Source organism: Pseudochaenichthys georgianus, chromosome 15 (genome assembly GCF_902827115.2).
Source record: "Pseudochaenichthys georgianus chromosome 15, fPseGeo1.2, whole genome shotgun sequence".
Taxonomy (NCBI): Eukaryota; Metazoa; Chordata; class Actinopteri; order Perciformes; family Channichthyidae; genus Pseudochaenichthys; species Pseudochaenichthys georgianus.
This window is the reverse complement of record NC_047517.1, coordinates 25200502-25336706: the sequence shown is the minus strand read 5'-3', so window position 1 is coordinate 25336706 and position 136205 is coordinate 25200502. Positions and strand designations below refer to the sequence as shown.

At 42.0% G+C, this 136205-nt stretch overlaps 4 protein-coding genes, 2 long non-coding RNA genes and 1 pseudogene across 16 annotated transcripts; 2 read left to right on the top strand and 5 right to left on the bottom strand.

Moving 5' to 3' along the window:
- Positions 1-25563: 25563 nt before the first annotated feature.
- On the bottom strand, positions 25564-27603 carry LOC139435163 (uncharacterized). Its single transcript, XR_011644432.1, has 4 exons — positions 27522-27603; positions 26629-26669; positions 25826-25930; positions 25564-25657 (listed from the first exon to the last, which is right to left on the bottom strand). It is a non-coding gene; the product is annotated as an uncharacterized lncRNA (long non-coding RNA).
- A 17978-nt stretch (positions 27604-45581) lies between these two features.
- LOC117459371 (uncharacterized) lies at positions 45582-47301 on the bottom strand. The gene is made up of 3 exons (XR_004553518.2): positions 47233-47301; positions 46341-46381; positions 45582-45648 (listed from the first exon to the last, which is right to left on the bottom strand). It is a non-coding gene; the product is annotated as an uncharacterized lncRNA (long non-coding RNA).
- A 7879-nt stretch (positions 47302-55180) lies between these two features.
- On the top strand, positions 55181-90433 carry lzts2a (leucine zipper, putative tumor suppressor 2a). 2 transcript variants are annotated; one of them, XM_034100418.2, is made up of 9 exons: positions 55181-55461; positions 71067-71310; positions 84212-84865; positions 85503-86165; positions 86276-86398; positions 86576-86722; positions 86949-87464; positions 87572-87676; positions 87808-90433. In XM_034100418.2, the coding sequence occupies exons 3-9, from the start codon at positions 84245-84247 to the stop codon at positions 87988-87990; spliced, it is 2358 nt and encodes a 785-aa protein (XP_033956309.1). In that variant the 5' UTR covers positions 55181-55461; positions 71067-71310; positions 84212-84244; the 3' UTR covers positions 87991-90433. The 2 variants fall into 2 exon arrangements, with proteins under 2 accessions (XP_033956309.1, XP_033956308.1); XM_034100417.2 differs by lacking the exons at positions 55181-55461; positions 71067-71310 and adding an exon at positions 74393-74696.
- A 402-nt stretch (positions 90434-90835) lies between these two features.
- pdzd7a (PDZ domain containing 7a) lies at positions 90836-108783 on the bottom strand. 2 transcript variants are annotated; one of them, XM_034100419.1, is made up of 15 exons: positions 108591-108783; positions 107787-107924; positions 107298-107472; positions 106707-106883; positions 105443-105590; positions 103938-103998; positions 102865-103392; positions 100776-100931; positions 98423-98595; positions 97551-97642; positions 97383-97474; positions 97167-97235; positions 95290-95946; positions 94573-94673; positions 90836-91971 (listed from the first exon to the last, which is right to left on the bottom strand). In XM_034100419.1, the coding sequence occupies exons 1-15, from the start codon at positions 108781-108783 to the stop codon at positions 91804-91806; spliced, it is 2928 nt and encodes a 975-aa protein (XP_033956310.1). In that variant the 3' UTR covers positions 90836-91803. The 2 variants fall into 2 exon arrangements, with proteins under 2 accessions (XP_033956310.1, XP_071061865.1); XM_071205764.1 differs by having other exon boundaries at positions 107298-107467; positions 108591-108632.
- Positions 108784-112267: 3484 nt separating this feature from the next.
- On the top strand, positions 112268-120940 carry sfxn3 (sideroflexin 3). Its single transcript, XM_034100659.2, has 11 exons — positions 112268-112349; positions 113720-113892; positions 114160-114330; positions 115352-115450; positions 115967-116042; positions 116152-116237; positions 116343-116470; positions 117014-117063; positions 117267-117316; positions 117427-117474; positions 117568-120940. The coding sequence occupies exons 2-11, from the start codon at positions 113729-113731 to the stop codon at positions 117662-117664; spliced, it is 969 nt and encodes a 322-aa protein (XP_033956550.1). The 5' UTR covers positions 112268-112349; positions 113720-113728; the 3' UTR covers positions 117665-120940.
- A 1104-nt stretch (positions 120941-122044) lies between these two features.
- Positions 122045-127589, bottom strand: LOC117459950 (peroxiredoxin-like 2A). Of its 9 annotated transcripts, none has more exons than XM_034101120.2 (7): positions 127483-127583; positions 125191-125424; positions 124175-124357; positions 123679-123770; positions 123432-123572; positions 122884-123048; positions 122045-122806 (listed from the first exon to the last, which is right to left on the bottom strand). In XM_034101120.2, exons 2-7 carry the CDS (start codon positions 125375-125377, stop codon positions 122711-122713), a joined length of 864 nt encoding a protein of 287 aa, XP_033957011.1. In that variant the 5' UTR covers positions 125378-125424; positions 127483-127583; the 3' UTR covers positions 122045-122710. The 9 variants fall into 9 exon arrangements, with proteins under 9 accessions (XP_033957011.1, XP_033957012.1, XP_071061798.1 ...); XM_034101121.2 differs by having other exon boundaries at positions 124175-124231; XM_071205697.1 differs by lacking the exon at positions 127483-127583 and adding an exon at positions 125898-125949.
- Positions 127590-132906: 5317 nt separating this feature from the next.
- On the bottom strand, positions 132907-135240 carry LOC117460090 (peroxiredoxin-like 2A; annotated as a pseudogene).
- Positions 135241-136205: the final 965 nt, after the last annotated feature.

The following is a 136205-nucleotide window of genomic DNA, read 5'->3' as shown; positions in this document are numbered from 1 at the left end:
CACACACAGGTAAAAGCACAAAACTGTGACATGGTATATAATGAATACATCTGTGTGGGTATTACTGCTCTGGTGATTGATTAATAGAACAACAAGTCCTCCAACTCATACGACCAAATGGGCCGATTGTTCAGGCCCTTATTACGACCAAATATGTCGTTTGTTCAAGCGCTTAATACATCCTATAATTACGTTTTTAAAGTTTTCGCTCCCGTTGAATGCAAACGTTACAGATGGTCGTTTATTCACGAATAACCCTCTCTGTAAATCCTAAATTGTAGGATAGTTTGGCCATTAAGACGCTTTTTGATTAGATTTCTAGCGAGAAGTGTATATTGTACTTTTAGAATAACGTCCAGTCGATATGTAGGATCTATAGTTTGGTAGATATTACGTAGATGATTTGAGGTATGCGGCAGCCTCCATGTAAAGTTACGGGTTGAAAACAGTATTTCCGGTCTCTACGTTTTCATAATAAAACCAATGATCAAATGATTTAACAGTGATATCTGCAGTACTCATCAACTAAAAAACATCAGTTTATCCTTGTTAATTATACGACATGTCCATCCATCCATCCATCTTCTCCCGCTTATCCGTGGTCGGGTCGCGGGGGTAGCAGTTCCAGCAGAGAGCCCCAAACTTTCTTTTCCCTGGCGACATCAACCAGCTCTGACTGGGGGATCCCAAGGCGCTCCCAGGCCAGCGAAGAGATATAATCCCTCCACCTGGTCCTAGGTCTACCCCTTGGTCTCTTCCCAGCTGGACGTGCCTGGAACACCTCCCTAGGGAGGCGCCCAGGTGGCATCCTAACTAGGTGCCCGAACCACCTCAACTGGCTTCTTTCGACGCGAAGGAGGAGCGGCTCAACTCCGAGTCCCTCCCTGATGACCGAACTTCTCACCTTATCTCTAAGGGAGACACCAGCCACCCGGCGGAGGAAACCCATCTCGGCCGCTTGTATCCGCGATCTCGTTCTTTCGGTCATGACCCATCCTTCATGACCATAGGTGAGGGTAGGAACGAAAATGGCCCGGTAGACAGAGAGCTTTGCCTTCCGGCTCAGCTCCCTTTTCGTCACAACGGTGCGGTAAAGCGACTGCAATACCGCTCCCGCTGCTCCGATTCTCCGGCCTATCTCACGCTCCATTGATCCCTCACTCGAGAACAAGACCCCGAGATACTTGAACTCCTTCACTTGGGGTAAGGACTCATTCCCTACTTGGAGTGGACAGTCCATCGGTTTCCTGCTGAGAACCATGGCCTCAGATTTGGAGGTGCTGATCCTCATCCCAGCCGCTTCACACTCGGTTGCGAACCGATCCAGTGAGTGCTGAAGGTCGCAGACCGATGAAGCCATCAGAACCACATCATCTGCAAAAAGCAGTGGTGCAATCCTTAGTCCACCGAACTGCAGACCCCCCCCCCCACGACTACGCCTCGAAATCCGATCCATGTATATTACAAACAGGATTGGTGACAAAGCGCAGCCCTGGCGGAGGCCAACCCTCACCGGAAATGGGTCCGACTTACTGCCGAGGACCCGGACACAGCTCTCGCTTTGGGAGTACAGAGATTGGATGGCCCTGAGTAGAGACCCCCTCACCCCATACTCCCGCAGCACCTCCCACAGTAACTCCCTGGGAACCCGGTCATACGCCTTCTCCAAGTCTACAAAACACATGTAGACCGGATAAGCGTACTCCCAGGCCCCCTCCAGGATCCTTGCGAGAGTAAAAAGCTGATCCGTCGTTCCACGACCAGGACGGAATCCGCATTGTTCCTCCTCAATCTGAGGTTCGACAATCGGCCTGACCCTCCTTTCGAGTACCTTGGAGTAAACTTTCCCGGGGAGGCTGAGTAGTGTGATGCCTCTGTAATTGGCACACACCCTCTGATCCCCCTTTTTGAAAAGGGGAACCACCACCCCGGTCTGCCACTCCTTCGGTACCGTTTCCGACTTCCACCCCACGTTGATGAGACGTGTCAACCATGACAGTCCCTCAACACCCAGAGCCTTCAGCATTTCCGGGCGGATCTCATCCACCCCTGGGGCTTTGCCACTGTGGAGTTGTTTGACGACCTCAGTGACCTCCCCCCGGGAGATTGGCGTTGATCCCCCGTCATACTCCAGCTCTGCCTCTAACATAGAGGGCGGAGTTGTCGGGTTCAGGAGTTCCTCAAAGTGTTCCTTCCAACGTCCCAACACTCCATCAGTTGAGGTCAACAACGTCCCATCCTTACTGTACACAGCTTGGATGGTTCCCTGCTTCCCCCTCCTGAGGTGTCGGACAGTTTTCCAGAACAACTTTGGTGCCGCCCGAAAGTCCTTCTCCATGTCTTCTCCGAACTTCTCCCACACCCGCTGCTTTGCCTCGGCCACGGATGAGGCTGCTGCCCTTCGGGCCTGTCGGTACCTTGCAACTGCTTCGGGAGTCCCCCGGGATAACAAATCCCTGAAGGCCTCCTTCTTCAGTCGGACGGCTTCCCTGACCACCGGTGTCCACCAGGAGGTTCGAGGGTTACCGCCCCTTGAGGCACCTAGGACCTTGAGACCACAGCTCCCCACCGCGGCTTCGGCAATAGAGGCTTTGAACACCGACCACTCTGGTTCAATGTCCCCAACCTCCACAGGAATGCCCGAAAAGCTCCGCCGGAGGTGTGAGTTGAAGGCCTCCTGAACTTGGGCCTCCTCCAGACGTTCCCAGTTCACCCGAACTACACGTTTGGGCTTACCAGGTCTATCCAGAGGCTTCCCCCGCCACTCGACCCAACTCACCACCAGATGGTGATCAGTTGACAACTCCGCCCCTCTCTTTACCCGAGTGTCCAAAACATACGGCCTCAGGTCCGATGATACGATAACGAAATCGATCATGGACCTTCTGCCTAGGGTGCTCTGGTACCACGTACACTTATGAGCATCCTTATGTTCGAACATGGTGTTTGTTATGGCCAATCCATGACTAGCACAGAAGTCCAGTAACAAACCACCACTCCGGTTCAGATCAGGCCCGTTCCTCCCAATCACGCCCCTCCAAGTGTCTCCATCATTGCCCACATGTGCGTTGAAGTCTCCCAGCAAGACTAAGGAGTCCCCTTCAGGAGCCCCATACAGGACTCTTTCCAGGGTCTCCAAGAAGGCCGAATACTCTGAACTGCTGTTGGGTGCATAAGCACACACAACAGTCAGAGTTTTCCCCCCCATAACCCGCAGGCGTAGGGAGGCGACCCTCTCGTCCACTGGGGTAAACTCCAACAACGAAGCACCTAACCGGGGACTTGTGAGTATCCCCACACCCGCCCGGCGCCTCACACCTTGAGCAACTCCGGAGAAGAATAGAGTCCAACCCCTATCCAGAAGTAAGGTTCCAGAGCCGACGCTGTGCGTAGAGGTGAGCCCAACCAGATCCAACTGGTACCGCTCCACCTCCCGCACAAGCTCCGGCTCCTTCCCCCCCAGAGGTGACGTTCCACGTCCCCAAAGCCAGCTTCTGCCGCCCGGGTCTGGTCCGTCGAGACCCTCCGCTTTCACTGCCACCCGTCTGGCAGCGCACCCGACCCCATCGATGTTTCCCGTAGGTGGTGGGCCCGCGGGACAGAGAAGCGGAGGTGTTGCCCACGTTGCCTTTTCGGGCTGGGCCCGGCCGGGCTCCGTGGCAAGCCCGGCCACCAGACGCTCGCCGACGAGTCCTCCTTCTGGGCCTGGCTCCAGAGGGGGGGGGGACCACTGTGTAATCATTTGACAGTGAGGGGAATATATCCGGTTTTATTATGAAAACTTAGAGACCGGAAAAACTGTTTTCACCCACGCTAACTTTACATGGAAGCTGCATACACGTTATCCTGGCGAGACCTCAAATCATCTTCGTAATATTTACCAAACTATAGATCCTACACATCGACTGGACGTGGATTCTAAGAGTATATACACTTCTCGTCAGAAATCGAATCAAAAAGAATTTTAATGGCCAAACTATTCCACAATTTAGGATTTTCGAGAGAGGGTTATTTGTGAATAAACGTCCCTCCGGAGCGTATGCAATGAACGGGCCGGGAGCATGTTGTTTCTTACACCTTGGTCGTGTAAGAAACAACATACACTTTAAAACATGTCTCTGGGTCGTAATAAGGGCATGAACAATCGGCCAGTAGGAGTTCAGGCTGTAATAGAAACAACAATACCAGGTGTCCAGTCAGCAAGGGACAATTAATGACTTTTTTGTGTGTGTGTGTGTGTGTGTGTGTGTGTGTGTGTGTGTGTGTGTGTGTGTGTGTGTGTGTGTGTGTGTGTGTGTGTGTGTGTGTGTGTGTGTGTGTGTGTGTGTGTGTGTGTGTGTGTGTGTGTGTGTGTGTGTGTGTGTGTGTGTGTGTGTGTGTGTGTGTGTGAGTGAATCTACTTGTTACCTTCACTTCAGGCTCAGTGATGCACGTTTCCTGCGTACTCTGCATTGCAGCATCTGTCTCTCCTTCCTCCCTTTCTCCTCCATCTTCATTAAAACCTGGTCAAATAATCGTTCATGCAACCAGTGAAGTGGCTAAGAACAAGCATCATACTTTGCTTGAGCTTCATTTATTTTTATGAGGAAGCAAAAAAGCTATCAACTTTAATCATCAGTAACCGTGAGGGGGTCTCACATTACCGTGGCTCATTTTAAACAGCAGAGGAGGGATCGAGGAGGAAAGAGCAGAACAGATGTCAACATCTCCTTCCAGAAGTCACATTCCTGAGATATGAAAGTGAAGGTCAGTCAGTCTCCGGGGTTGATATTAGTGCAGCGCTAGACTTTGCAGCACCGGAGAGCCCTTTTCTTCTCCTTCCTTCCTGATCTCGGCTGCTGAGCGTTTTATTGGTGTCTGTGAAGCTGACCGTTGAGCGGCCCAGACCAAGCAAGGAGGCAGAGGCAGAACGTCCAAAAATATAACCCGACGTGGGCATTTATTAAAAACATGGGTGCAAAGTTCACAGCCTCAATCCTGCTGTTCTCCTTGTCCACATCCTGCAGCCACAAGGATCTCACACCCACACCTCTCAACAGACAGGGCAACAGAGCCTAAATACCCACACTCCAATCATCACAACAAGACACAGGTGAGGGGGGGAGGAGACAACACAGGACACCAGGTGCACACAATCATCAGCCACAGACAACATATACTGTGCAATCATGCTAATAAAGTGCCATAATACCCGGCCTGAAGCCGTCAGTAAGAAGTTACCTTCGTCACAGTTACCTTCGTCACAGTGTCACAGTTTTAGTTTGTTTTGAGCTGAGGGTCGACCCAGGGGCCTCGGAAACGACATGTTCTTCTTACAGTACACACCCAGTCCTACTCACTACCCACTTCAAATCCTGGACACAACAGAGGGAAATTGTTTCGGGGTTCACTGGAGGACATGGGAGGAGCACAACCAGCATGCTTTCAGCAGATTCTCCTCCATTATATTGGAGAAATGAAAGGAAACATGGCAGGGAAAGGGAGTCTTTCTTTTTTTTCCTTTTCACAAAGAGAATAGTCCAAGTGGCTGAATTCCAACCACCATTAAATAATCTCTAAATTATTGAATGACTGTTATGTGATTGAGGTTGCTTGATCTCAAATCATCTCCAGATTTCCTCCATTTTGAATAGAGATGAGACATAAACGAGGGCAGAAGACCAAAACCTCCCTTTAATTTCTTACCAAGAAGACCAGCACATGATACTATCTTATAATAATGTTCCACACACACAAAGACACAGAGACAGACTCATGCTTTGAATTATTTCTCAAGCCCCCACTGAAATAACACTTCAATATTTCTATAGCCTTCTGATATTAAATAGAGCAGTTCTGACTGACCCTGGCCTTTTGAAAAATAACTTTCAGCCTTGCTGTCTCCGCTCGTCGTTATCCATTACATTACATTACATTACATTGCATTTAGCTGACGCTTTTATCCAAAGCGACTTACAATAAGTGCGTTCGACCAACAAAATACAAACTTGAAGAAAACAGAATCATATAAGTACATCAGGTTTCATAGAGCAAAAACATTTCAAGTGCTACTCAACTGGCTTTAGGTAAGACTTTATTAGTATATAAGTGCTTTGTTAATAGTTCTATCGCTCGAAGTGGAGTCGAAAGAGATGAGTTTTCAGTCTGCGCCGGAAGGTGTGTAAGCTATCTGCTGTCCTGATGTCAATGGGGAGCTCATTCCACCATTTTGGAGCCAGGATAGCAAACCACGTGTTTTTGCTGATGGGAACTTGGGTCCCCTTCGCAGCGAGGGTGCAGCGAGCCGTTTTGTTGATGCAGAGCGGAGTGCACGTGCTGGGGTGTACGGTTTAACCATGTCCTGGATGTAGGAAGGGCCAGATCCATTCGCAGCATGGTACGCAAATACCATTGTCTTGAAGTGGATTCTAGCAGTTACCGGAAGCCAGTGGAGGGAGTGGAGGGAGCGGAGCGGAGTGGTGTGGGAAAATGTAGGAAGGTTGAAGACCAGACGAGCCGCTGCATTCTGGATGAGCTGCAGAGGTCGGATGGCACATGCAGGTAGACCAGCCAGGAGGGAGTTGCAGTAGTCTAGGCGTGAGATGACGAGAGCCTGGACCAGAACCTGCGTCGCTTTCTGGGTCAGCTGGGGACGCATCCTCCTGATGTTGTAAAGCGTGTATCTGCAGCAGCGGGATGTAGCAGCGATGTTTTGTCGTGAAGTTGTTATCTAGGATCACGCCCAGATTCCTTGCAGTCTGACTCGTGGAAACAACAGAGGTGCTGATGTTGATTGTTAGGTCAAGAGTGGGACAATCTTTTCCCGGAAGGAAAAGCAGTTCAGTCTTGTCAAGGTTGAGCTTGAGGTGATGAGCAGACATCCACTGAGAGATGTCAGCTAGACAAGCAGAGATACGTGCGACGACCTGGGTCTCTGAGCGGGGAAAGGACAGAATTAATTGGGTGTCGTCAGCGTAGCAGTGGTATGAAAAACCATGTGGGCTAATGACAGATCCGAGCGAGTTTATGTACAAGGAGAAGAGGAGGGGACCAAGAACAGAGCCCTGAGGGACCCCTGTAGTTAATTGACAAGGGTCGGACTCCGAACCTCTCCAAGTAACCTTGTAGGTGCGGTCTTTGAGGTATGAGGTGAGGAGGGAAAGTGCAGAGCCTGAAACTCCAAGTTCTTGAAGAGTGTGAAGGAGGATCTGATGGTTCACTGTGTTGAATGCAGCAGACAGGTCCAACAGGATGATGACAGAGGAGAGGGAGGCTGCTTTAGCCGTGTGCAGTTCCTCAGTGACAGCAAGGAGGGCAGTTTCTGTGGAGTGACCTGCCTTGAAACCAGACTGTTGCGGATCCAGAAGGTTGTTCTGATGGAGATAGCAGGAGAGTTGTTTAAAGACAGCGCGTTCAAGTGTTTTAGACAGGAACGGGAGGAGAGAGACAGGCCTGTAGTTTATAACATCAGACGGGTTGAGAGTGGGTTTCTTCAGGAGAGGGTTTACTCTTGCCTCCTTGAGACTGTTTGGAAAGTGACCAGAAGTTAGAGAAGTGTTGATGAAATGGGTGAGAAACGGTAGAATATCAGGAGCGATAGTCTGAAGGAGGTTTGAAGGGATAGGGTCCAGAGGACAGGTGGTAGGGCGGGCAGAGGTAATGAGGGTAAGAACCTCACTTGGAGAGAGAGGGGAAAAGGAGGTCAGTGTGTGGGTGAAAGGAGGGTCTGGTGACCCAGCGGTGAGTAAAGGTGAGTCAGAAAAAGAAGAGCGAATATCATCAACCTTTTTTTCAAAGTGGTTAACAAAGTCGCTTGACAGAAGGGAGGAGGGGGAAGGGGCTTTGGGGGGGGGTCCAGGAGGGAGGAGAAGATGGAAAATAGTTTTTTAGGATTGGAATAGGAAGATTGGATCTTATCTTGAAAGAAAGTGCTTTTTGCCTGAGAGATCGAAGCACAGAAAGAGGAGAGGATAGCCTGATAGGTTAGGAGGTCGTCATGGTGTTTGGATTTCCACCGTTTCCGCTCTGCTGCCCTAAGGACGGTTCTATTAGCACGCAGTGCGTCATTTAGCCAGGGAGCAGGAGGGGACTGACGAGCCTGCCGAGATGTGAGAGGACAGAGAGAGTCCAGAGAGGATGAGAGAGTAGAGAGGAGAGTTTCTGCAGCAGAGTTTGGAGGCAGGAGTTGGAACGAGTCAGAGGAAGGGAGGGCTGAGAGCACCGATGAGGCAAAGGTAGAGGGGGAGAGGGAACAAAGGTTACGGCAGGTGCAGGATGAGAAGAGGTTAGTTTGTTATGTTTGGAAAGGGGTAGAGAGAATGAAATGAAGAAGTGATCGGAGGTGTGGAGCGGGTTTACAGAGATGTTAGAAGTAGTGCAGTTCCTTGAGAATATGAGATCAAGGACATTGTCAGCTTTATGAGTTGGTGGGGATGGAGACAGTGAGAAAGCAAAGGCGGTTAACAGAGATGTTAGTTTGTCTATCTTCCCTGTCTGGAGGTTGAAGTCTCCGAGAAGTACAGCGGGAGGGCCAGTTTCAGGGATGTGTGAGAGGAGATTATCTAATTCCTCCAAGTAGTCCCCCAAGGCGCCTGGTGGACGGTAGAGAACAACAATGGTTAATTGTATAGGATGGGTTACTGTGACGGCATGGAATTCAAAGGTGGAAGGGCGAAGTTAAGTAGCTTGAAGAGGGAAAAGCTCAATTTGGGAGAGAGCAAGAGACCAGTGCCACCTCCTCTGCCAGTGGGTCTGGGTGTATGGGAGAAGGAATATGCTGTGGAGAGAGCTGCTGGGGTCGATGTGTTGGATGGAGTAATCCACGTCTCAGTGAGAGCAAGGAAATCCAGAGACTGCAGGGAAGCGTAGCCAGAGATGAAGTCAGCCTTAGGAACAGCTGACTGGCAGTTCCACAGGCCGTCTGAAACTAGATGTTGGATGTCAGTGGAGCATGTGGGATAGACGAGAGCAGGCCGGTTATATCGATTACGAAATACAGTGATATCCAACTCCCGTGGGACAGCATCCTGGTCTTTGCTTTCTGACAGGGAAACACGGCTAGTCAGAAAACAGTGTGGGCACAAAATCAAAGAGGGACTCAGAGAGTGTTGCAGAGAGAGATGCAGACGGGGGTTATGAGGAGAGGATGCAGAGCAGAGTTTAGAGACTCTAAAAACAGATGCTCCCTATACTCTCCCTGTCTCCCCACATTAGTGCATTGTCCCTCCTTCCTCTCACATGTGTGTCTTACCTCCTGACGTATCTCTCAGTCCCTGCCCCACACTTTTCTGAGCTCTCCAATGCATGTCACAGTCTTCAAGTTCAGTTCTGGCCTTTATAATTTGGAATTGAAAAACACACGACAATCGTTCTTCTCTGACATCATTACCAAAAACAAAAACAACGCACGTGCCTTGTTTGCTACCGTCGACAGACTAACTAACCCCCCAGTGTCAGTAGCCTCTGAATTTCTATCCACCAGGGCGTGCAATGATTTTGCCTCCTTTTTCACTGACAAAATTCAGAAAATCAGACAAGCAGTCAGTGCCTCTGCATCAGGAACAGCAAATGTGCTGTCTCTGTGTCCACTTAACATCAATTCAGACATCATGACACAATTCCATCAGATTAATGATAAAAACCTAGAGGACATTATACAACTTCTGAAATCCTCCTCCTGCTGCCTTGATATTATTCCAACAGGATTTTTCAAAGATGTTTTGCCTTGCATGGCCTCAGAACTACTTCATATAGTAAACAAATCTCTTCACTCAGGTATTTTTCCACAGGCCCTGAAAACTGCAGTCATTAAACCGCTCTTAAAAAAGAATAATCTAGATGTTTCAGTAATGAACAATTACAGGCCCATATCAAACCTCCCATTTCTAGGTAAAATCATTGAAAAAGTTGTTTTTCAACAGTTGAGTAATTTCTTGCATTTAAATAACTGTTTCGATGTGTTCCAGTCAGGCTTTCGTCCAAACCACAGCACTGAGACTGCTCTTGTAAAGGTCTTTAATGACATCCACTTAAACACAGACAGTGGCAGAACTTCAGTGTTAGTATTATTAGATCTCAGTGCTGCGTTTGACACTGTTGATCACAGCATATTACTAGACCGACTGGTAAACTGGGTGGGACTTTCGGAAACAGTTCTAAATTGGTTTGAATCCTACTTAAAGGACAGAAACAACTTTGTTTCTATAGGTAAATACACATCTGAGGCTCCATCTTGGGGCCTCTTCTCTTTAACATCTACATGCTACCACTGGCTCAGATAATGAAGAACAACAAAATAAGTTACCATAGCTATGCAGATGACACACAAATGTACGTAACAATTTCACCAGGAGACTATGCTCCAATTCAAACACTGAGTAAGTGCATTGAACAAATCAATGACTGGATGTGTCAGAACTTTCTCCAATTAAACAAAGATAAAACTGAGGTAATGGTTTTTGGAGCCAAGTCAGAACGTATAAAAGTGAGCGCTGAGCTTCAGTGTGCAATGTTCAAAACAACAGATAAAGCCATAAATCTAGGTGTAGTCATGGACTCTGACCTGAGTTTCAACAGTCACATTAAAACAGTTACTAAATCAGCCTACTATCACCTAAAGAATATATCTAGGTCTTTTAGACTAATGTCACAGCAGGATTTGGAAAAACTTGTCCATGCCTTTATCTTCAGTAGACTGCACTACTGCAATGGTGTCTTCACAGGTCTCACTAAAAAATCTATTAGAAAGCTGCAGCTGATTCAGAACGCCGCAGCTCGAGTCCTCACTAACACTAAGAAAGTGGATCACATCACTCCAGTTCTGAAGTCTTTACACTGGCTTCCTGTGTGTCAAAGAATAGATTTCAAAATATTGCTGCTGGTTTATAAAGCACTGAATGGTTTAGGCCCAAAATACATTACTGACCTCCTGCTAAATTATTAACCATCCAGATCTCTCAGGTCTTCAGGGACTGGTCAGCTTTCTGTCCCCAGAGTCAGAACTAAACATGGAAAAGCAGCGTTCAGTTATTATGCTCCAAATATCTGGAACAAACTCCCAGAAACCTGCAGGTCCGCTGCAACTCTTACTACTTTTAAATCCAGGCTGAAGACTTTTCTTTTTGTCGCTGCTTTTAATTGAACTATTCATATCTTAAACTGCACTGTAACTTTTATCCATGTATTTTTCCTTTCAATGTTTATTTTATTAGCTTTTATTTTGTAATGCTTAATGTCTTTCATTTTTTGTAAAGCACTTTGAATTGCCTTGTGTTGAAAAGTGCTATATAAATAAACTTGCCTTGCCTTGCCTTGCCTTCAAGGATGCTCTTTGGATGTGAATGTCCTTGCCTCCTGGAAATGTCTTCTTTATTGTCTCATGAATAACCCATGTAACTAATAAAGCCTCTTTATTACAACTTTCACATTGCTCCTTCCCCGATACGTCCCAGGGCCTGACATTAGTTTTCATTGTTTAGCCCTGCTGGTGGAGTGCGTTTATGATCACAATCCAAAACTATAATCCTGACTGAAATAACTGAACAACCATCTGATAGATTTGGTCAATTGTGTACACACATTAAGGTAACCCACAGAATGAACCCTACATACTTGTGATATCTCCTTCTTAATAACCAGTAGTTAAAAGTGTTCACTAGTCACATTTAAAGGTCCCCTATTATAGTGTTTTTCATCAATATATTATAGGTGTCACAAGTTAGTTTGGTTCATCTAAACTCTCCTGTCATTTCAGATCCCGCCTTCCTCCAGGCCCTTGTAATCAGCTCACTTCCCTCACCTGGTCTCCTCAGCCCTTCCCCTCACCTGTTACTCATTCCCTCATCACCCACAGTATTTATACCACCTCACTATCACTTGTCCTTTGCCAGATTGTCTTTTCCGCCAAGCTCTCCAGTGTGTGTTATTCTCTAGCCTAGATTTTTGTCCTGCCCAGTTTTTTACCCCTGGCTGCCTGTATTCGGATCTCGAGTTCCTGCCTGCTCCCTGTCTGGTTTTGGTTGCCTCTCTGACGGATTTCCTGGTTTTGACCGTGCCTGTCCCAGACCTGAATAAACTGAACATTGCAAAAACACTAGTTGTATCTGTGTCGTGCTATTAGGTTCTGATCTGTACCTGTGATCGTGACAATAGGTCTCTGAAATAGGTGTCTTTAGATGAAAATACACAAGATATTTGGTATAAGGTGGGCGGCAGTGACCTTGGTTGGTTATTGGCTAACGGAGCGTCCACACTACAGCTTCAAAAAAAGCTTGGAGCTGGGCGTGTCTGGAGCTTGGGGATTTTATTCAAGCAACGCGACCAACAACCAATCACATGAATGTCCCGCCCCGGACATACAAAGCAAAAAAACCCGGTTCTTCTCCACTATTGCTAAAATGGATGCCGGTGTTGTATCAAGGGTAAGAAGGGTAACACGTGTGTGTGCAAGGTTGCATAAAGTGTATACATTGTCTCGCAGGAAGCCATTTAGTGTGCGTCACTGTTGGGTACATCCTATACTCCGAAAACGTTTGCAACGGGGGGGAATACCACGTTCTGGTCCAAGAGCTCCGTCTGGATGACAACCTCTTTCAGACATACTTCAGGATGAGCAAAGACGTGTTTGACGAGTTGCTGGGAAAGTGGGTCCACTGATTACAAAGGCTGACACCCATCTGCGTTTGTCAATCGGACCTGCCGAGCGACTCGCCATATGCCTACGGTACGTTTTGTGTATTTCTACTTCTTTCATCTGACTCTGTATAGAAGGAGAGAGAATGCATGAATGAAGTCTGTGATTTAGTTCAGATGGATAACATTAATTAAGATAGGCTAGGTAAACACAGTATGTGGGGAGGGGGGGTGGTATGTGTGTGTGTGCGTGAGTGTTGTATGGATAAATGTGTGATCTGTGTGTGTCTGTGATGTGTGTCTGTGATTTGTGTATGTGTGTGTGTGGTGTGTGTGTGTGTGTGTGTGTGTGTGGTGTGTGTGTGTGTGTGTGTGTGTGTGTTGTGTGTGTGTGTGTGTGTGTGTGTGTGGTGTGTGTGTGTGTGTGTGTGTGTGTGTGTGTGTGTGTGTGTGTGTGTGTGTGTGTGTGATCTGTGTGTGTGTGTGTGTGATCTGTGTGTGTGTGTGTGTATATATTTTTTCTCAGGTACCTGGCAACCGGTGACTCGTACAGGACCATAGCATTCAGCTATCGGGTCGGGCATTCAACAGTGGCTGTCATCGTGTGAAGGAGGTTGCGGGTGACCATCTGGACCGCCCTGGTTGAGGAGACCATGCCGGTACCACAGATGGAGGACTGGAGAGCCATCGCTGCTGGGTTCCAGGAGCGTTGGGACTTTCCCAATTGTGTTGGTGCCATTGATGGGAAGCACGTGGTGATCCAGGCTCCGGCAAATTCTGGGTCCCTCTACTTCAACTACAAGTCCACCCACTCCTTGGTACTGCTGGCTGTCGTGGATGCTGAGTACCTCTTCAGGGTAGTGGATGTCGGAGGATTTGGAAAGAGCAGCGACAGTGGGAGCCTGAGGAATTCCGCTTTTGGAGAGGGCCTCCGAGATGGCAGTCTGCAGCTACCACCTGACACCGTCATCCCAGGAGCAGAGCGGCTCGGCCTTCTCCCCCATGTCTTTGTTGGAGATGAGGTTTTTCCGCTGCTGGACAACCTGCTGCGTCCATTCCCTGGACGTCACCTCACCCGTGAAAGGAGGTTGTTCAACTACCGCCTCAGCCGGGCCAGGTTGGTGGTTGAATGTGCGTTTGGCATCCTTTCATCCCAGTGGAGAATGCTCAGGCTGTGTCATCAACCACCAGCCCCGAGGTAACAGAGTTGTGTGTGAAGGCCACCATGGCTGGCTGGCCGGCTGACTGGCTGGCTGACTAGCAGGCTGACTAGCAGGCTGACTGGCACCTGGTTGGCTTTCAATGCTGTCATCCAGGCTCTCTTCCAGGCTGTCTTCCTCTTCCTCTTCTATGGATGTGGATGGAGGCAGGGCTTGCCGGGGGAAATTGCTGGACGTCTCGCGATCAAGCATGAATGGCTTTAAAAAGCTCATGATTGCCGTGAGACGCCAGGGCTTAGATCCCCCGGAAGACCCTGCCCCGCTCCTTTTCCCTTCCTTCTCTAATATCCTCTCCTTCCTGTATTTGTCCCTGAGGGACTTCCACCGCTTTTTGCACACTTCCTCTAATAAAATGAAATGAAAGAATACAGTTAATTTCTTGAATTTAAGAAAATGATTCCTCCATTAATGAAAACCAAATCCCTTTATCACTGTCAATTGCATAAAAGGTTTTACATGTCACACTTTATCAGAAACAGGTTTATTGCCAGGTAGCTTTGCACATACTAGGAATTTGACTTGATGTCATGGTGCATATATAAAAAACAAGAAATCTAATATAAAACACAAAATGTTTTACACCGTAATAAAATACAGTTAAAGTGCAAAAAGATAAAATTAAATAAAGCAGTAATTTACATGGAAATAGAATGCATTTTTGCATATATAATATATATAACTAAGAAATGTGAAAGCAGAATATGAGCAGAAAGGAGTATGACATTGTGTGCATTAATGTAATGCAATATAGTCTATGATGTGGCAGAGGTAAAGTGTCAGCGGATGATGAACATTTATGTGATTAATGTCTGTCTATGGTGCTATTTTATGCTAAATATAGTGGCTAATGGCTATGCTTGCTAGCTATGTTAACACTACGTAAACTGGATATAAAATCCCCAAACAGGCGAAAACCTACCAGTTTCACCCACTGTCTCTGCCACCTCCCTCCATGACTGGTTCCTCCGGTTTGTATCCCGGTAGGTGAAGAGGGTCTGGTCATATAAAACCGGGTGATTTGCTACGGCGATAATCAGTTTCTCCTCCATCTTTTTTTTTTAAATGAAATATAGAAATGTACGGCGGGATATCTCTCCCAGCTTAGATGCGGTTTGATTGGCTAGTGCTTGAGCTGTCAGATTTTCAGAAACGGGATTTGATTGGCTGGCGCTGGCTACTCCGGCGTCTCCGGCGTCAGAAGTTGAACATTGTTCAACTTCTGACGCCGGAGACGGCGGAGACGGACCGCTATGCTACCCACAATTCAGTTCGGCGAAAAAGCGAGGCAACGTGACGTCACCCCATTCAAAGTGAATGGGCAGATTGGAGTTGTCGACGCTGTAGTGTGGACGGGCCGTAATGGTTACACAAGCCCAAAAAACATTATGACATCATAAAGTGGCCAAAATCTGATCAGCTCATTTTCAGACAGGTTTTTATATAAATGGATCAGGACAAAAGTGAGCGAATCTTTTTTCCTGTAACTTTCAGAATCTCTTTAAACAGAGGGAACACATGTTTATGTATAAAATACATGAAAATGTGGATTTTGGATAATAGGTGACCTTTAAGATCTTAGCACAGACATTCAATGCTTTCAACCTATTTTCTTCAGCGTGTATTTCTCATGTGCATGCTAATGGGGGAAGTCTTGTGAGTCACTCATCTTCTGATAATGCTGATCCTGTGTTCCTAGTATTTTCTGTTACAATAATTATACATCTTTACTAATACCACTAATACTTTATATAGTCAACCCTAACATATTGTCAAATGTTAGGGTTGTACGTATGTATTCCTGCTTAGTAGACACACACACACACACACACACACACACACACACACACACACACACACACACAGCACATCCTTTTAACTGTGACAAACAGAGAAGTTGTGCATGACTGATGCTGTGTCCCTCTGAGTTCAAGGACCTCCACTTAATTAAATGCATGGTTGCAAGATAAAAATATGAGTTAATTGATTTAGATACACATTTTAAGTTGCAAACATTAATTTATAAGTTGTGTTGACGTAATAATTTTGGTAATTACATCAACTTAATATTGTGTGTGATTTGAACTCTGATTTCTGCGTTAATTGACTTAAAACAAAATTCAAGTTGTAAGTAATGTTAGGATTTGTCTGTGTTAGTATTTTTCGTGTCCTTTTCTATCTTTGGGTTTCCTATTTTATTTTGTAAAGTGTTCACCCCCGTTTCCTGCCTGTTTGCTTTCTGTCGGTTTCCCTCTCTGATTACCCAATTGTGTTCACCTGGTACCTATGTGTTTTCTCCTCCCTCCTCACCTGTCTCGTGTTTATGTGATTAGTCCTGGGTGTATTTAAGTTCTGTGTTTTCTGTCTCTCTTTGTCGGGTTGTCTTGTGTATTGGCTTGTCCACGGTGAGTGTTCTGTTCTGTCATTGTCCTTATAGCCTTGAAATAAAGGAATTTCACGTAAATCTGCATTTGGGTCCTACCTGCTTCACACATCGTAACATTTAATGCAATTGGCTTGATAACTTAATTGTTCTACACCTTGAGTTAAGGATTTCAAGTCCACTCCCACTTAACATGCCTGGACAAGTTCTGACAGTTAAGACAAATAGAAATATACAAAGGACATTTTAAGGTGAGTGTCATCTTTTGTCATTCAAATACAGTAGATAGCCTTGTAGTTGCACTGTATAGGCAAAGACCAAAATGTGCATTCTTTGAACTGTGAATAGTTCTGTGAGAGGATATAAAGTAGTAGAGGCTAATGTGAGTGTAAAAATACTTTGGTTACTATTGTGATATAACTTTTTATTAAAAATGAATCTCGGTGAAGCAGATCAAGGACATGCTTCTTGAGGTAGGATCGTTATTTAGAGTTGTCATTGAAATGCAAGTTGTTGGCAGTCACCCATTCAGAATATATTCATTTAGGTAATTTCTCTTTTTTTCCTTTTTCAAAAATAGCACAATACAATTGAAGTACGCAGAGAACTATAGCCATCCACTGCCTTGTCGTGTACCTTGGAGAAAAGGAAGAGGACCTTTTCAAGGAGTTTAGCGACATAAAATAAAATCCATGAGCACAGTGTAAAAACACAGGACAAAAGCACTGCTCTCTGTCAGTTACATTTTGAAGCATATTGCACCTTTGGCCACACCCCAATCAATAATATCTTAGCAACGTTCAGCATGGATAGGTGGCATGGGAAAAGGATTGTGTACAATTTGAAAAGTGGCTTCTGCTCTTCACTTAACCAGTTCAAGTATTGTATGGAACCTGCAAAAAAGATGAGAAGGTACACTAAAACCGTGATTAACTAAATCTGTCCACATGCATTTAAACACTAGGCAAAGTACTCAAAAGCACTTCTGTGTGTCTTCAGGACCACATTGCCATGACGACACACACATGCAGACTCAATAGGTGAAAACAATACCAGCGTTGCTTTAGCAGCTGGTAATAATGGCTCTGAATTCGCTAAGAGTTTAAAAAGTATGCAATTACCTAATTCATTATCTCTGATGTGCTAACCTATTATTTAATGTGCTTCAAAGGGACATGAATATCGCCTTCATCAGTGACCGGTCCTCCCAGGATCTGACCATACGATGGCAACCATCGTGGTCGAGGGAAACAAACAAATGAGCAAGCATTCTGCGTTAAATGTGTTCATACTGTTTGAAATAATGACTGTCGGCAGTGTAAACATCTTTGTTACATCTTTTGTCAAATGGATGTGTGTGATCTGCAGATTGGTGGCCATTGAGAGTTTGTTTCTGTGGTTTTACAAAAACTTTACAGATTTTACATATTTGGCACTGGTTTTAAATATGCAAAGGCCTCTAACTTCGGTGTGATGGCAGCATTTATTTGCCGTGTCCCCATGTCCCATGGTAATATGGCTAATGTGTTTATTTATTATTTATGGGGCAATTTAAGTTTGTGTTATTTATCTTTTTTTTCAAGATTTAAATGAAGCTCAGCGCAAGTTCTTTCAGGAAGACTGGGTGTACAGTATATACATTCATATAATCAGCTCATCACAGGCGTTCTCTTTAACCTATTACATTTCACTTCATTCTCCAGCAGCTAATCAACGTGCTGCAGCCCAACTATAACATGGTTCTCCTCTCTCCTGCAGTCAGCTGTGATTTCAGGTGTTCATGCACCTTACCATATGGCATGTGTCAATAAATGTTCAAACTAAATGAATTCTCTCCTGATTGAAACATGTGTTGAAATAAACAACTGCAGTTAAAAAAAAAAGTGAATTGCCTAATATTTTTGTTGTGGAATCAATTAATTTCTTTCTTTAAAGGCACAAACATGAAAAAGCTAAGAAAAAAAACTATTGAATACAATATATTTGGAGCAACTTAATTTATAAATGGTTGTCAACTTAAAAACGTGTGTTCACAATGAGGGTAATTAAGTACATACAACTTAAAATTCCTTTTAAATTATGTGGTAAAACTAGTTGGAACAACTTCATTTTTGGAGTAATCAACTTCAAAACTTGTGTTTTAATACCAATTATTAAGTAAGTGGTAATTAAAACACCTCTGATTGTAGAGGAAAAGCCTTCTCCCCTAACTCAAATAACTTTGTTGCTTTAAGACAATTTCATTAGAAGCTGTCTTAACTCAAACATCGATGATTGATGCAAACTGTTGCGTTGATTTTCTTTGTTGAGCCAAGGCATTTGTTTTTAGAGTGTACTGTAGGACTAGCAGGAAAGACACCCTAAATGAGTGTGTGTGTGTGTGTGTGTGTGTGTGTGTGTTATGTGAGAGAGAGAGAGAGAGAGAGAGATCTGCTGAGAGTCTGGGGACGGTCAGGCTGTTTGTATCACCCCAGCCAACCCACACATTTCCACAGCTGCTTTTTTAAATTAAGCCACCCTCAATCTGTTTTCCACACATCTGTCTACGTGTGCTTTATTTAAGAAATATTTGCGAGACAAAGCTTTTTATTATTTGTAATGGAACATTTCTGGAGCAATGGAGTCGAAACACAATGCAACACGGCAGAGCTGGAACTTGATGGCAAAAAATAATTATTAGGAAAAATGCTGAACACTAATCCGCCATCATGAGAAATGTAGAGTCACTTTAAATCATTACTTATGGGTTGAAGTCACATTCAAGTTGACATTAGAACTAAAGTCAGTCAAAAAATGTGAGTTGCACGGATCAGAATCTAATCAATACACCATTTTTACCAGCTCTGCGGTGAAAGGGATATTAAGATTTGGTACATCAACAAGTATTCTAGTAGAGATTCGAGGACAGGACAATGTTTGGAACAAAATTATCAAGTCAAAGTTATTTATTAATTTTGAATTACAATTCTAAAGAAAAAAACAATTTCCAATGTGGATATGGTAAATACTTATTTAAAGAATATGGAGCTGGTGGAATCAGTATGGGGACAAACAAACTCCTAAGGAATCTTTATGTCTTGATCTTCAAACAAGTGTCAGTGTGAAAAGGCGTGGAGGTGATTTAAGACTCGTGTGCTGTGCAGCCACATCCTTGACCTGCTTTGATATTGGAAACATGCTGGTAGCTAAATCTCACCATCGTAACAGGAAGCAATAAGTCACAAAACATCAACATGTCACTGACCAACCTTCAGCCTTTCCGACACTTTGAACATACACAGGCACAAATACTGTGCATTTGCTGATATATAATAAACCTAAAAGGTGCACTGTCCAGACAAAAAATAACGTATTTCTTACAAAAATATATGTTATGGATTTATAATGGGAACCAAGTAAAAAGAAAAGGAGTTAAATGTCTGAAAACAAAAGCATTTAGTCCTGATTCAGACATTTTAAAGGTCAGTACACTCTGAATCCAACAAGGTCACTGATGCATAACATGTTATTACTCATGCAGAGCTGATGGCAAGGAATAGAAAGTTATTACAAGGGTTACTGAATTTTATATAAAAAAGGCTCGGCTGAGTTTTACATAAATATACTTTATTTAAAAATATAGTCTACTCATTCACCATTTTCTCAAAATGTGCAGTAATCTCACAATTGACCTGCAGGGATGGAACGTTTTCCTGCCAAAAGATTTACGCAATATGACAGTGTGCCTTTAGCCTTTGCCTGACTAAAATAACCATCTGCACGGAGTTCTCTGGGACACGTGCAGCATAATTCACTGCCACTTACTACTAACCACACAGACACACGCACAAGCGGACACACATGCTGTAAACTTGGTCAGTACACTTACTATGGAATGTGAGAGCATAAAACGGTTTCATAACACAACAAAATACAAACCATAAACTATACTACAGCTTTTAGAGTATATGAGCTGCATTTTGTTTTTTAATAATATATTTTTTGTATGTATTTGAGAGAATTTGGAGTAGATGTTTCATGTTTGTGTGTGTCAGGGTTTGAGTTTTTGTGTGTCTAGTTTTGGGGTTATTTTGCTGTTCTGTCCTCCCTGTCGTTAGTTTCCCTGTGTCTGATTGTGTTCACCTGTTGCCCTTGTGTTTCTTCTCCAAGGCTGTTTCTCGTCTCGTGATTACCCCTCCCTGTATTTAGTCTTGTCTCTTCCTGTATTCAGTGTTGGTTCATTATTTGTCGTTTATGTCTTCCTTCATGTTAGTGACAGTCCCTTTTTGTTTGGATGCTACCTCGTGCTACAGTTCCTGTTCATGGATTCTTGTTTTTTCAGCTTTTGTCAATAAAGCTCACCTTTTGTTCCATTTTGAAACCTGCTTCCCTCCTCATTCTGCATTTGGGTCCTATTTTTCCCCAACCCTGACAGTGTGTGAGTGTTGATTATAAATCCTGTTCTGAATTTGAATAGGGTGAAAGATTAATTCTACTCAACCTACCGTCTTACGTCACATAAAGAATTTAAACCCTTAAAACCTAAAAGACTTATCCTGCACTCACATTCTGCACGTTCAAATATGTCTGTGGCAGTTCCTCTAGTTACTATGACATTTTTCCCATATCAATAATGTAGGATTATAATTGCTCCCCTTTGAAGTGGCTGTTTAAATAATCCAAGGAGGATTGCTCTTGGCATCCCATTTTCGGCTCAGAGAGGGAAATGAGCCGCTGCAACAACAAAAAGAATCCTGAATCTGGAGGTTGAGGCTGAGAAACGGTTTTGGTAGTTAGCTTTAATCTGCCGGCCCGGAAATCTGCTCTGCTGTGTTTGGTGCTTTCACTGTATTCACATCACAAGGAGGGGCAGCATATGTGATGATTCTCAGTATAGTGGAATATGTTTTATTCCAACATTGATGTCAGTATAGAAGGACATTCTGTGTGTTTTCATTCTGACCCAAAGAACTGACAAGAATACATTCATGCTTTCAGACTGTCGTATTTTTACTGCAATTAGACCACATTGTACTGTCGCTGCACTTTAAATGTCAACATTAGGTCACGTCATTTATGTTTGGCCAACCAGAAAAATACACCGACAAACCCACAAAACAAGAATGAAAGGCAGACGACATCAGGGAGATTGCTCTTCTTTGGAAAAGAAAGATACCTTTGTCTAATGGTTTCAAGTTGAGTTTATAACGCCACTTTTTAAACGTTCTAAAAGACGTGCTTGAATAATAGTTTGTAACAAAAGCCAATAATTCATTTAGACAAAAAAGATTGCTTTTGTAATAAAATAGTTGTTGGTATGTAACTAAGCTAAGCTAAAATACAATACAAGAATGTGTTGTCTTTGCCCAGTACATAAACGTGTTTTGTTTGAGGGCCACAGATGGATAAAAAGTCATCCATACATTCATGTATTGATGCATTAGCAGGTTACATAATCCTTTTTCTGATAAGTGAAGGAAACTCTATTTGACCCTGATGAGGAGAAAAAGTCAAATGTCCATGCTCTCACGGCAGTGTTCACATTGTCACTCCTAAAGGATGTTACATTTTAAATGTGAAATATGACCTTTATGCAAGGGTTGTGGGTAGGTCAGAGTTCAGCTGCAGTACCAGCTTCGTAGGGTATGGAAGGTCACATGGGACAGTAATTAAAATGTATGAAAGTGCATCAGGATGTGCAATACAAGGAAGATCAAAGCGGTGGCTGGCGACTCAATAAATTATCTATGTGGTTATTTTTGTTGCACAGACATACTCCTAATGAGCCTGTGCAGGACAGCGGTATTAAATAATCATCTGCAGTGCGTGGTGTGAGTGAGTTTGCGCTGCCTCAGCCTTGACTGCAGCAGCAGAGTATTTCATAGAATTAGACAGAAACTGAGAAACCGAGCTGTCAGATATCGTTACAAGCATCAAACAGACAGCCGTATCAGAAACAGAGATGTTTCCTGCCCCAGTTCCACACTGCTTCTGCTTATAGACAAAGAATCCAACATTGGCTCAGCTCGCAGTCTCAGACCAGAGCTGGAATTTCAGAGAATAACGTGTTTCATGCTACCACTGCACTCTCCTCATTTGACCATTATATAAATATGTAAATATTTCTGCAGCTCTGGAATTGGGAAGCTCTAATTGGGAACATGACAGCAATGTCAGAGTTCTTGATGCATTTTTAAAAGACCAAAACAAAGAACATTGTATTCAGAATCGCTCAGTGTTGCTTTGTTTGGCAGATTCATCCTGAATGGTCTTTGAGCTTTATTGTTTATTGAGCGACTAAAATTCTTATACTTGACAAACAAAGGCATCAACATTTCAAGTCATTAAACACAAACTTGGAAGCGTTAAGGGGGCTTTATGTGAACAGAAGCGAACAATAATGCACTAGAGAGGAAGGTTGTCATTTCTTTTGAATCATTTAAGATGCCCAGCCAGAAGCACTTTGATATTTGTGAATCATGCTGAGGCTGAGGGTCGGGCGCTGGTCAGGTATCTGGCGGAGGATGAAGACCCTGAGGGGACAGGGCATGTGTGAGTCATATGATCTGGGCTTTGGGCCTTCACACAGACAGCCACAGACAGACCAAAGCGGATTGGAAACAAAGGCTTGCAGTGTATTATTTCTGCTGCGGCATGAGCGTGAGGAATTCTCCATTAATCTGTTTCATCTTGTTTTTTGAAGTTGTTACACCAAACACGGGGTGAGATGTGTTTCGTGGTGTTGTTTCTCAGAGTCCCCCCTCTAGGAGCCATGTGCCTGTTCTCATGGTATCTGAGCTGCAGCGGAGGATTACGCCTGAGTCTGCTTGACTAACACAGCATGTGTATCTACAGAGGAGCATAATGTACTGTACGTTACAGCAGGCGAGCAAGAGAACAAAAACAACAGGATATAAACGCTTGACTCCACCAAATGCCCTTGGCCATATCAGTCATACATTATTTTGATTAATAAAGTTATTGTAATTATCTGGGGGAAATTAATTTGTGAAGCAAATTTCATGGCAATCCTTGTTATAGTATACACTCTTAAAACTACTGGGTTAAAAAATAACCCAATCATAACCCAGCTGCTGAGTCACTATAGGACAGAACACACGCTGGGTTGTCTTAACCCATACGCTGGGCTGGATCATTTTAACCCATGTGCGGGGTTGTTTATTTGACCCAAGCTAGTGATTGAAATTAACTACATCACTGGGTTAAATAAATATAAACCATACATTGGGTTGTTCATTTGACCCAAGCTAGTGATTGAAATTAACTATATTGTTGGGCTAAATAGAATATAATATAAATGTATAATAGTGTAATGAATTATCTCCAAACACAACGTATATACATAAAAATGCATTTATTGATAATTTGAACAGCTTTGGCAAATCGCCAACATTCCATTTCCACTATAAAAGAACAATGCATTTTAGCACAATACAAATTCAATATACCTAACTCTTAAATAATTTAAAAAAACACCTTAAAAACAGTGTTAGGGCCTTGAGAAATATCTGTGTATTTTAACCATCACTTATGAGTGAACACAATTTTCAGGAACAGTTCTGCGTATTAATTTAACACATGGACCATAAAGACCCAATACATATAAAAGTATAAAACAACATCTACGAACAGTCCTTCAACTTGAAGCTGAACCGTAACAAATCTGTCAATGAACACAACAGAACACAGATGTAAAGCAGCAGGATGTAAACAGAGGAGAACAGTGTGTGTGTGTGTGTGTGTGTGTGTGTGTGTGTGTGTGTGTGTGTGGTGTGTGTGTGTGTGTGTGTGTGTGTGTGTGTGTGTGTGTGTGTGTGTGAGTGATTGTTAAAGTGCAACTTTGTTGGTAGGATTAAACTGCCAAAAGCTTTTTCAGGCTCAACACCCTGGGCTTTAAGGTCCCCTCACCCAGGCCCATCAACACTTTCTGGGTGAAGTTGAAAGTGTTGACCAAGTCTTTTGGGTAGCTCAGATGCAGGGCAAAGGTCAGTGCAAAAAGCAGGATGAATGCGTCAGCCAGTGTGGGGAGTTGGATAACGCCGTTACCCTCAATGACAACAGCGATGCTCTCTGGGCAGAAGAGTGTGGTGTCTGTTGACCTGGCTCTGATCATGAGAAGTCCGACCGCGATGTCCTGTGTCTGGATCATCAGACTGCTCCACCTGATGACAAGAACAGATAAACGTTACCCAAATTGTCTCTCTCAGAAATGTGTTTTCTGAAAAATACATCCGTGACATATCACATCAAATAACCGTATGTTTTGTGCATAATGTGGGATTAAGGAAACGCCTATTAGCATTGCACAACATAATGTTACAGCACCAGAAACGTCAGCCTCCAAAATAACCAATCAGTTGACATAAATGCTTTCAACAAAAAAACATTTATAACCTTCATAAGGGTAGGATTAATTTTATCACTGTATTAGACTGTTACTATTAGCTAGTTGTAACCAATAAACTGGCAACTGTATTTACAGTATAATCTCTCCCTACTACACATACAAAAAGATATGGGGAACACTAGAAATTATTTTGTATTGAACACTGATGCTGCAGGAAAGAAAGCTCTCATGATTGTGTATTTTATTAAATCACGTGAGCCCATCTTTTACACTGAAACCTAAAGAGCTTAATTTCAAATAAATCCTAAAGTAGAAATCGTATTCAACACTTCTGAAGTGTTGAAGTAAAGGGAGATTATATTCAACATGTCCATTGTGTACCTTACAATAATTACAATTCTTATGGCAATATTCAAATCTTGGAACTAGAACCTGAATGGGATGTGAGCAACACAAGAGATAATGTTTGATTAACACCTCAGTGACAGAATCAAGCTTTGATGACACCAGGACAGTTCATACTTTTTCAAACTCAATCTATCATTTATTATAATTTTTTCACTATAAAAATTCAAATAATTGTCTACCTGCGATAGAGCTCCTGAAACAATGTAACAAGATAAACTATATTTTTGGATGATCTGTCACATACATTGAATACAGTTATTATGCTGACTTACATGCCACAGCCTCAGAAACGTGGAGTCATCTTCATGCAGATATGCAGGCAGAGCACAGAGGACAGCAGCACGTCGGACATGGACGTCACCTTGCTCCTTGAGTGTGAGAACATATCTTTGTTTTACTTTGGATGCTAAACAGTATAACCACACAACAATTGATATCACAAGAAAGTGTTCTTCCATGACTGAAGAGATTAACATTTTGACAAAGATAATCCACTCTAGTATGAGAATAAAACACCAAGAGGCATAACCGACTCACCTGGAGGTCATAGGAGGCAAATAGCTGATCCAGAACTTCAGTTTCCTTTCCTTGTCGCCTTCTTCCTGAACAGGCTCTGAAGATGGAGGACATGTCTATCCAACTCCGCATAGAAGTGGTTCTTCAGGTTGAGGTTTGTTATCCTGTGAAACTCTGCTAAAATATAAAATGACTATTTAATTCACAGTACAATGTATATGTGGACTGAAGGCACCAGAGATAAACAGAAACATAACATGCTAAATCTGAGTAAACATGTCAAAGTTATCAGTGACAAAGGCACACAAAATATTTATATAGTTGTAATAAATAAAATATTTTCACCTGTGACTCCATTTTCAAGGCAGGTCAGCGTTCCAGGGTCTCTCCAACAGGTAGCTCATCATTGATGATCTCATTGCGCCGCAGGGCAAAGGTAGTCTGCATTAACTTTTAAATCAAGGGAATAATAATGTTATAATGTTCAAGTAACTCTGCCCTTGTATCAAAGACAGCAGCACAAAGTTTGCATTTCCAAGCCATTGGAAAACGTAACAATATTCACAGGCCAACACAAATATAATTTCAGTGTTGAGCACTAAATATTCATTCACATTTTAGTAACCATGTGGAATAAACATGGACGCGGGAAGGGGCTGCAGCACCCCCAAACGCTGCACACCTACAGTGTAACAGCCCCTACAAACGGCGGCACTTGCCGGCGGGCATGTCTGAAGATAGACCAACAGCCAATCACATGAAAGCTATGCTTTGCTCCCACAATGCAGTTCGGCTAAGCGTGACATCACCCCATTCAAAGTGAATGCGCAGAAGCGCCAACGCACGCCCCTGTGTGTAGGGGCCGTAACATCACTCCATTCACTTTGAATGGAGTGATGCATGTTACGTTATGCTATGCCAAACTGCATTGTGACAATCAAATCATATGCCAGTACAAGCTCTAGCCAATCAAACCACGTGCTTGTGTGTCCTGGGCGGGATATTCATGTGAGTGGTTGTTGGTCGAGCTTCAGACAAGCCCGCCGCCGTGTGTGTAGGGGCCGTAAGCATGGCATGCCACAGTTGCGCCGCTGCGAGGCTTCACTCGCACGCCCCCAGCGCGTCAGTTTCTCCATTGTGAGGCTTACCAGATTGAAGAAGCCATATATCTGCCAGTTGCTTCAGTTTCCTTAAGAGAAAAAACATTTAAGGTTAGCTGGGTTGCAAAGTTTTCACAAAATGATCTGAGAAACACTATTTCGAACCTAAAATGGCGGCAGGCGGAGCGCTTTTCTTCTTTGTTGTTACAGCATGCATGTCTGTGCATGTTTTATTAACTTAGAGGCATAGCGGATTTACGTTCATTTTATCCACTAACGTTATACCATAACCGTGCGTTCTGCATGTTTGTAAAAGCAAGCTAACTTGAAACACTCGACTATTAATCTGTTAAATCCGGCAGCCGTCGGTACCGAGGGGTTCTTGTTCACGAAACTTTGTCTCAGGGCTTCTTAACATTTAAAAACCAAGATAAGATATCAGATTAAAGCTGAAATTCCACATATTATAGAATTATTAAAATCATCACTGTGCGATCGTTACCTTTGCTGAGTTACATGTATTTGAAAACGCTGGGGGGTAGAAATTACCTTGTAAAATGAATAGTCTAGTGTTTCAAGTTAGCTTGCTTTTACAAACATGCAGAACGCACGGTTATGGTACATTGTAGTGGATCAAATGAACGTAAATCCTCCAAGTTAATAAAACATGCGGTAACAAAAAGAAGAAAGAAAACGCGCCGCCTTCCGCCATTTTAGGTTCGACTTTTCCATATAACTATTGCAACACAAACGTTCCACTTTGAGATATAACTTAAAACAATATAAAAACACTGTCTTACACGTAAGTTAAATCGTTTTTCAAGTGAGGCAGATATTAAATGTAGGCTAGCTAACAAGAGCTCAAATCAAACAAAGTGCATTAGATGCAGAAATGAATAACACATCATTTAAATACTGTGCAAAGGCAAGACGTAACTCACCAGAGTAGTGCGGCCTAAAAAGGATCACGATTCCGGCAGTGAGAGCACGGTGGGCAAAGTATTCTTAAAAGTTTGAGCAATTTCAACAGAGGCGAGCATATAATGGCGGGCGGACTCTGGTGAAGGATAGAACGTCTCGGCACGTCGGGGGCGGAGCACATACGTGATGACGTCTGACCAACGTCAGACAGATTCATTAAAAATGTTTGAGGACTATTACCAATATGACCCAAAGTGGTTGAACACTGTATACAGTACACAATAATAAATCAGTTCATAGTCATCAGAAAATTAGCGGTGAATTAACTTTTGAAATGTTTGAGTTAAAACAATCAATTTGCTTTCAGAAGCTTGTAATGTTCGGTCTTACAGTGTGCAAGAACACTGGTGATTCTGTGAAATCACTGGCTGATTAGTGGTTTTGAAAAATCACTGTTGTGGTTGTAGTGGTTTTTCAAAATCACTTACTAATGATTCAATAAGTTACAGAATTGTATAATTATATAAATATAGGTAAAATATAGTGATAAAATATAGGTTACATACCTTGTGTTGTGAGAAATGACAAAAAGATGGTTCCAGAATGATTCAGAAGTGGGAAAATGAATAAAGCAACCTCTGGGTTAAAAATAACCCAGGCAGGTGTTCAACTGCAATTGAAGCCCTAATAACCCCTTTGACCCAGCATGAACAACCCACCAGTGTGTTTACAGTACCCAAATAACCCATAATTATGACCCAGCCAAATCAACCCAGCAATGTGTTTATAGAAATAACCCAGCATTTTTAAGAGTGTATTTCACCCAAAGCCACAAATATGAACCAGCTAATCGTGCTGGAAGTAAAATTGGTCAGATCCCAAGTTATCAGGGTTCAACCTCTGAGGACCATGAGTATGTAAAATGGCATGTCTCGACACAGGGCTGTATCTCTGCTTTGCATATGCAGCATCCTCCTCTCAGTGATTATGTAATAAACAGTCTTGTCTTGTGCAAACCTCACACGATGCCGAGGGCGAGAACTTTTTTTAGAATACACACTTGAGCAGATCTACACACACACACACAGCTGCAATAACACACATACTTTACATATTGTGTAAGAAGACAACAAACAAACTGGGCTTTTGTGATGTTGGAAGCATAAATGATTCTCTACCCACAAACATGAAGCCCAGAAAGTGTTCAACTTTAATCTTCTGCAGCCTCGTCATGACTAATGAAGTAGACTCCAATGGGAGCCCACTGGGGAAAAGGAGAGGCTGCCGCACATTTGCACGTTTGATTTCAGCTGGAAATCATATTAGCGTTGTGTGCTGGCGAAGCCTGAAGTTGAAATGAACCATGGAGACGATTTAAAGGAGAAAGGGAGTGGGAAAAAAGAAGGGGTGGGGAATTGGGAGAGCGGAGGCTGAATGTGGCAGAAAGGGGAAGAGATGGAGGTCAAATGTAGTAAAGTGCAGGAAGGGTTGACCGAGTGAGATTAGAATAAGGAAAGGTTTAGAGGTGGCCGACAATCTGGAAGGAGCAGGAGGAGACGAGGACAGGTGGGACCGTACTTGGCATTGGTGCAAGATATAAATTGGTACGTTGTCCGAGGAGGAGGAGAGGTCAGCTGGAGTTCAGAAGAGACAGGCCTCCTGAACATCCTTCTCTTCAGGCTGGCCTCTCATAAAGGACACATGGTGATGCTGCGGAGGCTACGAGATAATACTTAAAAACTGCACTTTTGTCAATAAATGTTTCTACCTCCATGTTTGAGGGGTTTACAATATGATATTCAAGAGGACTGACTAGATCAGTCCTCTTGACTGAGGCATAACGCGAAACCCGCAGGTCCCCACCAACCCGTTCACGTATCTAACAGATATTCCCCACTCAGCGAGACACCCGCTGAGAAGCCAACTCTGGTTATTGGTAGCTCTATTATGAGACACGTGAATTTAGAGACCGAAGCCTCCACAGTCACATGCATTCCGGGGGCCAGAGCGGGCGACGTTGAGGCGCATCTTAAACTGCTGGCTAAAGATAAACGTAAATACAGTAGGATTGTTATTCACGTCGGTGGTAATGATGTTCGTTTACGCCAATCAGAATGCACAAAACTTAATGTGGAGTCGGTGTGTAGTTATGCTAAAACAATGTCGGACACCGTAATCTTCTCTGGTCCCCTCCCCAATCTGATCAATGATGACATGTATAGCCGCATGTCATCATTTCAGCGCTGGTTGTCTTGGTGGTGCCCAGCAAACAATGTGGGCTTCGTAAATAATTGGACAGCCTTCTGGGGAAAACCTGGTCTGATTAAGAGAGACGGCATTCACCCTACTTTGAAAGGTGCAGATCTCATTTCGGCAAACATTTCAGGGCTTTGTGGACGTAATCCATGACAAACTGGAGTTGAGACCAGGAGGCAGAGTCGCAGTCTTACACGCTTCTCTGCGCTCTCTCCTAGGCAGTCACCCATAGGAATCCCGAACCCAATAAATACCCAATATTAGCGGTGTGTGTGTCTGCCCAAGGACAATTTAATGTAAAACCTAATAGAGGTGTCATACATAATAACCTAATAAAAGTAAATGTAACAACTACTACAGTGCAACAAAACAGGAAGATTAAATGTGGTCTCTTAAACATAAGATCTCTAGCATCTAAAGCAATATTGGTAAATGATTTAATATCAGATTATAATATTGATATATGCTGTCTCACTGAAACTTGGTTGAGACATGAAGAATATGTCAGCATAAATGAGGCCACTCCACCCAGCCATGTCAACACTCATATTGCTCGAGGCACGGGCCGAGGAGGTGGAGTTGCAGCAATCTTTGACTCAAGTTTACTTATCAATACTAAACCAAATGTAATTATACCTCTTTTGAAAGCCTCGTTTTAGTCTTACGCATCCGACCTGGAAAACTTTGCAGCCAATCTTATTTGTTACAGTGTATCGTGCACCAGGTCCTTATTCAGAATTCTTATCAGAATTCTCTGAGTTTTTATCAACTTTGGTTCTTAAAACAGACAAAGTAATTATCGTAGGTGACTTTAATATTCATGTTGACGATGATAAAAATAGCCTTACTGTTGCATTTAACTCTATATTAGATTCTGTTGGTTTCTGTCAGAGTGTAAATAAACCAACCCACTGTTATAATCACACTCTCGACCTTGTTCTGATTTATGGTATTGAAATTGAGCAACTATTAGTCGAACCGCATAATCCTGCTTTATCCGACCATTTCTTAGTAACTTTTGAAGTACTGTTACTAGACTACAAAGCATTAGTCAAAAGCTCTTGCAGCAGAAACCTATCTGTTAGTGCTATAGCCACATTTAAGGAAGAGATTCAACCAATACTTAACTCGATAGCATGTCTGCATGTAGGGGAGGAAACTTATACAAAATGTACACCACCCCAAATTGATCATGTTGTTGATAGTGCTATAGATGCGCTGCGAATAAAATTAGATTATGTTGCTCCTTTGAAAAAGAAGAAAATAAAACAACATAGATTAGCTCCATGGCATAATGCCGAAACCCGCAAAATAAAGCAAAGTCTAGACAACTTGAAAGGATATGGCGTTCCACTAAACTTGAAGAATCTCGTTTAATTTGGCATATTACTCTCAATGAATATAAGAAAGCACTGCGTAAAGCGAGAGCAGCCTACTACTCTTCATTAATAGATGAGAATAAGAATAATGCAAGATTTCTTTTCAGCACTGTAGCCAGGCTGACAGAGAGCCACAGCTCGATTGAGCCTTCTATTCCCTTAGCACTCAGTAGTAATGATTTTATGTGCTTTTTTAACGATAAATTGTTACTCTTAGAAACAAAATTAATGACCTCTTGCCTTCGACCAGTATAGTGTTATCAACAGCTCCCGAAATCGTAAGTTCTAATATTACACTAGATAGTAAACTAGAATGCTTTTCAGCCATTAACCTTGAACAATTACATTCAATGATTCTCTCTTCTAAACCATCAACGTGTATGTTAGACCCAATTCCAACTAAGCTGTTGAAGGAAGTTTTTCCATTAATTAGCACTTCTTTATTAAATATTATGAATATGTCTTTATTATCAGGCTATGTTCCACAATCATTCAAAGTAGCAGTGATAAAACCGCTTCTTAAAAAGCACAACCTCGATCCAGAGGTTTTAGCCAACTATAGACCTATTTCTAATCTTCCGTTCCTCTCAAAATTCTTGAGAAAGCGGTCGCAAAACAGTTGTGTGATTACTTAAAAACAATGATTTATTTGAAGATTTTCAGTCTGGCTTTAGAACACATCATAGCACAGAGACAGCTCTGGTTAAAGTCACAAATGATATTCTAATAGCCTCAGACAAGGGACTTGTCTCTATTCTTGTTTTGCTCGATCTCAGTGCTGCATTTGATACTATCGACCATGATATCCTATTGCAAAGACTAGAGCACTTAGTTGGCATACAGGGAACTGCTTTAGGCTGGTTTAGGTCCTATCTATCTGAACGCTCTCAGTTTGTACGTGTTAACGATGAATCTTCCACGCAAACCAAAGTTAGCCATGGAGTGCCACAGGGCTCAGTGCTCGGACCTATTTTGTTCACATTATATATGCTTCCGTTAGGCAATATTATAAGGAATCATTCTGTAAACTTTCATTGTTATGCGGATGATACTCAACTATATTTATCAATCAAGCCTGATGAAATTAATCATCTAAATAAAATTCAAGACTGCCTTAAGGACTTTAAAAACGTGGATGACCTTAAACTTTTTGATGTTAAACACGACCAAAACTGAAGTTATTGTACTTGGCCCGAAGAATCTACGAAACAAATTATCTAAAGACATACTAACTATGGATGGCATTAATTTGGCCTCCAGTGAGACTGTAAGGAATCTTGGTGTTATATTTGATCAGGATTTATCCTTTAACGCCCACATAAAATCAATTTCAAGGACCGCCTACTTCCATCTACGTAACATTGCAAAAATCAGGCATATCTTGCCTCAAAACGATGCAGAGAAACTAGTCCATGCATTTGTTACTTCTAGGCTGGATTATTGTAACTCTTTATTATCAGGGAAGTACCAAGAAGTCAATCAAGTCGCTTCAGCTGATTCAAAATGCTGCGGCTCGTGTACTAACCAGAGTTAGGAAAGGGACCACATTACTCCTGTTCTGGCTGCCTTACACTGGCTCCCTATAGAACACAGGATAGAATTTAAAATTCTTCTTCTCGCCTACAAAGCCCTTAATGGGCAGGCGCCATCTTACCTTAAAGAACTCATTATACCCTACTGTCCTACTAGGGCATTGCGTTCCAAGAATGCAGGGTTGTTGGTTGTTCCTAGAATCTTTAAAAGTACAATGGGAGCCAGAGCCTTTTCTTATCAAGCTCCACATTTGTGGAATCAGCTTCCAGTTTGTGTTCGGGCGGCAGACACCCCTATCCGTTTTTAAGAGTGCGCTTAAGACCTTCCTTTTTGATAAAGCTTATACTAGGGCTGATTAGATTCAGCCCCTAGTTTTGCTGATATAGGCTTAGTTTGTCGGGGGACATCTTACTTCTTCCTTCTCTCTGTCTATACCCGTGTACACTCATGTTCCGATTAACCCAGCTTCCCCAAATGTCTTTCTTTTTGGTGTCTATATACGCTGGGATCCGGAGTCATGGATGATCCTGCGGTCCTGTGTCCTGGATCGCGAGCGCTGGATCTTGAGTCGTGGCTGTGGTCCTGGATCATAGGTCCTGGATGGATATCCTCGTGGATTCATCTTCCTATTATACACACATGCATTTCCAAACATTTGGACTACCTATGTTGCAAATGTATTATCTTTTCAATTTACACACGGCATCTATTGCACGTCTGTCCGTCCTGGGAGAGGGATCCCTCCTCTGTTGCTCTCCCTGAGGTTTCTCCCATTTTTCCCTTTAAACTGGGTTTTTTCTTTGGAAGTTTTTTCCTTGTACGATGTGAGGGTCTAAGGACAGAGGGTGTCGTATTGTCATACTGATATTCTGTACACACTGTGAAGACCACTGAGACAAATGTAACATTTGTGATATTGGGCTATATAAATAAACATTGATTGATGATTGATTGATCACAAATATGATAAATTCGTAATGCTGCTGCAGAACCATCCGCCTTAATGAGCTCTTCATTTTCATACGAGTCAAAGAGTTTTTTCTATAAGAAGCAAGAATATTAAACCGAATCAAATGAAAGAAAAAATGACTTATACAGTCAAACGTGATGTACATTATTATCTGTTAAGGCTGCACACTTTCTGGTATCTCTTCCTGTTATTGGCCTCACTGAATGATTAATAAACACATTGCCAGAGAGACCAAATACATGAAACAGTTTTTATCCATGAACATTTTCTAAATGTATCATGACCACCCAGTCTATCACACCGGCTGAAAGTCTGGAGGCTCAGATAACTGGATTAACATTTATGCTGCAGCTGCTGATTTTGACTGACAGGGATTCTGCACCCTTTCTTGCACCTTAAGACCTTGAGGGAAATCAAATCCATGCTCCCCTCCAACAAATTAGGTCATTCAGGCATTCACACAGCTCCTTGTTCAGGGTTGAATTCCGGCAGGTGGCCGTCTATTGTGGTTAAAAGAGAAGACCCCATATTGTGTTTCCAGTGGGTTTGAGTGGGACAGAAGGCAGTGGGGCGGGGGAATCTTTCAACCTGAGAGTTCAAGCGGAGTAGAGCCAACAAGCAGCTCACCTGTAACCATATGGCTCCCCTTTCCTGGGTGTTCAAAAGCAAATTAGCCTCATCAAAGAAAAATGGTGGATAATTTATTATTTAGTTTCAACATTATCACTTGAACTTTATAGTTTAAAGTATTCAGATCAACAGATGGTTCAGTTGTTTCAGTACTTTTCAGTATTGATTTCGATTATAGTCAGAATTGGAGTCCTACAGTCCACAAAGTTCACTGCAAAAAAATATAATATCTACTATGTAATAATAGAAGACAGTGGTCTAACCCCACTAGAGCTCCCAAGATACAACTGGGAATGGCAAAAGATAAACTTAGTATAAGAAAGAAAAATATGCTTGATTTTAAGTCAAATTGAATTGGTTCTTCTTTACGTCTCTCTTAAATGTTTCATGTGAAACCCCTTTGTAGTGAAAAGCACTCCTTATGTGCACAAGAAAGTTGCATTGAGACAAGAGTTCACAAGTAGATATTGATTGTTTTGTTTGGTCACATGGAAAACAATTATTGGAAAACCTCACTTTTTTAATATACTTTATTGATCAAGAGTCACGCTAACGTTTAAGACATTTGTTTTCAGTCAATACCATTGAATGGTGCAAATACAGTATTGATAAAATAAAAAGTTGAAATCATACAAACTGATGTTGCCAGTTTTGTATCAGATTTGTATTTATTTTCATGAAAGCCTTCTTCAAACAGTCCTCTTAAAATCTAAGCTATACACATGCCTACAACAACAACACAATCTAGATTTACTGTAAAACAATACAATGTAGGCCTACTATCAAAGTAGCACATTAAAGGCTATTGGGCGTATGCCTCAGCAGTTTACTGTATTTAAATCTAAACAAATGGTAAAACTGAAAACCAACTTTGTTTGCAAACGTTGTTCTTCTGATTGAAATATATAAACAGTGTAAAAACAGTAGGCCTACTGGCAGTGATTTACTCAAACATTTCTACAAAGCTTCAAATAGTAGCTATGCTATGTTAAATAAATACATCAATCAGAATAAAAAATCACTAAATGGGCAAAAATGGCAGAAAGTAAAACCATCATTGAAGAATAAGTAATAAACATACAAATCCGCTGGAAAAATGTCTTAATCGGTGGTCACAGCCCCCCCTTGCGGAGCCCCCTGCCTTTCCTTCCCCAGTCCTAAACCTCTCTCTGTTCCATGCTCTGTTGTGGATCAGCTGCAGTCGCTTCTGGAGCAGAGAGTCGTCCCGCCCCGCAGAGCAGCAGCCGGGCTCCGACGGTGACGGTACCAAACGCTCTCAGCCCGGACAGCAGAGGATCTACCGAGCTGCGGACCGGACGGGTTTGTGGGGAAAAGAGCACAGAAAGAACTACAGACTTAAGAGGAGTGGATTCATCTGGCTGCTGATTCAGAAAAGTTGTGCCCGCACAGAAAAGGCGACTTGATAAAACATTACTGTGGAGGAAATATTGCTGCGCTATGGAGAACATATTATTGTAAAGGTGAGTGCATCCCGCAGCGTGTAATAGTGATTTAGTGGGACAGTCTGTGTTGTTTTCTTTAACAGGGGTTAAGTTGAGGTGTTGTTTGTGTTTTTAAAGCTTAGTTCGTTTTAAACATTTAGTTATGAATGAGATTTAGTTTTTTTTCAACATGTTTTAATGGCGTTTGTTGATCAAAAAACAAGCGCTGTAAGTGGATCATTTATGTCAAAATGGAGGTTGATGTGTAGTACTAAGTTATTGGGTTGGCAGTGCTGCGTTAGAGTGAACATGGCTTAGTCTGAACATGGTTAATTGGTTATCGATAGTTGGACTTGAGTCCAAAAGTGCTTGAATATAATTTGTAATTATTAATTAATTGACATTTCCCTCCAGTTTCTTGCAGTGAATTCAGCTGTTATTCCTTATTTTGTGTGTGTGTGTGCGTGCGTGCGTGCGTGTGTGTGGTGTGTGAGAGAGAGAGAATAAGCATTGCACTGTTATCCTCATCCAGCTGTTTCAGTTTCTGCTGTTCCCTTGCAACTGACGCACGCACGCACGCACGCACGCACGCACGCACGCACACACACACACACACACACACACACACACACACACACACACACACACACACACACACCACACACACACCACACTGCTGCTCTGGCATATCACTCATCTTGGTTTGTCAGTTCTCCTAATCGGCAGCTGGTTTTGTTTGTATGTTGCATACAGAAAGAAGGAATCAAGTGGATGTAATAAAATGCAAAGGTCACACTATACCTCTATATATATATTTATAGTACAGAGAGGGAGACCTTAGCACCATTTGTTTTATGCTCTCAAGGCCCACTTTAATATGGATTAGGTAGTAGTTGAACTGGAAACGCCCAGGGTTTTATTGGATCATAAATAATCCCACAGGAGCAGATACAAATGCTGAAGCATGCGTGAGTTGCTCTCCATCTTCTTCTCATCTGTGGTGAACCTCCTGCCCGCAGCTGATTGATGGCTTGGATGTCATGTTGTCCTGACGTCAAGACTTTAAACTGAATGAGAATATTTTAAGACAATCAGCACAAATATGCAAGCATGCTGCAAACATCCATTCCTGTGGTTCTGCATGCTTTTCCTCTCATGCACGGATGCTAACTTGGTGTTCTGGCAATACACCACCTCACTGGGAGACCTTATCATCCTGCACTGTCACCACGGCACAGGCAGGACACATGCAGAGAGGGAGGGGGGGGCGAGAGGGGACACGGTAGGAGGTGATAACCAAGCTGTCTGGAGAGGCGGTCGGGGAGAAGGTGGAGGAGGAGGGATCATCATATCACATGGCTCCTTCACAGGACTCGATGCAGCCGAGCGAGTCATGACCAAAGTTATGGTCATGACAATGTGCTTTTGATAGCTTGTAGTACTGAAACAGTTTATTATTTCATGTCTTTTCTGCTTCTGTGGAATAAACCGACCTCCCATCATCTCAAGTCATGTCTACTATTGACTTGACAAATATGTGCGGAAACTAGAGCACAGCCAGAGGCTGATGTACATCTGCACAGGACTTGAAGACAGTGAAACATAACTGCTCAAAATGCAACATGCAGCTATTAGCTTCATTTGCTTATTAGATAATCTCATCTGGAAATAGCAAGTAAATGTGCACATCTGTGCACCCGGGAGCACTCTTGCATAACACGTAAAAGAAAAAGTAGTGTATGGAGAGAGCAATCCGATCCACACCTGTGAGGCTCAATTAGCAAAATGCGTCTCCAGCCATCTGGGACTGAAATGATGACTTCCATTTCATTCTGCTGCAGCAGTGAGGACCCTGTGGAGTGGTGGATGTGATTAAAAGCATGCAGCATGTCAGCATGTTTAATTCATACTCATCCATCAGAGACTCGTCATACTGCTCCCATCAAACACCACTGTAGGTGCGTTTGAGATGAACCAGGAAGTATATTTCGCTTCCTAATGTAATACTGAGCTTTTATCTGAAAAGTCTTGTCTTGTCGAAGCACCACAGGAGCCTAAGACTCCACTGAGTGAATCGATCACTCAAAAGAGCTCAACAGATGTAGTCTTTTTCTTTTCCCTCCATAAGCCATTTCATGTTAAAAGTTTCATGTCAGACAAGCACGTCTCTTTGCTACAGTTCAGTATCACCTGTTCTGTATTTTATTTATTTTTTAAAGATACATTTCTTTGGCGTAAAGTTGTTTTTGAGACCCAGTTTTGCTTGTGATTCCCCTCAGCTGTGATGTGTCTAACAGCTGGAGCATCAGTGAGATTTCCATCAGAGTTTCTCACTGTCAGCCCTTTAGAACAGGACAAGAGCGAGAGCACAGCAGGGGAGAGAATAGCTGTCAGTCAGCCAAACACACACACACACACACACACACCACAACACACACACACACACACACACACACACACACACACACACACACAACACACACCACAAACACACACACACACACACACACACACACACACACACACACAACACACACACCACACACACCACACACCACACACACACACACACACAAAGACTCCCCTTGTACTGTATGAAAGTGTAATTAGTAGCTGCCCGGGCTTGCAGTGACCTTTCTTTTCGTACTTAAGGACAGTGTTGCAACACATCACTGATAACTTTGATTTTATGTTTTTTGTTAATGCAATTTTTTTTCAAAGTCATTGACTGAGTTATACAACAGATTAATTATCTGCGTCTTCTATAATATGAACAGCTTTGTGAAGCTGTTACTTTTTACACTTTAAGACAAACCACCAGATTAAACTGTCATGCGTGATCGCACAATACGCACAACAAACTCCTAAAGTTGGCAGTTAAATTAGTGTTAATTCAAATGAAGCACACATATTTGATTTGTAGTTTGTTTGTTACATGTCCTCGACTAGCATTCCAGAGATTTTACTGTGGTCAGATATACACGAAGAAACATGGACATGTCGAGTGAAGGAGGAGAGCCTTCTTCTCATTTCTGCTATTAATTATTTTCAAGGATAAATCATCATTCAATGCTTTAAGAGTTTAGCTTTTAGAAGTTCTCCGTTGTGTCAACGCTGTTCGAGCAAGCTATTACCACAAACATATTTACAATGTATTTAGGTTTGTTTGAGCTTTCTAGAGACGTTTTCATGTGTACATCCAACTAGCTTCGAAACTGCAGGAAGTCATAAAAACACCAAGACTTTCTTTGTTCATGTGTGGCATGCTTGCCTTCACACGCTCGTTTTGCATTCTTGTTTTATCCCCATTGGAGTTTATTGAAACTGAATGGAACTTGATTACTGTTCAGTTGATGTTTTATAACATCCTAGCTACTTAAAAACATCAAGATGAACAGATATCCAGAGAGACTTTATGGAGTGCTCCAACGCAATGCATCTTTTTTGTGGACTAGTTAGATACGTGTTAGCATGCTGATGTTAACGTTTGGCTCAAAGCACTGCTGGGTCTCAGAGCAACTAGCGTGGCTTCGCTAACTATTCAAGAGGAATACGGAGCTACTCCAAACACATCTGCCCTGCCTACTCATCAGCCCCAAGGTGTGGCTGTGCAGATGCTGGTGGACCACTCCTATCCTCATCAAGCTGTCCCCAATCTCAGCCTGTCATTACACCCTTTTACAGACCTAAAAACACCCAAACGCAGCATTTAGTTGCTTCATGAGTCATGACCTTGCACATTGTCTATCTATCAACATGCTTGTGCACAGACCTTTTTACACATGGAACTCAAGGAGAGCTTTTTTGCGATCCCCCCTAGATTGCAGGTCAATTAAATTGTGTTGGAATCTGATAGCTGAGATGGCTGGCAGGCGGAAATGGGTCTGAAAGCCTTTACAGTCCGTAAGAAGAGACAGAATCAATGCAGAGCGGAGTCATTCTGTGTATAATGGACATTAGTGGGCACAGCTCTGGCACACATCACATTAGAAGCCGGAGTACTGAAGTCTGCCAACTGCCCCAAACACCCATTAGTAGGCCAATCAAGCTGTGTTTGCTCAACACTTGTGTATTTGTTCCTTTTAGCCCCAAAGACTGTTTTAGAAACTCTAGTTCACGCTAAAATAACAGTTTTTAGGTTCTCATTACGATACTTAAAGTAAAAACAGAACAATGATTATGCAGTGTGCAAAGTATGAGTACCAGCACTGCACATAGAAACAGTTTTCAATCCATTTGAGCACTGCCATGCCTTCCCCTCCTCTCGTTCTGAGGGGAAGGTAAAGTGGCCTCATATGTCACAAAGCGTCACTTCATGCTGTCAGGAGGGTGATGTATGAAGGCCGAAATGGCCAGTGCTGAAACAGCAGACCACACACACTTACACACACAGATACACACTAACACAAGATTGATGGATGACACCAGTATTAGGTCTGTATTCAGTGTTGGTTCATTATTTGTCGTTTATGTCTTCCTTCATGTTAGTGACAGTCCCTTTTTGTTTGGATGCTACCTCGTGCTACAGTTCCTGTTCATGGATTCTTGTTTTTTCAGCTTTTGTCAATAAAGCTCACCTTTTGTTCCATTTTGAAACCTGCTTCCCTCCTCATTCTGCATTTGGGTCCTATTTTTCCCCAACCCTGACAGTGTGTGAGTGTTGATTATAAATCCTGTTCTGAATTTGAATAGGGTGAAAGATTAATTCTACTCAACCTACCGTCTTACGTCACATAAAGAATTTAAACCCTTAAAACCTAAAAGACTTATCCTGCACTCACATTCTGCACGTTCAAATATGTCTGTGGCAGTTCCTCTAGTTACTATGACATTTTTCCCATATCAATAATGTAGGATTATAATTGCTCCCCTTTGAAGTGGCTGTTTAAATAATCCAAGGAGGATTGCTCTTGGCATCCCATTTTCGGCTCAGAGAGGGAAATGAGCCGCTGCAACAACAAAAAGAATCCTGAATCTGGAGGTTGAGGCTGAGAAACGGTTTGGTAGTTAGCTTTAATCTGCCGGCCCGGAAATCTGCTCTGCTGTGTTTGGTGCTTTCACTGTATTCACATCACAAGGAGGGGCAGCATATGTGATGATTCTCAGTATAGTGGAATATGTTTTATTCCAACATTGATGTCAGTATAGAAGGACATTCTGTGTGTTTTCATTCTGACCCAAAGAACTGACAAGAATACATTCATGCTTTCAGACTGTCGTATTTTTACTGCAATTAGACCACATTGTACTGTCGCTGCACTTTAAATGTCAACATTAGGTCACGTCATTTATGTTTGGCCAACCAGAAAAATACACCGACAAACCCACAAAACAAGAATGAAAGGCAGACGACATCAGGGAGATTGCTCTTCTTTGGAAAAGAAAGATACCTTTGTCTAATGGTTTCAAGTTGAGTTTATAACGCCACTTTTTAAACGTTCTAAAAGACGTGCTTGAATAATAGTTTGTAACAAAAGCCAATAATTCATTTAGACAAAAAAGATTGCTTTTGTAATAAAATAGTTGTTGGTATGTAACTAAGCTAAGCTAAAATACAATACAAGAATGTGTTGTCTTTGCCCCAGTACATAAACGTGTTTTGTTTGAGGGCCACAGATGGATAAAAAGTCATCCATACATTCATGTATTGATGCATTAGCAGGTTACATAATCCTTTTTCTGATAAGTGAAGGAAACTCTATTTGACCCTGATGAGGAGAAAAAGTCAAATGTCCATGCTCTCACGGCAGTGTTCACATTGTCACTCCTAAAGGATGTTACATTTTAAATGTGAAATATGACCTTTATGCAAGGGTTGTGGGTAGGTCAGAGTTCAGCTGCAGTACCAGCTTCGTAGGGTATGGAAGGTCACATGGGACAGTAATTAAAATGTATGAAAGTGCATCAGGATGTGCAATACAAGGAAGATCAAAGCGGTGGCTGGCGACTCAATAAATTATCTATGTGGTTATTTTTGTTGCACAGACATACTCCTAATGAGCCTGTGCAGGACAGCGGTATTAAATAATCATCTGCAGTGCGTGGTGTGAGTGAGTTTGCGCTGCCTCAGCCTTGACTGCAGCAGCAGAGTATTTCATAGAATTAGACAGAAACTGAGAAACCGAGCTGTCAGATATCGTTACAAGCATCAAACAGACAGCCGTATCAGAAACAGAGATGTTTCCTGCCCCAGTTCCACACTGCTTCTGCTTATAGACAAAGAATCCAACATTGGCTCAGCTCGCAGTCTCAGACCAGAGCTGGAATTTCAGAGAATAACGTGTTTCATGCTACACTGCACTCTCCTCATTTGACCATTATATAAATATGTAAATATTTCTGCAGCTCTGGAATTGGGAAGCTCTAATTGGGAACATGACAGCAATGTCAGAGTTCTTGATGCATTTTTAAAAGACCAAAACAAAGAACATTGTATTCAGAATCGCTCAGTGTTGCTTTGTTTGGCAGATTCATCCTGAATGGTCTTTGAGCTTTATTGTTTATTGAGCGACTAAAATTCTTATACTTGACAAACAAAGGCATCAACATTTCAAGTCATTAAACACAAACTTGGAAGCGTTAAGGGGGCTTTATGTGAACAGAAGCGAACAATAATGCACTAGAGAGGAAGGTTGTCATTTCTTTTGAATCATTTAAGATGCCCAGCCAGAAGCACTTTGATATTTGTGAATCATGCTGAGGCTGAGGGTCGGGCGCTGGTCAGGTATCTGGCGGAGGATGAAGACCCTGAGGGGACAGGGCATGTGTGAGTCATATGATCTGGGCTTTGGGCCTTCACACAGACAGCCACAGACAGACCAAAGCGGATTGGAAACAAAGGCTTGCAGTGTATTATTTCTGCTGCGGCATGAGCGTGAGGAATTCTCCATTAATCTGTTTCATCTTGTTTTTTGAAGTTGTTACACCAAACACGGGGTGAGATGTGTTTCGTGGTGTTGTTTCTCAGAGTCCCCCCTCTAGGAGCCATGTGCCTGTTCTCATGGTATCTGAGCTGCAGCGGAGGATTACGCCTGAGTCTGCTTGACTAACACAGCATGTGTATCTACAGAGGAGCATAATGTACTGTACGTTACAGCAGGCGAGCAAGAGAACAAAAACAACAGGATATAAACGCTTGACTCCACCAAATGCCCTTGGCCATATCAGTCATACATTATTTTGATTAATAAAGTTATTGTAATTATCTGGGGGAAATTAATTTGTGAAGCAAATTTCATGGCAATCCTTGTTATAGTATACACTCTTAAAACTACTGGGTTAAAAAATAACCCAATCATAACCCAGCTGCTGAGTCACTATAGGACAGAACACACGCTGGGTTGTCTTAACCCATACGCTGGGCTGGATCATTTTAACCCATGTGCGGGGTTGTTTATTTGACCCAAGCTAGTGATTGAAATTAACTACATCACTGGGTTAAATAAATATAAACCATACATTGGGTTGTTCATTTGACCCAAGCTAGTGATTGAAATTAACTATATTGTTGGGCTAAATAGAATATAATATAAATGTATAATAGTGTAATGAATTATCTCCAAACACAACGTATATACATAAAAATGCATTTATTGATAATTTGAACAGCTTTGGCAAATCGCCAACATTCCATTTCCACTATAAAAGAACAATGCATTTTAGCACAATACAAATTCAATATACCTAACTCTTAAATAAATTTAAAAAAACACCTTAAAAACAGTGTTAGGGCCTTGAGAAATATCTGTGTATTTTAACCATCACTTATGAGTGAACACAATTTTCAGGAACAGTTCTGCGTATTAATTTAACACATGGACCATAAAGACCCAATACATATAAAAGTATAAAACAACATCTACGAACAGTCCTTCAACTTGAAGCTGAACCGTAACAAATCTGTCAATGAACACAACAGAACACAGATGTAAAGCAGCAGGATGTAAACAGAGGAGAACAGTGTGTGTGTGTGTGTGTGTGTGTGTGTGTTGTGGGTGTGTGTGTGTGTGTGTGTGTGTGTGTGTGTGTGTGTGTGTGTGTGTGTGAGTGATTGTTAAAGTGCAACTTTGTTGGTAGGATTAAACTGCCAAAAGCTTTTTCAGGCTCAACACCCTGGGCTTAAGGTCCCCTCATCCAGGCCCATCAACACTTTCTGGGTGAAGTTGAAAGTGTTGACCAAGTCTTTTGGGTAGCTCAGATGCAGGGCAAAGGTCAGTGCAAAAAGCAGGATGAATGCGTCAGCCAGTGTGGGGAGTTGGATAACGCCGTTACCCTCAATGACAACAGCGATGCTCTCTGGGCAGAAGAGTGTGGTGTCTGTTGACCTGGCACCGATCATGAGAAGTCCGACCGCGATGTCTGTGTCTGGATCATCAGACTGCTCCACCTGATGACAAGAACAGATAAACGTTACCCAAATTGCCTCTCTCAGAAATGTGTTTTCTGAAAAATACATCGTGACATATCACATCAAATAACCGTATGTTTTGTGCATAATGTGGGATTAAGGAAACGCCTATTAGCATTGCACAACATAATGTTACAGCACCAGAAACGTCAGCCTCCAAAATAACCAATCAGTTGACATAAATGCTTTCAACAAAAAAACATTTATAACCTTCATAAGGGTAGGATTAATTTTATCACTGTATTAGACTGTTACTATTAGCTAGTTGTACCAATAAACTGGCAATGTATTTACAGTATAATCTCTCCCTACTACACATACAAAAAATATGGGGAACACTAGAAATTATTTTGTATTGAACACTGATGCTGCAGGAAAGAAAGCCCTCATGATTGTGTATTTTATTAAATCACGTGAGCCCATCTTTTACACTGAAACCTAAAGAGCTTAATTTCAAATAAATCCTAAAGTAGAAATCGTATTCAACACTTCTGAAGTGTTGAAGTAAAGGGAGATTATATTCAACATGTCCATTGTGTACCTTACAATAATTACAATTCTTATGGCAATATTCAAATCTTGGAACTAGAACCTGAATGGGATGTGAGCAACACAAGAGATAATGTTTGATTAACACCTCAGTGACAGAATCAAGCTTTGATGACACCAGGACAGTTCATACTTTTTCAAACTCAATCTATCATTTATTATAATTTTTTCACTATAAAAATTCAAATAATTGTCTACCTGCGATAGAGCTCCTGAAACAATGTAACAAGATAAACTATATTTTTGGATGATCTGTCACATACATTGAATACAGTTATTATGCTGACTTACATGCCACAGCCTCAGAAACGTGGAGTCATCTTCATGCAGATATGCAGGCAGAGCAGAGGACAGCAGCACGTCGGACATGGACGTCACCTTGCTCCTTGAGTGTGAGAACATATCTTTGTTTTACTTTGGATGCTAAACAGTATAACCACACAACAATTGATATCACAAGAAAGTGTTCTTCCATGACTGAAGAGATTAACATTTTGACAAAGATAATCCACTCTAGTATGAGAATAAAACACCAAGAGGCATAACCGACTCACCTGGAGGTCATAGGAGGCAAATAGCTGATCCAGAACTTCAGTTTCCTTTCCTTGTCGCCTTCTTCCTGAACAGGCTCTGAAGATGGAGGACATGTCTATCCAACTCCGCATAGAAGTGGTTCTTCAGGTTGAGGTTTGTTATCCTGTGAAACTCTGCTAAAATATAAAATGACTATTTAATTCACAGTACAATGTATATGTGGACTGAAGGCACCAGAGATAAACAGAAACATAACATGCTAAATCTGAGTAAACATGTCAAAGTTATCAGTGACAAAGGCACACAAAATAATTATATGTTGTAATAAATAAAATATTTTCACCTGTGACTCCATTTTCAAGGCAGGTCAGCGTTCCAGGTCTCTCCAACAGGTAGCTCATCATTGATGATCTCATTGCGCCGCAGGGCAAAGGTAGTCTGCATTAACTTTTAAATCAAGGGAATAATAATGTTATAATGTTCAAGTAACTCTGCCCTTGTATCAAAGACAGCAGCACAAAGTTTGCATTTCCAAGCCATTGGAAAACGTAACAATATTCACAGGCCAACACAAATATAATTTCAGTGTTGAGCACTAAATATTCATTCACATTTTAGTAACCATGTGGAATAAACATGGACGCGGGAAGGGGCTGCAGCACCCCCAAACGCGGCGCACCTACAGTGTAACAGCCCCTACAAACGGCGGCACTTGCCAGCGGGCATGTCTGAAGATAGACCAACAACCAATCACATGAAAGCTATGCTTTGCTCCCACAATGCAGTTCGGCTAAGCGTGACTCACCCCATTCAAAGTGAATGGCAGAAGCGTCAACGCACGCCGCTGTGTGTAGGGGCCGTAACATCACTCCATTCACTTTGAATGGAGTGATGTTACGTTATGCTATGCCAAACTGCATTGTGACAATCAAATCATATGCCAGTACAAGCTCTAGCCAATCAAACCACGTGCTTGTGTGTCCTGGGCGGGATATTCATGTGAGTGGTTGTTGGTCGAGCTTCAGACAAGCCCGCCGCCGTGTGTGTAGGGGCCGTAAGCATGGCATGCCACAGTTGCGCCGCTGCGAGGCTTCACTCGCACGCCCCCAGCGCGTCAGTTTCTCCATTGTGAGGCTTACCAGATTGAAGAAGCCATATATCTGCCAGTTGCTTCAGTTTCCTTAAGAGAAAAAACATTTAAGGTTAGCTGGGTTGCAAAGTTTTCACAAAATGATCTGAGAAACACTATTTTCGAACCTAAAATGGCGGCAGGCGGAGCGCTTTTCTTCTTTGTTGTTACAGCATGCATGTCTGTGCATGTTTTATTAACTTAGAGGCATAGCGGATTTACGTTCATTTTATCCACTAACGTTATACCATAACCGTGCGTTCTGCATGTTTGTAAAAGCAAGCTAACTTGAAACACTCGACTATTAATCTGTTAAATCCGGCAGCCGTCGGTACCGAGGGGTTCTTGTTCACGAAACTTTGTCTCAGGGCTTCTTAACATTTAAAAACCAAGATAAGATATCAGATTAAAGCTGAAATTCCACATATTATAGAATTATTAAAATCATCACTGTGCGATCGTTACCTTTGCTGAGTTACATGTATTTGAAAACGTGGGGGGTAAAATTACCTTGTAAAATGAATAGTCTAGTGTTTCAAGTTAGCTTGCTTTTACAAACATGCAGAACGCACGGTTATGGTACATTGTAGTGGATCAAATGAACGTAAATCCTCCAAGTTAATAAAACATGCGGTAACAAAAAGAAGAAAGAAAACGCGCCGCCTTCCGCCATTTTAGGTTCGACTTTTCCAAAACTATTGCAACACAAACGTTCCACTTTGAGATATAACTTAAAACAATATAAAAACACTGTCTTACACGTAAGTTAAATCGTTTTTCAAGTGAGGCAGATATTAAATGTAGGCTAGCTAACAAGAGCTCAAATCAAACACAAAGTGCATTAGATGCAGAAATGAATAACACATCATTTAAATACTGTGCAAAGGCAAGACGTAACTCACCAGAGTAGTGCGGCCTAAAAAGGATCACGATTCCGGCAGTGAGAGCACGGTGGGCAAAGTATTCTTAAAAGTTTGAGCAATTTCAACAGAGGCGAGCATATAATGGCGGGCGGACTCTGGTGAAGGATAGAACGTCTCGGCACGTCGGGGGCGGAGCACATACGTGATGACGTCTGACCAACGTCAGACAGATTCATTAAAAATGTTTGAGGACTATTACCAATATGACCCAAAGTGGTTGAACACTGTATACAGTACACAATAATAAATCAGTTCATAGTCATCAGAAAATTAGCGGTGAATTAACTTTTTGAAATGTTTGAGTTAAAACAATCAATTTGCTTTCAGAAGCTTGTAATGTTCGGTCTTACAGTGTGCAAGAACACTGGTGATTCTGTGAAATCACTGGCTGATTAGTGGTTTTGAAAAATCACTGTTGTGGTTGTAGTGGTTTTTCAAAATCACTTACTAATGATTCAATAAGTTACAGAATTGTATAATATTATAAATATAGGTAAAATATAGTGATAAAATATAGGTTACATACCTTGTGTTGTGAGAAATGACAAAAAGATGGTTCCAGAATGATTCAGAAGTGGGAAAATGAATAAAGCAACCTCTGGGTTAAAAATAACCCAGGCAGGTGTTCAACTGCAATTGAAGCCCTAATAACCCCTTTGACCCAGCATGAACAACCACCAGTGTGTTACAGTACCCAAATAACCATAATTATGACCCAGCCAAATCAACCCAGCAATGTGTTTATAGAAATAACCCAGCATTTTTAAGAGTGTATTTCACCCAAAGCCACAAATATGAACCAGCTAATCGTGCTGGAAGTAAAATTGGTCAGATCCCAAGTTATCAGGGTTCAACCTCTGAGGACCATGAGTATGTAAAATGGCATGTCTCGACACAGGGCTGTATCTCTGCTTTGCATATGCAGCATCCTCCTCTCAGTGATTATGTAATAAACAGTCTTGTCTTGTGCAAACCTCACACGATGCCGAGGGCGAGAACTTTTTTTAGAATACACACTTGAGCAGATCTACACACACACACACAGCTGCAATAACACACATACTTTACATATGTGTAAGAAGACACAAACAAACTGGGCTTTTGTGATGTTGGAAGCATAAATGATTCTCTACCCACAAACATGAAGCCCAGAAAGTGTTCAACTTTAATCTTCTGCAGCCTCGTCATGACTAATGAAGTAGACTCCAATGGGAGCCCACTGGGGAAAAGGAGAGGCTGCCGCACATTTGCACGTTTGATTTCAGCTGGAAATCATATTAGCGTTGTGTGCTGGCGAAGCCTGAAGTTGAAATGAACCATGGAGACGATTTAAAGGAGAAAGGGAGTGGGAAAAAAGAAGGGGTGGGGAATTGGGAGAGCGGAGGCTGAATGTGGCAGAAAGGGGAAGAGATGGAGGTCAAATGTAGTAAAGTGCAGGAAGGGTTGACCGAGTGAGATTAGAATAAGGAAAGGTTTAGAGGTGGCCGACAATCTGGAAGGAGCAGGAGGAGACGAGGACAGGTGGGACCGTACTTGGCATTGGTGCAAGATATAAATTGGTACGTTGTCCGAGGAGGAGGAGAGGTCAGCTGGAGTTCAGAAGAGACAGGCCTCCTGAACATCCTTCTCTTCAGGCTGGCCTCTCATAAAGGACACATGGTGATGCTGCGGAGGCTACGAGATAATACTTAAAAACTGCACTTTTGTCAATAAATGTTTCTACCTCCATGTTTGAGGGGTTTACAATATGATATTCAAGAGGACTGACTAGATCAGTCCTCTTGACTGAGGCATAACGCGAAACCCGCAGGTCCCCACCATACCCGTTCACGTATCTAACAGATATTCCCCACTCAGCGAGACACCCGCTGAGAAGCCAACTCTGGTTATTGGTAGCTCTATTATGAGACACGTGAATTTAGAGACCGAAGCCTCCACAGTCACATGCATTCCGGGGGCCAGAGCGGGCGACGTTGAGGCGCATCTTAAACTGCTGGCTAAAGATAAACGTAAATACAGTAGGATTGTTATTCACGTCGGTGGTAATGATGTTCGTTTACGCCAATCAGAATGCACAAAACTTAATGTGGAGTCGGTGTGTAGTTATGCTAAAACAATGTCGGACACCGTAATCTTCTCTGGTCCCCTCCCCAATCTGATCAATGATGACATGTATAGCCGCATGTCATCATTTCAGCGCTGGTTGTCTTGGTGGTGCCCAGCAAACAATGTGGGCTTCGTAAATAATTGGACAGCCTTCTGGGGAAAACCTGGTCTGATTAAGAGAGACGGCATTCACCCTACTTTGAAAGGTGCAGATCTCATTTCGGCAAACATTTCAGGGCTTTGTGGACGTAATCCATGACAAACTGGAGTTGAGACCAGGAGGCAGAGTCGCAGTCTTACACGCTTCTCTGCGCTCTCTCCTAGGCAGTCACCCATAGGAATCCCGAACCCAATAAAATACCCAATATTAGCGGTGTGTGTGTCTGCCCAAGGACAATTTAATGTAAAACCTAATAGAGGTGTCATACATAATAACCTAATAAAAGTAAATGTAACAACTACTACAGTGCAACAAAACAGGAAGATTAAATGTGGTCTCTTAAACATAAGATCTCTAGCATCTAAAGCAATATTGGTAAATGATTTAATATCAGATTATAATATTGATATATGCTGTCTCACTGAAACTTGGTTGAGACATGAAGAATATGTCAGCATAAATGAGGCCACTCCACCCAGCCATGTCAACACTCATATTGCTCGAGGCACGGGCCGAGGAGGTGGAGTTGCAGCAATCTTTGACTCAAGTTTACTTATCAATACTAAACCAAAATGTAATTATACCTCTTTTGAAAGCCTCGTTTTTAGTCTTACGCATCCGACCTGGAAAACTTTGCAGCCAATCTTATTTGTTACAGTGTATCGTGCACCAGGTCCTTATTCAGAATTCTTATCAGAATTCTCTGAGTTTTTATCAACTTTGGTTCTTAAAACAGACAAAGTAATTATCGTAGGTGACTTTAATATTCATGTTGACGATGATAAAATAGCCTTACTGTTGCATTTAACTCTATATTAGATTCTGTTGGTTTCTGTCAGAGTGTAAATAAACCAACCCACTGTTATAATCACACTCTCGACCTTGTTCTGATTTATGGTATTGAAATTGAGCAACTATTAGTCGAACCGCATAATCCTGCTTTATCCGACCATTTCTTAGTAACTTTTGAAGTACTGTTACTAGACTACAAAGCATTAGTCAAAAGCTCTTGCAGCAGAAACCTATCTGTTAGTGCTATAGCCACATTTAAGGAAGAGATTCAACCAATACTTAACTCGATAGCATGTCTGCATGTAGGGGAGGAAACTTATACAAAATGTACACCACCCCAAATTGATCATGTTGTTGATAGTGCTATAGATGCGCTGCGAATAAAATTAGATTATGTTGCTCCTTTGAAAAAGAAGAAAATAAAACAACATAGATTAGCTCCATGGCATAATGCCGAAACCCGCAAAATAAAGCAAAAGTCTAGACAACTTGAAAGGATATGGCGTTCCACTAAACTTGAAGAATCTCGTTTAATTTGGCATATTACTCTCAATGAATATAAGAAAGCACTGCGTAAAGCGAGAGCAGCCTACTACTCTTCATTAATAGATGAGAATAAGAATAATGCAAGATTTCTTTTCAGCACTGTAGCCAGGCTGACAGAGAGCCACAGCTCGATTGAGCCTTCTATTCCCTTAGCACTCAGTAGTAATGATTTTATGTGCTTTTTAACGATAAAATTGTTACTCTTAGAAACAAAATTAATGACCTCTTGCCTTCGACCAGTATAGTGTTATCAACAGCTCCCGAAATCGTAAGTTCTAATATTACACTAGATAGTAAACTAGAATGCTTTTCAGCCATTAACCTTGAACAATTACATTCAATGATTCTCTCTTCTAAACCATCAACGTGTATGTTAGACCCAATTCCAACTAAGCTGTTGAAGGAAGTTTTTCCATTAATTAGCACTTCTTTATTAAATATTATGAATATGTCTTTATTATCAGGCTATGTTCCACAATCATTCAAAGTAGCAGTGATAAAACCGCTTCTTAAAAAGCACAACCTCGATCCAGAGGTTTTAGCCAACTATTGACCTATTTCTAATCTTCCGTTCCTCTCAAAAATTCTTGAGAAAGCGGTCGCAAAACAGTTGTGTGATTACTTAAAAAACAATGATTTATTTGAAGATTTTCAGTCTGGCTTTAGAACACATCATAGCACAGAGACAGCTCTGGTTAAAGTCACAAATGATATTCTAATAGCCTCAGACAAGGGACTTGTCTCTATTCTTGTTTTGCTCGATCTTAGTGCTGCATTTGATACTATCGACCATGATATCCTATTGCAAAGACTAGAGCACTTAGTTGGCATACAGGGAACTGCTTTAGGCTGGTTTAGGTCCTATCTATCTGAACGCTCTCAGTTTGTACGTGTTAACGATGAATCTTCCACGCAAACCAAAGTTAGCCATGGAGTGCCACAGGGCTCAGTGCTCGGACCTATTTTGTTCACATTATATATGCTTCCGTTAGGCAATATTATAAGGAATCATTCTGTAAACTTTCATTGTTATGCGGATGATACTCAACTATATTTATCAATCAAGCCTGATGAAATTAATCATCTAAATAAAATTCAAGACTGCCTTAAGGACTTAAAAACGTGGATGACCTTAAACTTTTTGATGTTAAACACGACCAAAACTGAAGTTATTGTACTTGGCCCGAAGAATCTACGAAACAAATTATCTAAAGACATACTAACTATGGATGGCATTAATTTGGCCTCCAGTGAGACTGTAAGGAATCTTGGTGTTATATTTGATCAGGATTTATCCTTTAACGCCCACATAAAATCAATTTCAAGGACCGCCTACTTCCATCTACGTAACATTGCAAAAATCAGGCATATCTTGCCTCAAAACGATGCAGAGAAACTAGTCCATGCATTTGTTACTTCTAGGCTGGATTATTGTAACTCTTTATTATCAGGGAGTACCAAGAAGTCAATCAAGTCGCTTCAGCTGATTCAAAATGCTGCGGCTCGTGTACTAACCAGAGTTAGGAAAAGGGACCACATTACTCCTGTTCTGGCTGCCTTACACTGGCTCCCTATAGAACACAGGATAGAATTTAAAATTCTTCTTCTCGCCTACAAAGCCCTTAATGGGCAGGCGCCATCTTACCTTAAAGAACTCATTATACCCTACTGTCCTACTAGGGCATTGCGTTCCAAGAATGCAGGGTTGTTGGTTGTTCCTAGAATCTTTAAAAGTACAATGGGAGCCAGAGCCTTTTCTTATCAAGCTCCACATTTGTGGAATCAGCTTCCAGTTTGTGTTCGGGCGGCAGACACCCTATCCGTTTTTAAGAGTGCGCTTAAGACCTTCCTTTTTGATAAAGCTTATAGTTAGGGCTGATTAGATTCAGCCCCTAGTTTTGCTGATATAGGCTTAGTTTGTCGGGGGACATCTTACTTCTTCCTTCTCTCTGTCTATACCCGTGTACACTCATGTTCCGATTAACCCAGCTTCCCCAAATGTCTTTCTTTTTGGTGTCTATATACGCTGGGATCCGGAGTCATGGATGATCCTGCGGTCCTGTGTCCTGGATCGCGAGCGCTGGATCTTGAGTCGTGGCTGTGGTCCTGGATCATAGGTCCTGGATGGATATCCTCGTGGATTCATCTTCCTATTATACACACATGCATTTCCAAACATTTGGACTACCTATGTTGCAAATGTATTATCTTTTCAATTTACACACGGCATCTATTGCACGTCTGTCCGTCCTGGGAGAGGGATCCCTCCTCTGTTGCTCTCCCTGAGGTTTCTCCCATTTTTCCCTTTAAACTGGGTTTTCTTTGGAAGTTTTTCCTTGTACGATGTGAGGGTCTAAGGACAGAGGGTGTCGTATTGTCATACTGATATTCTGTACACACTGTGAAGACCACTGAGACAAATGTAACATTTGTGATATTGGGCTATATAAATAAACATTGATTGATTGATTGATTGATCACAAATCTGATAAATTCGTAATGCTGCTGCAGAACCATCCGCCTTAATGAGCTCTTCATTTTCATACCGAGTCAAAGAGTTTTTTCTTATAAGAAGCAAAGAATATTAAACCGAATCAAATGAAAGAAAAAATGACTTATACAGTCAAAACGTGATGTACATTATTATCTGTTAAGGCTGCACACTTTCTGGTATCTCTTCCTGTTATTGGCCTCACTGAATGATTAATAAACACATTGCCAGAGAGACCAAATACATGAAACAGTTTTTATCCATGAAACATTTTCTAAATGTATCATGACCACCCAGTCTATCACACCGGCTGAAAGTCTGGAGGCTCAGATAACTGGATTAACATTTATGCTGCAGCTGCTGATTTTGACTGACAGGGATTCTGCACCTTATTCTTGCACCTTAAGACCTTGAGGAAATCAAATCCATGCTCCCCTCCAACAAATTAGGTCATTCAGGCATTCACACAGCTCCTTTTTCAGGGTTGAATCCGGCAGGTGGCCGTCTATTGTGGTTAAAAGAGAAGACCCCATATTGTGTTTCCAGTGGGTTTGAGTGGACAGAAGGCAGTGGGCGGGAATCTTTCAACCTGAGAGTTCAAAGCGGAGTAGAGCCAACAAGCAGCTCACCTGTAACCATATGGCTCCCCTTTCCTGGGTGTTCAAAAGCAAATTAGCCTCATCAAAGAAAAATGGTGGATAATTTATTATTTATTTCAACATTATCACTTGAACTTTATATTTTAAAGTATTCAGATCAACAGATGTTCAGTTGTTTCAGTACTTTTCAGTATTGATTTCGATTTAGTCAGAATTGGAGTCCTACAGTCCACAAAGTTCACTGCAAAAAAATATAATATCTACTATGTAATAATAGAAGACAGTGGGTCTAACCCCACTAGAGCTCCCAAGATACAACTGGGAATGGCAAAAGAATAAACTAGTATAAGAAAGAAAAATATGCTTTGATTTTAAGTCAAATTAATTTGGTTCTTCTTTACGTCTCTCTTAAATGTTTCATGTGAAACCCCTTTGTAGTGAAAAGCACTCCTTATGTGCACAAGAAAGTTGCATTGAGACAAGAGTTCACAAGTAGATATTGATTTGTTTTGTTTGGTCACATGGAAAACAATTATGGAAACCTCACTTTTTTAATATACTTTATTGATCAAGAGTCACGCTAACGTTTAAGACATTTGTTTTCAGTCAATACCATTGAATGGTGCAAATACAGTATTGATAAAATAAAAAGTTGAAATCATACAAACTGATGTTGCCAGTTTTGTATCAGATTTGTATTTATTTTTCATGAAAGCCTTCTTCAAACAGTCCTCTTAAAATCTAAGCTATACACATGCCTACAACAACAACACAATCTAGATTTACTGTAAAACAATACAATGTAGGCCTACTATCAAAGTAGCACATTAAAGGCTATTGGGCGTATGCCTCAGCAGTTTACTGTATTTAAATCTAAACAAATGGTAAAACTGAAAACCAACTTTGTTTGCAAACGTTGTTCTTCTGATTGAAATATATAAACAGTGTAAAAACAGTAGGCCTACTGGCAGTGATTTACTCAAACATTTCTACAAAGCTTCAAATAGTAGCTATGCTATGTTAAATAAATACATCAATCAGAATAAAAAATCACTAAATGGGCAAAAATGGCAGAAAGTAAAACCATCATTGAAGAATAAAGTAATAAACATACAAATCCGCTGGAAAAATGTCTTAATCGGTGGTCACAGCCCCCCCTTGCGGAGCCCCCTGCCTTTCCTTCCCCAGTCCTAAACCTCTCTCTGTTCCATGCTCTGTTGTGGATCAGCTGCAGTCGCTTCTGGAGCAGAGAGTCGTCCCGCCCCGCAGAGCAGCAGCCGGGCTCCGACGGTGACGGTACCAAACGCTCTCAGCCCGGACAGCAGAGGATCTACCGAGCTGCGGACCGGACGGGTTTGTGGGGAAAAGAGCACAGAAAGAACTACAGACTTAAGAGGAGTGGATTCATCTGGCTGCTGATTCAGAAAAGTTGTGCCCGCACAGAAAAGGCGACTTGATAAAACATTACTGTGGAGGAAATATTGCTGCGCTATGGAGAACATATTATTGTAAAGGTGAGTGCATCCCGCAGCGTGTAATAGTGATTTAGTGGGACAGTCTGTGTTGTTTTCTTTAACAGGAGGGTTAAGTTGAGGTGTTGTTTGTGTTTTAAAGCTTAGTTCGTTTTAAACATTTAGTTATGAATGAGATTTAGTTTTTTTTCAACATGTTTTAATGGCGTTTGTTGATCAAAAAACAAGCGCTGTAAGTGGATCATTTATGTCAAAATGGAGGTTGATGGTAGTACTAAGTTATTGGGTTGGCAGTGCTGCGTTAGAGTGAACATGGCTTAGTCTGAACATGGTTAATTGGTTATCGATAGTTGGACTTGAGTCCAAAAGTGCTTGAATATAATTTGTAATTATTAATTAATTGCATTACATTTCCCTCCAGTTTCTTGCAGTGAATTCAGCTGTTATTCCTTATATTTTGTGTGTGTGTGTGCGTGCGTGCGTGCGTGTGTGTGTGTGTGTGAGAGAGAGAGAATAAGCATTGCACTGTTATCCTCATCCAGCTGTTTCAGTTTCTGCTGTTCCCTTGCAACTGACGCACGCACGCACGCACGCACGCACGCACGCACGCACACACACACACACACACACACACACACACACACACACACACACACACACACACACACACACACACACACACACACACACACTGCTGCTCTGGCATATCACTCATCTTGGTTTGTCAGTTCTCCTAATCGGCAGCTGGTTTTGTTTGTATGTTGCATACAGAAAGAAGGAATCAAGTGGATGTAATAAAATGCAAAGGTCACACTATACCTCTATATATATATTTATAGTACAGAGAGGGAGACCTTAGCACCATTTGTTTTATGCTCTCAAGGCCCACTTTAATATATGGATTAGGTAGTAGTTGAACTGGAAACGCCCAGGGTTTTATTGGATCATAAATAATCCCACAGGAGCAGATACAAATGCTGAAGCATGCGTGAGTTGCTCTCCATCTTCTTCTCATCTGTGGTGAACCTCCTGCCCGCAGCTGATTGATGGCTTGGATGTCATGTTGTCCTGACGTCAAGACTTTAAACTGAATGAGAATATTTTAAGACAATCAGCACAAATATGCAAGCATGCTGCAAACATCCATTCCTGTGGTTCTGCATGCTCTTTCCTCTCATGCACGGATGCTAACTTGGTGTTCTGGCAATACACCACCTCACTGGGAGACCTTATCATCCTGCACTGTCACCACGGCACAGGCAGGACACATGCAGAGAGGGAGGGGGGGGCGAGAGGGGGACACGGTAGGAGGTGATAACCAAGCTGTCTGGAGAGGCGGTCGGGGAGAAGGTGGAGGAGGAGGGATCATCATATCACATGGCTCCTTCACAGGACTCGATGCAGCCGAGCGAGTCATGACCAAAGTTATGGTCATGACAATGTGCTTTTGATAGCTTGTAGTACTGAAACAGTTTATTATTTCATGTCTTTTCTGCTTCTGTGGAATAAACCGACCTCCCATCATCTCAAGTCATGTCTACTATTGACTTGACAAATATGTGCGGAAACTAGAGCACAGCCAGAGGCTGATGTACATCTGCACAGGACTTGAAGACAGTGAAACATAACTGCTCAAAATGCAACATGCAGCTATTAGCTTCATTTGCTTATTAGATAATCTCATCTGGAAATAGCAAGTAAATGTGCACATCTGTGCACCCGGGAGCACTCTTGCATAACACGTAAAAGAAAAAGTAGTGTATGGAGAGAGCAATCCGATCCACACCTGTGAGGCTCAATTAGCAAAATGCGTCTCCAGCCATCTGGGACTGAAATGATGACTTCCATTTCATTCTGCTGCAGCAGTGAGGACCCTGTGGAGTGGTGGATGTGATTAAAAGCATGCAGCATGTCAGCATGTTTAATTCATACTCATCCATCAGAGACTCGTCATACTGCTCCCATCAAACACCACTGTAGGTGCGTTTGAGATGAACCAGGAAGTATATTTCGCTTCCTAATGTAATACTGAGCTTTTATCTGAAAAGTCTTGTCTTGTCGAAGCACCACAGGAGCCTAAGACTCCACTGAGTGAATCGATCACTCAAAAGAGCTCAACAGATGTAGTCTTTTTCTTTTCCCTCCATAAGCCATTTCATGTTAAAAGTTTCATGTCAGACAAGCACGTCTCTTTGCTACAGTTCAGTATCACCTGTTCTGTATTTTATTTATTTTTTAAAGATACATTTCTTTGGCGTAAAGTTGTTTTTGAGACCCAGTTTTGCTTGTGATTCCCCTCAGCTGTGATGTGTCTAACAGCTGGAGCATCAGTGAGATTTCCATCAGAGTTTCTCACTGTCAGCCCTTTAGAACAGGACAAGAGCGAGAGCACAGCAGGGGAGAGAATAGCTGTCAGTCAGCCAAACACACACACACACACACACACACACACACACACACACACACACACACACACACACACACACACACACACACACACACACACACACACACACACACACACACACACACACACACACACACACACACACACACACACACACACACACACACACACACACACACACACACACACACACAAAGACTCCCCTTGTACTGTATGAAAGTGTAATTAGTAGCTGCCCGGGCTTGCAGTGACCTTTCTTTTCGTACTTAAGGACAGTGTTGCAACACATCACTGATAACTTTGATTTTATGTTTTTTTGTTAATGCAATTTTTTTTCAAAGTCATTGACTGAGTTATACAACAGATTAATTATCTGCGTCTTCTATAATATGAACAGCTTTGTGAAGCTGTTACTTTTTACACTTTAAGACAAACCACCAGATTAAACTGTCATGCGTGATCGCACAATACGCACAACAAACTCCTAAAGTTGGCAGTTAAATTAGTGTTAATTCAAATGAAGCACACATATTTGATTTGTAGTTTGTTTGTTACATGTCCTCGACTAGCATTCCAGAGATTTTACTGTGGTCAGATATACACGAAGAAACATGGACATGTCGAGTGAAGGAGGAGAGCCTTCTTCTCATTTCTGCTATTAATTATTTTCAAGGATAAATCATCATTCAATGCTTTAAGAGTTTAGCTTTTAGAAGTTCTCCGTTGTGTCAACGCTGTTCGAGCAAGCTATTACCACAAACATATTTACAATGTATTTAGGTTTGTTTGAGCTTTCTAGAGACGTTTTCATGTGTACATCCAACTAGCTTCGAAACTGCAGGAAGTCATAAAAACACCAAGACTTTCTTTGTTCATGTGTGGCATGCTTGCCTTCACACGCTCGTTTTGCATTCTTGTTTTATCCCCATTGGAGTTTATTGAAACTGAATGGAACTTGATTACTGTTCAGTTGATGTTTTATAACATCCTAGCTACTTAAAAACATCAAGATGAACAGATATCCAGAGAGACTTTATGGAGTGCTCCAACGCAATGCATCTTTTTTGTGGACTAGTTAGATACGTGTTAGCATGCTGATGTTAACGTTTGGCTCAAAGCACTGCTGGGTCTCAGAGCAACTAGCGTGGCTTCGCTAACTATTCAAGAGGAATACGGAGCTACTCCAAACACATCTGCCCTGCCTACTCATCAGCCCCAAGGTGTGGCTGTGCAGATGCTGGTGGACCACTCCTATCCTCATCAAGCTGTCCCCAATCTCAGCCTGTCATTACACCCTTTTACAGACCTAAAAACACCCAAACGCAGCATTTAGTTGCTTCATGAGTCATGACCTTGCACATTGTCTATCTATCAACATGCTTGTGCACAGACCTTTTTAACATGGAACTCAAGGAGAGCTTTTTTGCGATCCCCCCTAGATTGCAGGTCAATTAAATTGTGTTGGAATCTGATAGCTGAGATGGCTGGCAGGCGGAAATGGGTCTGAAAGCCTTTACAGTCCGTAAGAAGAGACAGAATCAATGCAGAGCGGAGTCATTCTGTGTATAATGGACATTAGTGGGCACAGCTCTGGCACACATCACATTAGAAGCCGGAGTACTGAAGTCTGCCAACTGCCCCAAACACCCATTAGTAGGCCAATCAAGCTGTGTTTGCTCAACACTTGTGTATTTGTTCCTTTTAGCCCCAAAGACTGTTTAGAAACTTCTAGTTCACGCTAAAATAACAGTTTTAGGTTCTCATTACGATACTTAAAGTAAAAACAGAACAATGATTATGCAGTGTGCAAAGTATGAGTACCAGCACTGCACATAGAAACAGTTTTCATCCATTTGAGCACTGCCATGCCTTTCCCCCTCCTCTCGTTCTGAGGGGAAGGTAAAGTGGCCTCATATGTCACAAAGCGTCACTTCACTGCTGTCAGGAGGGTGATGTATGAAGGCCGAAATGGCCAGTGCTGAAACAGCAGACCACACACACTTACACACACAGATACACACTAACACAAGATTGATGGATGACACCAGTATTAGGTCCAGAATGGAGGCACTTTGCCCGGGAGCAGATGAACGGTCGGGAGACGACCTGCAGCTGCAACAATCGGATGTTTTTATTGTTGCAATCTTATCTCTTTGAGAGACGTTTTTCTTCTTCCAGCACAAATCCGAGAAGAAATGATCTGTTAGAGTCGCAACTTACAATGTCCCGAGGGAGAAAGCCATTAATTTGCTTCTATTGGAAACCTGATTTGTGCCAGCAAGGGAAGCAAAGCATGAATCATCGAGCCAGTTTCAAAGCTCATCGGGCCATGATGGTGCGCTGTAGCTGGAATCTTCCATACATGATTTTGATCTTTCACAACATTTTTGCATAAGCCCTGTCGAAAAACAACTACCTCAGAATAATTGAATCATTGAGCTTTTCACCCTGGCAGCTCTGAGCTAATAACATAAGCAAAGATCTGTTGACACCCAGTTGTTTGGACATGTGTCTGATTTATAGATTACATTTCCTCCACCCTCTTGGCCAGCCTCTTCCCCTGTGTGTGCTCTGCGGAGTGAAGCCAGCTCCGAGGATGCGTCTGCCAGATGACCCCTCAGCAGAAAGTGTACCACACGACCCCCCCCCCCCCCTTCCTGCGTCAGCTGACTGGCTTGGGAAAACGTTGGTCGGCTTGTCTCGGTGGAGCGTGGAGGAGAGGGAGGGGCTGGGAAGTTTTACCCATGAGAGAGTGTTTACATCATGACCCAGGCGCATCCCTGCACGCTGTACTCTCACTGGTGGAACTATGTGATTGATTTCTTCCATATAATTGCTGACAGATGTCTCCCCCCTCATCGTCCTTGAATCCATCTCTTCCTCTCTCATGCACACATGGCCCTGATGTTCACAGAATTCTTCCGGGAACTTCTGGGATCCCGTCCCAGACGTGGTAACAAAACTCCCCCCACCCTCTCACCCCAGCCAGCCCTCAGAGGTCCCGTCACAAGTGGATTTGCCAGGACTGAGCGGGCCTGGAAGATGTCCTGCGACTGTAAAACGTTTGGCAGATTTTAAACATAGTTGCAGTTTCTGAAGTGTTACTGTCACTGGTTTCTGCTCAGTTTCAGTGGGACTTACACTGACAGAGCTGAATCATGGAGGTGTTGTCTGCCTTTGTGTCGCAGCGTCTTTGTCTGCTCTGCATTATCCTGCAGAGAATTGGTTATGGGGGATTGTGTCCATCTGCTGAGTGAGGTTTCTTGGAAACAAGAGACACAGAACGGATACAAAAGATGAAGGCCTGGGTTTTGTCTTGTGGCTGATCAGCAGAAAAGTGAAATCAAGTCCTCAGTATGATGTGTGTGTGTGTGTGTGTGTGTGTGTGTGTGTGTGTGTGTGTGTGTGTGTGTGTGTGTGTGTGTGTGTGTGTGTGTGTGTGTGTGTGCACCCAGCTGTGGGTATGTACTAAACAATGAGTCCAGTGTGATTCACATACACGCGTCCTCAAGCCTCCCTCGTCTTCCCTCTGCAATTTGACATTCTAAAGATGTATTGTCCAAAACTGCCTTTGATATTCATATTATTATTATAACCGGGGGGGGATCAGCGTGAAGCTCGCTGTGTTTTGGATCTTGACGTTGCCCCCCCGACCCACCCCTCAGCCCAGACTAAGGGCAGACAGAAGTAGGTCAAAGTTTAGAGGAGCGTCCTGTCTGAGCAGGAGGATTTGAGAGGTGGAGGAGGGGTTAACAAACAATTTCATAAAGAGTAGCTTTGAGAGTTTGACCGTCTGCCTTCTTATAGTCATCTTGACCACTTACCATTTATGAGTGTTTTAACGATAACTGGATTGATGGCAGTTTATAAAGTATACTCATTCAAACCAATTAGTAAAGATAATTGAACTTGGCTGGTGGCCAAGTGATTTTAAATAATCACAGCTATTTTGGAATTATGTATCCAATGAATGAGAATAAACTGCAGCACTCAAAAACCAAATATGGAGCATATTGAAAAAGTATAACGAATTTCAACCCTGCTTGTAAATACTAATGTATGCATCTTTCTGGTGTCTACGTTGTGTGTTTATGTTATAACTTAACACACCCTGAAGATTGTTGGACTTACTTTGCTGCAGTGTTGCAGAAGTATACTCCTGGGTGCCTGCACAGGAACATCACTGTTGCCCGTGGATACAGGTAAATAACTGCACCAATCAGGGAACAACTATTTGTAAGCATGTCATTCCCTTTAACACAAAGTACACAATAGGTCACTTTAAACTGAAACCATCCACTTGCTAAATGTTTCCTAGTGACATGTTTCAATAATAAGTTGTGGGCAGCATTACCTGATTGGCAGCCCGGTGTTCTGAGACCACCCTGCTGACCTTGTTGACCCTTATTGAGCGTACCTCTACAGATTAGGATGTCTGGGTGATTGAGGGAGAGGTCAGACTGTCGGCTTAGAGTTACAAGAGAAAGACTGGAAGGGTGAGGGTCATGTGGTCAGGCCTTCGTTTTTTGAGTTCCCAAAAGTAATGTTGAGTGTGAAGCCATGTTGATGCTGTAACTCCACTTTTAGAAATCAAGCATCTGCTGATAGAAAAGATCTGCAAGATTTACAGTTATTTGTAGTTGTGAGCTGAGATTATTGAACATGTTCCTTTCTGATATGAGAGAGCTTTTAAAAGATGTATTATTTCTTATTGTTGATTTGAGGATGAAATAAAGAGTCAGCAGACCAGGATTTGTTGGTGTGTGTGGTTTAAAACGTAGCTCCTGTCTGCTGTCAAAGATCAAATGGAAGATTAAGGTGGAGACGGGGTTGTTCGGAGTAGCGGCGGCGAATTCAGATATGAACGGATGAAATGAGGCCAGTGTCATCCCGTCTCATTTACTATGCAGGGTTGAGAGGGGATTAGCCCTGCTTACATAACTCAGTCTCCCCCTTCTCTCCCCCTTAACTAGCCCATCCCCCTATTCCCCATCCCACACACTCCTCCGAGATCACAAGTATGGTGTTGGCCTATTTGTCATTCCAGTTTATCTGTCTTCTTTATCTATTCTTCGAGAATAAAAGTCCTGAGCGACAGAAGGAGAATGAAAATGGTGGTTTTTGGGAGATGATTGAGTAAGGCAAAAAAATTAAAAAGGAAAGGGCAAGTGTATGCAGGGAAGTGAGTAAAGGAAATAGAAAGCAATGCGAATGAGATAAAAGGTCTGCAGATGCAGCAAAAGAGGAAACAGGAGTAAAAAAGAGGGATGTGGGGGAGTGTTGGGGGGAATGAGATAGTCTATTTATAGTTTAGCCCTGCTGTTGGGTGAGACCGCCTGGCCCAGCGCAGCTCAGCTCAGCATCCTTGTCAGTCCTCGTGTCAGTGTCCATTAGCTCCATATACACACACACACACACACACACACACACACACACACACACACACACACACACACACACACACACACACACACACACACACACAAACACACACATATACCCTGTGGCGCTCACACAAACGTGTGTGCGCCGACCTTTGCCACTGAGCAAAATAAAATCATACATGTGAAAAGCAGAGATCAGAGCATGAGAAGGTGGTCTTTTGAAGCAAATTTCCGCCTTTAGAGTAGAATTCAGAGGAGTAAACAAGCAAAGAATGGCATCTTCTTCGTGGTTTGAATTCGCAGCAGAACATTCGAAATATCAAGGACATGTATGTTGCAAATCTTATTGTCTCGTCTGCAAAATACCATATGCCAGCAGATTTGCAAAATAGAAACCCAACCTTAACGTCTTCATGTCCTATATAACATTGCTGTACACTAAGTCAGACTTCATGGCATGACCTTCATTTTCTGTATTCTTGGGAATTAATTAACTGTGCTCCCTCTCTGTTCTTAGAACACATTTGCATATAGTTTTATTTCTGCCCTCTTATTTACATAAATCTCACAACACAACACGTGCACTGCACATGCAGGTGAATGCATGGTTATAGGGAGACGAATTGTTCCCTCATCTAAGCTGAACTGTGAGCTTCCCTTCTGGCTGACTTCTATGACATCAGTGCGCTCGATTATTGTGCCCGCTGCAGGCAAATGCACACATTCACCACGTGATATACTTACAGGCAGAAAATAAAGCTCGTTGTTAAGTGTATATTCAAGTGTGTTGTTTTTTTTGCAGCAGTGCTGGCTCAGGGTCATTTAAGTTTCAGTTTCATCCTTGATCGCTCCCAGATTTTGCTCTACTAAAGACAAATGCTCTAATGTCCTAACGCCCTAAAGTCAATAACACAAAGTCTTATCACTATACATTTAGGTTTATTTGTGTTTTTTAGAAGGAATACGGCTAAAACCAAATGGATTTTTATCTTTTTATCAGTGTACTTTAGGAAATGTTTCATGGGAAGTTATTAACGGTGAGCTGAGGATGGCGAGGACTGGCCAGCTACTGTACAAGTTCCTGCATGATTCATGACAGTCTGGAGGTTGCACAGGACCTCGTTTGTTTCTGCCGTTTCCACCCCCATCTCCCCCTGCTCCAATAACACACTGACTGTGGCCGGTACAGAGCACACATATAGACACACATTCACGAGTACACACAGACGCAAGCATTCACAATGCAGATGGACGGTGAATATATATATACATTTTTACCCCCACTATGTAGCGTAGTACACAGTGTAGTAGAGGCAGAACTTGAAATTATCCCAAGGCTTTTTATGAATGTATTCTCTGTATCAAACTTATCTTGTGCTCTTTTTCTTAACTCTGTGGTGGGTTATTGGTTGTGGTCTTGTAAATTAGAGTTTCTCTCTCTTATCCACTAAATGTACATTATATAACTCTTTAAACTTCTTCTCCAATACATTAAAGAAGAAAGCATTATTGTACTATTACAGCACTATATCTGGCAGCTATACTTAGTAGTTAATTTTAGGTTGTTAACCTTTGATATAAAACACATGATGGTCACATAAAAATACGTTGGCTTGATTTTGTCTCTTTACCCCTTGCAAAAAATGGATCAATTTGTACTGAAAAGTCCCACCACGGAGACATTGCCCCTCTAAAATAAACTTGTTCCAGGCCTTGAGAGGAACAAATATCTAATGTATCACAAAATATGAAAAAAGCACAGAATAATCACCTAAAAATGAATGCACTATTGTGTGGCCAAATGTCATAAATAATGAATGCAACACTAATAAGGATACAATATTATAGTTTACAACAGTAAGACGCTTCATAGAGCTGCACGATGTGGAAAAAATAACTCATACATTACTTTTCGACTTTTAAGTCTTTGAACTCTCCTGTATTTCTATGCAAGTCGGACTTTGAATGCAGAGCCTTTTCTTGAAATGTAGTGTTTGTACATTGACATATCAGCACTTTTTCTTAAGTTAAGAGCACTTTTCCACTGCTATATGAATCACACATGCATCAGAATGGTTTCCATGTATTCTTCTTGTGACGGCACAAACCACCCTGCGGTAGTGATGGATGAAGAAGCATAAACGAAATGTTTCACTCTGCAACCGGTGGGAAGCGTCTCATTTCAACTACAGCCTTTAGGTGCCACGCACAGTGAAAGTGCAGCCATATGCCGACAGTTGCTTCAATATGTCTCCGTAAAATATGTGCAGATCTCTCATCTGGCAGCCCTCCCGCCCCGTGACAACTTCTCCACGCACGCAACGTTCCTGCTCCTTTGAGCTGAGAACAAGGGAATCTGGGCAGAGAAATGTATTCGTCACAATAGAATAAAAGCTTAAGAAACGGAGATGTAGAATTATACGAGAGGATTCATAGTGTGTGTAAATGAAAGGAGATGATTCAAATCCTCCAGACAGACACATTGTTACAACTGCAGGCTGACAGAGCTGGAAACACACAGAAGCCAAGACCACATTTGGCTTTTGACAGAAGTTGAGCGCTGAAAAGGCAAATGAAAACTTTCCTACAGTCTTCTTCTCCCCCTCGGCTTTTGCTCCTCCTGCCCACCACTCACCATTTCCCCACAGAAGACCCTCATTAGTCATCGACCGTCTCTGAACATGCAACATCATCCTTTTTCTAGTAAGATTTACCGGGGGAGATGTTTGCAGCTGTGGCCGAGCATCAGCTGCTGCTCTTATGATCGGTTACAGAGATAGATTTGACCCTCTGCTGCCGTCTCATGTCATCTCATCTAATCCACAGAGGAGGACGAATTCAGATCTGAACTCTCAGAGGAACATTACAGTGTGGAGAGAGGGGTCGGAAAGGGGAGTAAGAGGAGAAGTGTATCGATTAGCCGTTTCACTTCACTTACTGTACATTAGGTCATTCTCCTCTGCAGAGGTGGAAAGCAACATATACTCAAAAAATGCTGCACTGGTTGAGTATTTCCATATGCTTGTACTTCAAAAGCAGCAAATATGTTGCTTTTTCTCTCATTCTGCAGATTTAGATTTTACATAATGACACAATAGGTTTATAAAATAAACACTTGTCTTTTTGGATTGTTACCCTTTATAAATAATCTGCGTCTCTTGTCACATTTCAGATAGTAAGAGTGATTTCTCTTCTTATCTTTTGTGTTTGCGTACTGTTTGAGGCTGAAAGGGTTTAAATGATCCATTATTCTATAACAAAAGCAACAATTAAAGAAAAATACACCAAATGGATCACATTTGTGCAGTAGAGCTTTGTTTTTCATAAATCATCTCCGAATTAGACCAACTAGCTCCGCCTTGACCAGCTACAGAATGCTGCTTGATGCATATGTATAAACAATCTTATACAATAATCTTGTAAAGCGTTTTGCAAATTAAATACTGTTACTAATAACACTTCTGTACTTTGAAATTGCTAACTTAAAATAAAAAAATGTTGTTTAAGGACTGAATCAAAAACAAAATATCTCTATTAATTGTTTTAACAACAGTATTTCCCTGAGGTCTGAATATCAAATCAGGTTTGAATTGAAAGCCGGACTCAGACAGACTGCCCTCTAGTGATCAGTCATGGATGTGCAGACGGTCTGACCTGAGCTCCGTGATCAGAAGTGAAGTGCATACTAACAGGACTGGAGTTTAATTTATACAGCAGATAGATCCATCAAAGCAGCACGGGCAAATGCAGTTGTCATTGTTTTTCTTTTTTCGTAACCTAGAAGATGAATGGCCCTCATTAATCACGGCCATTTGTCTTCAGTTGTAAGAGTAGAGGTCAGTGATTAAACCTTGTTCTCTGTATCACAGCCAACCCTCTCTCTCTCTCTCTCTCTCTCCCTCTCTCTCTCTCTCTCTCTCTCTCTCTCTCTCTCTCTCTCCTTGCTCACAAGATCACAGGCAGAGTTGCATTTTGCTGCTGCTCTGCTTTTCATGGCTCTGATGTTGTCTGCCACCAAATCCCAGCTGAATAAAAGTCAGAAATTGAAGCATCAAATCATGTTTTATGTATGTGTGCTTACACAACGAAAACAGGCTGGAATGTGGGCCAAGCATCACACAGGGCATATTATGGGAACAAAGCAGCTTTCCACTTTATTGGAAGTGACGGGGTACAATATGAGTGTTTGGTTAGTGACAGCAGAAATGGAAAGAGAGATACATAGAAGTTGCATTACCTGACAGCTCTATTCCTGGGAAGTGTTTTACTATTCCCATTGATTCTATTCTAGTTTAGAAACTGTGATGTTGACTTGTAAGCTCAATTATTTAATAGTCTGGGGATGAGCAATATGCGGTTATACTGTACCTGGGAAACTGGGATTTGTCAGGTACTGTAGCTAACACCTACATATATCTGGTTGTATCAAGGGCTGCCCCTTAAATTGGGTTCATTATCAACTCATGCAGTGATTATTTTCTTGATAATTAATGAATTATTTGGTTTTCAAACTGAAAGACAATAGTGTAAAATGTAAATCACAAGTCTGCTTGACTTTTTAAGATTGCCTGTTTTGTCTGACCAACGGTCCAAAACACTAAAACATAAATTTGACATGATAAACGTGAAAACTAAATTCATTTTTTGGGGCGCAGGCAGTTAATTTTGTGAGGATTCACTGCCTTTCCCGGTTGTTGGCCGTTATTTCTCTGGGTTTTAGATCTAGATTTTTGACAAATAAAGACATCTGAGATGTTACTTTGCACTCATTCTTTTCAGACATTGTATAAGTAAAACATTTAAAGTAGATGCATCAGCAGATTAATCAAAAAATTATACAAAAGTTAGTTACACCTAAATGTGCTACACAGTACAATATAATAGTACGTCAATATATTTTATATCAAGATATACAGATTGTGTTGTCTCTATAGCCCTCCCCAGGTAAATCAGTGTGTTTTGTGTTTCTCATTCTTTAAGGCCCGAACACTTTCATTCTGCGAGAGTCACCTTGGCACAGACTTCGCCACGCCTTCTGTGTGAAAGCAGCTACTTTCTCCTTCACCCTCCTTTACTCCTCCCTCATCAGTAGAATTGAGACGCAGTGGAGACCTGGCGTAACTCAATAACCAAAACGCTGGAAGCATTATGATTAACGGAGTGTACCAAAGGCACACAGGATGCATAACCTCAACGACACCCTGAAGTTTATACCGCAGCGCCCTGAATCATAGTGTCATTGTACTCGCATTAAGTGTGGTCCCCGCGGTGGGGACATATGCTGCTATCGCGATGTAATCTATCTCCCAGTAATCTAAAGGATTAATAATCTCTATCTAATCTGCACCCATGGGTTCAGCCCATCTCAAAGGGTGAGATGTCATCTTCTGATTACATATAGTGCACGGAAAGGAGGTTTGTCGTGTGTGTGTGTGTGTGTGTGTGTGTGTGTGTGTGTGTGTGTGTGTGTGTGTGTGTGTGTGTGTGTGTGTGTGTGTGTGTGTGAATACAATATAAGCACTGCAGAGATCATTACAGCGTCACAGGTTGTGTCCTTTGCCCTTGAAGTGAAGGTTATGAAAATGAAAAGATGTAAAGCTGATCACAGGCCTGACCGGGTCAGATGTATGCAATCATGTACGCATGAAGTAGAGCATTCGTGGCTGTAAATCACTGTATATTCCAGTTTTTTTTATTAACACTAATGTCGCTCTATCAGTACTTTGGTAGTAGATTGATTTCAATTCATTGTATATACATTTTTATTTTCTGAACACTATTATTTCAACATTCGTGATTTGTGAAAAGCACAGAGTAAATGAAATGTCAAACATTCATGTTGCCTTTAGAATGGGTAACAATAACTTTGCACATTATCACATATTCCTGGTGGATCTCCACTGTTTACCTTTCAATTAAAAGAAATGTACCGCTGTGATAACTCTCATTCATCCCGGATTGAATGTCATGTCTCACCGGTACCACACTCACTTTCAATGCAGATTTGTTTCTGGTCTGAAACCATGTTAAGCCCTACATTTAAGATAAAATGTTACTAATCTCCTTTGGGAAATGCAGGAAAGAAAGCTCTCATTCCTCAAAAGGTCTGTGTGCATTACCAAGAAAAGTAATCAACTTAGAGCGGGACATCTGAATAAACCCCCACCCTGTTATCTCACCAATTACACCCAACCCCTTCCCTGTGTCCCTCAGGGAAGACCCTAACCATCTGTGTTGCCGGGGCCTCCCTGTTAGGACAGACCGATGTCTCTGCATGCTCAGCTTCAGATGATTGAGTGTGGTGTTCACAGTATCAACTACAAGCATACAGCATGCATCAAATCAGGCCTCCAAAGGCTGGAACACAATAATCATCTAATGGCAGGAATCCCAGATTCTGATTGCCACTTTAATCAGTTGTTCATTGGCTTAAAGCCGAACTGACCTCCGGATTTCAAGGAAGTCCATTCATAAATGTTGGAGATTTTCTGTTGACAAACTAACACAGAGTTGCATTTCATGTTAGCTTCTTATTGATTCTATTTGAGCTTCTTAAAAACTTCAGCCAGCTGCACCAGAGCTGTAAGGTTAATCAATGTATGTGATCAAATGTTCTGAATGTAATGGATTGTATTGATTTAGTTAAAAAGGTTATGCATTATGTCCCGCTTTCAATTTTGTAGCATCTCTATAGCCAGTGGTTTGGATAAAAGACTGAGCTTCTATTCTTTTTTGCTTTTCTCTATACGGTTGTTTCCGTTAAAAACAATGCACTCTTCTGCACGTTTTTAATAATAATGATAATAATGCCATTATGCTATTCGTGTGAAAGCCATATTATGTTATCGTCCATTGTTGATCAAAGTTTGAGCCGAACAGTTGATTTTCTGTGCAGCCAAATCACAACATCAAGCTCCATTTGATACAATTTGCCTTGCCAATACTTTGGTGTGACTGTCCATATTTCTATAGTCCGCCTGTTCATGAAAAAAGCTGTGAAATAGAGCACTCAGCATCTGTTCATGGTTCCTGAAAGCAGCTGTGAGGCAGACTGACCTCTGCACCGGGACGCTGGGGCCAAAATCAATAATGGCATCGTATCACTTATCAGACTGTAACAAGCTGACTGATTACCTCATCGACTGTTTCTGTAGAGAGCAGCGAGAAAGGAGAGGGGGATCAGACGATACAAAAGAATAAAGGAAAAATAGTTAATTGGCTTTTTGGGAAAAGGAGATAAAACCCTCTAGTGTACAAATTGAAAACAATACATTATGTTTTCTGTTATTGAACACCAGAGGGAGGCAACACTGATGAAATCTAACTTTAAAACGTGTTCTTCTTCACAAAATACCTTGGCACTTCACAAAGATATTCTGAGGATAAAAACATGAGTAATGCGGACACAATGAGCAATTACACAGAGAGGAATTCACTGCTCATCTGAAGGCAGATAAGCTCAGAAACTTGTTTTAATCAACTCTCATGCAGCTCATAAAACCAGCACTAAATCAGGATATTACATAACAACTCAAATCAATATATCACCAAGCTGTACTGCCTTGTTACCTCCTTTCATTTGATCATTTCCTCTGATTGTGTCCTCTCCCCTTCCCCTTAAGTTAACACTGATTTCACTGTTGTTTAGCTGTCCAGCCCACAACTTTGTAAATAAAGTAAAGTTGGCTATAAGCACTTAAAAGGTGATGAAATGTCAGTGTTGTATTTACAACATGTTCCCGCTTTCCTACCATTATATCAGACCTGTAGCCGGTGTAATCTAATGTAAATGCTGCAAACACTGGTGTAATTTTCAATCAACAGGTTCACAGCTTTGCTTTGTGTTTCTTCCATAGGCCACAGTGAAGAAGAAGAAGAAGAAGAAGAAGAAGAAGAAGAAGAAGAAGAAGAAGAAGAAGAAGAAGAAGAAGAAGAAGAAGAAGAAGAAGAAGAAGAAGAAGAAGAAGAAGAAGAAGAAGAAGAAGAAGAAGAAGAAGAAGAAGAGGCTCAAAGAGAAGCAAGGTCTTGGGATGTTTGCACTCTGCCATTTCCCCGTCTCCCCCGGACATTCAGGCATTGGACGCTGGGCGACACTCTGAGGTAAAGATCCACATACAAAAAGTAAAACCCCCTCTGCAGACAAAGCCCTCCTCTGACGACGTTGACCTTCAGTATTCGCTGACTCATCCGTCCCCCACTTGTCCTACGCCTTTTGTTCTTTCTCACTTTCTCTCCCTCCCTGTCGTTGTTGTTCTTTTTTCTCCTGTCTTTCGGGGGCACTGGGGACATTGATCAATGGTCTGACTTCTTCTCGGTGTGGGCTCAGTTTGGAGTGACCCGCTGTGGTCACTTTGTCACACAGACATTTATGGAAATGGAGGGGTCATGGCCTCTGACTTTGAAGTGTCCGGTTAGGGACATGGTTTTGAGATGGATGGCCTTTAGAGTGTGTGACACGGTGGGAGAGGGTTTAGAGGAGATGGCGGGTCAAGGGGGAGACGAGGGGTCATGGGGGTCAGGAATTTGAGGCTCAGACTGTGTTGTTCCACACGGCAGCCGGATGACAGCAAAGCATCGAAGAAATCAGGCAAGTCTGTTTACTGCTGCCACAAAAATACTTTTCTCTACACTTCCTCTTCCTCAAAAAGATGTTTTTAAACTCATGTGTTAATCTGCTTTGGATAGCGACAACAATGTTTTTGTGTTTTGTTTTGGGCCACGAGCAGACACCAAACTCTATCTCCTTATCATTGCTATCCTCTTAAGGCCTCACAGTAAAGGGCAGTGTGTGTAAGATATGTGGGGTGATAATAATGTGTGGTCCATAGTGCAGCAGCTGTCTTCCTCTCCTCTTTCCAGCGTCTCCATTACAGATCTGCCGTCTCCTATGCTCTCTGTCTTCCTCCAGTCCAGCTCAGCCTGTCCCACCCAGCTGTCCCCTTCCCTCATTAGCTGTCCCACAACAATACCACCGCCTGCTTGGGCAAAGTGACTTTCAAAGGATAAAAGACTGAGAAAAAGTCTAACTTTTTACTTTATCTTTGGTTGATTCACGTTTCTTACAAGGAAATCTGCACAAATCCCAACTTTGATGGTAACACTGGATACAAATACTGTATGTGATGTGAAGGATAGAGTTTGTAACCTCTGTGTTCTGATTTAAAGGACTGCAGATGTATGGTTTTGGTTCAGTCCAACCAGCAACCTCTGAGTGTGAGAAGTTTCAAATTGCATTAGACCTGCATTCCTCTTTATGGCCAGAAGGGGGCAAATCCACTGGTAGCAGGAAGTAGTCTCGATGTTTGAGAAAATGAACATCCTTCTCAGTGTCTCACTGCTGTTATCACATTGTTTACAGCAGCAGAAGTTCTCATAAACTCTCATCTGCTGGTTGCTAACTTCTTGGCACAAAACGCAAACTAGAGAATGAGCATATTGACCAGGACTTTTAAAACATGAGAGTAACATGTCAGGCTGGACAGATGGTATAATAAGTTAATATTACCTTTTCGAAGGCTGAGATAAAGAGTCTTGCTGAGTCACACACTCAAACACACATACACACACACACACACACACACACACACACACACACACACACACGCACGCACGCACACACACACACACACACACGCACGCACGCACGCACGCACGCACGCACGCACGCACGCACGCACACACACACACACACACACACACACACACACACACACACACACACACACACACACACACACACACACACGTGGAAAACACTAAAAAGCTCTCTGGTGTTTTATTTTCGGTGAGGTGGGCTGTGTTAATGGCAGTAAAGTGCCAAGTCAGTGAACAGAAGTGAACTCTCTTCTCAGTTGTTAGCGTGGGACCCAGAGGGAGGTACAGGGTAGTTTCTCCAGGAAAAGTGAGAGAGAAATACACACACACACACACACACACACACACACACACACACACACACACACACACACACACACACACACACACACACACACACACACACACACACACACACACACACACACACACACACACACACACACACACACAAAACCCCTCTCCTCCAGCATTACTCAGTCCTCCTACTGGTTTTCCATGGAAGCGCACAAGAGTAGTTAGTGTTGTGCACTACTTAGCATGCAGTGTTTAAACAATGCAAATGCTAACAAGCTGATTTATATGACATCTGTTCTCCATGTTAACTATCTTAGTTTTGTTTGTTAGCATGCTCACATTGGCTATGCAGCACTAAAAACAGTAATGGCGGCTAGAGGAAATGTTAGAAAATCACCTAATAAGGATTCGGCCTCCGAGCACCATGGAAATATTTATAAAGATAAAGAAAGAGTTTTTCAATAAAAGTAATGGACTGACCAAAAGTCAACATTGCCATAAGCATGGCTTACAAAATCATGAAAAAAGAATTGTCAAGCTTCTTAAGTGCTTACTCTGAAGGTGTCACAAGACATAAAGCTGTATCAATATAATGTCTATTTGCTGCTTTAATATAGCAACAGCATGCCTATTGCACTGCACACACACTTGTTCCACCTTCACCCTCTCAACTTGACCTCTAAGCTTCAACGAATCACCCAAAATACCTTTTAATTCCCTTTCCACTCATTCAGTCCCCGCGGTCTGTTGACGGCCGATTAATGCACTGCACAACATAGCATGTGGAGTGTGCAGGAACAGAGATGAGCAGAAGCATGTTATGTAAGTTACCCCATTGGAGTGTATTGACCCCCCCTCTCTGTAGCGACTGCAGCCCTTGATGTAGTCGATGTGTTTGATAACGGCACTGTAATTTAGCTAAAGGCTTGGATGCTTTACTTGGGATGAGAGGAGGTGTTTCCCTAAATGCCTGTGAGCCATTTAGCTTCCACACAAAGTGGATCATATTTTCTCGAAAGTGTTCAATCTGACACAGGATTGTGTTGATGCAAAGTGTGTGAAAGAGAAGGGGATGGATGAAGCTCAGTCTAAAAAGAGAAGGGGGAGGAGAGCGAGGCAGAGGAGAGTTGTGTGTGTGTGTGTTCAAAGAGGGGAACTAGAGGCAGGGGGGCTGGCAGACAAAAGTGAGAGAGGGGAGGGAGGAGGAGGAGGAGGAGGAGGAGGAGGAGGAGGAGGAGGAGGAGGAGGAGGAGGAGGAGGAGGAGGAGGAGGAAGGGGAGGAAGGGGAGGCGGTGCTAAGGCAGACAGCAGGGAAGGAAAGCTGAGAAGAGGAACAGTGGAGTGAAGTGAGTAGAGAGAGGAGGAGAGGACCGGAAAATAAGGGGGCTTCCATTTGAAAGTCCTCGTGTAGGGATATGAAGTCTTGGTGCGCTGCAGATGCAACGGCAGGAAGCTGGAGTTTTGTAGAAAAGAGGTAGACGACGGGAGAAAAGAAGGAGAAACAGGGAGAATCTGAGCCAGCAGAGAACTGGAGTGGTTTTTCTTCCAAGAGAGACGAAGACAAGTGAAGGCAACGATGCAGGACTCTCACTGGGGTGAGTGTGGAGCAAGCAAGAGAGTGTGTGTTGGTCTGTGTGTCTGCATAAGTGTGTGTCTTAAATTCTCCAAAACCAGGCTCTCTTTACCTTACCCTTGATCCCAGTTTGGCTTTGTCAAAATGAGGGGAAAATGTGCCTAAGGGAACTTTGTATTCATGAGCAAGTCAGTGTGAAGCCACTTAAGAGGGTGTCAGTTGCCAAAAGGCTAATAATGGAAGGTGTGTAACGGAAAGAGTTGGAGACTAAAGTTGCTTAGCAGGCCCAGTCATGCACACGTCCCTATTTTAACAGGATTTGAGATTAGTTTAGGAATGTCAGAGATATTTTCTCAAATACTGATAAACTGTTCATTTAACTGTTCACATAATGATCCCTGGAAAACCTGGTTTCCTGTCATTTTGCCAGAGAATGAAGACAGCTGGATGATTCGGTCAGCTGACATGAAGTTAGTTTATAAAGTTGTTACGACTGTAGCTGACCCTGCAGCCTTTTGGCCTGCTCCAGCTGGGACAAACAGATTTACTGGGATTTGTTGAGGTGGGATGATGAGTTTTTGGGGGTGTTTGTGAGCCCAGGTTTTTCTAATCCAAACCCTGGGTAATCTGCTCATTTCAGGCCGTTGGGGTATTGATTCGAAACTTTAGCCTTTGGAAAAGCTGTCTGGCCTGGAAGAGCTAAGAAGAAAGAGGAGGGTGGTGTTTTTCAATCTGTCTGCGCACACACTCACATTCGAGATAAGAAGGAGCATGAGGCAGCAGATACATTTCTTCCAGAGCAGACAATTAGGCTGCATCTCAGAAGTGTGTGACCCATACGAAACGTGTTTTTATCCAGAAGGCTCAAAGGGAATCTTTTTGATGACGAAGCACTTTTGGAGACACAGGCTGCAGTTGTTTCTCTTCTGTTTTGCCTTTGCGTGTAATTACAAGACTCCTTGTGTGCCCTGGGCCACATATTGTAGTTTCTCATCAAGTTTGTTAAGGACCCAAGAGTGACGTGTCAGCAGATATGTTTATAGTCAAGGCGGTTTCTATTCACTCAACTTTTCAGAGTAGCTGTTTGACCGTGTCATGTTGAGGTTTCATTTAAGACAAGACTGTAATTACGTAGTCTGGATTTTGGCAGGGTCATACAGAGTGACGTTCCACTCCATAAACAAAATAGCTTTAAATGGGCAGGTGTCAAGAAAAAAACGCTGACATTAAGTTTAATTCGAGGGGAGTGAGAGTGGCGGACAGATAGCCGAGAAGATGGGTGACCTCATCTGCTCTGAACAAAACAAATGAGCTAAATGTGTGTCACGTGTTGCCGGTTACATACGTAACCCTTTCCAGCCATGTTGACTCAGACTTCCTGTGTGTGCAGATGTGTATATGAACATCATTAGAGTGAGATATCTTTTACCTCAGTTTTTCCTTACTTTTCATCCTTTTTCTCTAGAGTCCCATAGCCTGGATTAGGTTGGTAAAATAAATGTGTTATTGCATTCACCCTTACCTACCTCAAAGAAGTTATATTTTCCTTTTGGTTTGTTTCTTGGTATATTTTGAGCAGGATAACTGAATAACTACTGACCTGATTGTCGTGCACATTAAAGGAAGGATGTAGCATGGGCCAAGTAAGAATCCCTTTCAACTTTCGTAGTGGTTCTGAATCACAGGGCAGAAACACAAATGATTTTTCCTTTCGTTTACATCACAAGATATGGCATTTTGCTTTAGATCGTCTTATTTGCTTCGTTAGCACCAAACGGACACGTTAAAGGATTCAATACTGGATTCGGATTCAATTTGACTTCCAACCCTGGCTATATTATATTCCATTGATCTTGTTTGGCATACATTCCATGCCAGGTATTTATGTAAATCCTAGATTGAGGCGCATAGTGGAGCGCTGCGGGACGTCTGAAAGAGAGACACCCATAGTCCTCCAGTTTACAGCGGCACGGACAGTGTGTCTGAATACGTCTGCACATGTGCTTCTCTGCCATGTCAGATATTGTCTCAGATGAGTGGAAGTGAATTATACGTCGAAGCTGGCACAGTTAAAGTGAGGCGTCGCTGCTTATGTAATAGCTTCTGTGGAACTCATCTGCCTGACTGTATTCAGTATCACTGTCAGTGTGTTTGTATCATTGTGTGTGTGCTGTATTCTGTGATTCCACACTAAGCTTTGACACATTTGCTAAACAGATAGTGTGGCCTACTTCTCCTCACCGAAGCCTAGGAGTAAAGCGCTCTCCTGAAAATCAAGACTCACTGCCCCCTCCTCCTTATCCTCCCTCACATTTTTGTGGGTCACATTGTCAGTCAAAGTGTTGCTGCCTTCAGTGTGAGATAGCAGGCTCCTTCTCTCTGCTCTCTGCCCTGAGTGTAACTGAAACAATGGATCTCACTGCTCATGCAGCCAAAGCAGCAGGGGGGGAGGAAGGGAAGTTTAGGAGGGAAAACGTAACTCTTCTCTCTACATTTGGGACAATGAGAAGCCAGAACAGTCTTAGGACCCTGATTTTCTTAAATAAACTCCAGAGAACATCACGCAGAAAACAAAATGACCTGCAGTAGCAAGAGCTCAGAGCTGTACCGGAGTATTTTATTAACAAATCAAAGAGTAAAAGCTGAAGTGGTCATTGATCCTGACAAACAGTAGTCCTCTGGCCGGACTAATCTCTGAGTCTCTACCACCGGCATTCTTGGTATTTTCAGTGTCTGCGGGTCTGACCACTGACCGCCACTGTCTGTGGCTGGAGAAACCTCTTGGAAAATCCAACATTTGGAGCTGACCAGGAATGTCAGCCATATTTCCCTTTTTCACTTACTGTTACCTCAATTTCCTCCAATGCCAGCTGACTGTAAACCAGCACTCTCCAGCTCTAGTGCTGTGTCGGGCGGGGGATGGAAGCTCTTCACTGATATGGGTTGATAGCATACAGAATAAAAAATACTATCAAATATTAAGAACAAGCATCAAATGGTCAGATTCACTAACTTATTTACTTATTATTTGCTTTAGATTGTCAACTAACGCTGACTCCAGGAAGTCTCTGCTCTCAATCGAGAAATAATTCAGGTTAATATAGCCCCATTAAATCACAACTTGTCATTTTTCCATTTGGTTCTTTAACAAGGTCAAGCAAATAAGATAAAACATATTCATTCATTATATTTACAGGATCTTGTAGATTGAATGTTGTAACATTTGGCAAAAGCCAGGAAAGTCTTCATGCTGAGGTGTCAATCTTATTTTCTAATTTATTGGCAGGAAAGCAAACAACAAATTAAAATAGGTGTTCTTTGGAAAAACACGTTGAAAACAAAGTATCGACGCTTCACTGAAAGTCTGGTATGTATGAAGCGTTATCAAATTGTAAGGATTTTATCTTGTCTGAATATTGATGAAACATCGCTACATGTAGTCTGTGTCGAAATGAACAGAACAATTTTGCTTCAAACTGAACCCATAAACAAGCGTGTGATTGGCGTTCGAGTCCCTGTACGACCATAGTGTTTTCACAAGGCTCTGTCGCCGCTTTCATCATGTCATTGACGTCTACTGCATCCCATTTCAATAGATTGCTGGCTGCTCTCCCTGTCAACCCCCACAGGGACTTTGTGAGATTTTTCTGCAGTTGTATGCTTGTGTGATAGAGGAAAAGAATCAAGGCTTCGTTCACCCCACTCTCCAGCAGCCTCTCAAGTCCGAATTGAGGCCAGATGCTTTGAGATGCTAAAGAGCCAAAACGGTCTGCTGTCAGACACGCACAAAACTAACTTACTCATTCACCTATTCAGTCACTCTTTCTCTTTCTTCCTTGCTTCCCCTTCCCGCTTTTCCTGTCTCCCTATCTCATTTCGCCCTGTGCATGAAGAATGTGGGCCTCTGCTGCCATCGCAACGCTTCCAAACAGAGCGAGAAGCTAACGGCAACAAGTTGGTTGTTAAAGAAGAAAAGGGGGAAAAAACTGGACTGTGGGAGGACCTGTTGCCAATTACTCCTGCACACTTTTTCACTTTTTAGAAAGCTTTTTTCTTCGTTTGCATCACCACTGAAAACCTGAACTCACAACTTGTATTCAACTATGTTACTTTGCCAAAGAGGACAATAGTTTTTGGTTTGAGCGAAATACTCTTGGCAGTGAGGCAATGGGTTAATGAGGACTGAGTAGCTTTGCACGTATTCAGCAATCTCCAACACACACACACACACACACACACACACACACACACACACACACACACACACACACACACACACACACACACACACACACACACACACACACACACACACACACACACACACACACACACACACACACACACACACACACACACACACACACACACACACACACACAGACACAGACACAGACACAGACACAGACACAGACACAGACACAGACACACAAGCCAAGCCATGTGGGGGTAGGTGACAGTGAGCGACCTCTCAGACAGACAATCATTGTGTTGGAATGGAGGCATATTATAACCTCAGGTCTTCTGGCAAAACATTAAAAGACTTCAACTCAATTTACAGTGGAGTCGGCTGACTTCATTGCAATACCATTTTCTTTCCTGTTTGAAGTTTTATTGTGGACTTTCAGTGAGTGGATGCGTGACAATTATATGGGGGGGTAGATTAGGTGTGGAGTGATTGCCTCTCTGAGGTATGGTGTGTGTCAGTGTGTTGCAGCCTTGCCTTTACTTGTGGATTTTCTTTTGTTTCATAGCCGTGGAGGATTATTGTGACTCACTAGCCGGTTGATTTCTCTCTACCTCAGTTTCTATGTCTGACTTTCTCACCCTCTTCAACCACTGGGATCACTGGTTTTGGGATTAATCAAGGCCACCCAGGCTCTGTTTATTTAAGTGGAATATTTCTACTGGTTTGAACAAGCTCTCAACTTCACACGGCTCGCTCAAAAAATCCTGCTTTATTTTAACTGGTTGGGTACCACTGAATATGCTCTTGGGATCAGTGAAACTCCACTCGGTAGTGACCACCCATTATAGAAACGCTACACAAAGACATATTTATGAATGGTTTGAATTATGGCTCGCATACTGATACTTTTGCCCCCGTCCATATAGTTCCTGCTCTGATCTGACAATCTTATACTTTCCACCTGTTGCTTTGGTCTTCACACTGGCTTTACCTTCGGTTAGTCACGCTGTGGTGTTGCTGTTAAAGCAGGGGCCGATGGAAATCTAGCTGCACACACCAGTGAGCAGGAGGTTCGTAGGAGAGGGGGGATGGAAAAGGAAAGAGTGACTGGAGAGCAGTGGAGCAATAATCGAGCACAGGAGGTAAGGAAGAGAGGAAAGGGATATGGGTGAAAATAGTCAGGAACAGGAAAGAAGGATGAAAGATGAGGAAGGAGAGGAAGAACTGAAAAAACATGGCAGTTCATCTGCAGGATGTCAGCTTTACCAATAGTTAAAGCTGCACCAATCAATACTTTCATATTACTAATGGCCAAATGGCTTAAGGTAAAAGCATTAGAACAATGGTTAGCGCCAGACTTTGCTAGTATATTATCCAAGTTTTAACACAACTATATACAACAAGTCTGCTGCCTCTGCTCTGCTGTAGATCTCTGGTTTTCAAGGACTGAAGATGCTTACGCTTGACTTGTTTTCACCGTGATAGTTCACCAAGTGTAGATGTCATGTCTTTGTTGTTGTTGCTCTTTGTCTCTTTTTGTTAAAATCCTTAAAAAAGAGGCAGACATGTGGAAAGAAGTGGATACAAGAGAGAGAGATGGTTTGGCTAGGGAATGATGTCTGCCATGTCTTGTGATTTTCTCTTCAGGAGATCTTAAGGTGCTTAGACCTGTGTCTGGCCAAATAATGTCCAAACAGGATTATAAATTGTGTTCCCAAGAGCTCAGGCCTCTTTGGAGCCTCTCTTTGACTACCTGGTATTGGAATGCCCCTTAAACCCCCGACCATCACCCCCACCCAGCCCACCTTTGTATTCTTACTTCTAAAGCCACTTATTTTTCTTCTGCCTTATTCCCACTATTCTAACTTTTCTAACTGAGCCCAGCAGAGTCTCCGGAACAGCTCGGAGGTTGCGTGGAATTGTGAGGGGCGATCTGCTGCTGCAAAGTAATGGGCTTCCTCTCCTGGGTAATACTGGCGTTATGAACAGACTTATCATAACGGGATTATTTCCCAGTCACAGACCCCTCTGCTGGATCTTGTTAGAGAGCTACCTGGGAACCGCTCTCGTCTGTCAGTCCTGCTTTTACTCATCCTGGGCCAGTTGGAGGAGGATGATCTCTCACAACCATTTGGTTTATTTCCAGTTCGCAAGCAGTGACGATGCGTGTAGGCTATTCGGCATCCTTCAATAGAGAAACGGTTTGAAGTGTGAAATGGCCCCGGGTTGACCCTGCAATAGCTAGCTGCTTCACTATTGGAGTTTATTTTTGAGTGTCGAATCATATGCCTCGCTGACAGAAACACCTCATGAAAGACTATCGGAATAATTTCAGGCACTTGAGATGTTTTCTATTTTTAGTGACTACGTCTGTTTTCTCTCTGCTTGTCTTGCGCTGCTGACAGCAGAGGAGGATGTGGGTAATGAGGAAGGTGGAGGAAGCGGTGAGGGCGAATGGAGGGATGGTGAGAGTATTTTCACTTTGTTCGAGGAATGCAGCCAAGAAGGGGAGGAGTAGAGCTTCAATAACCTTAAGAAACAACCAGTGAGCAACATCAGACGAGGAAATTAGCTTTTGGGATTTGTTGCCAGAGTAGCCAGAACAAAAACAGGCCCTTGGAGGTTACAGGGGTGGGAGGGCAGAATCAGGCCAGCTCCCCTTCACCCATCAGGGGGTCACAGGGTTAGCTGAGGGGGGCCACGGTTGACGGTCTCAGAGGGTTGTTAATTCTATTATCCCTGCCTGAGAGGTCCTTGTCAGGCCTGGGAGTGAAGAAGAGGTGGGCACGGCTAGATAAAAGGTGAACGGAGGTTGTGAGGCGTGATTATTTTGGCATGGGAAGAGATCACATACCACACATATCTTAATCTCCTTGAGCTATGGGTACTCATGAAGTCTGTCTCCTCTCTTTCACCCCCCCACCCCTCACTCCCTGGCACACACTCACAGGCCTGCTCACTGTTTAGTCAATAATCAACTGGCAGGAATTGAACCTCCCTGCTGACTGATCAACGAATAATTAAACCAGCCCTATGTTTTCTTCTCGCAATTCCCATGTGGTGCAATATTAAACACTTTTTAAAGTTCCCAATATGTTTTTGTTTGGAGAACACTAAGGTCCCAAGATAGCTATAATACAAGCAGTTTGTTTTGAAATGTGAAAGAGTCTGTATTTGCAACACACGTAACTCATAGGACTCAACAAATCACAATCTCATCATTTGATTAAATTGTGTAAAAAAACTACTCTCAATGTTTCCCAAAACTTGATATCATGAGAATATTTTCTACTTGGGACTTGCATGAAAGATATGCTCTGTTAATGAATTTGTATTGTGAGTGTGGCTGTTCCTGATGTGCGTGCATGCGTGTGTGTGTGTGTGTGTGTGTGTGTGTGTGTGTGTGTGTGTGTGTGTGTGTGTGTGTGTGTGTGTGTGTGGCCTGGCATTACTATACTTGTGGGGACCTAAATCTGTCTACACAGTCACGTGTGCGGACTCGCCTCCCTTATGGGGACAAATTGGAGGTCCCCATGAGGGGAATCATTAATTTTAGGGTGAAGACTTGGTTAGGTTTAGGATTAGGTTTAGGGTTAGGCATGTGTTGGTTATGGTTAAGGTTAGGATAAGTCTCCAGGAAATGTATGTAAGTCAATGTAATGTCCCCTGAAGTGGTGTATAAATGGTATGTGTGTGTGTGTGTGTGTGTGTGTGTGTGTGTGTGTGTGTGTGTGTGTGTGTGTGTGTGTGTGTGTGTGTGTGTGTGTGTGTGTGTGTGTGTGTGTGTGTGTGTGTGTGAGCGAGAGAGGGAGTGTGTGTGTCTGTGTGTGTGAGAGAGAGAGAGAGAGATTGTGTGTGTGTGTGTGTGTGTGTGTGTGTGTGTGTGTGTGTGTGTGTGTGTGTGTGTGTGTGTGTGTGTGTGTGTGTGTGTGTGTGTGTGTGTGTGTGTGTGTGTGTGTGTGTGTGTGTGTGTGTGTGTGTGTGTGTGACTGTCAGTCTTTATGATTGTGTTAGTCCTGGCAGACTGTGCGCAGACATAGCTGGCATGGATTATTCCACTTGGCCAGACTGATTTGGGCTTGGCACGACACACCGAGTATATGTGTCCCATCTCTGTCCCTCCGGGAAACTAACACTGATAATACTATCTGCAAATGGAAGACTTAATCTGCAGCCATTTATCGTGTTCGTAATATGTATCCATGTTTCTCTTCCTAAAAATAGTGCAGTGACCAAGTGAGGCAATTACTTCAAAGATTGTGTTTGATATGTGTATGAGCACTGTGATCATGAAACTGTGAAGCGACTAGTTTTCAAACGGCTTTAATGTAATACTCAGTTGATTGCTCACCGGATTCGGACGGGGTCAGGACAATCAGCGAGCAGCTGCAGATGGAGATGAGCGTGACTGTCTGTCATCCCCAGTCTCTGCTAAATCCATCCCCTTCTTCCTCTTCCTGCCCCGCTAATGACATTATCAGTGGCGTCGCCAGAGACAAAGAGTGTATTTAATGAGGGGATGAGCCTTTAATGTGGGGGGGGTCTGTGGATGTGCCCCCCCCAGGAGAAATGTGTTAAACAAACAGCGGTTAAGTGGCTGTAGATAATGAGTTTTGCGAGTGGCAACAAGACTAAAGTACACAAATAATTTGGCTTCATTGTTGCAGCAAGATTGTTGTTAATTATTATACATTTATATGTAAAGAACATGTGTTGCATTTGAACATTGAAAATACTGAAAATGATTTATTTAATAATTTTAGTTTGAGGAATTGAAGAATAATGATAAGATGATGAGCCCTATACCACTTACCACATGAGTCTCATTACATATTTTTAACACATGGATGTGATTCTTAGCATCTGCGAAGACTGTGGTATTGTTCCTTGTTTAGTTCAAGCATATCTACAGTATGGCTAGTTTCCATTCGGCTGTTTCAGTTTTAGGGTGCTGGTATTGTACATGACTTACTGGGACACAGTCAATTGAACAGAGATATTTTTAATCTATTTAAAAAACCTTGAAAACATTTTGTGCTTTGACGAGACAAAATGTCTGCTGTTCGTTTTATTTTCTGCAAAACTACAAAATAATCCGTATAGAATTCACACAAGACAGAGAAATATGTTAAGTAATAGCCATAGTATTTTTTTAACAGTAAAATCACTAACGCTTACTTTTTCAGCATTTAGCACTTAGGTGGCGCTTTGAGCTAAATGCTGATGTATAACCATAACCATGTTCACCACGCTGGTATAGTGTTTTAGCATAGGACATTTGTTTTTAAATACATAATCTGTGACAGTCATTCATGTAAAAAAATTTCCCTCTCTCTCCCTCTCATCAGTGTGTGTGGTCTGTCTGACGCCGTCGGGGTGCCATGGCTCTGGTACAGGCACTACCTGTGACCGTGACTGACTACCCCAATCCAGGTCTCGACATCCAGCAGTACCGGCCGCTATCATCCCAGTCCCCCTCAGGCCCCTGCCCGGGCCCCTGTGGGCCCTGCAGCTCTGGGACAGCCATGGGTTCTGTCAGCAGCCTCATATCAGGCCGGACGTATCAGGAGAAACACTGCCGGGCCGCCAGCGAGTTCTCCACCAAGTCACGCCGATCCACCCCGGCCACCAGCTGCTTCCGGCTCCAGGACAACACGCTCCGCAGCGGGAGCTCCCTGGAGCATCTGCTGGTTATCAGCAACCAAACGCTTCCCCAGGCCCAGGTCCTGCCTCCACCATTGCCCACCAAGAAGCAGCCCCGGCCTGGTAACTGTACTGGGACTGGGGGAGGAACGGCTGCTGGAGCAGTAGATGGTGGCTCTAATGGGAACTCTGGATATGTGAGCGATGAGGTGTTGGTTGGAGACTGGAACGACAACCTGGTGGTGGCAGCTGTTAGTCCCTGTAGTGACTCGGAGGACCAAAAGGACAACAGGGCTCTGAACGGCAACATTGGAGGGCCTCCTCCCAAACTCATCCCAGTGTCCGGACGGTTAGAGAAGGTGAGAGCTGCAGACTGAATAGCTAGAGCGAAAAATCACCCAGGCAGATTTATTTTTGCTTATTGCAGGTATATAGATTACACACTGTCCTCATGAAACACTTACTCAGATGTGAGCATTCCTGCAGCATGTGCTGGCTATTTATTTTCATCGATCCAGAGGGAAGCTTAATCACTGGCCTGCAAGGCTCGGGTGGATCATTTGACAGCTACTCACCTTGCAGACACATCATGATCAATGTCAGAGATCGCTTACACTCACTGACATATTTAGTGAACCCTGAGGAAGATCATTAAGAAGTCAAATGCTTACTGAACATGTGCAGAGCTCTCACCAGCCTCAACCTCCACTCTTCACCCTCCTCTTTATGTATCTGCCCTTTAATCTTATTTTCTCTGTCCTCTACCCTTCTTGCCTGTCTCTCTATATCTAAGATTTTAGGGAAATCATTAAGAAAATTGCTTAATGAAGCCCATGAATATCAATTTACCCAAATTAAACTAATCAGAGCCTAGAGGGGTGACCTACCAACATATCACTGCCCCCCTCTGTAATGAGTTTTATTCAGCCGTTGCTAATTAGCACAGCATAGCTTTATCAATCACTAATTGTGTTTGTCATAATAATGTACTTTCAGAACATGGAGAAAGTGCTGATCCGTCCTACAGCGTTCAAACCTGTCATTCCCAAGAACCGTCACTCTGTGCACTACCTGTCACCACGGCCAGCGCCCAGCAGTCTGTCGGAGAGCCAGGCCAGCCTCAACCTCCTACTGCCCCTCGGGGGGTCCAACGGCGCTGGCGGCACAAGCGGCCTCGTAGTGAGCAGCACTTCCAGCACTGAAGGGAAACGCAACTCCTACAGCGGGGGTCGAAATGCTCGGAGCAGCCAGTCCTGTTCCATGTCAGATTCAGGAAGGAACTCCCTCTCCAGCCTCCCGACTCACAGCAGCACAGGCTACAGTCTGGCTCCCAGCGAGGGCTCCAGCTCGGGGTCTGGCTCGGGGGGCCAGCTGGAGCCTGTGACGGGCCTCGGCCGAACCACCTCAGGTGGAAATGGGAGCCACGGCCACACTAACTCAGACAGTGGACGCTCCTCATCCAGCAAGAGCACAGGCTCGGGGTCTCTAAGTGGGCGCGGGCAGCCCCTGTCGGACAGCGGGTCCTGTGGCCACTCGCCGCCCCCTGTGGAGGGCTATGAGGGGGTGGTGAGGGAGCTGGAGGACAAGCTGAGGGAACGAGACCTGGAGCTGCAGCAGCTCCGGGAAAACCTGGATGAGAATGAAGCTGCCATTTGCCAGGTAAGACACTCACCACCGACCAAACCTTTCTTTAACACACAATCAAAAAAACATGATTAGATGTTCAATATTGACCTCTGAACTCTTACCCATGTCTTTGGATCTGAAAGGTGTATGAGGAGAAGCAGCGTCACTGTGAAAGAGAGATGGAGGAGCTGAGACAGAGCTGCGCCACGAAGATGAAGCAAGCCTCGCAGAAGGCCCAGAGGGCACAGCAGGTGCTACAGTTACAGGTACGCTACGTTTCTAAAAACCTTTTAAAACATTTACCGAGACAGAGATGTTCAAATTGTTACATTGCAAGTCTCTTGCTTCAGATGTGAGTCTGCAGATTCTTTCTTTGAGGGTGCATGTCTTTTTGTAGATCGACTTGTTATTCAGTTTTAAAATATGTATCTTTGTGCCGTCAGGTATTTCAACTACAGCAAGAGAAAAAGAAGCTGCAGGAGGACTTCTCCTCTCTGCTGCAGGACAGAGAGACGCTGGAACGGAGGTGTGCCTCCATCCAGAGGGAGCAGACCCAGCTCGGGCCACGTCTGGAAGAGACCAAGTGGGAGGTGAGTGGAGGGGTCAGGTCAGGGTGATTAAAGCCATTCAAGGTGCCCTGTGAACTGCCTTTGTTCCAATCTGGCAGGCGGTCTCTTTGACATACTAATGAAAGCATAAAACAGCCCTAAAAGTAAGGTTAAAGAGTCATTGTTGATCCATGGCTTCTAAGCAATTTGTTATGTATTTTCAGCGATCTCAGCTCTGTCTCTAACTTGCCTTCTCTTGACCCTTCAGGTGTGTCAGAAGTCCGGAGAGATCTCCCTCCTGAAGCAGCAGCTGAAGGAGATCCAGTCTGAGCTCAGCCAGAAGGCCGGAGACATCGTGATGCTGAAGGCTCAGCTGAGAGAAGCCCGTTCTGAACTGCAGGCCAGCCAGGCTCGGTCCCGCGAGGCCGGGATGGCCCTGAGGACGAGATCTCTGGAGCTAGAAGTCTGTGAGAATGAACTCCAGAGGCGCAAGAGCGAAGCTGAGCTGCTGCGGGAGAAAGCAGGCCGATTGGAAGAGGAGTCAGCTCGCCTCCGGGACACTCTTTCCCTTCACAGCGGACACTCTCTTCCTGCAAATCTAAGCATGAAGGGGCATTGCATGAGCCTCTCCCTCCAGCAGGGAAGAGGAGTGACAGGGAGGGGGGGTCCCAGTCCGTCTTTGTACCGGGATGCAGAGGACACTCATGTAGTCTGGGGAGGGGAGAGTGATGAGGCGAAGGCACAGAGGCAGAACGCAGAAGCAGTGCTGGGATTCAAACAACAGGTACAAGATACTAATACTCAAATGAATGGCTAAACTGCGACTATTATGACGTCCTCCACCATCTTATTACTGCAGTTTCTTACCTTCTTTTATTGAATTTCTCCCAGGTGGAGAGGCTAAAGGCTGAACTCATGTACGAGAGGAGGACTAACGAGGAGCAGCTGTCACGGTTTGAGGACGAGAGGAGGGTGTGGCAGGAGGAGAAGGAAAAGGTAAAAACGAGGATCTTCTCCTAATTTCTTGGGGATTTACTTTCTGTCATTTTCGTGCAGTCACATGCCAAAATAGCTTATTCTGATCCAGCGTACTGTTTGACTTACTTACTGTCCTTCCCTCCGCCCAGGTAATCCGTTACCAGAAACAGCTGCAGCAGAACTACATCCAGATGTACCGTAGGAACCGGGATCTGGAGCGAGTGATGAGGGAGCTGAGTCTGGAGCTGGAGAACAGGGACATGGAGGACTATGAGGTGCACAGCGGCAGCAACGACATCCACTTTGAGGAAATCACCGCCACAGAGATCTAAAAACACACTTATAGTAATATGTGCACAGGACCATGGAAACACAACTCACACACAAATCAGAGGAGGTAAAACAAACATTGAACTCCAGGCCAAATACTGCACTATCTTCAAAATGGCTTCACCTGGACCGCTGACCACTCGTCCCTGTCAAAAGGGACATTTCCCAAAGGTGCATTCTGTTTCTACCAACAGAGAAGTACTCCAATAAATCCTTATAAAGTGTCCCCTCCGGCGCTTTTAACAGGTTTACTCCACTACAAAGCCAGCACAAAGACTTATTGCCCCTCTGTGGGAGCAAAAGCAGTGAAGACAGCGTTCCTTCTTCAGACCACATTCAAATCAGGGTATTAAAAATCGTCGGGCACTTGAAGCAAAAAATGTCATACAGGCACAGCAGTCAAAGTGCAGTCGCGCCTTTCTCTGTAGCACATACAGCTAAACACGCGGCCACCAGCATGCATGTTATGATGCATCATGACACTCCTATCAACACCCCCGCTGCAAGATAGTAATGATGATTACATTGATTACCCTTCCACATAACAACAACAGCTGAACTGGTCCTCCACGAGGCTCAGCCGTGCAATTCATCTTTACAATGAATACAAGAAGATTCCTATTTTTGTTCTTGTGCTCTAATTCCTCAGCAGGTTGGTATTTTATAAACGAATGTATGTGACTGTTATGAATCCAGAGTAATGCAGTATAAATGGTCATCATCAAAGAATCTGCTCACCAAGGGAAACTTGGTGTTATTTTAATGTTGTGTCCTGAACTGTTGTTTTTGTTGAGCAAGACATCAGACTTCAACAAACAAGTTGGGACATTCATATAAGGACATCCTAATTTCCCAAAGCACCAAGGACACAGGAAACAAACGCTCAAAGGACGCTGCTTATGTTTCTAGACCACCAACAGCGATGCTGTTGCAAGAGTGCAAGCTCTGACATAAACATTTACATTTTACAATGATGTAGCATTAGGAGGTGTAGCATTGGAGATATTCTACTGATTCTCCTCCTCCTTTCTATTTCTGCCTTTGTCTCTATGTGCGCGCTCTCTCTCTCTATCTCTGCTTATTACTCTATTTTTGTAACAGCTGGCAGTTGGTATCAGGAAACAAAACTTGGAGCATATTCTTCTTTGGTCGTGACGTCATTGAGAAATGTAAGGCATGCTTATTCAGAGTTTCCGTTTATTCTCCCTCGTTCCCATTAGTGCTCTTTATTTAGCTTTTGGCAGCCCAAAGCCAAATAACACTTCCTAGTCTCCCTTAGACTATAACGTCACTGACTGCTATATAGGTAGCAAGACTGGCATGTCTGCATGTCGTTGTTTGTTGTATCAGATTTCAGAGGAAGCCGGTTCAGGTAGCGGTGAGATGTGAGTTTGCAGATGCAGTAGTTCCAGAGCTGACTGTGCTCAAGGCAGGTCGGCTTTAAAGGCCCTAAATATAAACCGTATGTTCACATTTCAAGCTGGTTTCTCACAGTTTATGCGGGCTGTGGGGAACACTGCTCATGGCGGGTCTCTACTGAAAAAAAGAAGAGGGCTGAGAACTTTTATTTTACAAAGAGTATATCAAGGAATAATCATTAAATGGAAATCTATATAATGGAGATGTTGTATATTTTTTTATATATAGCACCTGAAGATATTTTGTTGTAGTACTGATTTAAGTGTGGGTTTAATAAACAAAACAACAACAACAAGACTTCTATATATATATATATATATATAAATATCTATCACATACAAAGACTTCAAATGATGGATCAGTTATAAGTGGAGGCGGCAACATAGGAGTGCACCTAATACTGTAATGCATGAGAATATGTTTACATTATATAATCTGTGTGACATTAGCATACACTCTAAAGACCAAACGTTGCATCTGATAGAAACAGTTGGGAGCTTATTAAAGGTTCAGTTTTGACTTGTTGTCCCTCCATTTTGATTGATCTTTCATTTGATCCTCAGTACCAAGCAGTGTTGGGTTTCGTGCACGTCAGTAGTTTAAAAAAGCATGATGGGTCATTTTTAAATGACTTGTTCATTAGGTTAGGGCCGCAGCAGATGCAAACCAGGATATTGTTAATTTTCATATACCTGGAAATCATATCATACACCTTTCAGAAAGTGTGATTGTCAGACTATATTTTGCATGACCCCATGAATGTTTAGATGATTAGTTCTGTATGCATCAACATAAAGCCATGGGAAGTGACCATGAATGGAACAAGTTGGGTTTGTCCAACCCATATTCAATTTGTCAACCAGACCTAGACTGTTACGCACTCACCATAAAGGCAGCAAAGATACAGATTAACAACCACCCTGACAAGTACTGTGTGCACCGTAGACTTCAATTCTTTCCTCACATCTCAGTTTCTCTTCATCGTTGCATAACCATTTTTCCCTTGTACATATGTAAAACACTAAATAGTATAACAGAGTGACATTGTCTTTTATTTAGACAAAATATCTATTTCAAATGTAGCCACTGTGACTAGACCAAAGCAACGTAACACATTTTCTTTTTTTGTGGCATTTTTCTCATCCTTTTGTGTGCATTTTTTTTAACGTTTACTTACATTGTGTCTTCAGTAATTCACAAAGTATCTAGTTGTCCATGTATATTTTTGTGTACATTTCTTGTACAAATGACTGGTTTTTAATTAAAGAACAAGTTGTCACACATACAAGTTACTGTTGAACTTTTTTTACCTGAAACATGAAATTAAAGCAGTATTTTGAATGAGCTTTTATTGTTTATGTTAACTCAATAGATATGTTCAATGTCATCTTTGAATTGAATTGCATGTCTGAATCAAAACGTTTTAACTTTCGCTTTTTTAGCACATTTGTATGTATTTCTCCCCATTAGCCATCTGCATAAGTAAGGCACTACGCACACTGTATTCCAGTTACCTTGCTGCCCATATCACCTCTACCCGACTTTAATTTAAACCATACCACTGGCCTTCATGTCCTGCATTTCTCATTGACATGTTTTTCCAACTCCTCCACATGTCTGCATAAGCTCAGTCCACAGCGGGGTGTAATTAAGCCTCTAAAGTGGCGGATTGCTCCAGAGCACAAGCACTTTTGCCAGAAAAACGGCACAAAAATACTGAGCAGCAATTCGTAATAATCCCCCCTGACATCCACTAAACCCAAACTATCAGTTTTGACATAATACAGGGTTTTAATCTGTGTATAAATCTATAAATCTCAAAATCTCATAACGCAGGCTGGGGTAATCTCTCTCTGGCAGGCCTGTGGGACGGAGATGCTCCAGCTGAAAAACACAGACCACTATCAGACTTAGAGGTCACGGCAGGGCTGCCAGGAGTCAAACAATGCCGCAATGTCAACCAAGGAGGAGTTCATGAATTCAATTATCACAAAACTGTATTACTTAGTGTTTGTCTAGTTGATGTGCAATGTATGTATTAAGTCAAATGTTTGCTAAAAACACTAAGAATGTTAAAAAACGTACATTACATTTGCAGTGCACTTAATTATATTGTAGCAAACTGGATCTTATCGGTGTCCTGATAAATAAACTACTGTAGCAGTGGTAAAAACCTTCTCTCTAATGTCCACCTTTTATTTGACATATTTACTGTCATAACTCTGCCTTTCAGGACACGTGCTTCTGTGCATCCGTTCCCCTCCACAGTGACCGGAGATCGAGCTGTCCCATATGTCTTCTTATGGAGTGAATCCTGGATTCATTCACTAGCGCAGGAGTTGCAGGTCTTGTGTCCTCATGCCTGAACATCAGTTTGACTGTAAGGCACACAGAGGTTAGTCCGCAGGTCTCCTGGGGCTGCTGGGGACCTTTGGGACCTTGACCATAAAAACCATCGGGTCTTTGGCCTTGTTACTGAACGCTCTGCGAATAACGTCCACCGCGTGCTGATGAGTCACCCCCTGAAGACTCTCGCCGTCCACGGACAACAGCTCATATCCTGCCTGCAAATGCAAACACAAGGTCAAATGTTTAACATGCAATACTGTCAACAAAGGGTAAGAATTATTATTATTTAAATTGCATGATGACATAAAGTATATCTTTGTATTTTATCCTTTCCCCTTGTTTCTCTTTTTCCTTGGCGATCTGTCCCTCGTGGACAGTTTCCATAAATCTGCAGTGATTGAGTCCCTTAGCGGGAACCTGATTTATTTTTGAGAGAATTGGGGCCCTCCTGTTAGTTTAATATATTCACACTGAAGGCCGTCACTAGTGCACATATAAAGTTTCCCCTTCAGCACAAGGTTGTTGAAAAAAAAGAACATGCACTTACACAACCACACACACAAACACACACACATTTGTGACAGTTGTCTCAATGCTTCCTGCAGGATGCGAGAAGAGAGTGATATCACTTTGGAGGCCTGAGGCGAGGAACTTCCCCCGATGTCATCTGGGTTTGACGAGGATGCACCTGCCTCGTGTGCTCAACCTCAGTGAAGGTTAGAAACACAGAACACAGAAACACGCAAGGCCAATGGCCATTGTTGTATTTTCACCCATCACGTCTTTCTTCCCTTTCCCTTTTCCTTTCCAGTGATTAGACACAAAGAGGCTTGTTTTTCTTTCATTCTGCACCTGCCCGTTAGATCTATTATGGGTCATACACATTTGTTTAGGAGGAGGCTGGACATGTGTTTGTTCAGACAGGTTTCTTCACAACTCATCAGACAGCCGTGTAGAGCCTTCCGTGAGGACAGCATCAAAAGATTTAGATGCATTTAACCAAAGAGGAGATTGAAAGTGCTTTTTCCCATTTTTGAAAAGTAATTTATTTGAATTAAATAGATCGCAACCTAATCTTCCCTATCCTCTTTACGGCCATGTATGGAGCCCATTTATGAGGTTTCCTCTTAGCCAATGGACGTCACGGTCCAAAAATAACACGGCCTGTAAAAACTACTACAGTTGCTTGGAGAGATCAGTGAATCATTCATAATGTGGTTTTCCAGGCCATTTTAAATAAATTCAACTTGATTATTCAGTTTAGGAGAGGTGAAGTTCTGGCTAAAATCTCTATAGATGAGTAAACATATCCCTAAACTAGAGATTGTGTGTGAAACATATCCCTAAACTAACAGTTGTGGGACATCTCATTGTAAATGCTGAAATTACAAGTAAATCTACCGAAATCCATCTTCTCTCACTTAGCTCAAATGGTATCAAGCCAGACCGTTGCTAAGATATGTGTCCCTAAACACTTGCTAAATGCGACTAAAATACTGTTTTTGTTTACCATTCAGCCTGACACATGTTGTGTGTTAACCGCACACTCTTACAGTACACAGTTCAATAAAGGCACGTGAGACAATCATGTCCAGATCTCCAGCTGACAAAAGCAGCTGGCACTGTCAAACAAACAGGAAGTGATGTGTGCACATAACCACACATTTAGACACTCTTACACACTCACTCATTCTTCAATGATTGTATGTTATCATGCAGGTCTAAGGAGAAAGGATGCATGTTACGCCCCTCGTCTCTCTGGAGAGAAGGGGGATTTTGAACTGAGCCAGCGAGCTGATTGGTGAGCTGACATGCCTTATTGTGAGGTGTGAGCTGGAGACAAGAGAAACCAGTAGCAACAACGTCTCTGGTTATGATGGCAGCAATATGTGGGTCATTCATTAGCAACTTTGATCCCCACTGAAATATATCCACAGCTATTGAGAAATAACACAAGATTTAGTAAAGCTATTTGTGGTTCCCAGAAGATGAATCCACTTATTATCCACTTTCTCTAGTGTCACCAGCAGGTCGCGCTTATCCTTCACTTATTCCCTTTAATAACTAAACTATAATTAGTCATGATATCTACTTTACTTTCTGTTCGTCTTGTCAGAGATTAAGTGCACAGCATGTGTCTGTGTATTAGGTGAGTGCAGTCAGGGACAGTACAAAGGAAGTGATTTGAATATGAAAGGATGGACAGATACTGGATCCCCCTTATGTTTCTCAATCTAATCAGGCATTAGACCTGAGTAGTGATAGCATCTTAATGCAAGTGTGGTTTGGCGCTAGTCAAGAATTAGCCTGTGGTTAGCTGTAGTGAATGAGTGTGTGTATCAGGTGTGTTTAACTAGCCAAGATCACGGGCGACTGTTAAGTTACTGTGCAGGCAATATATTACCAATACATTAGCAGACCAGCACCTGTGTACCTCATTAATAATGGAGGGCGTGGGATACTTGAGACGGCTCTCCTTTATCTTCTTCTCCACTCCTCATTGCACACCCTAAACCTCTCCCTCTTAGACATCCTTACTTATGGGAACAACAACAATAACTCATAACCACAGGACAGAGGTGTGGCCGGTACTTACACAGCACTGCAACCAGGACGGACATCTAATAATGTACTACAAAACGAGGGTAGTATGAACAGAGTACATTTTCAATACTTACGGTGTAAAGATGTCCTTTTTCTCTGGGCTTGAGTCATAAACATATTCTGATTTTGTGAACACCATTCGATTGACACCCATGTATGTGACATGTTGAGGTGTTGTTTCCTGTCTTCCTGTCTCTGCCATTACTGCTCACCTTAAGAGACTCATTTGTAGACGCAGCTCCTCCTGGGAATATTTTCTCAATCTTTATCATGGGCTGCACTCTTGACTCCATCCCTCCAGAGATACTAATGCCTGTAAACACACAGCAAAATAATATATTAAAAGACTGAGGGATTGCATAAAAGTGCAATTGGTAGTCTAATAGTGTATACAGCAAGTACACGAGTAAGTGATACCCTGACCTCTACTGGTGATGTAATAGATATGTGAGGATGAAAACATCAAAATGTACTATTCAAACAAGTCATTTGGCAGTTTGTATTCTATTCTCTGCTGCCGCCCCTAAACTGTGGAACGACCTGCGCTTGTTAATCAGACAGGCTCCCACACTGTCTGTCTTAAAACCCACCTCTTCTCCTTAGCATTCGCAAACAAGTAGATTGTTGCTTTTATTTGCTTTCAGTGGTCTATTGTTTTTATTATATGGCTGTTTTTTATTTTTAATTATTACGTTTATTCTGGTTTGTTTTGTGTTTGTATCTTTTATTTTAAATGTATTTATTTTATGTTTTGTGAGCTTATCTCTCTGTACAGCACTTTGGTCTGAAGGTTTTAAAGTGCTATACAAATAAAGTTGGATTGGATTGGATTGGATATTGAACAACTAGTTCATAGAATAAGAATGACACTTAAAACAATCAAATAAACTCAAATAAGTGTGAAATACATGTATTTCTGTATAACTCACCCAGTGACTGCTTGGCCTTGGTGATGGTCAAAGTGTTGATGGCATACTCTTCAGGTGCTCTCCTTTTCACACCGTGACCGTTATGTGAATGTCCATTGAGCTGCTGACTGCTCTCTCTGCCTGTAGATGGACTCTTGTCTCTCTGGGGCTCGAACACCTCAGACAGAGGGGTTCTCCCTTTCCGCTGAGAAGGAACGCGAACGCTGACCTCTGTGAAGCCCTCCTGCCTGCGCTGTCTGCCCTCCATGCTGTCAGGACTCACCTCCCTCCTTGCCCTCCCATGGCTGTTCCTCACAGGTGACCTCCCTCGATCAAGGTCTCCTCGGTCAGACGCTGACAACAAGGAGACGTCATCATACCGCGAGGCCCCGTTTTCTCTTCTGTTGGGAGAGCGATGGGGTTGGCGCCCACGCTGGGTGCTGTGAGGGGATTCTGTGAGGAGTAAGCTGTGGGTGGGCGAGGGACTCAGGGAGCGGGTGCGCCCGGTGGAGGAGGTGTAGCTGTCCACAGGTACATCCAGCAGAGGGGTGAAGGCACGGGATGGAGGCAGATGGCCTGACTGCTGGCCAGAAAAACGCAACCTCTCGAAATCCTCAATCAACTGACGCGCCGGTTGGGTGTCCTGGACCGGCTGGAGGTGGAACCCACCCCTGTAGTCTGGGCGACGTAAAAACAGTAAATTGAACTTTAACCATGCAGTGGTAGACGTTACATCAGAGAACATCTGAACAACTTCTGAACATAAACACAGTGATGTGTCGAAACAGCCAGTCAGCACTAGGTAAAAGATGAGTCCACTGATTGAGCATTTCACTCACAATAGGCCGTTTGAAATGATCAAAATTGATGCAGCATAACCAAAGATATTACCATACTTCTTAATGCTTTTCAAAATCTAGGGTTCTCATTCTAGGATTGCCATTGTATTGCAATAGTAATCGCGCATTGTAGAATACAATTGTACTTCCTGAACTGGGCATTTTAATATAAAAAGTAAACAACATTGTAACCTATAACCTACACACTTGTAATACTGATACCACAAAAAGGTTAACACAAGCTTCTTCATGCAAGATCCTAAAGTGTGTCCATCAAGTGTTAAACAGAGGGTGATGAGTTAACACTAACACGCCTGTCTGAAGGGCAACATATGGATTGGATTTTATGTGTTTTGACATAGAACTATTGGAATAAATAATACATCATAATAAGCCTTTCTAAGAGATAACAGCAGCATAAAACAACAACACTATAGCATTTTACAGTAACATAGGAATAAAATGTTGGAGAAAAAAGTAATATAATATAATATTTTGGTGAGGCAGAGCACCAAACTGAAATGATAGTGTTGACCCTGTGACCCCTATCCTGTGATTTGAGAAAGTGAGAAGGCTGCAGTCAGTCTAAGATAAGACGGTATTGATTGTGTCTCAATGACTCCTGAATGAGATGAAGGATAAAAGCATCTCTGTATTGTTAGAGTGTCACGGTGGCTCGTCTCATCCCCTTTCTGTTGGCCACAGAGATGTAACACAAGCCCCTGCTTCAGCACAGGCACAGGAAACCTGAGATATTTAGTGTGTGTTTGTGTGTAAGTGTGTTTTATGTGAGGCCGGGAGGTGTGTGTGGAATGCCAGGGATGGGATATGGTCTGTGCCTGCAGGCGTTTCAGTTTGACACAGCAGATAGGAGATGAGGCAGGAGAGAAAGGAGGTGTGGAAGGAAGAGTAAGAGTGGGAGGTGAGGCTTAAGCCCCTCGTGTATCTTGTGTTGCTTTGGGATTAGAGAAAGGACACAACCGGACAGAGAGGGAGTCAGAAGAGAGATTTTGTAAGAGAAAGGGTAAGAGGCGGAAAGAAATGTAGCATATGATGTACCTGGGACAGGCGTGATGAGGTGACGGCGAGGGGTTCCACTGCGAGGGGAGCGCAGAGCTGGAGAACGAACTAAGAAAAGGAAAAAAATTAAAACTATAACGCTCCATAAATTACTTTGTTATGTGTAATTTTTTGGAGCTGTTTCTAACTTTTCGTGTTGAGTTGTATCAATAAGAATAATCAGAAAAGTGATGTTCAGTGCATTCCTCTGCTTACCAGAGCGACTCTTCAGAATATCATACGCCTCCAGCTCAAAGGGCATGACCATGCTGTCAAACCGACCCAGCTCTGATGTAGGAATCAGCATCCTGCAGAGGAGGTGGACAGCATCATGTAGACCTACTCACTTCAACACATACTGTGCATTTTCTTTATGAATCTCACCTTATTTCTCTGAGAAGCAGCAGTTTCTCTGGCCTGTCCAAGATTGCCAAAAGAGGACGCACCAAATCCTCAGTCACATTCTCGGATACAAACTGAGGGGAAAGGTTAGATTGGTACACAAATTAGAAGAGAAAATAAGAATAAGAGAAAGAAACTATTGTGGTTGTGAATAAAGACAATTTTCTATCAGGCTATCTTATGATTATTAAAGGGGCACCTACCAATTTTACACATCAAGTTAAGTTATCCTGTCACAAGATAAACTACTTGTGAAAATGGTCATTATTTTGGAGGTATGATCCCATATATTATATTTCCAATACAGGTTATTAAACTGATGTGCTGCACAAAGTCTAATGAGAGGACGGTTATCATGGTGCATTATGGGAAATGTAACAACTATACTTGGGACCAAGGGTCAGGGGATCTCTGGCTCTGCTGCATACACCGTTAGTATTCTTCACATAGGTGCAATACTAAATTGCTGAAGCAGCACTTGAGGTGCTTTTAGACTCTACTGTATTACCTCGTGGGTCATAATGTGCTCTGTGTAAACTTGATATCGTCTGCAGTGGTGGTAAAGGACAGACAAACTAGCTCATCTCTACAATTGTCCGATGAGTGTGAGATGGGACAAAAGGGACAAGGGGATCAACTGACTCCTGACATTTGATCCTAATCATAAATGACAGGCCAAATCCGTCTTTGGTCAAAGCTGCTGCCAGACACAGCTACCGCTAAAGGACACTCAGCGACACTGGGAACAATAATACACACTTAAGCCTCAAGGTAGCCAGCCGGTTTCCATTCAAAAACACACACAGGAGAGTGAGTGTGGTGTTGGAGAGGGTCATTTCAGATCAGGAACTCACCCGCCTGCAGTGTCTCATCACAGCAGCCACCTCATCCTGACTGAGCAGTCTCTTGGCCATGTCCTCCACATGCTTCAGGGTCTCTGGTCGGGGCAGGGGGCTGTTGTCTTTAACCCCAGCACGGGATTCCCTCGGAGAGGTCAAGAGCTGGAAGGAACGACCCCGCTCCTTATCTGAGAAAATAAAGTAATAAAGACTGAAATAAACCACATACATACAAAAACATGTGCAGGCGGCATGAGATGTTTTCACAAAATTTCACCTTACAAGTACGATATACAGTATTTTACGTGAGTGTGTTAATTGCTACCCAGTGTTACCTCGGATGGCCATAACTGATGTGAACTTATGAACTCACAGATAAGAACAACTACACTGTAAAATATTACCATGATTTCACAATATTTAGCTGTAATATTTTACAATAAATTACTGTTTTACCACTTTTCAGTCTTTACCTGTAATGTTCACAATATAACACTGTAATTTAGAATTTCACAGTGAAATCAATACAGGCACAGTTAATTACTGTGAATGTACAGGATCAATGATTACCAGGATTTCACAACATGTTACTGTATTATTTCACAGTAAAATACTGTATTCAGACCATCCTCTGTGATAACACAACAAATTAAGTGATTTTCTTGCTTTTATCGCTCTTGCTTGGCTTTAAATACAAATGTCTTTCTTTGGTGCAGGTTTTACTTAAATTGAAAGGGGCACCGCTGCATGTGCCTTAAAATAAATGAGGCAACATATAGATCTATGTAAAATTGAAATTGTTGTCTTGGCTTATTGTTTTCAGGTGCATCCTGGGCATTAATCCTGAGACGGGCTAGAAAGCCAAAAAGAGGCATGGCAATTTAAACCTCCATGTCTGCACATTCTTCAGAAAAATTGTTGACTTTGAGTGGATGTCTGTGTAGACATGTGTTAAGTGCTCCCCTCCTTGTTTTCTGTCTCCCTGGCTCCGCCTCTGCCCAGGTGCACCTGGTCTGCCCCTGGCTCCGCCTCTGCCCAGGTGCACCTGGTCTGCCCCTGGCTCCGCCTCTGCCCAGGTGTTCCAAATTCCACTCAGCCGTGTGTATATATAAAGAGAAGCTGGAGGAGAAGGATGTCTCACCTATCCTAATGCCGGAGACACTGTCCTTAGAATACCTCTTTGCCATATTTTTGCAGATGTGTTTATGTTTAGCCTGGAGGACCTGGTAGTCCAGTTTTTGTGGCTTTATTTTGTTTCCCATAGGGTTTATATTTGATTTTTGGTTAGGCGGGGGAGTTCTGGGTCCTACGGCCCGTGGTGTGGCTGGCTCGGGTTCCCTCCTTCTGTTTGTTCCTTTTGGCCAGTCCTCCAGACCTCTTTTTGTTTCCCATTTCGCTTGTGTGAGCAAACGGCTGATTATCAATAAATGCTCGTTACCAAGTACCGGTTATTGTGTGTATTCTTTCATGTTGCGGGTCTCAGCACAAGCCACTACCGCGGATTAGAGGTTGGGGCCGTAACAACATTTCCAAAACACTGTAAAATGTACTTTGCACTTCAATGGAGTAATAAAAAGTTAAAATGGGCATTTTCTTTGTTGATTGAGCTGATTGAATTATGGTACAATCCCAGTCAAATTTACAATATATTATCGTATTATTTAGATTTGTATATTTACAGTAAATTACTGGCTACTCCTGCAGTACTTTCACAGTACACATTGTAAATTCACAGTAAATGACTGGCTACTCCTGCAGTACTTTCACAGTACACATTGTAAATTCACAGTAAATGACTGGCTACTCCTGCAGTACTTTCACAGTACACATTGTAAATTCACAGTAAATTACTGGCTACTCCTGCAGTACTTTCACAATAGAAATGTAAAAGTACAGGCCCTTGTTGTAATTAATGTACAACAAAATGATGTAATTCCCCAGTAACATACTGTAATATCACAGTAATTGAAGCTGTGAAGTTACAGTATACAGTTGTACCTTTACAACAATGCATTGTAATATCATGGATGTGAAATTACAATACATTGCTGTGAAGACATTCACAGTAAATTGCTGTGAACCTTACTGTGAAAGTCATGCAACAAGTTGCCAGGTAATTATTGTGAATTCACGGTGGATATTTTTACAGTGTATGTAATGCACTGGAATCCCCAAATGCCATAAATGTAATATGAAACAGGACACTGTAGTTTGTTGCACATATCTCTGATTTGTTCAGCGATTTAAATATAGTAACTGAAGTGGAACAAAATGGCAATTCAGGCAAAACCTTAGGCTATAGTTTACTGTTTGGGGTGCATAATTTGAGCCTGGGGAGAAAAGAGATGTCCTGTGACCGTGCACCCACCTTTGTCTGCTTGGTGGGACGGTGACTTGGAGCGGCTCTTCCCTTTACGGTCTTTCTTAAAGAAGAGGTTGACAAAGGTTTTGGATCGCTGCAGGCTGGTTTTACCCTCTCTCGTGCTCTTTTCCTTCTGCTGTTTCTTTTTCTTTTGTTTTTCCTCTATGGATGGAAAAAAAGAAGACAAAATAGCAGTCAAGTCCCTCTGAATAAGCACATTTAAATATATTTCCGAAACCAAATGCTGCGAAACATAACTCATTTGAACACCTGCTAAATTAAGATATCGACAACAAGTAATTGAACTAAACATCTTGATTAAATCACAGAAAGTGTTCCTTAAGTGGTATTGGATAATAGAAAGGTACCACATTTAACCTCTGTGTGTTGAAAACATAATTCATTAGGCTTTGTATTACTCCATGGTAAGCTGATAGCCAGTAACAGTTGGTGATACACACTCTCCATTATGAGTACAGACTGTTCATTTCTCTTCCTGTCAGCTCCTCTGTTCACTGCAGTAAATCTGCCACGTGGAAAGTAACACAGTAATACTGATGAATTGCAGCTACACCACCCTGAACACAGCCCTATCTATTGAAGGCACACAGCGAAGTGCTCCAGCTTACATAACAAATGTCTAATCAGCCGTGAGCTTCACCCCGTGCTCCCGCTATGTCCTGGAGGTATGAATGAGCTGGATACATTGAAAAGGAATGAATAATAACTCAACAGCCAAGCCAAGGCTCAGATGAGATATTCCTCCAGCTTGTTCCTATTCATTCCTCACAGAGGCACAACAAGTGAGAGCAAAGGCTGGTGATTAATCATGAGCCTGCGTTGAACTTTGGGCTCTCGGACACATTTTGTATGGAGCTTAAATCAACCATGTGGAGTCTGGTTGTTGTTGTTGTTTACTTCCTGGAGTGATACGAAGAAGTTGGGTCATTAAAGTGACAGATGACCTGCTGGAAGATTGCTAGAGGATTTGAGAGTGGATCCCATTACAAAGCGAATGCAGGTACTGTCACAAAAATCTGCTGAAAAACTGGATTGTAGCTGCCATTCTCACCGTGAAGGGACTCTGGAGAGGATTATGTCTCCACTGAGATGGATGAAACTGCCACCGCAATCAACAACCAAAATACAGTAGAGTACACCCTGATACTAAACGTGCCAACATAACAACAATACTGATATAAATTGTTTGAAATAGGCTTATATAGGGGTGGGCGATATTGAAAAATATATAATCAAGATATTTTTCATGCAGTATCACGATAGACGATATATATCACGATATTTTTTCATGTCGGTTATTATGGTTATTTTTCAAGTTACTTAACAGTACAAGCACCTACAAGGTAACAGAAACTAAAACAAAAAGGAGTAACAGACCAAAATAGCATTTCAAGCTGGTTTTATTTCTGAAATGAATCCCTGAATAAACAATTCAACATTTTGATATGGCTTCAAGGCACAGTTTCTCAGTATAAAAATGAACTTTCTGAGGTAGCACTAGCAGTGAACATCAATGAACATGAAAAGGAGGGTAAAACATAACTAAGTAAAACATAAAACATCAATGAGGAAAAGTCAGTGCCAAACAATTAAAATGTAAACTTTTGACTTGAAGTGCAATAAAAGACTTTAGCATAACGGAAGGGAAAAGTTTATTTTTTTTATAGTTTTTTTTTCCATTTTTTTATTTATTTTTAATCACGATAGATACGATATCTCTGAAAAAGCATATCGTGGAGACCTAATATCGTCACGACGATATATATCGTCATATCGCCCACCCCTAGGCTTATATCACCTGGGATATCGACCCAGCCAACTTATCAGTCTTAAACTGACAATCTTTTAATTAAAGCTGTAGAAGGCAGTTTTGGAGAACCCATCAAGAGTCAGCTAGATTTATGAAGTGATTGAACAAACTAATTTCCAGCCTGGAAGAACATTTGTACGAATGTACGAATTATTCCAACAAAAAAAGCTTTTAAAATAACCTAACCCTTTCTTTAATATAACATGTAAGTCTATAAAAGGGACAAAACAATCCTTAGGATCCCAGTGAGCCTGAAGGTCTCACCTGATGCAGTGATGTGGCTCTGGGAACGTCTGATTGGTTTACGCGGTCTGCTCAGGGCCATCAGCGCCGCCGTCTTAGGTGATTCTTTCACTTCTTCCTGTTTCCCAGATGACAGCGTCCTCGTACGTCTCCGCCCTCCTTCTCCAGCTCCTCCCATCTCCTTCGGCCCTTCACCTATCCCTCGAATCACTGTGTCCTTCAGAAGCACCGTGGCCCCTACAGTCCTGCTGGTTTCCGTGGTGACTGGCAGTTCAGGGAACGACCCATTAGTTAAGGGGTGGTCCTGGTAGTTTGGAGGATGGGGGTCGGTCTGCATGGCGGTGTCAGCAGTTCTCTCTGCGCTGCTTGGACGTCGGGAGCGGTCCTCTGTGGAGATGGCGATGTCTACCATGTCTGGGCCAAAAACTTGAGGGAAAAGGACCTGGGAGAGACCACTTAGGGAGCTGAGAGGGGTGCTGGAGGACCACGAGGAGGCAGAAGAGTTTGAGTCTGATCCTTGGGAGGATGGAGCATGGCCCCCATTGGCCTCTGTAGAAAACAACCCATAATTAGAATGAAGTATGGGGATTGGTGTTTTTTTATCATTTTGCAAGTGGAATAACCAATGAAACTGTCCAATGATTACATGAGCATAGCACACAGACATACAGCTGTGAGGTTAAAAGATAAATAAGATTTGCACAGGAAGCTTCATTTCCTTATTCTACACTGTCTGCTTTGTTTGGGATAAAGTCTGCCTGGCTTTGAGTGAGCCAGATGTCAGGCCCTGCTCTGTTCCAGACATTTAAGTTTGCTGAATTAATCCCTGCCTACTTTCATAAGTACTCTGATAAAACTAAAGAACAAGGCATTTGAGTCCTGTGAAGAAATGGAATGACAGGGATTTAGTGTAAGCAGGCTACATGTGTCCCCTGTTCCACTCTCGTTTATAAGATTTTCAAGTAAAATCCTGCACATTTTTTTTCTAGAAAATGTATTTGAATGCAAGTTACTCTTTTCATGCTACTACTTAAGTCATCATCTCTGTTCAAAACTCATCTTAAACATTATCTCTGATGTATTAGTCAACATACGTTGGTCGAGCCAGCCGTATTCTGCCACCATCTCCTTGTAAGCAGGATATCTCCCGGCTTCCTGAAGTGCAAAAACATAATAGAATGAGTCTCAGTGAAAACATAGTGGGCAATGAAGTCATAAAAGCCGTAGAAAAGAAAGAAGCAAACTTAGTCAGAGTAAGACCTAGAAGTTGCACTTACTTAAATATCTTTGGTTGGCACATATATAACATAGCCTCTATTATCTGATTTAATATGTATTACTTCATATGCTGTATATCATATTTGTAACATCAATGTTATTAGCCTGTTAGTTGTTGTGTTTCCTGTGTATCCGTGTGTGTCCTTATACCTCTCCCTAAAAAGTTATAATGACATTTTAGTTGTAAAGGGCTAATCCACAAAAGGGAAAATAGTTACGATGACGGAGTGTCATAGTTAACAATGGTTTCAAGGAAAGAGCCATTTTCTATATGAATTAGTACCCGATAGCCAAGAGTCTATTTTAAGGGATTGTCTCACCAACACGGTTTAAGGTCAAAGAAATAACACAATGTTCCACAAAAACCATAAATGCCTCAGTGTGACAGAGATTGTTAACTACAATGAACCGTGGCCGTATGTGTGATACACCATTGGGTTTAATAGGGGACACAAGGACGATATAATATTCTGTTCTGTTGATCGTAACCTGATCCCTGACTGCCTTTGAATAATGAACGTCCTCCCTGTCTGTTTTTCACACGCGGAACCTGAGATCAGAGGAGTAAAATGAGCACGTAGCCGTGTCAGTGAGCTAAGAGAGCGCTCAAACACACTGCACCACACACATGTGCCCGTTCAATACACACAGACACACAACTCCTTTATCTAAGAATGTCACAGATTAAGTGACGCACACTTGCACACATGCATGCGTACACAGACACATAAAGAACTAAAGGGCTGTGAGCCAGCTGTTGTCCTCTGAGAAGAGCTGGTGTTGTTTAACATGCTGTAACATTTATTATTGTCACAGCACCTAATCAATTGTGATGTTTAAACCTGAGCAGATGATTAATATTGTCATACAACATATTTTTAGACGTTTCAAAGGAACAGGCTGTGAACACACCATTGATATATTATCATGTTCTCAAGTTGAAATTAACATATTTGTTGTCTATCTACACAACCAGCTGACATGGAACAATATCAGAATTCATTTGATGAATGTACACCAAGTATTAACTCTACTTTTAGCTCTGTTTTGTTCTCCTCCTACTCCTATTTCACTTCTCTGCTAAATGCCCCATTGTAATCACTTGTTGTTGCTGTTAGTGCTGATGAGGAAGTGTACAGTGGTTTTGATAGAGCTCTTTTTGAGAAAGTGAAGTGCAGGGTAAACTAATACAATAAGCTTAAAGAGGCTCAAACGTGCCATACAGTAGAGGTGATATGCTGCAGAGTTGCTTAATATAAAACCATTGATAAATGCAGCATTTAAATGTGACCGTAAGTGTATCTATGAAATGGTCTCTCACCCTGATGGTCAACATGACATGGGTGTGGCTCTTCAGGACCTCGACTGCGTTGCTATGGGTGATGTCATCAAAACCGATCCCGTTTGCTGCAAGGATTTGATCGCCCATTTTTATGCCATGTTGTTCTGCAAGCCCACCCGGGTCCAACCTGAAGAGCAACACACACAAACAGATAAAGATGTATGTCAAATCTGAACAGTAGGTAAGACGTGGGAACTTAAAGGTGGGGTAGTTAAGTTTGAGAAACCGGCTCGAGATACACTTTTTGTTATATTCCATGGCATGCTGTTAACATCTCGATAGCAATGAATATCTTAAGTGCTTTGACAAAAAATCCATAAAAAAATGTCATCTGTGGAAGCCGTGGCGCTGTAAAACACACGACCAATCATTTTAGCCGACCCGGCTAAAGTAACTGGATGGCCTACCTGCCTGTCAGCTTTCCGTCTGAGCACAAACTTATCTCGTGCCCTCATTGGTCATGTGCGCATGCGTGTGTGTTGGAGGAGGGGCTGTGTATTTTCAAATTCTAGCGCACTCGAGCTGGTTTCTCCAAAATTACCTACCCCACCTTTAAAGTAAAAGCCGAAGCTGGCTGTGGTCCTGGATCATAGGTCCTGGATGGATATCCTCGTGGATTCATCTTCCTATTATACACACATGCATTTCCAAACATTTGGACTACCTATGTTGCAAATGTATTATCTTTTCAATTTACACACGGCATCTATTGCACGTCTGTCCGTCCTGGGAGAGGGATCCCTCCTCTGTTGCTCTCCCTGAGGTTTCTCCCATTTTTCCCTTTAAACTGGGTTTTCTTTGGAAGTTTTTCCTTGTACGATGTGAGGGTCTAAGGACAGAGGGTGTCGTATTGTCATACTGATATTCTGTACACACTGTGAAGACCACTGAGACAAATGTAACATTTGTGATATTGGGCTATATAAATAAACATTGATTGATTGATTGATTGAAGCTAACTGCCTGTATAACTCTTTAATCTAATGTTCTACTATTCTATAAAAAAAATGTGATGTAAGTATGTTTGTGTCTTAATCAAGCTTATCATAGCAGTTTGATGGGCTCCAACTGGTGTATGTTATGCTTTGATTTAATGAAAAATATGTTGTCAGTCGTGCTCCTTTTTGCTCTAGAAAACATTTGGAGGGGTTACAGCTACTCCTCAATAATTGTGTTTGTCTGATGCCGATAGACTCTTCAGGTGCAAAACAAGAATGTGTTTTAAACCACACATGGTTCATACTTAGAAACATAAATTCCCAGTCCAAACTCTTTGCCTCCTCTGATGTTGAAGCCCAGACAGTAGTCATCTGATGTGGTGAAGAGATGCACGATCCTGCGGAGAGCGCTGTCTGAACTCGTCTCTGACGGTGTGCGACCGCTCTCCTCCACCACCATCCGCCGGTGAATCAGATCCACCCTGCACACACACATGTAAGAGATGACAAATATTCATGCATGAAAAAATTCAAATACACCATTGTTTCTTTCTCTCCTGCACTCAGGCCCGTCAGTATCGGTTAATGAAATAGCCATAAAGGTCACAGGGGTAATCCATCCAGCGCTGCCACATGAAACCAAGATACAGTATATCCCAAAAGAAAGATAACCAGTGTGAGCTGCAGTCAAGTGACAAGACTTCACAAAACACGGTGGTGGTTACAACAAGGTAGTCTGTACTTTACGTAACAGAGCAAAGCAAAGTCATAATATTTACCTATACTGTTTATTGAAGTTTGAAATGTGATGTACATATGTCATTGTAGATTAGATGTGAGATATCATTCATGGCAGCCTCCTTCCCATTGACACAACCTGCACTGAACAGACTCACCATGTGGTCTTCTCCTTGGAGTAGCGGATGCCGGGGATCTTGCCCACTCGTCTCACCACCATCCGCAGCCTGTTGTTGCCCGTCAGGACCTTCACAGCGCTGCTCATGGTGATGCTCTCCAGGCTGACCCCGTTCACCTCCACCAGCTTATCGCCCACCATCAGCCCAGCCTGCTCTGCAGACACAGGTGGCCCTCAGCACGATGCACCACAGTAAATGTCACAAGGAAACAGAAGACCACATGCATAGAGGGAAGCACTGTACACTTAAAAATAAGCTTGCAGTCAGCATGACACACACAGACACTCACACACACACACAGACACACACACACACACACACACACACACACACACACACACACACACACACACACACACACACACACACACACACACACACACACACACACACACACACACACACACACACACACACACACACACACACACACACACACACACACACACACACACACTTTCTACTAACCTGCACTGCTGTCATCCTCCACCTTGCTGACAAATATGCCGAGACCATGTTCAGACCCCCCACGGACACTGAACCCCAACCGCCCATCTGGACTCTTATCTACTGTCACTGTGTGAATGTCTTCACTGTCCTCGCCTCCTGCAACACCAAAGAAAAAGAAAGTCAGGTTTAATATTTCAAAACTATTTTCAATGACATCAATATTTGGTGAATACAAATTTGACCACCTTAAAGCCAAATCCTCAAAATAGAATTAATAATTGATTGTTCCTCCAAATAGTGTGACTTTTTTCAACCATGATTCACTGAGGTATATTCATGTGTGTCTACTAGGGCTGCAACTGACAGTTATTTTCATTATCAGTTAATTTGTCATTTATTTTACCAATTAAGTAATTCATTGTTTTGTCAATAACATATTTGTTAAATAATTTCCCAAATTTGGATCAATAAAAGTAAATCTTAACTTATCCTATTAACATTTCAGAAAATAATAAAGAAATGTCATCTCGTCATTTCATTTCAAGTTTTCATATTCAAAACTAAAGTCTGTATATTTTTGCATATTTAAGTAATCGAATATGGTTCAACCAAACAATGAATCAAGTAAACATTCTTTATTGTTGATACACTTGCTTTCTCTGACACATGTGGCGGAACACATTTCTAAACTTCAATGACTGACTGAACGACAATTGTGTGCCCCTCAAGCCAGTGGCCTTTTTTTTGTGTCACCATGGTAACAATTCGTTTTGTTGCCTAAACTAAAAGAGATATCTGGCACATAGCACACTGTGAACTCACCATCAACAGGTGAGTTGATGAGAATGACCCGGCCCATCGGGGAGGAGGACCTGCGTCTGTGGCGGTGGTGTTTCTTCTGCATGTAGCGCGGTGTGCTGTGGGAACCCCCGGTCTGGCCACCATGGTTGTAATGGGGGTGCCCTCCTCCATTTGTCATCTCCCTCCAGCCAGAGGGGTGAGGGGAGCGAGCCATGCTATGTGTCTGGCAATCCTTCCCTTAGTCATCCAGACAGGAGGATATCTGGAGCCTGCTGTCAGGATGGAAGAGGTGCAGCCTGGGATGAGGGTATGGATAAGGGGGACAAGTGTGGTGGGGAACTGGAGTTTTCTTGCACTTGCTGGTCCAAAGTGGAAGACAAAATACTTGAGGTGGTCCAAACTAGAGCAGGCAACTTACAAGGCTCCAGGCAACATCTCTGTTCTTTATTAAAAAAACACTTTCTGACCAAACACAAGGCCTAATAAAATAATCCAAGGTCCAAAAGAGAAAATGCAACATGAAAAAACTGAAAGCTGAGCTCTACACAGCTGAAGAAAACCAATGGCGAATTAGTTCCTTGATCCATGATTGAACTGTTGACTTTACTTTGTAGGTTAAAGAAGTTGTTATATTCCACTTGTTTCCTTTGCAGCATCTGAATCTCTCTCCATAGAGCTCACGGTGCCTGTGTCCCGGGCTTCAGCTGCTGCCGGCCCGTCTGCAGAGAAGTCAGCGGTGCATGGTGATTCCCCTCGAGTCATGTTTAATTGAATGGATATCTGTTGTGAGGACAATATACTCTGAAGAGTAATGTGGGCTCAGAAGAACCTCATGGGATAAACTTATTTTGGTTAAGTAATTACCTTTAACCTGGGACCTTGAATAGAATAACATTTAATACAAATAAAATAAAAACGTTTCAAACAGAGTCTCTCATTTAACTTAACTTGTTTATCGATCAGCACCATGGACAGCGTCTAAAAGACACTGAAATTACACTTTGACAAGTCATTATAATCTATTCCTAACAAACTAAACTTTTGAACTACTTGTTGTTTTTGCGAAGTTTCGGTAAACTTTAATCAAACTGTTAATACCTCAAAACTTGTAACGCTACAAAGCTGTAACATCGTGACATATATTTAACAGAAAGTGAATTTGTATGAGAGAGTTACCTGCTGTGTGTCCATGTTGGTCCATTGGTCCGCCTTGCTGACGCATTATTATCGGACACCTCCGGAAGATTAGTGCCACCCCAGTAGTTCTCCAGGTGACAATTGTTGTCCTACAAGGTTAAACCTTTTACATAAACCTCTGCAGCTGTGCAGCCATTAGCGCTGAAGTAATGATGATTAAGTACACCAATAGGAGTTATATTACAGTTACACTGCCTCAAGTCTCTGTCAGTTTGCCGTCAGGTTGTTAATGTGTCCATTAGGTCATTGTTTCCACGTAAAACTGCAGAGATGTGTGGAGGAAGTGAGCTGTGGATCTTCACTCCTATCTGTGAGGTGGGTAAACAACCCCACCCGGTGGTCAGATGTGTCCCATCCAGGCCCGGTTCCAGAACAAAATCACTCAGGGTGCATCTGAGATTAGAGAGGGTGCAGTGGTAAAGTGCTATTTTTATAAGTGGGGAGTGGACCTAACACCCTAGTGGTCCTCATCTCCTCTAGGAGGGTCCTCACCTCCTGTAGGGGGGTCCGGGGGCATGCTCCCCCGGGAAGATTTTCTTTAAAATATTGAAGTTGAAAGCATCAATCTGGTTCACTTTGAGAGCAAAATGAAGAGATCTATGGATCTATGTGCTCTTTGCTTGATTCATGCCTTCCCAGTCCCTTATCACGTAGCCTATAAGAGCATGGCGCCAGTTGTTGTAGCCAGTTGTGGTGAAGGCATCTGACTTACTTGAACCGAAATGTCTACATGCATAGCAGAAGATGGCATCTTTTGTACATGAATATTCCAGCCAATCTCTGTTTTGAAACCATGAGCTGCAAAATGAGTAGCCTACAGGCGAGTTGGGCACTTTTTTAAATATACCTGGGCAGGCTGTTTTGCCGAGGTCCTCTGGCACATGCGGGCCGCTGAGGGGTGGCGGTGTTTGGGGCAACGAAGACCGCTGCGGCTGCTCCGCCTCCGTGGGCGAGGCGGGCAAAGCCGGCGAGTCGGGCGTTATTGTCCACGACAGTGGCCGCGGGTAACGTAATGTCCCCATGATCTGAACTGTTATTACCTGCAGTAGATGCAGTGTTACTGCTGGCGATAAGGGCTGGTTGTTTTAACCATTTTCTGATGTCCATCATCACTGACACTGATAGCTTTGTAAGAACCTTGCAGATGACGAACGCGCAGCGGCACAGGTCACACACACCTGACATAATAACGTTACTTACCCTTTAAATTGACCAAATAAATGCAGCAATGTTATTTAACCACAATTCCAATTTATTTTATTTCAACTAAATTCTTCTTCTTAATATTCTTCTTCTTATTATTACTACTATTATTATTATTATTATTATTATATATGTAATATTTTTCACTTTTTTTTTTTTTCACTTTTCATTTTTCAAATGAGGGTGCATAACGACTCAACTGAGGGTGCAATGCACCCTTATGCACCCCCGTAGAACCGGGCCTGGTCCCATCACAACCTAGATCTGATTCTATGCAGACTGCAGGGTATTTATTATCAGTCATATCAATAACAGTGAATCTGTAGAGAAACAGGAAAGTACGACATTGAATATATATATATGACTATACTATTAGGAAAGAAAAATCGTGTTACAGAGACCTGATATGATGTGTATGCAGACTTATTTCCATGCTTTTGTGTTGTTCTGGTAATTTCTTTCAAATACTATCATAACAAATAACCGTTTATAAAAAAAATTAAAAACGTTTACTTGCTCTAAGAATAAATACCTAAAATATAGTTTAAAAAAATTAGAATGAGACATTTGTAATCAAAGTAGCTGTAATGTACAACTTTTGAAAAAGCTAAAGTCCAAAACAACCTTGAGCCAGTCAGCTGCTTTTTAACCAATCATGTGTTGTCTACCCTCCCACGCCCAGGGGTTTCCATCTGCTCATGTCCTCCAAGACGTCACAACACAACGCCCCCAGTATGTCACTGCACGGTGCTGCTTTCAAAGACCTGTACGAAGCTCTGATTTCCGGAACTCAACCTCACATGGATTGATATGACAGTGTTTTAACGATTTTTCTCTAATAATGTTTGACCAAAAATGTGCATTGTATGTCTTTACAAGAAAGGATGAGATGCTGTTGTTACAGCAGCACAACGATAAAAATATGAGCAGAGTAGAAACAGAGTAGAAAATAGAGGGGGATGAAATCAAAGTAAATAAAAAATAAAGTAATAATACTTAAATAGTTACTATCAATCAATAATGTTTATTTGGAACACATTTACAAAATACAGTTCCAATGAAACATATAAGAGTAATTAAAGACAAAGTGAAGGCACAACACTGACAGTATTGACTGAGATGACCTATACTAAAACAGTATAAAATATAAACAGAATAATATAGTACAGTATAATATTGTAAGAGATGTAAGATAGGTGGAATGTAGTTAAATTGGGTAGAACAGAAAAAAATGTATGGGCTACTTTCCTACATACCACATTTTGGGTGAAGCTGTGTTTTACGATACTTTTTAATGTATTGAAAGCAGCACAGGTCCAGCCGGTGGAGCTGTGTTATTGAGAGGTCATACATTTTCGCAAAACAACGACTGTAAACCAGGTACGTCTCAGTATTGCCTGCATTAACATCTTTAATACATTTAAATCACAATACGGGTCAGTCACCGTTCACTTCGACTCGCTGTGCGTCCTTGTTACGTTGTTAAGTGTATGAGTTAGCTTGTAAACTACCTGGCTAGCTTGACGTTATTTTACCATGAGAGCACAGAAATTGTTCGTGTTGATGCCTTGATAAGGCCCTGTTTAATACCCTTTAACCTACAATTTGATATTCTAGGGATTTGATTTTGTTTCACAGTCAAGAGTGGATATTTCTGTACTCTATGTGAGTTTCAATTGTATTATCAGGTAACTTGCTAGCTTTTTAGCAAGGCTCCGGCATCGTGTCGTGACTTCCCCAATCCCATCTGTCAGTGAATGTGTCACGAAATTCATTTCATCATCTCCTCACAGTGTTTCTAGTTAGGTGTTTATACTGAAAGGTTACATTGTATTTGTAAGGAGAAACACAACCAGGACTTTTTAGTGTGTTCAGTAACAGTTTGTCTCTATAATCCACCATATCAGTGTTATGTATTATGGAAGTGTCTTGTTAGAGCCATTTGCATATTGCAGATGTTTTTAAAGACGGTCATCTGCTTAAAGCTGTAGGGCTGCTGCAAAATGAGCACATACAGTACATTCCTGTACTAGTTTAGTGTAAGTGTTCTGCCAGAGGAGTGTCTCCTGTGCACTTGGTGAAAATGTGTAAAGGTAGCTGTTTTGAATTTGTGTTGTATATGTAAAGCAAAAATGCGTGTGGCATATTTTTTTAACACTTTGATGACATTTCTCAATGAATCAAGGGAATAGTTGGCAGATTAATGTCGATAATTAAAAACATTGTTAGTTGTAGACCTAAATAGTAGTTTGTCAAACACATACAAACACCATAAGTGCTAACCTAAATTTCCAGCACAGTTCGTTTTTCAGTGTAGATCCTTTATCTTGACCTAACAGCCACAGCTGATAGAATATGTTTGAGACAAGCCTGAACCTGGTACATGCTTTTAAAGAACCTATCATCCATGACAAAAGCCCCCCGTTAACACGGTGACAACTGTGTGTGTGTGTGTGTGTGTGTGTGTGTGTGTGTGTGTGTGTGTGTGTGTGTGTGTGTGTGTGTGTGTGTGTGTGTGTGTGTGTGTGTGTGTGTGTGTGTGTGTGTGTGTGTGTGTGTGTCATTTGTTGCAGCGCTGCATCGTAGAAGAGTTATTAATAGAGTGAGGTGGATGAGCCTGTGAAGTTCAGGGCATAACTGGAAACCCTGTATGGCAAAATGTTACACTTAAATGTACCTGTGAAACCAGTATAGATGTGTAACATCATGGTGGTATGAATACTAATTCACATGTCTGCTAATAATTAAAGAGAGACAAGATGTCTGAAGATCTATCCCTCAACATAAACATCAAGGAGCCAAGATGGGACCAGGGCACGTTCATGGGGCGCGCCAAGCACTTCTTCATGGTGACAGATCCCAGGAACGTCCTGCTGTCCTCGGACACTCTGGAGGACGCCAGAGTGACCATGGAGAACTACAGGTAGATGGTAATAAGATATAAGGGTAGAGTAGGAGTGAAATAAAAGAATCCTATGTAACAACCATTCAAATAATATTCTAGTATAAATACTAAATACTATTCTTCATTTCTTCTCTATACTGTACATGTACAAGTCTATTTGTGATGTGGGGATTCATGCTTGTTGTACCTTTTGTTTTTCAATGCAAGAAGAAAATGCTGAGTTTGTGTAATGACTGATGCTTTATGTGGAAAATACTAAATAATACTCTGTATTGACTTTTTCAGATCCGGGGTGGTGAAGCCTGGCCTGACAGAGGATGAGCTCTGGAGAGCCAAGTACATCTACGACTCCGCCTTCCACCCCGACACCGGGGAGAAGATGTTTGTGATTGGCCGGATGTCCGCTCAGGTGCCAGTGAACATGTCCATCACCGGCTCCATGCTCACCTTCTACAGGTAAAGCACAAAGTTCAATACACAATTCAACTGAAAATGTCTTCATCTTAACAACATTTTGAAAATGGAAGAAATATATATATTGAGGAAATACTTCATACATTTAATACAGTTTCCATGTGAAACCAAAGTAATCTTAATACAGCTAACAGCACTGCATAAAGTAGAGATTTTAATCCCTGCACCGAGGAAAAATCCTCTTAAAGAATAAAAAACATCACTCTCACTGCTGAACACTTATGAATAAATATTGGGCAGCTGAGAGGACTGTGGAGTCAAGTTGTAATGTTGAAAACACATAATATAAATAAGCAGCCTGTTTTCTGTATTTAATTATTATTGAATGTATTAATTATCCATATATAGTCATTCCAGATTTAATTCTAGCATACTGCAACTCAAGGGAGCCAAAGTCTGACATTTAAATGTTATAAATAGTGGCTTTTAAAAGTAACAAAGTGCACCGCAAGTAGTCGAGTTAATTCAGGGCCAGTGTATTCATTAAATAATACACAACACACTTTTAGCTTAATCTGTACTGAGAAGACCAAATCAGAGGAACTTGTGCCTCGTGACACAAAACAAGTAGAAAAGCCCCATGTCTGGCGACGTGTTGTGGTGGTTAACCATGCTCCATTAACACGTGTCTTGATCTTTATCTCATGCATACCAGCACAAAACTGTTGACTGATGTAAATATTTCCTTGTTGAAGTCCGAAATAAATTATCATTGAGAAAACATGCAGTTTGCTACTTATAGTAAATTACCTACATTCTTTCCACTGTGGGGATTTGAGAAACACACACATAAAAGGTGACTATCGATTGGTCGACAAAATAGAAATAATCGCAAACTATTCTTGAAGTAACCCTTAGTTGCAACCAAAGATGGTAGTAGTATTTTCTACAAAGACAGTATTTAAGTTGAAATCAAACTCTTCTTCTGCTGCGGAGCCCAACGTGTAGTTTTGTGTGAAATGTCACTTCCTCAAACACAGTTGTTGTCCCTTCTTGTCTACAGGACTACTCCGGCAGTGGTGTTCTGGCAGTGGGTCAACCAGTCCTTCAACGCCGTCGTCAACTACACCAACCGCAGCGGAGACGCACCAATGAGCGTGAAGTAGGGAGGACTTCTCTCACTCTAGATCATTCCTGTCCTCCCTCTAAAGTAGTGTCTGTAAGGAGGCTGTGGGAGCCGCTGCCCTCTCCCCTTCCCTCACAGCGGTATTACGTTCCACTGTTTAGCATGTTCAGCCCCATGTCACCATGCACCCGTGCTGACATGATGCCAAGTCAAAATGCACTTGCATACTCTTGTCATTGTGCCACAAACTGCATCCTTCAGACTCTGCATGCATGCTGAAGAATAGAGGGTTGCCTTCAGAACATGCAAATACATATTCATGTATTAAGCATGTCATTTAGGATCCATGTTAAAGTGTCATCCTCTGCATTATCATTTCTTCTGGGGAATTTATTTCACCGTTGCATATTCAAGCATAGCATGAACTTGCACACTTACTGAGGCGACTCTACTTTGGAGATGTGTCAGTCGATTCTCAGACCTATTCATGATGTGTTGAAAAAGGAAGTGGGTAATTTATCTCTGATCTGCATCTTATCTGTCTCTCCACAGTCAGCTTAGTGTGGCCTACATCAGCGCTACTACTGGAGCTGTAGTCACTGCCTTGGGATTCAAAACTCTAGCTTCGGTAATGCCTGTAGTTCAAGTGAATCAACAAATATATCAAAGTCACTCGTATAACGGATATTTGAGCAGGGATCAGTTGTCTGAATGTGTTACTGTTGCTGCCTCTACAGCGTCTCCCTCCCATCGCCAGCCGGTTTGTCCCCTTCGCTGCGGTTGCTGCTGCTAACTGCATCAACATCCCCTTCATGAGGCAGAGGTGAGGTCTCCAAATGTAAAGCCAAAGACCTCTGCTCTGTTCCCTCAGGGCAGGAGCTTTTAGGAGCCGCTGCAACTGCTCTATATGACTTCTGTTTTCTTCCAGGGAGTTGAAGTTCGGTATCCCTGTGATGGATGAGAATGGGAACAGGTTAGGAGAGTCCCCCAATGCCGCCAAGCAGGCCATCATGCAGGTGGTGGTGTCAAGGATCGGCATGGCAGTGCCAGCAATGGGTAAAGTCAACATTATGTCTCCTGTGTGGCTAGTCATGAACCTACTTGTGGATCTTAAACATGATGGTGGTTGATGGGATGAGAGTAAAACGACATACACACGACATCTATTGCACGTCTGTCTCGTGGGGATCCCCTCCTCTGTTGCTCTCCCAGAGGTTTCTTCCATTCCCCCCATGTGAGGGTCCAAGGACAGAGGGTGTCGTATTCTGTTTAAACTGTCCCCTCAGACAAATGTAAAATATGTGATATTGGGCTGTATAAATTAACTTAATTGATTGAAATTAAATTATTACCTTGATAGACCAAAGCATACTCTTTTTTAGTTTTACTCCTAGTTAGGATAATGTTTTTAAAGTTTGTTTTGCATTATTTTTGTGTTGGCACAATAAGGTCACGCTTTAGATTACACCCCATTTGTTTGTTTTGGTAAGGGAATATTACGATTTATTTTGTTGTGTAAGATATATTATTATTTAACAACTTTCATAGTCAATTTGTTGGATTATGAATCAACCAATTTTCTTTTCTTTTTTTCCACAGCCATTCCCCCTGTTATTATGAATTCCCTGGAGAAGAAAGCTTTCATGAAGGTAAGCATGCATGACTTTCAGACTCCTGTTGTTTTTTAGTAAGTGGATGTCCTGGATCTGCTGTTGTTTTTGTGAGGCTGAAAAGAGTCATGTCGCATTCCACATGTTACATGAATGCTTATGTCCATGTAGTCAAACATATCAAATGTTCAAGTTGTCTGATTCACTGCAATCTTCTCTAAACATCTGTACTCTCCCTGCAGCGGTTCCCACTTCTAAACGCTCCAATCCAGGTTGGGCTTGTCGGTCTATGGTAAGTCAATTACATATATATGATTTATGATGTCATTTTTGATGGACTCTATTCTCTGTACTTTCAAATATGCAAGTCACACTGACTAAACACGTCCTTCTTGTTTTCAGCCTGGTGTTTGCAACTCCTCTGTGCTGCGCCCTCTTCCCACAGAAAAGGTAAGCACCCACATCAAGGAGCTCATACATGTACAAGCCGTGTTCTCTTACGTGTAGAAGGACTTTAAATCATGTTGAACCATCTCATTGTAGCTCTATGAGTGTGAGCGGGCTGGAAGCAGATCTGCAGGAGAGGATACGAGAGACCAGTCCCAAGACCACCACCGTTTTCTTCAACAAGGGCCTTTAGGATCTCACAATACATCTCCACACACACACACACACACACACACACACACACACACACACACACACACACACACACACACACACACACACACACACACACACACACACACACACACACACACACACACACACACACACACACACACACACACACACACACACACACACACACACACACACACACATCTGTTATCCCAAGGGCACAAGTGGGAGGGTAAAATAAAATGTATTTATGTTCCTTTTTAGTTTTTTGTATGTACAATCTTTCGAATTTGACTGAGCTGCTCCAAGTTTGACATTGCAGGGTTAAGGCGTTGAGAATATTGAAGGTAAAAAACAACAACACTGACATTGCTCTCTGTGCACATAGATGACACTCCTTACAAATGAAATAATGAACAGTTTTTATTGTAGTGTGGTGTGTTTTCTGTCTTCCTTCCTTCCTTTGGTCAAAACTGCCTTTTAGGGGGTCAGTTCATGAAGTTACTGATTTGGTTTTCACTCACCAATATGTATATGTTGCATTTAGATTCGTCCATGTTTTAAGTACTTTGCTAAATTGTTGTGCTTATATAGGCGTTTGGTTGGTCTCCCTACATTTAGTTATCCACTTTCCAATTATTTTCTAGCCAGAGATACAATATTCTGTTTTTGAAAATAGTATACTACACTGACTAGTATGTAGATTCTTGCCACCAATTAATTTCCGCCTTGTAGTTCAACCATGTGGCCATACTAGAAAAATGATGTTTATTAGCTCTGAATAGTCTTTTTGTTGTACTCCTTGTTAACCGGAGCAGCTTACTCTCTTCATTTCTCCTTTAAGTGTACTTAAACCCCTTTGTGATAATAGATCAGGTAATCAGGTGCAGTGTGGCAGAGAACAACAATTGAAATGATATAAGGGCAAAAGCCCTCAAAGCACAGCCGTCGAGGGCATCAGCGAAACCATTAGTGCGTGTGCTTTTTATCAACAGCCTTCTGTTGTTTGAGATCACCTTTTAAACTAGTGCCGTTGCTATCTTTAGGGTCATATTAATGATATGTTATTGTTGTCGGTGGTGGTGCTTGTGTCAGGTGGAGGAATAATGTTTGTAATGTGTCTACATGTTGTTGCTAAGATGAAATGATGTGACTTGTGTGTTCTAAGCACAGCCACATGCAGAAGACAGACAATAATGTTATGCTGTTTCGGCCACACTGGAACTGAAGCGTTGAGTGCGCAGGTCGGAGGAAGCTCTTTAATTTCAGTTCCTCCTTCGGTGATGCAGGTTTTATAATGTGCAACCGCTAGCCAGCCTTGTGCGAAACTGTTGTTAGCACTGGAGCCATTGATGCCCCATTGTACCAAATGGAAATGGCTGTTGTTGTTGGACAAAATCTAAATACGGAGCACAGTATTTGTTGTTGCGTTGTTGCAGTGGATAGATTGGCTGAGTGTAACTGTGTGGTGAGATAGTGATGGTGTACGTGAGTAGATATCACATGAAGTTATCCCAGTGTCGTCTGTTGGATTATGCAAAAATACATATTATTTTGGATATATTTCTAAATATATATATATATGATGTACAATATATGGAGCACATATGCACGAGGAATATAAGAGATGTTATCTTTAAGGTGAGCCTCCACCAGATGGCAACACATATGCATCGGAAACAATGTCAGCTGCTCGTATTAACGGAGAACAGAGAGAGGGGTTTGCTGCAAAGTCATTAGGGCTTATGAGTTTTCAGATTAGAGGGGCGCTCCTCTAGTGGGAATTAACTTGATAACGTGTACACAGTCATAGATTTAAAACTATGATGCAATGTTTATGTAAAGTGATGTTTTGTGTAAAACTATACCCAACATGAAGATTGTACAGGCCTTTTCACACGTAAATTCACCTCCATTAAGCACCTGTAGGCACTGGTTTCTAAAAAGGTGTTACAGTGATGCATTGATCCACTGATTGTGGGCACTGAAGCATCCGCACAATGATTGTGTTTATATGTGATCCTACAATTCAAGGGTTTGATCCCAAAGTGCTATCAGATCATTTTATAAACCCACAGACCCTATCCTGAAATACCGTCTTGATATGGCTCCTCACTTCTTTAGGAGAATTATTGTATTATTTTGTCTAATTTGAAAAGGAAATGTTTCTTTGAACTCTCCATTTTCATTCAAAAACAAACACTCATTCCCCAAGATAATAGATGTAACACTGAGACATGATCACACGCACTGCCGGACAGTGTTTCAGAGTTCGATTCACTACTGTATTCAAACATTCGATACCATGGCTGCATCATTAAGAGATAGTTGTGTTGTGTTTGGGCTGTTTTCCTGCGGAGGGTGAAGCGGCACTATAACCTTTGCGGTGCTAGGATTTGTATTACTATTTAAAATGTTTAATGTTGATTGTATTTGTTAATGGTGCTGGACGATGTAGAATGCACTATGGTTACTGCTAATTAGGAATTCAGTCATTGTCTGGCAGATTTCATTGCTCATAACCAAGTAGCTTTAGCTTGTGCTTTATTTCCTTTTGTGTTTTTCTTTTCTTTGAATTATGGCACGAAAGTGTCAAGAACAAAACTGAAGGTTTTTACCATTTGAATACATTTGTAAACATCTCAGCTTCGGCCTGTATCGTACCACCGTAACGTGTCGAACTAATGGATCTAGCCAAAGATGAGACCGGTATGGATTGTGGAGGAATGAGGAGCAGAAGGGTGTAGCTTTGAATATTTATGTTTCAGCTTTAACTTACGGACCTTTTGCCAGACTTTCTGCTGCAAAAACATGTTTTCCATTTGATTTCTTATTAGAAAGGGTGCTCAACTTTATCAGTGTAACCCACCAAATCTTACAAAAACATTACAACGTTAACAAATAGCATCTAAAATAAATGCCAACACACATTTGAGTTAAAAGTCCTGTTTTTGGCCTCGATGTTACAGCCATTACAATACAATCTCATAACAAACAAGATAGCACAAGTTAATGTTGTCACACTGGTTGAAAACCCACTCATTTATAACTTTGGTTTGCCATGAAGAAAATGTTGAATCTGTGCATCCTGAAGGCTCGATGGAAAGACAATCTGTTATTGTTACACTCCTTGAATGTTTTGGTTGTTTCATGTACATAAACTTCCACATGTAGTCCTGTCAGTATTGGTGCCGTGCTTTCTCTCTATTTTCTATTGTGTTGAAATATATATTTCCATGATGTGGAATGTATTTTACTCAGAGCAATAGAATAAAACATAACGTTAAAGTCCAAACCTGTCTGCTGATTTGACTTTATTAAACATTGTATATTACAAATGTTCTTTAATGTTATCCTGCTTGTGGGGAAACAGAAAAGTAAAGAGTGGAACACCCAGTTTGGATCAAAAGGTTTGTTTGTTCAAATACCAGTCAAGTATAAAACAATACGATTACACTGAGACAGTCATCGGATTTGGTACAGTATCTTTTGGCCACACACACACACACACACACACACACACACACACACACACACACACACACACACACACACACACACACACACACACACACACACACACACACACACACACACACACACCAAGCCCTTGACATACAAACATGATACAATCTTGCCTCGGCTGAGATTGCTGAGGATAAAATAATTTAACGTTGATTATTGGTGAATGTTTACTAACATGTTGGGACGCATCCTGAGCTTTCAACAGAAAATAAGCCTTGGTTTTTAGAATAGTATGTAGATATTCTGTTTGGGACTAATATGTTATAATATAACTATTACATGTATTTACCAGAAGGATGTGAACAAACTGGTGTTTTTCTTAATTGAAGTTGTTTCACTGTGTATTTTATTATTATATTAATAAGCAACAGGATCATCAAACTTCAGGAAAAAGGGAGTGTGTATGTTAATGAATAATAGATGGATGTGATAAGATATAAGTCAGACTGGTATCTCGTAAAAAAAAAAAAAAAAGTATAATAAGTAGGAAGGCTTTCATTTAGAACAATTTAAAATCTGAATAAACTAGTAATCAAATTATTTTTCAAAATGCACATTTCTAATATCTGAAAAAGTAAATGTATACAAATACATAATAGCATACCAATGGTGGATGCAGAGTATCACACACACAACAGTGTTATAATTTATAACAGCAAACAAGTGTCTCTGGTATACAGTAAGTTAACACACACATTTAAATATACCTGCCAGAAAATCCAATTATCTGTGTTCTCATTGTCCAAATGTTATATTAAAAATACATTTACTGGAGTTCGAAGAATGTTTTACTAACATATACGTAAGTTGGTCATGCGTTGCCCAAACATTCATTTGAAATATTAAAATAATGAAACACACAGGGGCACAGGTGAAATATTGTGATGAGGTCTTTTTTATTTATTACTTTCATTTTCTGGAGTTTAATTTCACACACACACGCTCCAGGCAGCACAAACACTCCTCAACATGGCGTCAGTGGCTGAGCCGGTGTGTGTTTGAGCATCAAACCTGCTCCTCTCTATGTTGAGTTTGGAGACAGGTTGTCATTATCACACACACAGGCTGCACATACACCTCTCCGCCATGCTAGAGGTCCGTTGTGGCGCCTGACCAGGAGAAGCAAACAGAGAAAGTGACACACAGGAACATTGTTAGAAATGTACCGCTAACAGGCAGCTAATAGAATAGCTAATGAAATGCAGCCCAGCCTTAGTTTGATTCATGTGGTTCTCTAAAAGGAAGATTTCAAGTGTCTTTAAGTGGCTGACGTACCTGAATGAAAAGGCTGACTTTAAGTCCCTTACTACCTGTTTTTAATACTCGTCGCACCTTCTTCTAGGTGTCCACAGAGATTAACAAGAATAATAAGTGATAATATTGTCCTGAATTTCACAGCTTTGCTTTCGTAAGTGCAAATGAAGAAATATATTGTGACTTTATACACCACAAACTTAAATGTCGTTATATTACAGTGATGGACGAATTGTTATTCTAGTTTTGATCTAAAAACACCTATGTCTAATTTTTTTTAAATGACTTATTTAACTGGCACAATTTTCTTAACAGCCTCCAGAACTTCTGCAGTGTCCACTTTGTTGCCAAACTCCTTCTCCCGGTGTTCCAGGAGAATCCCCTGCAGACACAACAAGCATTTAAATTACCGTTTTATCTCAAATCTCCCTGTGTGGTCCACATGTCTGCTACACCCACCTGGTCTCCTGCTCCGACGACAAACACTCCCCCCAGGATGAAGCCCTCTCCGTGCATGTTGCCCTGGTAACCAGACCTCCATGCCCGGATGAAGTTCTGCCACACGCCGAGGCGAATGAAGCCCAGACCCCCCATCTTCCTCTGCAGCGGACCGTAGAAGTGTTGCTGCAATCACAAAAATAACTTTACGTCGGCCAGATCACGTTCATTGTCGTACAGGATTTCTTGTGATGTGACGAAATTAAAATGGCTTTATCATATGTTAACTCAACTTGCCCCTGGCAGATGAATACAGTTATGCAAAGAGATCTCCACTAGTTCTCAACATGTACTTTTATTTCAAATAACTAATGATTAATAGACTATTCCCCATCAAAGGGTCATTAGAAATGTATGTCAATGGCTTAGCTAACAAAGTCTGTAATGAAAATAAAAGATAGAAATAGGGAATAAGACTATTTTAAGTGCAAAGTAGTTTAGATGGACTGACAGGAAGGTGAGTACTAACAGTGGCTCTGGAACAGGTGATGTTTTCTACCACTGCTTACCTTTTCATCTATGTAGATTTCCCCAGCGAAGTGCGGTCTGAAGTCCTGGATCTCTGTGCCGATGTTCTCCTTCACGACAGCGACCAGAGGGACTCCGAGCTCTTCCAGCTGGGACTTCAGAGAGGACAGCTCAGAGGCCTCCTACAGAGAGAGAGAGAGAGATTAGAACAGAAAGTAAGATATCATTCTTAGAAACTGTACAAACTCAGCACCCTCTCCTGTGTCATTCAGAAACATTTGATATCACCTCTCTGCACAAAAATCATCCAGGACGTCGGACGGCCATGACCACAGCCCCGTTCTTGTCCCACAGGCTCTTTGCTTTGATGACATTATCATCTGTAGATAAAACAAGAAGAAACCGTTCCTAAAACAAGCTATCCAATCTGACGTGTCTCAAGCACAAGAAGATAAAAGATGCAGCCTTCAAACAGAGAAAAGACTAATTGTCCATGGTGGCACAGAACATCTATATGTATTAATAACAGTTACTAGCCCTTCGGCTTCAGACAAAGACCTTCACAGTGATATAATCTGTAGGCCAGCAGATTTCAGAAAGCGGCTTTGCTTTAAATGTTGCACAAAACCTCATTCAGAGCATGTGCAATGCAGAAAACTGGAAATGTCTGATTCTGCTGATGTAATGTTAATTCTCCTTCAATGGGTTTAACAACAGCTGGTTCTAAAATCAAGCGTATTGGTTGAAACATTATTACATAGAGCAAATCAGAAAGCCTTCCTACCATCTATGGTGGAGCGCAGGTCAGCCTCTTCAAGGTGCTCCATCGATGCCTGTGAAACTTTAGGCAGACACATATCAGTGTTGGCTAGGAAGATCCCAGCGAGCGCAGCTCCGACAGCCCCCAGACCCAAAGACCACATTCCCATCCCGAACAGATCCCCCTCCAGCCCGAAAACAGAGGACACTGCAGCACAAACAGGCGCCAGGAGAGCAATGTGTCACAAGTTTGGAAGAAACATTCTGCATGTCGAATATACAGTTGTTGCAGACCTGAGGCGCCAGATGTGCCGACTATTAGATATTACCACGTTCCCTCCTTCTCAGAACTCCCTGAAGACAAGAGTTCAACAAGACCTAGCTTGCCGCTTGCAGTCTTGAGTTTCAGCGTAGTGTTGAACGAGAGCATGTGGTGCCTTTTACCAGCAAAGCCTCTTCTGACTTTACTCTTATCTAAAGCACACCCAATGAGATTAAGTATTGCACATACTAAGGAGATGAGATGCTGTTCAACATGACGAGATAACAAGTCTGTAAATTATATTTTTTACAGCAGCTTGTGTGGTTCTTGATGAGTGGGCTTTCGATTGTACTTTAAATTGTTATTTTTCCATTAGGAAATCCTTCAGTGTAATGTCAGGCATAATTCATTACTCTCCAGATTATTTTCTCAATGAATAATTATCAAAAATAGTTGCGAATACAAGTGTTTTTTTCATTACTTTTTATCTATCAACTTTGGATGAATCTTCACTAGTCCTAAAATATCCTAAAACTCCAAACTTAGTAATCTTTCCAAAAACCTTTGACAATGCTTCAAAGATTAAAGTAATACATATATATTATGTCCACTTTCATAACAACTTCAAGTGTAACTCAAAAGGGCGGGGGGGGGGGGGGGGGGTCACAGAGCTCACAGAGCACAAAGCTGTGCTCTGGTCACAGCTTTGTTTCTACAACATGCTTAAAGTTTGGGTTATAGGAAGAGCTAGCTGTGTAGGCAGTCAAATATGTCCTTGCCTGAAGAGGGCTTGTTTGTGTCAGGGCTGGCTTTGGCTTCACTTTGGTGAAACAGAGCTGTCTGGGTTCTTAGAGACGGGGGTCTGGCTGTGGTGGAGGGCTGGCTGCTCATGGTCGTGGCCCCCAGAGAGAGGGCAGAGCAGCGCGGGGACCTCAAAGCTGCCGGACACCTGGACAGAGCCAGCATCGGGCCCGAGGAAAAGGTCTCTGACTACAAACACCTTCAAGATTTCACTGAAAGAAAGAAACACAAGTCTTTTCTAATAAATGTAAAGTACTTGTGCGTGCCGCCACATATTGTTACAGACAATACAATCCACCGCACCTGAAGCACGACTCTCCAGGAGCCTGCATCTGATTTCACAGATTAAAGAGAGAAATACCTTGCATATTTCTTCATGATAAGACTGCCCAGATCAAATGTTACACCGACCACTAAACCATTGAGCCAAGTTTTATCTATGCTTAAAATAAGAATGTAAACATGCAAATAAAAATTAACGATGAAAGCATGAATATATAAAAGGTGTTACTCTTATCTTATTCATCTTACTGGGGTTGAGAGTTCTCTATTTTCAAACTTTCTATTCTTGCACCCTACGCTCTACGTCAAGACATAAATTACAGAGTTAATAAAAAAATATAAGTCGGTTTACAGTATATTTTGTCCTTAATTAATTGAAAATATAAGAAATGAATATACTAACGTGTCTCCATTTCCAAAGTGAGAAGGACAACTTATTGTCCTGGTATTGAGCTCATCCAGTTTCAAGTAGTGAATGAATTTGTGCTTTGAAACGTAACAACACTGAGGACAAAGGGCTGAACATATGATAACAGTAGCAGCCAATAGAGACGCCCACGCCTGCAACGACAGGAAGTTTAGATTCCTTGAATACATCTGCAGAACGCGCGGTAAGAGGAGGTTTCAAGGCTGTTAATGCCACCATGATTTATTACTGCCCGATACTTTGTTGCAAGTAAAAGTCCTGCATTCAAAATATTACTCAAGTAAAAGTACAAAAGTATTAGCATAAAAATATAAGTACCAACAGTAAAAGTACTTATTATGCAGATTAGTCCATTTCAGAATAATATATATTATATGTTTTCATTATAATTATTGATGCATTAAAGTGCTATCAAAGCTGGTAAAGGTGGAGCTAGTTTGAATGACTTTGTATACTGCAGGGTAGCTTGTGAATTTACTCCAGGTGTAACTAAAGTCTTATTTAAGTGTTGATTATATTTCACATTATTAAACCAAATCTTTAAAGTAACTAAAGACACAAAATGAATGTAATGGAGTAAAAGTACACAATTGACCTCTGAATTGTAGGATAGAAGTACAAAGTAGCATAACATGGAAATACTCTTAAAAGTATTTTAAGTATCTTAAAATTGTACTTAATTGCAGAACTTGAGTAAATGTACTTAGTTACTTCCCACCTCTGGTTATAACAATATGATAACCTTTAAAAATGTATAAATCTGAAGAGGAACATTCTGCATAATGAACTTTACTTTTAATAATTAACTTTTTTCGAATGTGTTTACCATATAACCCTTATCTATAATAATAATTTGGCCTTGAAAGATAAGGGACTTAAAAAAAATGCACCATCAGTCCTTATCTGATGCTTGCTTTACCTATGTTCATCAAAAGCTGAACAATGCTGCCTCGTTTAAACAAGCCCAACACATAATTGTCCAAAATACCCAACTATATTGGTCATTAATGTGTTGTTATTTTTAACATTAGGCCTAGTCTAGTATATTTGTTTGTTCTGGCTTAATACAATAGTTTGTACTTGTTCTGAAAGCAGGAAATGTACTTGTCGTTTTTATTTACGTTGCTACACCTACTATGCGTCACTAGACTAGAGTAAAGATTAAGTCACTTAAACCTGTCCAGCCTGCGGGATGACCTGCGGGATGACAAACAGGACAGAAAATGACCTTCATATTACCCATGTGTATTCAATGACATTACCTGATGGTTCTAGAAATTCAAACTCAATTGTAACCGAATAGGATTGAAATATTTCACCATTCCTGAGATGTCATGTTGATGATAGTTCCATAATACTTGCAGTGGCCTACAAAGTTCCTGTGGCTATAGTTACTGTTGGCACGGTGACAACGATGAAATAGCGGTTAGCTTCCGGTTAGCTTCCAGTTTATCCTTTGATACAGAGTCTGAAACTAGCGGATCTTCCTTAATCAGGTGCATCTTATGCTGCCACCGTTATATCAAGTTATAAGAGTAGTTTCATAATAATGCACACTCACCAGAATCAATGAAGCGACAAGCCTTTCTCAACGGAGCGTTTAGTAAACAACAGATCTTTGCGCAGGCGTGCGAAACGATCCACGGACCAGGGGAAACTAATCGAGCAAGATTATGGGCTCAGAACAGTCTCATAATACACACATGCGCACAGAAGGATTCACACTTGTATTTCATGATCCGCAAAAGGATTCACACTTGTATTTCCAGATCCACACTTGTGTTTTTCAATGCACACACAAATGTATTCCGTTTCATATACATGTAAATAAAATCCAAATACAGAAAAAAGTTTTACATGTGTATTTTTGATCCTCACATATTTGTTTTCCGTTTAAAACCTCTGCACCTCATTTCATTTCATTTCAAACCTTTATTTAGACAGATAGGTCCCTTGAGATCATGGATCTCTTTTACAAGGGAGACCTGCATCAATTTAGTTCCACATGAAACATAAAAACAACATAAAAACAAACAATAGAGGACATCATAATTACATATTCACCAACACTTACAAACACCCATAGTGTCAGAAAGCATCTCGTGCAGACGTGCCTTAAAAACATTCAGAGAAATAAAATTGCTCAATTTCAATGCAACCTGCAAACACAAACAGCTTTCTGTGCACGGATCGCTGTGCATTCGTGTGTGGGTTTTTTGAGACTCCCCTGACGGTCAGCCGATTCGTACTTGTAATTATTTCTATCTATAGCCAATCAGATGTCTCCTCAATTCTAAGCCAATCACATGAGCGCGCCCCCACGAGGTTAGATTTCTTGCGTTCATGACACCCTCCACTCAGGGCTCTGCCTCCACTCTCAGTACAGCGCCACTTTCCGAACAGGAAATGTACGCAAATACAAGCCTTTATATTATTAAGGTACAGCGCCACTTTCCGAACCATTAATGAATGCTTGTGTACACAAAAACGGCAGGCAAAACCGTTTTAAATGTGTGTTTCCTGTGTGGCGAAGACAGCTGCTTTATTTATGTCTGTATGAAGTTGTTGTGAGTGTGGAGGGAGCAGCTACAGGTTAGCTTAGCCCAGGGGTCTGCAACCTTTTTGACAAAAAGAGCCGCAAAACATATTTCATAGTTTTTTATTGTTATATCAGACAAAAACTACAAGTTTTTTTGCATTTATTAGGCTATTTATTACATGATATAAAACTGTTAACCTCTAATAAGAAAAAAGAACTCTTATAAGGAGAATTAAAAATAATACACAGGCCTACTTTAAAATAAATTAAACACAGCACTTGGGGAGTCCTCTGCACATTTGAAGGGAAAAAAAATATTATTAAAATGGGCCCACTTTGAAATAAATAAAACAGTTGCACCCTAAAAAGAGTTAAAGGTAGGGTAGGTAAGAATGGAGAAACCAGCTCAAGTGCGCTAAAATTTGAAAGTACACAACCGGGAAAATATGCCTCTTCCTTCAGACTTTCTTACAGAGTCCCTCCTCCAACACACACGAACGCGCACATGACCAATGAGGGCACGAGATAAGTTTGCACAGATGGAAGGCAGGTAGGCCATCCAGTTATTTTAGCCGGGCCGGCTAAAATGATTGGTCGTGCTTTTTATAGCACCACGGCTTCCACAGATTACTTTTTGTATGTATTTATTGTCAAAGCATTTAATGTATTCATTGCTATCGGGACGTTAAGAGCATTCCATGGAATATAACAAAAAGTGTTTTCTGAAATAAATTACATACCCCATTGAATTATGACTGAAGATCGTCAGCTGTCTTCCGGCCCGGCGGGCGTGTCTTAAACTCGACCAACAACTAATCACATGAATCTCCCGCCCCTGACACACAAGCAGCGGTTTGATTGGCTAGAGCTTGTACTGGCATATGATTCGATTGGCTGACTCTTCTGCCGAGGCGTCAAAAGTTGAACATTGCTCAACTTTTGCAGCGAGCCACACCAGCTACGCTCCGCGTCGCTTCCCACGATGCATTTCGGCTAAAAGTGACGTCACCCCATTCAAAGTGAATGGTGAAGCGTCAACGCACGCCGCTGTGTGGACGGGCCGTTCCTCTCCCTTGTTCCTCGATACGTAACGGCCCGTCCACACAGCGACGTGCGTTGACGCTTCCAACGCTTCTGCCCATTCACTTTGAATGGGGTGACGTCACTTTTAGCCGAACTGCATTTTGGGAAGCGACGTGGAGTGTTGCTGGCGTACGCACGCCGCTGTGTGGACCACCGTTGACAACTTCTCTCTACATATCAAACATACCGGTAAACCAGCATCGTTTGCTGTGAAAGCATACAACTCTGTCCACGCAGAATTAAATCCTGTGTTCCTCCGGTACTTTTCTTTGATTTATCCATAGTTCGCTCATCGAGCCGGGGGTCAGGTTATTCGCCTCCAAGAAAAGGCGCTCGCGCGGGACCGTAGCAGGATGTGACGCATATTTTAGTTGACCTAATTAAAACCGTTTTGTTTTTTATTTATGTGTCACAGTATCACCTCAAAATACAAGATACGAAACATTTTCAACCATGCAACAAAATATAAATAGTCCTACAAATACTTTTATTTTATTTCCTTCTTATTTTTGTCTAAGCTCAACCCCTGGTTTAGCCTAATCGATCAGTGCACTACGAAGCCAGTGCTAGACAGTGACCTGTTAACGGGGGGAGCCCCGCCGGTCATTATCGGCCGATATTCACTCTTAATAGTTTGATCGGTGCTCTCTATAAAGGCCGATCAGGAGAGCTGGATCTGATCGATATGGACATAAACGCGAGTGAAGTATAACCGGACGCAAGAGAGAGATCAGATCAGCTGCTGAGTCTGATGGAGACACGCTGCTCTGCATGATCACCTGATGCTCCGCCCTCTGTTTAGCTAGCTGACCGGACTGCGCAAAATGCGTATATGAAGTAATCTTACCCGTGGGGACGCGCTCATGTGATTGGCTTAGAATGAAGGAGACATCTGATTGGCTATAGATAGAAAAAATTACATGTACGAATCGGCTGACCGTCAGGGGAGTCTCAAAAAACCCACACACGAATACAAAGCGATCCGTGCACAGAAAGCTGTTTGTGTTTGCAGGTTCAGGGGATTTAAACGGGAAACTAATAAGTGAGGATCAAAAATACATATGTAAAACTTTTTTCTGTATTTGGATTGTATTTACATGTATATGAAACGGAATACATTTGTGTGTGCATTGAAAAACACAAGTATGGATCCGGAAATACAAGTTTGAATCCTTCTGTGGGCATGTGTGTATTATGAGACTGTTCTGAGCCCATACAAGGCGAGAGCTGGCGAGAGTTCACTGGATGATTGTGGGGAGCAAGTGATGGAAATAATCAGCCTGTCAAGTGTAAGTATTTTCATTCAGATCACAAGATGTGTTGAAGCCTACGGTTAGTCGGAAGAATAAATTGTGATTTTGTGAGTATTAGTTTCGATATTTGCAGTCGTGTAAAGTAACTAAGTAGATGTACTCAAGTATGTAGGCCTACTTAATTACAATTTTGAGATACTACTTTAATGCATCAATAATTATAATCAAAACATATATAAGTCTGAAATGTGACCGATCTGCATAATGAGTAGGTTACTTTTACTTTTGGTAAATGTATATTTTGATGCCAATACTGTTGTACTATTACTTGAGTAACATTTTTAATGCAGGACTTGTACTTGTTAGAATCTCCTACACTCTGTTATTGGATATTGGATATATTTCTGAGTTGTCTGCAGTCACATCCAGCCCTCGCTTTTTTTTTACCACAAGGTTTCACTTAGGAACCAGCAATACATTTCAGTTTGAAGCTCACAAAACCAATGCTATTTTCATTACTTCCGTGCTAACATTCTCATGTAAGTGAATATTATGCAAGGAAGTATAGTTAAAGTGTCTTGTGTGGCACAACTTTTTAGATAACCCATGTTTTGATTAAACATAAATATTTTAGTAAAAGATCATTTCAATGTTGTAATAGCGTCCATCACAGTGACTCTAAATCAGTGGTTCTCAAACTTTTTCTGTCAGGCCCCCCCTTTGGAGTAAAAAAAAAGTCGGGCCCCCCAACACAAATAGTCAGGCTCAGTGGCAGCGCCAGAGATTTATTTTGGGGGTGCTGTGGGGTAGCTTGACGTTTCATAGAGGGTGCTCAAACATTTAGGGTTTCCCATTAATGTACCGGTCGCTACAGTGGAATTTTCTACTGCAACACTCCCCACGCAAATACACAGTGTACCCGCGACTGTCACAATGAAGGCTCGATAATCAGCTCGCCGCATATAGGTGTAAGCAGGGGTAAAGTGATATTTTTACAGGTGGTGTGTGGACCTCACATAGGGGGGTCCGGGGGCAAGCTCCCCCGGGAAGATTTATTTTTAAATATTGAAGTTAAATGCATCAATCTGGTGCACTTTGAGAGCAAAATGAAGAGATCTATGGATACCTCTCTCAACACCCATATGAAACAGAACTGTACACAGATTTACTTTTTCTTTATGGATATTTTACAAATCACCCTTTTAAACTTTATTCTTTTTTTTAGTCTCATATAGTATTCCTGTTTTTCATTTATTCTCTTATTTTTGTATAACTATAATGATCATATAAACGTGTGCCTCGGAAATAATTGTTTACATTAATGGTGACCAAAACATTTGAGACCCACTGAGATAACACTGAGAGAGTCCTTTAGCTCACTGAGTCTCTCAGTCTGACAGGAGAGGACTCTCCTCCACTTTGTTGTTGAAAAAACTCCTTATATCCGTTAGCGTAGCTCGCTAGCACCAGAAGCTAACAACAACGATCTCCAGTAGCCTACCGGTGCGCTCTCTCTCTCTCTCGCGCGCACACAACATGGCTCGTTCCACACACACAGTCGAGCTTTGATGAAACACAGAGACCCAGACGTAATAGTACTGTACTGCATCATATTATTTTCGAATCAATAATTGTTCAAATTATGATTTTTTTTGTATCTTTTTTTTTTTTTTAATAACCATTTTTCCTCCTGGTCTCTCGCGCCCCCCCTGACATGCCTCTGCACCACATAATATTATTAATATAGTAGTTATGGGGAAATCCTGCTATTTATTCCACCGCTTCTGTGGAGTAAATAATACATTGAAAACGTTTGGGAAACATCAGACAGGCTTGTGGGGTGGATGTCAGAAATAATAAGGAAAAACCTAGGGGAATTAGGGGTTCATGACTTCACATTGAATGGATCTTTTAACATGAGTGAAAGAGCACAGGTCACGGTCCTGTTAGCTTCCTGTTTTGAAACAGTTTCTTATATAAGATAGGATTGCTTAGCAGAAATATAAGCATCAATAAAATAGACGGCACCCATCAAAAGAAGAAGACGAAGCAAAACACGACACACAGACAGTGATGACTGGAGTGGTTAGGTATTTTATTTCATGGTAAACATAAAATGTGTTCAATCACTCCAAAGGTTCGATCTCCATTATGTCAGGCAAAGACTGTCTTTTTAAATGTGGAGGATATGTGTGAACATCAGAGCTTTTCTCTCAGCAGAGTTTAGAAACAGATCGTCATTAAAACACTCAAAATATCTTCACAATAAACAAGACAATAACTGCAGACAGTGGGTCAATAAACAGTTAAAGTCGCACATTTTAAATATATATATATATATATATATATTATTTAACTTCCTAACTTTTTAGCAAAGGCAATGCAATTAAATATACCATGTCAACAGAGCAGCATGTTAGAGGCTATTTTGTTGTGTAGTGAAAACTCCTGGGTTAGAGATTATAGACATGCAAATGGTCACATGTAACAACCATTATTACATAAGGGCTCACCAACAATCAGTCCATTCATCCACATATTCAAAGCCTATCTTGCCAAGTCGTCTTGCATTTTGCGGGCTGTTGTGAGCACTGCCAGCAAATTTACTTTATCCCCAAACTCCTTCTCGCGGTGCTCAAGTAGGATACCCTGTCAGGAGAAGGAAAACTAATATTTACCCATTCAAAACCTAATTAAAATATAAATTCTGTAAATGACTGCTTACCTGATCTCCAGGCCCAATGACGAAGACTCCACCCAGGATGTGTCCTTCACCTCTTATGTTTCCCCTGAAGCCCCTCCTGTAGGCTCTCCAAATGTTCATCCACACGCCAACACGCAGGAACATGGAGAGAAACATCGACCTCTGGTGAGGCCCGTAGAAGTTTCTCTATGAGAATAAAAAAAAAGTAGCTTATTGTCTTAATTTACGTAACCCTTGGTGTTTCACCTATTATCTCAGAGCCGTGTAAAAGCAGACCTGCAGATCCACGTAGACTTTCCCACTGAAGGACTTCTTGAAGCAATCCAGCTCTTTGCCAATGTTTTCTTTTACCACGGCAAACAGAGGGACTTCAAGGTCCTGCAGCTGGGACTTCAGAGAGGACAGCTCAGCAGCTTCCTAGAGGAAAGGACAGATAGAACAAAAATGGAATGAATGAATCACTTATTCACTACAGAGTACTGATATCTAACAGGCAAATTATTTCGTACCTCTCTGCACAATAATCATCCGGGTCGCCGTACAACCATGACCACAGCTCCAGTCTTCTCCCACAGAGATTTGGCCCTGTGTCGCTCATGGACTGAAGAGACAAAAGAGTATATTTGAATCTAAATTATACTGACTTTTTTTCATAAGGGATATCTCAGGAAATCATAATTTCAAAAGATAAGTCTTTGTCTTAAGTGTTGTTTGTGAAGACAGCAGGTTTGTTTAATTCTATCCTCACAATAAGAAGTTCAGATTGTTAAAACAGTTAGTACAATCAAGTTGTTACAGTCTTTTAGTACAAAATGCACTCTTATTTGGTTGCCCACAGAGGGAGTTGTATGCTAAAATGTGCAACTTTGTAGTGCAAAGATGCAGCTATATGTACAAGTAAATAGTTTCTGTTTGATTCTGCTTTTGAACTCACTGCCCCCAGTGGACTTCAGTTCTGTGTCCTCCAGCACTTCCAGGTTGGCCCATGCTGGTTTGGTCTGGAACAAGTCTGTGACGGAGCTGATGAGCTCTGCAACAAACAGGCTCACCGCCTTCAGGACCGTGGTCACGCTCACCATGACCCTAAACTCGCTCCACAGTCCCCCTACAAAGAGAACATGTCAAACAAAACAAAATCAAATCTCACTGCTTCTATCTCAGGAATTTTTAACCGTACTAGATTACTTAAGCATGGTTATTTATATCTTTACAAAGCAAAACAGGTGCATGCTTTGTTCATATTTTTACGCTAATTGTTTTACTTGATGATCAAGAAATAAAGAGCTGCAAAGATTAATGGATTTATAGAATAGTTGGTTAACCCTAACTAACCCACATAAAAAGTCACATTGAAACAGAATATCTATGGGTTTTTAAAAACATCACCTTGGACTTTGAGGAACTATTTTCTAACATTGTATAGACCCAATGATTAACTAATGAATCCAAAGACGAATCTGCAGTTTGATTAAATAGTTGTAGCCCTAAACATGTTACCAAAAGAAAAATACCAATTAGATTTCATAATATAGTTTCTAATGGCCTAAAATTAAACTTTAGTTAAATAACAATAGCTCAACCAAAAATGTGATACTCACCAGACTGTGCCTCGCTGATAATGTGGAGGGGAATCTGAAGTTTGCAACCAGCCCCTTAAACCCTCTAAACTCAGATAAATCCAATCCCGGTGAAAGCTTTGCTTATGTGAACGTAACATGAGGAGAATTCCTCAAAGACCGTTGTGAAACAAGGCTCACGTTAATCTGAATCCTCAGTACCAGTGGGGTGCAAAGTGCAGCATGTCACCTTCATTATGTTCAAGATGTTAACATATAAGTGTAATTAATAAACACCAAGTGAAGGTCTTGTGTTTACCGCGGAAATACATGTGCTGATTGAGAGAATAACAAATATATTTGTAAGATTTGTAATTATTAACTTTTCTGGTCAGTACCAAAGTTGCTGCAAAGGTCCTGAGACTCTCCAGCTGACATGGTTTTTAGGGCAACAACGCCCCCTGCCTCCTGCAGGGGGGCGTTGTTGCCCATTACAGAGCAATTACACCCAATATACTCAGTGGCTGAATTCAAGGCTGCAGGGCTAACAGTTATTTTCATTACCGATTAATCACACACATTTCTTTTCAATGAATACATGTTTATAAATAGTCAGAGATGTGTGAAGTGTTACAGGGCCAAGGGTGAAATCTAAAAATTCCTTCTTTCACTCAATCCCTGAACCACAAGATATCCATGTTGCTATCTACAGTAACACCACTAGTTCAGCATCAAATACTCAACAAAGCTGCTTTTTTCTTTCTTTTTATGATTATATTGATTGCTCAATTATCAGAAATGTGTCTGACTTGACTATAATTAAATTATCAATAACATTTTATTATTAAAAATATCATCTCAGGCAAATTTCTGAATGGTAAACTCCTTCATATCAAGTTCATCTTCAAAAACATCCTGTCTCTATTTTATTACCCTTTTTACAACCACAGTCTGTGAAGATAGCAGATCCTCTTTGTAAGAGGAGCCAACAAGTCCATCCCAGTGCAGTGTAAAGGGGGTCCAAGGTGAAAAGAGTGTGTGGTGTGTGTGAAGTGTGTGTGTGTGTGTGTGTGTGTGTGTGTGTGTGTGTGTGTGTGTGTGTGTGTGTGTGTGTGTGTGTGTGTGTGTGTGTGTGTGTGTGTGTGTGTG

Bases quoted from the DNA above. Each gene is read 5' to 3' on its own strand.
- lzts2a (XM_034100418.2), top strand. From the start codon at position 84,245: ATGGCTCTGGTACAGGCACTACCTGTGACCGTGACTGACTACCCCAAT. The intron at 86,166-86,275 runs GTAAGACACTCA...TGGATCTGAAAG, and splicing joins ATGAAGCTGCCATTTGCCAG to GTGTATGAGGAGAAGCAGCG. The intron at 87,677-87,807 runs GTAAAAACGAGG...CCCTCCGCCCAG, and splicing joins GGCAGGAGGAGAAGGAAAAG to GTAATCCGTTACCAGAAACA.
- pdzd7a (XM_034100419.1), bottom strand. From the start codon at position 108,783: ATGGCTCGCTCCCCTCACCCCTCTGGCTGGAGGGAGATGACAAATGGA. The intron at 107,925-108,590 runs GTGAGTTCACAG...TTGGTGTTGCAG, and splicing joins CATCAACTCACCTGTTGATG to GAGGCGAGGACAGTGAAGAC. The intron at 91,972-94,572 runs GTGAGCAGTAAT...TTGCATTTGCAG, and splicing joins CTACAAATGAGTCTCTTAAG to GCAGGATATGAGCTGTTGTC.
- sfxn3 (XM_034100659.2), top strand. From the start codon at position 113,729: ATGTCTGAAGATCTATCCCTCAACATAAACATCAAGGAGCCAAGATGG. The intron at 116,238-116,342 runs GTGAGGTCTCCA...GTTTTCTTCCAG, and splicing joins ATCCCCTTCATGAGGCAGAG to GGAGTTGAAGTTCGGTATCC. The intron at 117,317-117,426 runs GTAAGTCAATTA...TCTTGTTTTCAG, and splicing joins GTTGGGCTTGTCGGTCTATG to CCTGGTGTTTGCAACTCCTC.